Here is a 127,391-nt window from a genome sequence, read left to right as displayed (position 1 = left end):
AAGGGATGCGTATACGAGGGTATGTGATGCTTCTGAGAACAGGAATGCTCCAAAACAGCCAACAGTGAAATAGAGGATATGATTTGAGAACAGCTACTGAAACTGGTAGGGGTTTTGCCCACTCTACAGACCAAGGCTCTTTCCCAAGAAAGGATTCCGCACTCTTGGGAGCAGAATCAAAATTCAGCAGATCAGAGACAACAAAGACATTGAAAAAGAAGGTCCAGATAAGAATGAGGAGAGAAACAGAGATTCAAAATATCAGGAAGAAAACAGCCATATTTTTTAAAATGCACAAAAACAAAAGAGGAAGCTCTGTGGAGTTAGAAAAGTTATCTAAACTAAGCCTCTTTCCTGAACAAAGTTCAAGAAAACAAATTTCACATAAAAAAATAGAAAAATAAAATTATCAAAGCCAAATCCCAAACAAAGCAATCATATGGAAAAGAAAAAAGTAAAGGACAGAAAAACATCCCTACAGATAATAAAACCATGTCAGAAATACAAGTCCAGAAAACATGTCAAAACTATAACCGGCTATTTAAAAAAAATTTAAGAAAATGACAGTAGACATAAATGATAAAAAGAAACAACTAATAACAAAATAGTGACATAAAGCAGAGTTAATAAAACAGAAATATGATGATAAAACTCAAGAAGGAATTAGAATTTTAAAAAGTCAAAGTAGAAGAAATACAAGAGTGAATAAATACAACAGATAATTTCTTAAGAAGAATAGATTATGAGAAGGATAAAATTTATAAATAAAAAAAAAAGGAATGTAACTGTTTCAAGAAAAAGTAATAAGTATTGCAGATAGGCAAAGAAGATCCAACATATAGATATAGGAGTGCCTGAGAAATTAAAAAAATATATATAAATCAAGAAAACTTTATTGAAATAAAAAATGATTTGAGACCTAACTGGTTTGGCTCAGTAGATAGAGCGTCAGCCTGTGGACTGAAAGGTCCCAGGTTCGATTCTGGTCAAGGGCATGTACCTTGGTTGCAGGCACATCCCCAGTAGGGGGTGTGCAGGAGGCAGCTGATCAATGTTTCTCTCCCATCGATGTTTCTAACTCTCTATCCCTCTCCCTTCTTCTCTGTAAAAAATCAATAAAAAATATATTAAAAAAAAATGATTTGAAAACACATATTGATAAAGCATGTCATGTACCTAATAAAATCAATCAACACTAAGACATACTTTAGTAAAATTACTGAAATATAAGGAAAAAGGAAAAAACTTCAGGACATCTAGGCAAAAAGAACATGAGCCTTTTAAGTAAAAGAAAATTAACTCATCATCAGTGTTTTGACAGCAACACTTTATATCAGAAAAATTAGAATAACATATTTAAGATACTCAAGGAAAGAAAATGTGTGCCCAATTAATTTTTATCCTCCAAAAATGACATCCAATAATAAATGACACAGCCCTAGCTGGTTTGGCTCAGTGGATAGAACATTGGCCTGCGAACTGAAGGGTCCCAGGTTTGATTCCAGTCAAGGGCACATGCCTGGGTTGCAGGCTTGATTCCCAGTGGGGGCATGCAGGAGGCAGCCGATCAATGATTCTCTTTCATCACTGATGTTTCTCTCTCTCTCTCTTCCTCTCCCTTCCTCTCTGAAATTAATAAAAATATGTTAAAAAAAAGAAAAAATAAACACATTTAAAAATAAAAAGAATAAAAGACACAAATAGTAAAAAACATACAAGAACGCGGGCAGATTTTTTTCTTTGAGCTCTTTCTCAGGAACCTACTAGAAAAGAAGCCCAGACAACAAAATGTCTGAGACTTATTAACATAAGAACTGGTGGTAAACATTTAATATAGTTTATCTTTAGAACCACAACTAAATAAAGATTAAAGATGTGAAAGTATAGTAAACAGTGGCTATATGTTCTGACAGTGTAGACCACAACCATAAAAGGTGGGGGAGAGAATAGTGATAGCATATGATCCTCCCAAAATATTTAATTATTTTTCTTGGTATTGATGGTATTATTAATACTGACATTCTGAGACTGTCAAGTATGGAATGTGTGATAAACTAAATGAGCCATTATAGATCTTCTAATTCTGTCCCTAGTGTTGGTAAGTACTAGAATTCTTAGTGAGGAAGCCAGAAAATACAAATGTATGTAAAAATAGTTAAGCAAAATTCTGTAGTCCTGAATTTGAACTAAATGCCAGCATGAATTTATGATGCATTTTATCTTTAACACACACACATGCATACATATATTTTTTCCTTCATCTGCTCACTGAAAAGGCTTAGATACAATGTCAACCCAAGAGTAATAAATATCCCTAGGCCCAGATTGTACTCTTGAAATATTACTTTCCACTAAGAGAAATTAGAGCTTCTTGGAGAATGGCTGATTCCAGGTCTACCAAGAAATGTGTAAGATAAATACACTTACGCTTGAAATATCTTTTCATATTGTATAATAATGAAGTTAGCAAGGACCACTAAGATTATATCAAAAGGACTCAGGAGGCAAATTGAAGAGAACCTTATTAATGATGGGGAAATTTGAGCTTCAATAAGGATAAGAATAAAAATTGTGTGTATTAAGAGTATCAACTATCCTTAAATTCATTAGTTCATAATGATAGTTAAAGAGAAAACCTAGTTGGTCATCTGAGAATGGTAAGAAACCTATCCATTATACTCAAAATGTAATCTTTCTATGATCACTTTACTATCGTATTTTTGGTACTCTGCACATCTCACAGTGCCTCAGAACAGATTGACCCAATCTGTACCAACTCCAGTCTAAACCAGTGATGACTTTTAACAGAAATAAATTCCTTCGTTAATAGTGTTCATCTCATGATGATTTGTAGAAAAGAATTTCATATTCTTTTTTTATAATTTTTTGTAGTTTTTTAAATATTCCATGTACTATTTTATAAATCAGAAAAAAAGATAGTTGAACTATTTTATCTCCTCATTAAAAAATATCAGAGAATATGCCAAAAAAAGTTAGAGTTTTTCATTATTTCAGATTTAGATAAACAGTTCACAATACATAAATCAATAAATGGCTTAGCTATTTAAACCTATTCCTTAAGTAGCCATGTGCCTGGATACATGTGCAACACACATATAACTTCTAAAGAATTTCTGTATTCATGGATATTCAGTATATGCTTTTATCTCATTTTCCCTGCTATAAATTAAATCATGAAAGATTTTCCTATATAAGTTCATAATAACTGTTCTTTATCTCATGAATCATACTGATTACATATTGACTGTTGCTAAGACTATGAGTAAAATAAACACATAAAATATACCTTTAAAATACTAATTCAGATTCCAATTCTAAATATAGGACCCAAAGCAATACACATGGAGACTATGTCCTATGTTAGATGTTAAAAAGACAGTCAAAGATGAGTTTTAAGAAATATAGAGTATCATTGATTAATTGGAATTTACATCTCAAGAATACAAACCATATTAAGACTTGCTTGGGTCAAAAAATTCTAATACAATTTTTGTCAGGACACTTAACATACGTAATTTAGAGAAATAGAAAGAACTTTAGAAAACTGTATGACAGTATCCACTAAAGCTAAACCTAAAAAAAATGAATAAAATGCATATACAAGATTCTCAAAGTAGCTTTATACATTGAAAACAACCCAAGTGTATATCAATAGAATAAATAGAATATAGAATAGTCATGCAAAGGAATAATATACATCAATACAAAGAACAACTGACATTATGCTGAATAAAAGAAGCCCAGATTATTACCTATATTTCTGACCAACCTGCTATAAATCAGAGGTTCCCATAACCATGGCTCTTAGAGCTCTTAGAAACAGGGCAAAGACCAAATGTATATTTCTTATTATAAATCCTAATACCCCAGAGTAGAAACTCAAAGCTGGAAGTACCTATAGAAAGAAAGTATCTTACAGAGGCATTGCCTTCCCCTTTAAACATCAGATAGACTCACACCAATTCCTACTGAAATCTCAGAAGGCAGGTTGACCTTTGACCACGTTCATGTTTTATTAGCTTATCAGCAGGCACATTCATCAAAACATACTTCCAAAATGAAAGTAATAAGTAGAAGTCAAAAACTATATATTTGATGTACATTTAATTGGACTCAATAAACATCATGTAATTATAGAACACAACAAGATTTGAAGGTGTCTGGAGTCCCATGTGGAAAATAACCTCTCACTACATAAAGTTTCACTTCAGCAATGAGAGTTATCAACACATTACATTATGTTTATGCACATTACATTATGTTTATGTACATTTCAACAGGATACAGGCAGGCAAAAAGTTAGAAAAAACTACTTTTATTAAAAACAAAAACTACTCTGATTTGTGCTGCCTTTACCTAATTAAAATAAACAAAACCGAAAAACTAGAGGCACCAGTTAATGAAGCATTCTGGGGCAGGACAGAAGGAGCCAAGAGAAGAGAGGAGGAGGTGATAATTCCAATAAATTTTATTCATATGTGAATACATAAAAGTTTCAAACCAAACCCAGCCATCTGATTTTAAAATAATAATAATTACTCTGCATACATTCACTTTCATACAAGAAACCATGATTCATGAAAGTTAGTTAAGGTATCTGGGTTCTTCCCCTAAGGAGGCTGTGCTATAAACACTGTAGTGAAGACAAAGGGAATAATAATAAGGTCAGTGAATCTAATTGGATGAGGAACATCTTGTACTCATTATCTTGTATTTTCAAGTGACCTTCAGGCTATCATCATTTTTATAAAAATAATATACAAAGTACACAAAGCACCCAAATCTAACTGCTGATGTGATGGGTGTTATAAAAAGCAGTTAGAATTGAAGAAATACATATTTATCACAAACCATATGTAATTCAAGATTTAGTAGAGTAATTTGAATTGGGAAATTGTGATAAATGTTTGAATTTATACATTGTCGTTCACCGCTAAGAATTTTTCAATCCAAGTCATAGTGATTTATTCTGTTTGGGACTGAAGTCTTTAAATATTGAAACTCTTAACATTACAAAAAAGATAAACTATTATTCTTTTCATCTTTTTCCAATGTTCTTTTATATCATTCCAGAGGAATTTTTAAAAAATTAGAATAGACCTAACTCATTATTTTTCTCCCTAGACTGAATTCCTCTCTAGCTAAATTTTTTCTGATCTGTGTTCAGTATTTGTTATATCTTCTCTAGTGCACTATTATGAAATATTGAAAATGGCATTATATCTGAGGGCTTAGGAAATATTTTCTACACAACTGCTTTTTTAAAAAAATTCTACTTATTTGTTTTAAAATTTTACCCATAATTTGAGGTGAAGAATCCCAGTGCAGATTATTTCCTGTCATTCATAATTTTAAACTTGGGGTTATTAGGTCTGGAGCCTAGATGCCTTGATATAAGGATGAGAGAGAAGGAACACATGTGGGGCATGAGCCAAACACTACAGTTCCCTAGATATGGGGAGGGAGTTATGGCTCTCATAGTGTGACCTTTGAGAGATAAAGACAGGAACTCTGCCAGGGCTCTGGGAAAGTCAGTTCATTTTTCTGCCTTGGTAAACAGAAAAAAACAAAACAAAAAAAGTGGGAAGGGCAACAGGAATGGAATCCTGAATAATATTATATACACTAGATGCCCGTTGCACAAAGATTCGTGCAGTAGGCCTTCCTTCCCCTGGCTGCCGGCACCAGTTTTCCTCGGGCACCCGGGACCCAGGCTGCAGTGGAGCCAAGCCTTCAGCCTTCAGGCTTGGCTCTGGCCACAGCAGAGCCTTCAGTCTTCAGTCCTCAGTCTTCAGTCTTTGCTCTGTACCTGTGTATGCAAATTAACCCGCCATCTTTTGGGTTAATTTGCATACTCACTCCTGAGTGGCTGGTGGGTATTGCGGAGGTATGGTCAATTTGCATCTCTCTCTTTTATTAGTGTAGATTCTTGGATCACTCAAACAGGATTTGGTGGCTTTCAATCTTTTGGGTATGAAGTCTTTGTACATTTTCTGCGTACATTATGGTAGTCTTTCTTTCTGTCACACTGTTTCAAGCATGGTTGTTTAGTGACCTCTCCGACACACAGATTGCTCAGCTAACTGAAGTACATAGAGGACCCTGCAATGAGAAACACTTATCAGTCTTTCAAGCCAGAAGCCCAGCATCTCTGTCTATGGGACTTTTCTTCCAGAGGCATGTGGAGTAGTAGCTAATGGAGACATAAAGGACTTAGAAAGACAGTGTGGCATTGTAAGTGCCACAAAGGGCTTATAGGGAGCCTATTGAGAGCTGGCCTAGAGGAGTGGTGCTGGAGGTCTAATGTTCTCATTAGCCACTGAGGGAAACCAGAAGCTTTTTTGAGATTTTGGGATTGAAGGCCTTTAAAATTAAACCTTTTAGAATTTAAGGGGATCCCACAGAAATAGAAGTCAGGAGCTGCTGGCAATCACTTGGAGCAGTGTCCACCTGCAGGATGACCTGCTGGGAAGTGTTGCTGCTGGTTAGGGTCTTTGACAATGTGAGTGGCCACTGGAAGCTGCTGCTATGGAAACTCATGCTAACACTGTTGGAAGTAGTGGCCAATTGAAGCTGTCATTGCCAAGAGCAACAACCAAGAGACTACTGGGAGATGTTGACTGGAAGTACCATTGGGCGTATCTAAAAGAGAGCCAGGTCTGGGTCATGTACTTGAAGAGATTTGGGGGGAGGAAGGTTGTTTGCTTTGTTTAAACATGCTTCAGTGAACTATCCTTGGTGTTAGGGAAAAAGAGAAATATTGTTGGTTTTATTATGCTCCACACTAAAAGAACATCATAATTTCCTTCAAAACCAGCTTCTCCTAATAATCCTGAATTTCTGGTAATAATACTATTAATCTACTTGTTACCCAGATAGAATGCCACTTCCCTTTCACTCATATTTAAACGTTTTAACTTCAGTTTAGAAATTCACTCACAGAGAAAGTAGTCCCTCACCCAATCATGAGCGTGCAGGGCACGTTTTGTGAGTTTTGCCTCCAGGAGCTCTGTGAAAATTGGAGACAAATCCCCTTTTGCTTCATGCTGGGGGAAGAGGAAAGTGACCATTTTATTTATTAATTATTATTCCCTTTGCGGTTTACTTATTTATTTATTTATTTATTTTAATTTTAATTTTAAAATTACAGTTGACATTCAATATTATATTAGTTTCAGGTATGAAGCATAGTGGTTAGACATTTATATAACTTACAAAATGATCCCCCTGGTAATTCAGTACCCACCTGAATTTTAGTTGATTTTTAAAGAGAGAGAGAGGGAGAACAAAACATCAGCTGCCTCTATAGGGAATCAAGCCACAACCCAGGCATGTGCCCTGACTGGGAATCACACCAGCAACCTTTTCATGCATGGGATGATGCTCAACCAACTGAGCCACACCGGCCAGAGTCAAAAAGTAACCATTTTTAAATACACCAGAACACTCTGTTCTTAACAAGGCCAACCCTCAGAAAAAAATTATTTTACCAGAACCTAACTTATTGGTATTTTGTCAGAGCCTCTGTGGAGGAAAGAAATTCCTAACTCTAGCTCCCCCTAACTATACGTTCACACTTAAAGTGGGGAAAAACTGAGAGGGCACAGGTTCAGCCCTGAACCATCACTCATGATAGTGGGATGGAATGTGCAGACTGGTTCAACCCAGGTGATCCTTGGAGTCCATGAGTAGAGTCAGCTTTACCCAAAGCACCTGGGCTGAAAGCTAGGGGGACGATGGTTATACCAATGGATCCACAAACTTGTCCTATAAAAGGCCCAATAGTAAATATTTTAGCTATTGCGGGCCATACAGTCTCTGCATATTCACCTCTGCATTGTAGCTCAAAATCAGCCACGGACATTTTATCAGGGAATGGGCACAGTTTTACACAAATAATTCTTTGTTTACAAAATCAGGAGGCAGGCCAGATTTTGCCCACAGGCTGTAGTTTGCCAATCCCTGAACTAAGGAGAAATTGAGTACAATTTTCAGGATGGCTGTCAGGCAACCAAAATAAAAACAACAGATGTGTACATGCATAGTACAATATGGTTATGCCTGCTTCTTTAGCCCTTTTCCCTTTTTATAGTAAGAATCACAACAGATGACTTTCAGATGTATGGGTTTTGTTTGTTTGTTGTTGTTTTTCTCTAAATTCACCTGGCTTTAAATTAAAATGGTCTACTGAGTGTTCAGGTGGCTCTTGTAAACACTTAGAATCCAGAAACAACGATGACAGCCTTCAGGGTAACAGCTTGTGGGCAATAGATTTGCCTTTAGAGACAACATTTTCATATGCTAAAATATATAATCATTTCCCCCCTTGACCCTCTCCCAATAATCTGCTTCTTCCCTGGTCCTTCTCATGCCAGGTAATGCCACTGCTTTTCATTTAATCAATGAGGCTGTCATCCTTTTTTCTTTCTTTCTCACGACCCCACAGCCAACTAGTCAGCAAGTTCTACACCCAAGTTGCCACAACTCCAGTCCTTGTCACCATTGTCCCTTTCCTGGATTTCTCTAATAGCCTCGCCATGGGTCACCTGCCTTCTGCTTGCTCTTCTGTCCTTTCTCTACTCAGCAGCCATGGTGATCTTTCTAAAATATACATCCTCCCATGGCTTCCCATTATGTTTAGAATAAAATTTAAACTCCTTAGCATAGTTCACAAGACTCCCATGATCTATCTAGACATTCTCAATCTTCCTAGCCTCATCTCCTAACACTCTCCCCTTTTTAGCTTTATTCCATCAGCATTGCCTTCTGGCCACTCCTTATGTGCTCTAAACTCGGTCTGGACTTATGATTTTTGGACTTTCTATTCTCTCTATCTAGGCAGATCTTTTCCTACTAATTTTTAAGAAAGTTGAATCCAAGAGAACAGGGTGTTGTTGCTCTTCTTCTCCACCATATCTGTAGGGTATAGAATAGTACTTGACATGTAGTCAATATATATTTGCTGAATGAAGGAATGAATGAGGCCAATGTGGAAAGTCAAATGAGGGCAGGTTTCTGGACAATGGGAGAATGCAGAAATGTTCAGATTAGTAGAATAATTCCAAGATTCCAAAAGAGAGACAATTTCTGTTAAATTTTCACTGTCTAACCAGATGGCTACACCATGAAAATTTTAAAGTAGCATTTACTCAATGAATAAAGATAATCCAGAAACAATAGGAACAAAAACTCTTAGTAGTTGCTACTTTGCTATAAGTGATGAAATGTTATGTTCTTCTGAGTCAAGGAACTTCATTTTTCTAGAGCTCAGAGAAGAAAAAAAAAACACACAGATTCACATCATGGAAAAATAAGTGGTGTGCTAAATTAAGCCATTGGGAAATGAGTTGATTTAATTAATGCTGATTTTTCTATGAAGTGCAGAAAGAACCTTGCAAAGAATTACTAACACCAGCAAAATTGGCAACAAAAAATATTTCACGCTTGTAATTGAAAAATGAAAAATGCCTACATCAATAAATCCCAGAAGATGTCATTAGAGACACATAACCATTCAAATATCTCCATGACTTTACTCTCAGCATTCTGACATGGAGCCTTGTGGCCTTGTGAAATGGGTGGCAGAGGGAATTACCTTTAATATTAACTTTCTAATTCTGTTAAAGTGCTAATTACTATAAAGCATTCACAACACTATTTATGCTGGTTAATGCAAAAGTCCACTTTTTCCGAGTTAGATCCATAAAAGAACAATGAGAAAAACCCTCTTACCTGGGGGAGCTTTCCTTCTGAATACCTGTATTAGTCAGCCTTCCAGTGGTGATAAACCAGTCCCAAATCTCAGTATAACAATAAACATTTCTTTTTTGCACAATTCTTTTTTTTAAAATATATTTTATTGATTTTTTACAGAGAGGAAGGGAGAGGGATAGAGAGTTAGAAACATCGATGAGAGAGAAACATCGATCAGCTGCCTCCTGCACACTCCCTACTGGGGATGTGCCCGCAACCAAGGTACATGCCCTTGACTGGAATCAAACCTGGGACCCTTGAGTCCGCAGGCTGACGCTCTATCCACTGAGCCAAACCGGCTAGGGCTTTTTTGCACAATTCTATGTTGGCAGCTGTACATCATTGCTGTGGCTTAGCTCCATGTCCCTTCTCATATCAGGAACCAGACTAAAAAAAAGCAGCCCCATTTGGGACACAACATCATTATTGAGGCAGAGGGGAAAGAGTAAAAGGCAGAGCCAAATCACACAACGGCCCTTAAATCTGTTGCTTGAACGTGGCATTAGCACTTTCATTGGCTGAAGCAAGTTGCATGGCCAAGCTAACATGGTTGCAGGAAGTGTATTTTGCCCATAGGGTGACTCTGCAAGTCACATGGCAATGGAGGGGCAATGGAAGTTATAATTATTCTACAAGGAAAGGAATGAGTCTGTGGGAATAATAGTGTAATCTCCCACAAGCACAATCATCTTAAGTGTATCCTTTCCCCCCTCAATAGACTACACTGAATTTTATATGATTTGAGGTTCTGAAGCCTCCTGTAGTTTTTAACTCCTTAGTTAAGTCCTTGATTCTGAGTTCAATTCTGTGCCTCTGTTCAAGTCTGTTCTCCTAAGGAGTACAAGGTTTAATCCATCTTCCCTCTTATCTAGACCATACTACCAACCTACTAGGTATCACATCCTTTTGTCATCTTCTGTAATCCTCCCAGGAATCTTTGCATATTCAGAATGGAGTGTCTGAGAGGCTAATGAAGTTGCCAAATTTCTTACTTCTAGAAATTAATATGTCCAGGATATGCATTCTATTGACTTTCTGATACCTCAATACCTACTATGTGGACTTGCCTTATTTAGGGATGGGAAAGGCCAGGTATGGGCTGGGTAGAAAGGGGTTTACAGGGTTATTTTAAGACCTTGGTAGGCACTGAGTTCTTTTACTATGGAGGCTCTACTCTGAATCATATAAAACATATATAAAAAAACAACAACAAACTTCATCCCACACTAAATAAATTTTTGGCTGTAAATTTTTTGAAAGGATGTTTATAATTTTACTTTCAAAATTATTTGGTTCTCTGCAGGATTTGATTTATGGTTGGCTATCATTTATCAACTATTACCATGTGTACTTAAGACATGTTTCAAAGTACGAAATTCCAACTTTCAAAATTATATTCACATGCAATGAAATTTGTATAAATACTAAATTTGACAATGAATACAGTTGATATAGTGTTATATTTGTAGGTTTTAATTAAGCATTCACTACTTTCAATTCTCTACTTTTCTTACATTATTTGGAGCCCATACTTATTTTTTTCAGGACTCCAGCATTTTTGTGGGCCTCTGAAGAGCTCATAAGCTCCAGACTTTGTATCTATGCTGCCCAATGAATTAAATAGCCCTGAAGATGCTTTATCCCAGAACTATCTATTCTGGGTGAGGAAAAAACACATCCTCAAAACATGGAGCCCAGAGAAACGAAAATAACAAGTCAGGTATTGTCCAAAGGTCAAAGAGTAGAATCTATGTGTGAGACTCCAGGGCAAGTGGGACATTTGAGATTAAGCCTGAAAATAAAATTGAATGGGAGGAAGGGTGGGACAGTGTGCTTAAGCAGCAAGATCACTTCAGGCATTGGTGCCTCTATGGCCACTGTGGAGGTTGGAGCTGCTGAAAAACTGGCCTTTAAGTATAACACATTTTTTTATGGTTGATCTTGGCCAAAGATCACTTTCTAGCTCCAAATGACTACTTCCCTAGTCTCTAGCACTCCTTGCTGATGCCATTCTTGCCCTCTCCAGTTTTCTGAGAGATCCTTGTAGCTCCCCCGGGAGATACTTTTTTCTCTTGTGTGGCCCCAGGATCCTTCCCTTGGACATTTGGCTGTCCTGCACTTTCAATGAAGAGTCACTGACTCCAATCTCAGGAAAGCCTATATCCTTTCTGATGTGTTTCTCTCTTGATTTGACATCTCTAATGGAAATTGTTCTTCTGCGGGAGAACTATATTTCTGCTCCCAAGATTCAGTGATTTCCATGTCCAGCTCTCTCTCCATTACACTTACTCTATTCCTCTTAGAGTCATGCGCCTTGATGATTAAAGGATTTGTTTGGCTGTGATGGAGCATCTCAACCCTCTGACTTCTTCCATTTCCCATTGAATTCATGTTTCCAGGCTGAAGAGGACCACTAGGTTTCCAATTGATTTTGAAGCAGAGATGATTGACATACCATCAGTAAAATTGTTTCCATAGCTTCTCTTTAATGATAAAAATCAGCTGTCTCTTTACCTAATCTCAGCAAAAGAACTTCTAGACTCTAATTCCTGTTTATTTTTTGTTTAATAAAAATATAATAAAAATATTTTTCAAATTTAATAACGATGCCTTGATGAGGTCCAAAATTATGAGCCTGACCCCAGGCCTAATCTCATGAAATGTGAAGACATTTTGTCAAGCAATCTTTTATGGAGATGTCTGTTCATGGTAGAGCTTTTCTAGAGAGAAGTAATATCAGAGGAAACATGGCTGCCTGCCCCAATCCCAGGCAGATTTGGAGGGAGGTTAATGAGATGCAAGATAGCACATCATGAGTAAGGCTGATGGTGGGACAACCTAGAGCTGAGGATGTTCTGAATGGCCTGACCCCCCAGGCCAGACTTTAGTTAAGGTGTCTGAGTGACCTTACAGTATCACTGAAACCTCTGGTGGCTATGTGAGTGATGTCCCCTGAAGTTATGTAGTTTGTACACTGTGGGCCTGACAAAGGGAACTGAGCCTGGTAGCTGAGAAATGGTGTTAAGAGTAGGACAATCTAGCAGAGGACAGAGCCTCAGCTGACCTGGATGTCAGAACAGGAAGAGCCATCCTCCGAGGTCTAGAAGTAATCATGCAGTTTGAGACTTCATGAAAATAACTACTGCTGTATCTTCTAGAATGTAGCCACGTGCCACGTGCCATTATTGATACTTGAAATGTGTCTAGTGTAACTGAGAAACTAATTTTGAAACTTTATTTAGTTGTAATTAATTTAGTTTTAAAGTTGATAATCAATTCAGTTATTGGAAAATTTTCATGTGTGATTGGAATAATGGTATATAAATGTAATTTTCAGCTATAAATTATATGAAATTTAAACACACAAAATATTTCCTACAAAAATTAGTGTCCAAATTGAGATGGGCTATAAATGTAAAATACACACTGATTTCAAACACTAAATATGGAAAATTTAAAATATATCAATAATTTTATATTTATTTCATGATGATATAATAAATTTGTATTGGATTAAATAAAATCATCATTAATGTATTTTGTTATATAGATTAATATATTGTTAAAACATTCATAAATTGATTTATTTTATTGAGTAAAATATATCTCAATATAAATATGTTAAACATTTATATACTTTATGTAAAATATATAATTATATAAATTTAAAATAAGTAATTTTAAAATATATTAATATACCATTATAATTAATTTTACCTGTTTCTTTTTACTTTTTAAATCTGACTTCTAGAAATTTTAAAATTACATATGTGATTTAAATTTTTAGTAAACAGTGCTGCTCTCTTACATATTCATGTATATCCTCTAGATTTTTAAATAATATAATTTTAATGGTCAAATACCATACAAATAACTTAACCTTTTCCTACTTCTCAACACACCAAGAACATTATATAAATAGATATTCATCCGGGTTTATAAGGATTAAAATAAATCAGATCCTTGTTTGTTGGGATAAGCTGCTTACAGAGCAAATTATGTAACTTGAATCTCCATTTTTTAATTAAATTTTTTCCTAAAATATCGAAGGCAGAAAGCTAGCAAGTGGGGAACTCTGGACCATTCAATGTGTTTCCAGGAATCTGAGTAGAGACTTAGATGAAAGGAGTGTGTATGTATGAGGTAAACCTTTCATACTGCATTTGCCCTGGTTGCAGTAACAATAACAGACTATTGTCTGTCAATAGTATCTATGAGCTATTCTCTCATACAGGTTTATGATCAAGCAATAATACTATTTTTAGGAGGTGACTCTATATTGTTGACAAATCAGGTAGTAGCCACAGACTGCCTCTAAGCAACCAATACAAAACAGATTGATGGACTTGCTGCATTTAAAGTCTTATAAGAGAACAGGGAGTAATGAAGACTGAAAATAGATTTTTTATAAGAAAACTTAAATGTCAACTTTTGAAGTTCAAGTTAAATATAGCAAATCTGGACTTCTCATACATAAGGGATAATTATTTTGTACGTATGCCTACATATACTGGCATAGAAAGAAAGGCTAAATTACTTCACAAATTTCCAGATCCCAAAGCAATAGTTAATGGTCTCAATATTCCTTGCACAGTAAAAATTGTCCAGGGACAATATTCACTATTGATGCTACTTCTCAGAGAAGTATTACGGCACTGTATAAAAATCATGAGTTTCTAGTGCTTCGAAGATTGGTATTTAAATCCTGGATGCGCATTTACTGGTTGTGTGACCTTAGAATATACTTTAACTTTCCTAAACCTCAGTTGAAAGGAAGCAATATACTATTGAATATACTATTGAAAGGAAGCAATGGTATATGCGTTGTATGTCAATGAGAATTTCAAATTTAGTATTGCATTCAATAGATCCTTTAAGCATTTATTATGTGCTAGCCCATAATAGTAATATAAAATAAACCATCAGTAAATATTCTCTTTTTCTTCCTTTCCACCTTAGGTTACTTAAACATCTAACCTGGGTACATTAGAGAATATGGAAGTAAGAGAACAGAGATAAGAAAAAAATAGAAATAAAGCACAACAGGCTAATAAAACTATATATAGTTTTGGGGTTTTGTTTTTTTTCTCATTTCACTTGCCTGTAATAATTTATTTTTAAAAGACATTTCAGAGGGAGTTTACTGAAATATATCATTTACTCTTTCCTTTAATTACACCGACATTGGTGGTCATCTCAACATAACTGGAAATTGACTAACTGGAAATTGACGATTATTATTCCCACATTTTTAACCTTCATCTGTAGGGTTGCTATATGAAGACCTGAGTCTCTACATTCAAGAGTTAAATAACAAAACACAACTGAAGTATATATACTTATTTTGGAGGCTTTATTACACATCATGTCAAACATTAAAATGCATGCGTATTTCCAATTAAACATATTAGGTGGATATTTATAAAAACTGAGGTTAGTTGACTAACTACATTGTTCTCTATTATAGATAGTTGATGAACTATTAATTTTGATTTAGTTTGGTACTTTCTTCCTTTGACTTGGAGATAACATTTTGTTTTTCAAATTACAAACCTTTTTTTGTAGGCTCTCATAATCTTGTGTCCCTGGGAAAGCACTCTATCTAGATTACTTAGTAGATAAAAGGCTGAATGTATTGTATGGCAAGGTTTCTCAGACTTTAGGGAATCATCAGAATCCCCGCAAGGTTTGTTAAAGCAAAGATTGCTGGTCCCCACCCCTAGAATCTTTGACTCAGGAGGTCTGGGGTAGGATCTGAGAACTTGCATTTCTAACAAGTTCTCTGGTGATTCTCATACTCCTGGTCCATGGACAACACTTTGAGAGCCACAAATGTGTTTGCAACTACTAGAATCCAGAGGATCAAAAACATACCATTCGTGAGGGGAACTACACTTAAATAAGTCAGGGTGCAGGTGAATATACAGAAGATATTTGGTTTTTACCTCAAACTGCTTACTGTGCAGTAAGAGTTAGTGTCTGGAAGACATGGTGTTGGTGGGGAGAACAGTGGAGTTCCAGTTTTCCATTCATTTGCAGAATTCTCCCGGGAAAGTCACTTCCCTTCTCTCTGGGCTTCAGGGCTGCCAGCACAGAATAGGTTTTGAGTATCAATGAATTATGAGATGCTAAGCCACTATATCAATGAAAGTTATTATGTTTATTAAGTGAGAAGTCAAATAAATGGGGAGCTTAATAACCTTGGAAGAAATATATGCAGTCTAAACACTAATGCAAACTAAGAGGGGCAGGGAGGATTGGGTGAGAAAGAGCCGGTTTGGCAGACTCCTTGGCTGAGGCTAAAAGACCCTCAGTACCATCTACTGTGTCAGAGCTTTAGAAAACAGCTGCTGAAAATCTAGGAGTGAACTAAAAGAGCCACAGCCTAACTACCTAACTACCCAAGCCAGGGTTCCAGCAAATTGTAGCAATAAACAACTGGCCCCTGGACTCTTCAGGGACTCATGCTCAACCGTGACACCACATGACAATGACTGACAATAGTGCTGAGGGACAGACAGGTTCTCTCTGTCTGGGACTTGGAAGAGGTCTGATTCCCTTTGTATCCATATCCCTAGGGGTTACTGAATAATTTTCTGGAGAGGGGAGGCCTCAGAAGAGAGACTCTATACTCGTTTAATGAAGGCAGTTAGATTTAAAGTGATTACACAGAAAAATAAAGAAAAGTGACCCATATGTGTACACTGAAATTGGTGATTTGAGTCATGCCTGGAATATAGTGTTTCTGCCGTGAGAAGAACCATCCAGGTCTCAGTCTTCTGTATTTACACCTGTAGAGATACAGATAAATCAGATAAGGAGCAGCTGTCACAGGTCTCACCCTGTTGTATGTGTCTATGGATGCTAAGGACTGCTTGAATGTTGTTAGGCATTAAGAATTTGCTGGATAGATTTCTGTTTCTGGGCAGTAGATAGCATTCTCCCACTAAAAACCTAGAAATTCTGGGTAAATATAGCCAACATTCTTTAAAATGCATTATTGAACTCTCAAGAAAATATGGCAGTTCCATAGGGCCTTCAAAGCAAAAGAAATTTAAAACTACAGCTATGAATGCAAATAACATGGAGGCTACCTGGGAGGGAAGAGGATTTTCAGTCCTAGTAACCAAGCATCTGAGGTCTTAATACCCACATGAGCACAGAATATGAAGTCCTGAAGCCAGAAGGTAGAGATGAATGTAAGACCACCAACCCATGCCCCTGCCCCAGTAAAGCCAGAACACTTGCTGTCTCAAACCGCCAGTGAAAGGGTAAACTAGAAAAAATTCACTCACTAACTCAGGAGAAACAGTGTGGGTTGCCTGGATATTAAAAACATTTCCTCTAGGATATATAGCCATAAGCAGTTTGAGGTTTGAAATAGCATTACTTATGTAGTCTGGGAACCCCCAAAGCTGGGAAATTAATGTAAAAGTTAGTCCCAAGATGCTAAAGCAAATTAGAAACATTTTTAGAAGGCGAAGTCCCAAGCTAGGCTGTGGAGCATTTCCATAGATGAAGATGAGTTCACAATTCAAAATTATAAAACAAATATTAAAATAATCTTTCACAAGGAAACATTGGGGTAGACACACACACACACCACACACACACACAAGAATTTTAGACCCCCAAAAATTAACAGAAAGGAGGAACAGAATATCAGTTAGGGACAGAGGTGGGGGTAAGAAGTAGGTCTCTGCTCTTGGCACATGGTATCTGATGATGGTGGTTCCCCTGAGCTCTGTGTTGAGAGGATCTGAGGCCATATCCACGCTTATGGAAGAGCCTAATTGTCATGTACAGTGTTGTCTTCCTATTGGCAAAGTTTGTTTATTTTCTCTCTCTGGATCAGGAATGCCGAGAACTATCAGGCAGTTAATGATAAAACAGTTTGTAAAAGAAAGAAGTAGCACTGAAATGTTAAGTCCTCTATCATGTCTTCCCCAACCTACTCCCTTTATCTGTTCCCATTGCACTTTGTACAGTCATTTATTATTATAACTTATCAGGGGCTAAGATTAGAGCTTTACAAGTCTGCCTCCAGCACTAGGCAGTGAGCTCTTTGGAGGAAAGTAGAATGATGTTTTGTTCAAGTAGCCCTAGGGCCTATCAAAGCACTTGGCACATAGCATGGGTTTAATAAAAGTGTGTACAACTGAACTAAAGGATAGGAGTAAGTGAGAGAATTTAAAATCAGAAGATAGTATCGCCGAAACCGGTTTGACTCAGTGGATAGAGCGTTGGCCTGCAGACTCAAGGGTCCCGGGTTCGATTCCGGTCAAGGGCATGTACCTTGGTTGCGGGCACATCCCCAGTAGGGGGTGTGCAGGAGGCAGCTGGTCAATGCTTCTCTCTCATCGATGTTTCTAACTCTCTATCCCTCTCCTTTCCTCTCTGTAAAAAAATCAATAAAATATTAAAAAAAAGAAGATAGTATCATTTTTAATATAAGCAAGCACTTCATTCTTTATGTTGTCTTTTCAGACAAATGAAAACCATTCACTTTATCCAAAGCACTAAACAAAAAAATTGACATCTCCTCCAGCATCTGTCACTGTTCTTGGCACATGACGGGTGCTCAGCAAATTCGGATAGATCAGCATTTCTGAAACAAAGCTTCTTTAACTCTTGGCGAAGCGACCTGTCATCCTGGAATCCTAGAACCCGTGGCCTGAGTAGTGGTACCAGCTGGTTGGGAGCATCAAAGACAGCCATCAGCCCCCAGAAGACAGTCCCGGTGGGGCACAGGAAGTGAACTAATGAATGAGTTAGCAGCAGAACTGCCTCAGATGCCTTCTGAAAGCCACTATTTTTACTCTTCACAAGATATTTTCCACTTCAAAATTGTTGCCCTTTTCGCCTTGATATATCCTTTACTTCTCAATTAAGTTTCAGGCTTTCTTTCTTCCAGTTTCAAACCAAAATTCCCTCCCCAGAGATATCTCTCCAAACATGGTTTTATGGGGAAGGCTAACAGACCTGGACTGTAGAGTGTTAACGGCTCCTTTGATATGGATGGGAGCACAAACAGCCCTCTCACCTCCAGGGAGTGCTGCCAAACAGGCAACCACTTTAAATAGACAGAACTCAAGCCCTCCTCCCCCTTCATTATACCCCACATCCGAAATCTCTATCCATCATTCACACTCCTGTTTGGTCTGGACAAGGGAGTAACTTTGGCGAGGTTCTCAGAATATTCTTCATGAACTCCGGCATTCCTCTTTGCGGTCTAGTCAACCACAGTGGATTATTTCAGTTTCCCCTTTTAACGGAATTTTAGGAGTTAGTGGACAAGTTTAAAGACTCATGCTGTTGAGAGATCAGATTACTTGGAGTACAGCAGAATGGAAAGGACAAAGATAAAAAGCTCCCCAGAAGAAATAGCATTTGAGCAAGACCTGGAGGGAAATGGGGGAAGACAGTTCATGGGGACAGGGAAGAACACACACAAAGATGGAGAAGAAGATGGGAGGTGCCCATGGGGCACACCAAGAGTCATGGTCTGACCAAAATGTAATAAATATAACAAGATGAATGGAGATGAGAAATTAAAAAATGATGTTAATACATTGGTTGGGATCAGATGGTGAATGTAAAAGAACTCCAAGTCCTTCTGTGGCAGTAACCAAAACCACAGCCATTTGAGTATCTACCATGTGCCAGGTTCTATCATAGCCACTGAGGTTACCAAGTCGTCTCAGACACAGGCCTCAAAGTCCCCTCTAGGAACTCACAGTCTAGCGTCTAGCCACTAGACTCTTGAGAAACACACATAATAAAATAAGGGCATTTTACCATGTGACTTAACAAAGTGCCTTAGAAGACAGAAGCACAGGGGAAGAAACAGCAGGGGTTGGGAGAGCAAGTTCAGGGTCACTGCAGGAGAAACTGAATTTGTTTGTTTTGTTTTTACATTTTGACCTCCTTCATCCATTTCCCCCACCCTCTACTTCTGGCAACTACCAATCTATTCTCTGTCTCTATGAGTTATTTTTTAAGATTCCATATAAAAGTAAGAATATACATTATTTGCCTTTCTCTCTCTGACTTATTTCACTTAGCATAATAACCTTAAGGACCATATTATTGCAAATGGCAATTTTTCCTTTTTTTATGGATAAATAATATTTATTGTGTATATCACATTTTCTTTATCCATTTAGCAATTAATGAGTAGTTAGATTGTTTTTCATGTCTTGGCTGTTGTAAATAATGCTGCAGAGAACATGGAAGTGCAAATGACTTTTTGAGATAGTGATTTCATTTCCTTTGGATATATATCCAAAAGTAGAATTGCTGGATCATATGGTAGTTCTTTTTTTAAATTTTGGAGAAACCTCCATACTATTTTCCACAGTGGCTGCACCAATTTACATTCTCACCAACAGTGCACAAGTGTTCCCTTTACTCCACATCCTCACCAACAATTGTTATCACTTGTCTTTTTACTGATAATCATACTACTAGGTGTGAGGTGACATATCACTGTGGTTTTTGTTTGCATTTCCCTGATGATTAGTCATGTTGAGTACCTTTTTGTATACCTGTTAGCCATTTGGATATCTGTTTTGGAAAAATTTCTAACCTTTTGCCTATTTTTAAATTGGATCATTATTATTATTTTGCTATTGAGTTGTATGAGTTCCTTATATATTTTAGATATTAACCCTTCATCAGATATGTGGTTTTCAAATATTTTCTCCCAGTCTGTAGGTTGCTTTTTCATTTTGTTGATTCTTTCTTTTGTTGTGCAGAAGCTTTTTAGTTTGATATAGTTCCACTTGCTTATTTTTGCTTTTGCTGTTTTGTCTTTTAGGTGTCATATTAAAAAAAAATCATTGCCAAGACTAATGTTAAGAAGTTTTTTTCTATATATTTTCTTCTAGGAGTTTTATGATTTTGGATCTTATGTTTAAGTCTTTAATCTATATTGAGTTAATTTTTGTGGGTGGTGTAAGGTAGGCATCTAGTTTCATTTATTTGCATGTGAATATTCCATTTTCCCAGCACCATTTGTTGAAGAGACTGTCTCTTCTCTATTGCGTATTCTTTGCTCCCTTGACAAATATTGGTTAAACATGGGAGGAAGTCAATTTCAACTGGGCTTTGGAGAGTGAGATAATCTGAGGTTTATGGATGGGATGTATGAGCAAGACAAGAGGCATTGTTAAAGGCCAAAGCAAGTGTATTTGGATCAGTGGAGTACTGGTAAATATTTAACAACCAGCAGGAGTTAATGGAAGGTCTTGGTTTGTAGCAATAGAAGATTTCTATTGTAAATGCTTTTGTGATAGCCAATTTCAAACTACCAAAGCAAAGTCAAGCAGCTTGCAAAATCTCTGGCAAATTATCAATGGGCTCATATGAGCCCATAAAGGCTGCTGTATCCAGCACACCACTGCCTGGTGTGAACATGCCGAATTTGAGATGACTCTCAGACATCGAGGTGACCAGAGAGAATTACAGGTGGGTTGTTCCCATGAAAGGGTGAGCCAAAGCAGGGTCTTGGAAGGCCCAATGGTCTGATTTATTTGGGCAGAATGGCACTGACAAGTTAAGTTCCAGGCCCCCAAAGCAGCTCTGCTGTGAATCTGTTTTAGGCTTAAAAAGGCAGGTACCACTTCATCAGTTTAAAGGCACCAAGTAAGACAGTATTTCAGGTGATATGCAAATTAAAAACTAACTTCAGATGAGCATGATGACCAACATGCTCTTGGAATTATCTTTTCCAAACAGCCCGAAGTAAACTCCCAAGGATTTCCACTGATGCCTGTTACAGTATTTCCCATAATCCTTTACTGCCATCTGCTGGGTGAAGCGATGCAACACTCAAGGACAAATTGCAGCTCGAGAACCACTTGAACTCTAAGTAGCTAGGCTGTTAGTCTTCTGCTGTCACTGTTGTTATTAAAGCAGAGCCATGAAAATATACCCAACCAATTTTTGTCAAAAGTCTAAAAGTGATGCAATAAAGGAAGGATAGCCTTTTCAACATGTGGTGTGGGATATTCAACTGGATATTCATGGACAAAACTATAAACCCTGCCCTAAACCTCGCATTTTGTGCAAAAATTAATCCAAAATTTTGGGTCATAGAAAACGGAAAATGTAAAACTATAAAACTTTTAGATGAAATCGCCAAAGAAAATATTCAGGATCTAAAGCTTGGTGAAGAGTTCTTAAACATGGCACTAAAAGCATAATTCATAAAAGAAAAAGAATGGATACATTAGACTTAATCAAATTAAAACACTTGTTCTTCACAAGACCCTGCTGAGAATGTAACTACAAGGAACAGACCAGGAGAGAATATTTGCCAACCATGTATCTGATAAAGAACACCTACCTAGAATTTTTAAAGAATCCTCAAAATGCAAAACAAACAAACAAACAAACCCAAACTGTTTAATTAGTAAAAAGGCCAAAAAAAATGAAAAGGTATATCACCAAAGGGCATATAGATGGCAAATAAGCACATGCAAACAGCATTATCAAATAGGGAGATGCAGTAAGATCATCCCTCCCCATCACACACCCATCAAAACAACAAAAATTATATATAATGACAACCCAGAATGCTGGGGGAAATTAGGAAAACCTGGGTCTTTCATACATTATGGATGGTGACGTAAAATGACACAACCACTCTGAATAATAGTTTGGAAGTCTCTCAAAAAAATGAAACATACACTTACTAGACAACCCAGCATTCATCCTCCTGGGCATTTATCCAGAGAAATACAAACTTAGCTCCACACAAAAACCTGCACATGATTGTATATAGCAGTTTTATATACTGAAAAGAGCTAAAAACTGGAAATAACAAAAACACCCTACAAGAGGTGAATGTTTAAACAAACTATGTACATCTATAACAAGAATACAGCTCAGCAATTTAAAAAAGAGGAATAACAAACTGCGGTATATGCAACAACTTGGAAAGACCTCAAGGACACTGTACTGTGGGGGGAAAAAAGCTAATTATCAACAACTCGCATACCATACGATTCCATTTCTATAACACCCTTGATATGGGGATGGTGGAGGGAGGAAGTGGATGTGACCATCCAGGGGTAGCACTGGAGGTCTTTGTAGTGATGATGTACTTTCTTTTTACCCATTTTGACTTCCTGTTTTGAAGATGCAATCACTAGGAAAGCGGGGTGAAGAATACATAGGACAATCTGCACTATCTATGCAACTTCCTGTGAATCTGTAATTATTTCAAAATAGAAAAAAGGAGTGCTCTTTGACAATTAATATACTTGTGTGCCCAGATATGATCAAATTAGCTCTTCATAGTGACTTCTAAGGGTAGGAATCCAGTTTACTAGTCATACTTCTGCTGAACCCCTTTACTACCTCCTCTAAGCCTCAATTCTTGTACTCTAGTACATGGATGAATTCTGTCACACTTAGAACTTTTTATTGCATCTGATTTAATAATTTACATGTCTAAGTCTGTTTGATGTCAAACACGAGTCCATACCAATGTCATTTTTAAAATATATAGTTTTATTGATTTCAGAGAAGAAGGGAGAGGGAGAGAGACAGAAACATCTATGATGAGAGAGAATCATTGATCAGCTGCCTCCTGCACACCCCTTATTGGGGATTGAGCCCACAAACCGGGCATGTGCCCTGACAGGGAATCAAACCATGACCTCCTGGTTCATAGGTCGATGCTCAACCACTGAGCCACACTGGTTGGGCAACATCATCATTTTTGAAACGTGTGTTTAGCAAATGTGTATTAGGGGTTAAATAAAGGTTGGTGAGTGAGTGAGCTATATACAAATTAACTGTTCATTAATTTTAAGAAATAGAAGAATGAATGAGTAAATAATTTCATAAAATAGCTATGGGAGTTTAGTGTTCCTACAGGAAATATTTTAGAGACTGAAAGCACCTTATCTTACAGAAACAGGCAGTCCTCATTTCCCAAAGCTGAACAATTTCAAGATGGCCAGCAGGGGGAGAACTATTCCTTAGTTTATAGTTGAAATCTAACTATCTGTGGCTACAGGAGTTTCCTATGTTTAATTTTATCCAAGGCTTTCATTTATAGAACTAACAATGTTTCTAAAATGACGGGTTTTTCTTATTCTTACTGCAGTTATATTCAACTTGCAAATTCCCATCTACCATCGGACTTACCATCTATCCTGTCAATATGACCTCCCCCTCCTCAATTATTTTTAAATTGCGATAAAAACAAACACACACACAAAAAAATTTTTTTTAATTACCATCTTAACCATTTTTAAGTATACAAATTAGTAGTGGTGAGTATATTCTCATTGTTATGATAAGTTGTAAAAAAGAAGGATCTCTTACCCTTTGAGACAACATGGAGGGACCCAGAGAGTATTATACTAAGTGAAATAAGCCAGTCAGAGAAAGACAATTATCACATGATCTCACTCATATGTGGAATCTAATGAATAAAATAAACTGACGAACAAATAGAGCCAGAGACGTTGAAGCATGCAACAGACTGGCATATTTCAGAGGGAAAGGGGAGAGGGGAGAGATTAACCAAAAGAACTTATATGCATAAAGGCATAACCCATGGATACAGACAATAGTGTGGTGAAGGGCTGGGGAGGGGGCAGGAGTCGGGTAAAGAGGGCCAATGGGGAGGGGGCAAGGAAGGGGACCTCTGTAATACTTTCAATAATAAAGATAAATTTTTTAAAAAAGAAAATACAATATAAAACAATAGAAGGAGATTTAAAGGGGGGATAGCAGGCCCAAAGAAATAATAATATAGAAATAAATTACAAATAACAAAGAATAAAATAAACATTGATGAAAAATGGAATCAGGGGTGGTACACGGATGCTTGAGATAATCACAGTGATTGAAAATGTAGAAGAAAACGTTGAATGCAATAATCCAGAAGCAAATAAGGTAAATGGGGTGTTAACAATAGGAGGATGCATGGGATGATTATCACTTTCCTCCTTTTACTTTACAGTATATATTTTTAAATTTCCAAAATAAAAATGAAATGTGTCAATTAGAAAATCATTGTTAGTTTTTATTTTTTGAATATATTTTTATTGATCTCAGAGAGGAAGGGAAAGGGAGAATGAGATAGAAACATCAACGATGAAAGAGAATCATTGATCAGTTGCTTCCTGCATGTCCCCACTGGGGATTGAGCCCACAACCTGGCATGTGCCCTTGACCGGAATTGACCCCAGGACTCTTCAGTCCACAGGCTGATGCTCTATCCATTGAGCCCAACCAGCTAGGGCCATTGTTAGTTTTTAAAAGAGAGGTTATTAGGAAGGTTTGGGGGAGGTGGTTGTAAAGCAACTTACCGGAGTCTTAAAAAGAGGGAGAGGTTGGTGAGAAAATGGTCAGGAAATGGAAACCAGTCTCTTATCTGTCCTGTCCCACAGTGAAAGGAGAAAACTGAGAGCCGGGGGACAGAAACAACTGGGTGAATACTGTAGGAAAATGCAGGGACAAGTACATAGTCAAAGCAAAGAGATGGATGCAGTACAGAGGTCAGAATCACAGGTGTGTGTGTGTGTGTGTGTGTGTGTGTGTGTGTGTGTGTGTGTGTGTGTGTGAAAGAGAGAGAGAGAGAGAGAGAGAGAGAGAGAGAGAGAGAGAGAGAAAGAGAGAGTTAATAATTAATGAAACAAAGCCATGGAGGAAGTGAGGAGTCAGGTCTGGGGGAAAAAAAAAAAAAGAATCGCACCTCCTCTGTGAAAGACCAGAAGGAATGTGAGCAGGTGCAAAAACAGAAACACTGAAAGTGGAAAGGTAGATGATAAAAGACAAAGTCTTGTTCAGTATGGCACAGTGGTCGGCAAACCACGGCTCACGAGCCACATGCAGCTCTTTGGCCCCTTGAATGTGGCTCTTCCATAAAATACCACAGCCTGGGAGAGTCTATTTTGAAGAAGTGGTGTTAGAAGTTTAAGTTTAAAAAATGTGGCTCTCAAAAGAAATTTCAATCGTTGTACTGTTGATATTTGGCTCTGTTGACTAATGAGTTTGCCGACCACTGGTATGGCAGAATTCAGGTCAGCATGGGCTTTTTGGAATTGTGTTAACATTGCCATAGTGAACAGCACTGCAGTGAGGGAATATCTCTTATTCACTACTCTCTGTTTGGGCAAATAGAGAGGGTGTATGTGGTTATCAGTACCCAAACTGATACTTTATGAAGTTAAACATTGCTTTTGCCTAAATGAACTTTCTGAATTCACTTTTTTTCCAGATTATAAAATTAATGCATTATAGAGAAAGTGAGGATCACCCCAAATCCCACCACACAGATATAATCATGGTTAATATTTTAGCGAATTTACTGCCAAGAGAAGAGTGTGGAAAAACTAAAGAGGAGAGTTACAGAAGAAGAGGAGGGAAAGGGAATTCTATTTTTCTTTTCACCAAATGGATAAATGATCATATGCTATTTTAGAAACCATCGTTTTCAATTCCTATATTGTGCATATCTTTGTTATCACAGTAATATTACTGAAAGGTACATGAAAATTTGAGTTTTTTCACTGTCAACTGTCATCAGACATCTGATGGATGGAATGATTTCACTCACCTCTAATACTCCTTGTTCAATACATCTCCACCAATGCTAGATTCCATTGCCCTGGATTTCAAAGGGAGGAGGAAGAGGTGGGGAAATCTCTCTCCTCTTTGGTAAAGCAAAGTTGCCTGAAATGTGTTTATTTCAGATGTTTCCCCTGCTTATACCCTTCCGGCTGACGTGCCTTTCCCCACAGCAGAAGGTTATCTGGAGTTGATGAACGTGAGAACTAAGATGCTCCTGTGCGTCTCCATCCTTGTCAGCGACAGTTTACAGCAGCAGCTTGTTGCTGGGAAACACTGTGTGCTTTGTAAAGAGGTTTTCATTTGAGATGTCAAAACTCTGAATAGGTCATTCTTTCCCGTTCGGTTCAGTAGGCAGCATACTTTCCACAGGATGCAGGCAGTGCAACAACTGTGAATGGCCCTTGAACGGCATTACTTGATCTCTATGAACTATTTTTTAAAATTCTGCCTTGTGCTCTAGGAAGATATCTGTAAATGAACTTCTTTTTAAACATATCCCATTTGCATCCCCATCTGGCACTTAAAAACTAGGGATGCAAAGAAGCATTAGTTTCTGTGTGATTGCTCTAGTTGCCTTCCTGTCACCTGCGATTCCTTAGCTGTTTTAAATGGATGTTTTGGTAAGATCATGTCATTGGTTTTTACTCATCTCAACAGTGGTTTTTAGTTGACCAACTACTCTCTGCCGGGCATTGTGCTAGAAATAGGGATAGAAAGATGATTTCTCTTATCAATGACAGATGACTTTGGAGACAAGGCAATAAACACATGAAAAGGAATCTACAGATTTGAGAAACATATTCTAAATGCCAGATGAGAGTTACCACCACTGGGGGGAAATATCCCACAGTATTGGATTGTAGTCCCTGTGAAACAGCTGTCTTCACATCGCATCAAAGTTACAGTTTTGGGGAATAAGGCCAAAGGATACAGTCTTCGCAAATTTAACAGAAGAACACGGGCTGGAAAATGTTTAGATAGTGCAGCTTCTTGGAACTTCTCAATTTCCTCGTGAGGTTTGTGGTAAAGTGTTCTCTTTAGGATACAATCTTGCCAGGTCCCTGGAAGCCCCAAGTGGACGCTAACAATCCGTTTATACCTATAACCACACCATCCTGAGATTATTTTCTTTCCTTGTATGGTTTCAGACTGCCTCTAGTAAGCGCTGTATTTGGATCTAGCATCAAGGGTCTGGGTACTGTTGACGTAAGAAATATCCAAGCCTGTAGAGAATTTTATAAGATTTTATTTGAGCCAAATTAATGACATATGCTGGGGAGCAAGTTCTCAAATAATCAGGAAAATAACATGTTTGCAGCTTCTTTTATGCACTTGAAATTAAGGAAAGAAGGAGCAGAAGATTATAAGAAGGTGGGACGAAGAAATGTGGGATTGGATTACAGGTTAACAAGATTAAGTGCTCTCTGGAGGATTAATACTCCCTTTGAGGGGTATGTCAACGACGTGTTAATTCAGATGCATAAGAACAATGGAGAGGGCTAGTTTAAAATGTTTCACTAAAGAAGCTAACAAGATTATGTCCTCTTTTGAGGGTGGTTACACCTTCAAGGGGTCTGGAAAAGAGGGCTGCTTCTGGCATTTTAAGGGTGTTAACCCATAAGCACAAGGAAAATGGACAGGGCTTGCTTAAAAAACTTTTACTATAGAAGTTATATGCCTGAGGTGTGACTACCCACCATTACCTGCCCAATACAAGGTTATGATCAGATCATCTTGTAAGATTATTTTTGGTCACCAAACTTGTATATACCCCTTTCCATCCACAATGGGCAAGTTGAACTTAAATTTAATATAGCCTCTGGTGGCCCTAGCTGGTTTTGCTCAGTGGATAGAGCATCGGCCTGTGGACTGAAAGGTCCCAGGTTCAATTCCAGTCAAGGGCACATGCCTAGGTTGTGGGCTATGTTCCTGGTGGTGGGTGTGCAGAAGGCAGCCAATCAATGACTTTCATCATTGATATTTCTGTCTCTCTCCTTTTCCCTTCCTCTCTGAAAGCAATAAAAATATATTTAAAATAAAATAAAATAGCCTCTGATGGAAGGGACTTTTTTTATGTTGTTGTTTCCTTTTGGCATCCCATAGATACACAACCTATTCCAGAGATTTTTTTATTATTTTTTATTTCTAGTAGGCTAAAACGTACTTTATGCATCTATGGTTTCTGGTATGCATATGATTTCTAGTAAACATCTTTATTTTTTCTCCAATCACTATTTATGTACAATGGAGAGAATAGGTGCAAAAATTTCATGTTGAAAAAAATCTATGGAAGTTACAAGTTGGAAACTTTCCCTCTGGTTTCAGACCATTCTAAATACTGGAAGGATATTTATATATGCCTGTTGCTTGCTTTTACCTGGAAGTATGATTAAATGTAATTAAAATACCCAAAACAAGAATATAGGTCACAGATCAGAAATGGATGTTTACTCTGTGCCTGAAGTGAACTTTGGATCTTTTTTCTCCTCCCAACAATATAGCTGTGGTTTATTGTCTACAACCCTTGCCCTCATTATCAGTCCCTGGATAAACACCACCCCCCATATGTCCTGCCCCCACCTTCTAAACACACACACACACACACACACACACACACACACACACACACACACATTCTCTCTCTCTCTCTCTCTCTCTCTCTCTCTCTCTCTCTCTCTCTCTCCCACACAGGAAAGCAGCCAAGCTTCTGTATATACAACTTTTATTGGTACATCTCCATTTCTTAGCTTAGAGACTCTTATAGTCTGTAGATTATTTTTTCTACCTTACAATATAGACTGGCCAAAAATCCAGGAAGAATGTCTTTAGACTGTAGCCAAAATTTTTTACTTAATGCTCATGAAAGTGCCCACCCACCAATTCCTGTGATAGGCTTCAGCATGAAGTGTAATCATATTTAGTTTCAAAGTTCAAGTGCCATTTTCTATTATAGATAAGCATGTACTCACAGGACAGGGCAGGACAGTTATTGTAACAAATGAGAGAAAAATGTCCAAGGTGGTAAGAGCCTCTCCTGTAGGAGAAGGTGGTTCAGCTCCTTCCCTGTCTGTCTTATCTCCTTAAACAGAACCAGGCCAACTGGCCTAACAGCCCTCTACATATCTACTTACCCGCCTGGACCCCGGACATTCCACTTCTTCCCCTAAGATCTGCCCTCTTTCCTCTAATATTTGAACGTATTTTTAAGTCCCACCTGGTTGTTTGCCTGTTGTGCAATTGACTAGCTATGCAATTTTATATGGAAGTTACTTACCTCGTTTTAAGAAATACTGACCAGAGGCACAGCAGTAAAATTAGGAATAAAAATTTTGCTTAGCATTTGAGAAGCAAAGAATAGCCTTTATTGGAGAAAGTAGAAGTGTTTCCATATATGGTCATATGAATTCACCATTCAAATTGGGAAAGTGGTAACTAGTTACATGCTTTAAATTGATGAAATAGTGAAAGGAGGGATCTCTTTCAAGACACAACAAGAAAAAAAAATAATACTATGTAAGAGCAACTGGGGGGAGGTGGGGAAGCTAAGTAGAAAAAGATATGGATGCTGTTTCCTTTAATGAGTCAGCACAGAATTTATAGTCTGACATTTCCTTTAAGAACAGATTATTATAACAAAGCAAAAAATAAAATAAAATAGTTGTATATTATAAGTTGGTCACGGTGATACTTGTAAAAAATACTAGCAATAGCAGTAAATGGCAAAATGTCAAAAATATATCCATCCAGGGGAGGATACAATGTCTTTTTTTAATCCATTCACCCGAAGAGCTTCAGTTCATCCTTCAAGTCCCAGCCCCAATGTCACCACCTCTGGGAAGCCCCGCTGATACTGCCAAGCAGCACCTAGTGCTTCCTTTGTGCTCCCTGGCACCTTTCCCCTGGCTCCATTATAACATTTACCGCTTCTTAGGGATCATTTACACTTCTGCTGCCTCTTCTCTTTCTCCAAGATGCTAAGGATTTTAACTTTTCTTTGGGCTCCTGCTGTCTGGCAAAGGTGAGAGACATCTGTTCATTTCATTAAGATCTGCTAAGATGCTTCATGTAGAGGAAATCATGTGCCTGCATGTATTTTGAAGAATAGATAAAGATCAATGAGACACTTCTATGAAGAAGTAGATATCCTTCTGCTAAGTATAGATAAAAAGCTTGGTTATCTATGTATATAAAAGAGTAATATGCAAATCGACAGAATGGTGGAACAACCAGAACAACCACTCGGCCAGTCGCTATGAGGTGCACTGACCACCTCTCGGTCCCTCCCCCTGGCTGGCAGGCTCCGATCCCTCGATGGCGAATGGGGAACTGGGGGTGGGTGGCAGCGGCTGCCAGCAGCCAGGGAAGATCACAGGCCAGGCCTAGGGACTGTACCCGTGCACGAATTTCATGCACCAGGCCTCTAGTTATATATAAAACAGGAAGATTCTGAAAGGTAGAGAGCAGAGAGACAGACTAGAGTACTTGGGACCCAAGGAACAACACTGTGATGATTTTCTGAGTTTTCTTGTTAGCTCATATATTCCAGACATGGAAGTGACGAAGTCAGCAACCTGGAAAAGCTGAGTACAGACAAAAAGACACCCTAAAAGTGGCCCATGCTCTCTCTCTAGCCAAAGGAGCAGAAGAAGAGTAGCCTAGCAAGAGAAAAAAACAATAACTGCTCCCACTTCAGCCAAACACCACAGAAAAGGTCATGACCCCACTCAGGCAAAGACAGAATTGGGAGCCTAGACTTCCATCCTTGTCAGGCAGCGAATAGGTGCCCCAACTCTCCTGCCACGGTAATGATAGAGAAGGCTGAGTAGGGAACTGGTAATTTCCTTCCCACCTGGTGATAATAAACCTTCCCCTGCCACCCCAGCCCACAGTGTCAGTGGAGACCACATGGGGACAGTTCAGGGAGCCCTGCACATCCCAACCACGGAGGCATCAATGGAGGTCAAGTAGGGAGCTGAAGTCCTACCATGTCCAGTAGCAACAAGGGTACCCACTCATCCGAAGTATCAATGGAGACTGAGTAGGGGACACACCTATCAATAATGAGGCAGTGACCCCAACCCCCCTGCTAGGGCATTAGAGAAACTCAGCTAAAACAGAAGGTTTAAAGAAAGTTCATAGTCATATGACATAATACCTAAAATATCCAGATTTCAATTGAAAATCAATATCACACTGTAAAACAGGACAACCATTTTGAATGAAAAAAGACAATAGATGCCAACATAAAGGTGACAGAGATGTCAGGATTATCTGACAAGGATTTCATAGCAGCCTTTATAAAAATGCTTCAATGAGCAATTATAAACATTCTTAAAACAAATGAAAAAATACAAAGTCTCAGCAAAGAAATAAAAGATACAAAGAACTAAATAAAAATTTTAGAAATAATAATATAACTGAAATATTTTTTTAAATGAACTCAACAGCATAATGGATTAGACAGAGAAAAGAATCAGTGAACTTAAAGATAGAAATTACTCAATTTGAACAATAGAGAGAAAATAAAACATTTTTGAATTAAAAAATAATGTGCTGAGCGTCAGGGATCTGTGGAATGAAAACAAAAACTTATGAAACTTTCTAAATTATTAAATAATTTTCAGATGCAAATTGTATTATCTAAAGGCCTCTGTGACCCCAAGGCTGTTGGAGAATAAATATCATCTGAAGGACAAATACAAATCTTTGGTGCACTAATAGAACACCTAAATTAGACCCAGGGAACCTAAAAGTGAATGTAGCCTTTGAAGATTCACAGGTTGGCACTAAAGGATGTAGTCTATGCAGTGGATAAATCAAGTTCATTTATCGTGACCACCACGTAGATATGAAGTGATGATAACATGTTCTCTTCAAATCTATGGAACTTCAAATAAACAGCTCAGTGCAGTATAGCTCTGCTGTTGGTGGAGTCATTTTTATGTACAGAGGAAAACATTCCTACCATCTCGATGACAAATGCCACCTTGCATGTGTTGACAGGTTCTCTGAAGTTTCACCAAGATAAGACATTTTTAACAGTCTAAACATACCACTTTTAGAGCTGTTTTCAACCTATGTTAATAACCAGTGAGCAGGATGGGAATATTTTTCTTTTTCGGAACAAATATAGAGTAAACTTTATAAAGATTGACATATCAATTCACAGATCTTCCTCAAGGTTTAACTTGTTAAAGCCTTTAAACCTGGAGAAGCCCAATCATAATTAAAAAACCAACAACACAGGATTACATATGTTGCCTTTTGAGAACCTCAGAAAAATTTTGTTTCCATTAACTTTTTTTATTAAAACTAAAATAAATGAAATTTCAAAATCACTTTTAAAAAAATCAAGAATCGTTTTTAAATTCTTGTGAAGATACTAACGTAACATGGATTAGTCCAATCCTATTCATACGCCTGCTGTTGCCAGCTCCATCAAAGTTTATTCATGATAATAAGAGTCAAATATCTGGTATCCAGACAATGTTCACAGGCTACTTCTGCCTTTAAGAGAAGTAGAAGAGCAGTTTTAGGTTTGGTCTGTCTTTATTTCCACATTTGAATTGTTACACATTCAAACATGTGCAAGACTCGATAGGAACACTTTCCTAACTGCTATGCCGAGGCCACGCGTTTCCCTGAGATGGTCGTATCACAGAGGAGTCCCAGTTCTAACTGTGGTCGACAGTCTCCAAACAATGCAATCGTGTGAACAGAGGACTGTGTAAAATAGAAGGCTCTTTCAAAAAGATTTATGGTCTGTTTTTGGAATAAAAAATGTATGTCAGTCTTCTTGGTTAAAAGTTAGCAAATGTGTTTTCAACTTTAAAATGTCTGAAATTGGCTCTTTTCTTTCTTGATAGAAGCTCAGTCCAGTGATGTGTTCAACATCTGTGATCCGAGCTCTGTGTAATTTCAACAACTCTTCAACCCATGAGGATTCATGCTTCCCATGCTGTGAGGGTAGAAAATAAAGAAGAAAAGTCACTGGAAAACAGTTAGTGTACTTTCCCTACCAGCCTTCCATGTCCCCCATTTTAACCAGCTTTGACACTTTGGTTCCCAAATGGCAGATGCCACAAGATTTGTTAGAATAATCCCTGTTCTTGAGTAATTTACCATTTAATATATACGATGCATGTTTGTTTAATCAGATGTATCAATTTTGGGAAAAGACAAGTATACCTGGATTAGATGCTCATTTATTGCATTGGTGCAAGAAATTTCAATGGTGTAGGGTTAAAAAATGTTGGAAAACAGAAGCAACATGGGACGGTAGAAAGAATGTGGGAATTAGCTTAAAGAAACTTGGATTCAAATTCTGGTTCTGGCATCACCTTATCAGGTAAACTAAGGCGAGTTATTTAACATCTGAATACATCCTGATTCTCTTAACTTGCACCTTTCCTAGAGGGTTGTTTAGAGGATCCAATGTAATGATGGGTGCAAATGCACAATACAAACACTAGTTCTTGTCAGAATCAGTTATGTACATATTTGCAATGAAGAAAAGGTTGAGGGAAGTGGTAAAACACAATCATTTCTGGTGAGGTAGTAAAGTCTCAGCTAATATGAGATCAGTAAAGAATTAAAGACATATGCTCTGCTCTGGCACATGGAAGCAGAGCTGGTAGCTGAAGCAGGTAATAGAGGTGGCAATTGCACATCTATGTATTAGTGTAAATCCTTCTGAAAAAAAGCTCCTGGAGGACAGATGAAGAAAGTATCCAAGGGTTGGTGGGATATGACTGTGTTTTAAGGACATCTCTCAATAAGGTTCACATACCCTTAGGACATTATTATTGAAAACTAGAGGCCCAGTGCACAAATTGAAGGCATCTCTCAGCCCAGCCTGCACCCTCTCGCAATCCAGGACCCCTCAGGGGATGTCCGACTGCTGGTGGGATCAGGCCTAAACGGGCAGTCGGACATCCCTCTCACAATCCAGGACCGCTGGCTCCTAACCGCTCGCCTGCCTGCCTGCCTGATCACCCCTAACCGCTCACTTGCCGGTCTCATCACCCCTAACCACCTCTGCCTGCCTGCCTGATCGCCTCTAATCACTCTGCTTGCCTGCCTGCCTGATCACCCCTAACTGCTCGCCTGCCTGCCTCATCACCCCTAACCACTTACCTGCCTGCCTCATCACCCCTAACAACTCTGCCTGCCTGATCGCCCCTAACCATTCTGCCTGCCTGCCTCATCACCCCTAACCGCTCGCCTGCCTGCCTGATTGCCCCTAACCACCTCTGCCTTGGCTCCCACCAACGCAGCTTCATCCAAAAGGACATCCAGAATGACGTCCAGAAGGTCATTCGGCTGTCCGGTCTAGTTAGCATATTATGCTTTTATTATTATAGATGATAAATATAGACTTTTCACATAAAAGGGAAATAGACTAATAATTTCCATTTTCTCATTAGCCTCTAATCATCCACTACTCAATACTGCTCAGCCTGCTTCTCTGCAAATGTCTTCCTTCTGGCTCTCAAGGTAACAGCTCTGACTCAGTAGACTACTTGGCCAGTAGATATTTTCCATCTGTTCCAATGTTTACAGGAATATATAAAAAGTACACATAAGGCATCTGTTCTCCTAGGCCAATATCCAGCCAATCCTTAGTCACTGCTTGTTTATATTTAAGATATCGGTACAATAGCTTTTGGAAAAGTAGAGATGGAAAAGGAAGTCAACACCTAATGCATGGCATTTAATATCATTTTGGTCAATGTGATGTAAGCATAAGTCTGTTGATGACTTTTTTTTTTTTTTTTTTTTTTTTTTGGTGTAGGGTCCAGCATTCAGACACAACACCTAGAGAAGTAGAAACCATCTTTAGCCCACATAGGCCACATGCTAAGAACAGTGGCACAGAAAGACAGGAAGGTCTGGGTCCCTAATGGTGCAGCTGAGCTGTGCATTGTCCCAAGACTGTCCACCTCTGGACTGTCTATTATATCAGGAACCTCGTATTTGCTCAGTCACTGTAACTGGGTTCTCTGTTATTTGTTGCAGAACACAACACTAACTGATACCTTTAATGACTATTTAATCTCTCAAGGAAGAGAAAGCAATGAACAAGGAAATGTTTGGTATGTGTCCAACAGCAGCCACAACACTGACCAGTTAGTAGAGTTAGATGCCCAACATAAATCCAAATAGCTAGCATCCTGTTATTCTGTACTTAATTCTGAAGAATGAGGGGAAAAAATAACTTAATGAGAAATGTGTTCTAAAAGGACTGGTCAATTGGTTCTGAAAGTTTATCAGAGAAACAATTAAAACGAGACATATCCTCATTCATTTTAATGAAGGATATAGAGCAGTGGTTCTCAACCTTTCTAATGCCGCGACCCTTTAATACAGTTCCTCATGTTGTGGTGACCCCCAACCATAAAATTATTTTCGTTGCTACTTCATAACTGTAATTTTGCTACTGTTATGAATCGTTGGGCATCTAACTCTACTAACTGGGTTACTCTACTAATATCTGTGTTTTCCGATGGTCTTAGGCGACCCTGCTAGCGGTTCTCAACCTGTGGGTCGCAACCCACAGGTTGAAAACCGCTGCTGTAGAGCCTAAGACCATCGGAAAGCACAGATATTTACATTACGATTCATAACAGTAGCAAAATTACAGTTATGAAGTAGCAAGGAAAATAATTTTATGGTTGGGGGTCACCACAACATGAGGAACTGTATTAAAGGGTCGCGGCATTAGAAAGGTTGAGAACCACTGATATAGAGAAAGACCACTAGGTCAGGGATGGCAAATGGGCCACTGTACTATACTCATGGGCCCAGCACAGAGCACTGTCTGTTTTATTCACTGCTATGTCCTTAGTTCCTAGAGTACCTGGCAACAAATATTTATTAAAGGAAAGAATAACTGGACCAAAGAAGGCTTAAAAGAATAAGTGAAGGGGTAAATGAATGAGTGACACAGCACTCTCTCCAGCCAGGCTCAGACTGGGCCTTGAGATCTTTTTGACCACAGGACTCCACATGTCAAAACCAATCCATTGAGACTGGTAGAAAAGCCAAATATATTTGCCAATCTAGGTCTAGACTTACTTTGTATAAATTCAATGGCAAATGAAAAAAAAAAAAGGAAGAAAGAAAGAAAAGAAAAAACCAACTAGGATATCTTAGAAGTACTCTGAAAAAAACATTTTGACTCACCATAAGGAAAAGCTTCAAAATTGCTAAAATTTTAATGAAATCTTGATGCTCAAAGACTACAGTTTAGATTTTTTAAATTTTGAGCAAATAAAAGAACATAAAACAATTATTTCCAAACATTCAAATGACAACAGAATAAGAAAAGATAATTAGGAACAAACATGATTTTTATAATAAAGTGATATATAGAAAATTAATTTGAAATGTCTAACCAGGTCCCTCTGAAGATATGTCTGTTTAGAGGATCAAATTTAAAATCATCCTATAATTTCAAAGTATATTCAAGTTATGTTCTCTCCCACAATAATGTTAGATATAAGACACACACGGATATATTTTCAATGTTTAAAGTAAATTAATAAAGGCTACTTACCACACAGCTTTCACTGTTATCAGTCCTGTGAGGCAAAATGAAAGCTAATGTATCTAAATTTTCACACTGTGAGGGCGTCTGGGATATATTTTTACAACTTGTTAGCACAATGAAGAAGTGGGTTGGTATCAGAATTTCTTGATTACGGATGAGTCTGCTGTTTCTGTAAAACAAGACAATATTCTCTTTAAGAAAGAAATAACAATCTTCCTTGTAACGAATATTTCAGTAAAGCATTTTTCATACAATATTTCTAAAAATCAAATTCAGTCAAATAAGTAAATATATTATAAGAAGTCAGTAATCATAATACTTCAACCTATTCTGCCAGGTTGAGAGAGTAAGAACTAGAAGACAGTCAGATAAACTCAACCCAAATAATTTTTATTTTCTATAGAAATTTATTGAATTTGGAATTTTTAAAATTCTACCATAACACACTGGAATTGAGACACAAATATTTTTTAATACCTACAACTAAGATACTAAAGCAATAGTCTTTTAAACTCTGTGTAGTTGTGGACAGACAGTGGACAGAGAGAGAGAACTGGGTTGAGATTTTTTAATTCCGGCTCCTTCAGAGACGCCACATTGCTGTGAATTCTCTGTTTTAACTGGATTTTTTTTTTGCTGTACCAGTAACTTATATTTTTCATTGCAGCATATTCTCAAAGATATTCCAAGTAACACCTTTGCCTCATCTTAATTATGTTTCCTTTGGTCAGGAAGCTAGGTTTGTTTTGTTTTGTTTCGTTTTTTCAGCATCTTTCAAAATTTAAGGTAGTGGTATCATTGTTTTCAAATACAATTTTATGTAGAAGCAGCCTATCTAATAATAGACAAATATGCAAATTGGCCATACCTCCGACACACCCACAAGCCACGCCCATAAGCCACACCCAACATCCAATCAGAGCGAGCATGCAAATTAACCCAAACCAAGATGGCTACAGCCACAGAGAGCAAGGTTTCCTAGGTAACAGAGGAAGCCAAGCTTTCCACCTGCCCTTGCCAGGCCTAAGCCTCCACTCAAGCTAAAAAATTTCAATTATAGAAGGTAAACAAATTCAAACAAATGGCAGCAGAATGGAGCTTGAGAGAGCAGGCCAGTGTTGCCGGCGGCAACAGGGGAAGCACAGCTTTCTGCACACCCTGGCCAGGCCCACCCGCTTAAGGCAACAAAGTTTCAATTATAACCCCAACACAAATGGCTGCCGGCCTCGGAGGGAGACCCAGGCTTGGCTCCACTCCAGGCTACAAAGTTTCAATTATAGAAGGAAAATAAATTCCAGATACCAGGGCCTCTGCTTGGGTTGCCAGGGGGCGTGGCCAGCCTGCAAACCACCACAGGCCCCTCACTGAGGCCAACCCACGCCCCAAGGGAACCCCCACCTGATCCGGGATGCCCTTCAGGGCAAACCAGCTGGCCCCCACCCCTGTACCAGGCCTCTATCCTATCTAATAAAAGAGTAATATGCAGATTGATCATCACTGCAACACACAATATAGCTGCCCCCATGTGGTCAAAGATCCTGCTCCCATGTGGACACAAGATGGCCACCACAAGATGGCCAGCAGGAGAGGGCAGTTGGGAGGCACCTGGCCTGCAAGGGAGAGCAGTTGAGAGGGGCCAAGCCTGCAAGGGAGGGCAGTTGGAGGTGATCAACCCTGCAGGAGAGGGCAGATAGGGGTGACCAGGCTGGCAGAGAAGGGAAGTTGGGGGCAAACAGGCTGGCAGTGGAGTGGTTAGGGGGTGATCAGGCTGGCAGGCAGAAGCGGTTAGGGGCAATCAGGAAGGCAGGCAGGCAAGCAGTTGGGAGCCAGCAGTCCTGGATTGTGAGAGGGATGTCCGACTGCCCATTTAGGCCCGATCCCGGGATCGGGCCTAAACGGGCAGTCGGACATCTCTTGAGGGGTCCCAGATTGGAGAGGGTACAGGCTGGGCTGAGGGACAACCCCTCTCCGTGCACGAATTTCGTGCACCGGGCTTCTAGTAATATATAAAACACATTAAACCAGAGAACTCTGGCCCAACTGGTGTGGCTCAGTGGTTGAGCTTCGACCTATGAGCTAGGAGGTCACCATTAGATTCCCAGTCAGGGCACATGCCTAGGTTGCAGGCTCGATCCCCAGTAGGGGACATGCAGGAGGCAGCCAATCAATGCTTCTCTCTCATTATTGATGTTTCTATCTCTCTCTCCCTCTCCCTTCCTCTCTGAAATCAATACAAACATATTAAACAAACAAACAAACAAACCAGAGAGCTCTGGTTAAAGCTGTGAATGGGAAAGGTATGAAGTTGTTTTCTTTACCCATTTTATTGCTGTGACCTATGAGGCAGTTACAGGGAACCTTGATGCCTCAAAGGATATTAGTAAGAAATTGTGATTTTATAAATTAATATGTGTATAAACAGTAATCCCTAAATCAGCCTGCAAGAGACACTCTTAGAAAGGACCTCAATCTCAGCAGAGTGTTCAGTCCCTTTTTCTCATAGCCTTAATAGCAAAATTAGTCCATAAAATCTTCAAATTACTGTTTTAATAAAGATCAACCCATCTCTAAAATGTTCTCCACCTCTCCTTTATAGAAACAGCCTCGCTGATGTTTCTTCCAGATGATCACTCTATCCTTCCCCTCCAGCCAGAGTTGGGTAAAAGCTATGACATTCACCCCGGCCTACAGCTTTATTACCCTGTTGATTCCTAGACTCAGGATGCCTCTAGCTGCACCATATGGTTCTTTATCTTCTAACTGGAAGTATGTTAATTAAGATAATATCCTAGCTACTCACAGAGATTTTAAACACTGATGTTCTCTTCTTAGTATGAAATCTGAGCTCAAGAATTACTCATCCGAGCTCAGTGGTGGAGGAACACTTCTTCCAGCTAAAAAATGTTGTACTGCCCGGAGCCAGTGTAACTCAGTGGCTGAGCATCAGCACGGGAACCAGGAAATCACGGTTTGATTCCAGGTCAGGGCACATGCCCAGGTTGCGGGCTCGATTCCCAGTACAGAGAGTGCAGGAGGCAGCCAATCAATGATTCTCTCTCATCATTGATGTTTCTCTCTCTCTCTCTCTCCTTTCCTCTCTGAAATCAGCAAAAATATTTTTTTAAATGTTTTACTGACCACTGAGCAAAACATTAAAACTAATCAGATATTTCAAGGGCTTCCAGTGTAATCAGACACGTCACGAACATAAATCTGAATCGTAAAGGTTCTGCTGACTCATCCAGAAGATAATCCCCCTCGACAGCTGTTGTTAAGAGTTAATAAAATATGTTCTTACTGTTTCAGAGTCTCTGCAGCATCGTAATGCCCATCGTAGTCAGAGTCAAACACAGGACCACTGACAACATTGACGCCGTTTCTTTCTTCAGCATACCTCGGCAGCAGGGTGCCGTGAAAGTAGCGCCATATCACTGAAACAAGGACAGTGCAGTTTCAAAACAAACAAGGAGCCATGCTGTCATGTAAAACAGATCCAACACTATGATGCAAAACTAGCATTTGTAGTAATTACAGATAAAAGTCAAGTTTGGCTTCAGTCTTAGTGTGGGGCCAAAAATTTACTGTTCCACTTTGGCCTTTGGAAAGACTAATACACAAATGTTGCATCCAACTCTATGTCAGCCTTCCCTGGACCTGGGCAGCATCATGAACTTGTAGTCACATGTCATCACTAAGCATTAAAAAGAAATGACCAACAGGAACAAGACAGGTTATTCAGATTTATTCTCAATATCTGAATATTCCCTTTGAAATATTCACAAATATTCTAGATGTAAATTAGAATAAATATCTATTTGTATGCTCTGTATTTTGAATTCCCTATGTCACTTGAAGTACATTTATTCTTGTAAGAGTCAAATGCTGCAATAATCAATCATGATATAAAATCTATTCATTTTGAGATTTAAAAAAAAATTATCAGGAACTTCCAAAGAGTGACACAGACTGAAAGTTAATAGACAATGTTAGCTTGGTAACTTAGAAAAAAACATTACATACTTTTTATCACCAAAAACGTTTATAAACATTTAAGGAGAGAGCAGAATAATTATATTGGGATATACCATAATTCTAATACTGATAAAATTTTTTGTATATTAGAATTCTCAATATCAAACAAACCAATAAGAATGTATTTGATATTTAGTAATTTCATTTAGAGCAGGTGTTATCACATAAATTATAGTTATTATAATATATATGTATATATATATACACAGAAATCCATTGAAATTATGAAATGTAGAGTTAAAAATTTTTACCTTGAAAACTTGGGTACATTGGTACTATGTTAGTGGTAAGCAATGCTTCAGAATATATTTTATTTGAACCTTTGTTTAGTTCTACAAAGAGAATAAAAAGAACAACTATTTCATTCTTCACAAATAACACTGGAAATTTCTCATAGGATGTATTTAAAAAAATAAGCTGAGTATTATCCCAAACCCATAAAACTTTCCCAGGTAGTGGTTCAAGAGAGAAATTCAATGCATTTGGTTAAGTCCCTCAACAAAAATAAAAATATTCAGATATGTTCTTCTTCAAAGAAAAAAACTTTAATAAGAAGGGCCCCAAATTAAACATTTTCATATTTTACCTTATTTGTCTTATATTTTAACTAAAGCATATTGTGTTGACAATCTTCTGTCCTTAAACTCTTTCACGGTGAAAAGAAAAAACACAATATCTGGCTTCAGAACAACATCTACTACCAGAAAAAACATCACAGGATGTCTGCCTGGAAATGCTGTACAAGGCTTCTTTGTATGGATTCTCAGCTGGGACCTGGTCTATTTTTATAATGCAATGGCCAGGTTCTGACTTCAGACACTTACTCCGGGGACTGGCCAGGGTATTAAGGGTATTTGAACACCAAGAGCCTTCTGATTTTTGCCTCTTTAGGGCAGCCTCAAAATGTGTTCTCATTCGCATAGAAATCTGCCACTTTTAAAAACAGAACATTTAACTTAACAAGAAAAAAAGCCACTCCCTAAGGCCTATGTATTGGTGAGAGAGCAAGAGCATTTAGGCTCTACCTTTACCTAATTCTTTGACAAATTACATTTTTGTTTTCAAACAACAAAATGATATCTCCTTCCAAAAAATTCAGATGCATTTTTCTGACCTCACAGATTTCTCAAATTCTGGTTAAAAGAAATGCAGAAAAGTGAAGAACGCCCTACCTACAGTATCTGCACTAAATCAACTATCCTTTCAATCAAAAATAAAGTTTTCTAAATTTTACATTTGAGACCTAATTTTAAAATTTTCCCTAGTAGTTGTCTTTCTCACTCACAATTTTCATCCATCAGTAAATATGATAATGTACATTGTCCCACAAGAAAAAAAAAAAAGGAAGAGAGAAAGAGGATGGGGGAAGAGGAGGTCAGGGAAGAAGAAACTTACGTGGCGGAGAGAGAAACCCATAACTTATTTTAGCATTATTTTTATAAAATGAACATTTATGGACAGGACTAAGGGAAATTCGAAGATCCTCATAAAGGCAGTTGGAAAAGTCTTCTGTAGAGAAACTGTCCTGAAAATCAAAATGAAAAGCACCATCAGGTATCAGGTATGTAAAAGGGAAGGAGATTACTTTGTAAGTAGTTGAAAGTGAACTACAACATAAAATTACGGAGCTCTCGCTGTCCCTGTCTTTCATCAGTTTTCCATGTCCTACTATGGTATTCATCTCTTTTCTATCTGAAGTGCAAAACTCTTTACAAATTAGGACATTAATCATTTGTCATTTATGTGCAAATAGTTCCCTCTAATGGTGTGCTAATTTTGTTGATAATAGGTGTTTGTTTTTTACTCAAATTCAAACTTTTATATAGGGAATTGCTGATTTGTAGAAATTCGAGACTACCTTCCAAACTCAGTTACACAACCAAGAGTTTGGGGGTGGGCGAGTGTAAAAAAGCCGCTGCACAGCAATGTAATGTGAAAACCTCGGGAGTAGAGATGACTCAGAAGTTTTGCAGCTTTGGTTACATAAGAAAGCTGATAATTTAAACAATCAAAACACCACAGTTGAGGTATTAAACAACAATAGATGGATGGGGGCCGACAAAACTGTGTGGAATGCTACACAGAACAAAGTCAAGTTTAAAAAAATGTGAAGAGTGTTTACTGTGTTTGAATATAGTCTTCAAAATGTATGTATTTTTAATTCAAGTTTAAGGTAGAAATTTTATGTAAATATCTGAATGTGTGTGTACTATATATTTTTAAACAGAAATTATATATATAGGTATGTATATATGTATACACACACACACACACACACACACACACATACCCTTATATTTTTATTTATCAATCTTACTGATATCAACAATAGTTTTATTTTTTAAGTTCAACTTATCTAAGCTCTCTATCTTTTAAGGACATCGCACAGCTTGCCAGATACTTTCAGTTTCTGAAAAGCTGGTCAGTCTAGTTTAAAACTTCCATCCCAAGTAAGATCTAAATCTCATCTCCACCCTTGTTGTCTCTTTCAAAGCCCATCTCTTATTTTTCTTTCCACCACAGCCCCCAGGAGTGAGCAGGAATGGTGGTCTTATTCTTGGACATTTTCCCTCACTCCTCTCAAGGCCTAACTCCTCTGGTTTGTGGGGGTGAACAGGACCCCCAGTCTTTCCCTAGTTTGGTTCAGGGGTCCTCCTGTGGATGGGTGGTATATGCAGGGAGGCAACTGAGCCTTCTCCATCTGTGAGAATCTGCTAAGAGTTGAGCAGTTGAGGGAAATCTGTGTACCCACATACTATGCATTTAGAGATGAATAATTGTGACTGACTGTAAAAATGATTTCTTAAAATTATAAAGTAAAATCATAAAGTATTTAAACCAAAGCAAGAGAGAAGCCTTTACTGCACATCCCTCGTTTCACAGAAAAAGAAATATTCTCCAAGTCTCAATGTCACGAGCTAGTTACTGGCAGAGCTGGAACCTAATTTTTCTGACTCCAGTTCAGTGACCTAATTTGAGAAGTGATTATAGAGCCAAGATTAACAATGAGAAATAATGCTCTCAATGGTTTGCTTAATGATAACTTGAAATAACCACACAGAACTAAAAGCGTGGCAAATACTTGCATTTCTGTTCACGGTGTAGGATGACCAGAGGGGCATCTGGATGTCGTGGCTGTAACCACTCACGAACTGGTGCTGGTAGAGCAGACAGACAGTGCTGCTCTTCTGGAGAACTCTGGGTCTTCCGTAGGGTAAGGTGCCACGCTTAATAACCTTCTCTTGGGTCACAGGAGGAAAACAAAACCACCTTTTAAATGTACTTAGAGTGCATTACATGATAGTATATATGATACACTCATCTAATTCTTTCCCCTACTTAAATATTGAAACAATATTTTTTTAACAAAAAACTAATTAAAAGAGCAGCACCATAAACAATTATGGAAACAAAGGGGATTCACTGCACTTTTTGTCCATGAAGATTCTAAAGAGCAATGTAATATGAAGATATCACAATAAACACGAAACTGCTAGAAATTTCAGCAATTAGGACTTAAATTCCATTGCTAAAATTCTTTAACATTATTTCAATTACTTATTATTCAGGATGTACTCCAGAAAGAAAATGCATGTACTTAGAAAGCAAAAGTACAGACCTGAAATTATGAGACTAGACTGAATGAATCAATAATAGTACATACTGTTTATTGCCCTTTTCCCAAGTGTCATGTGCTTTGTAGAGTTCTTTGTAGACACCATCTAATTTAATTATTAAATAGCCCTATAAATTAAGGTTATATAACCATTTACATGTGAGAAAACAGCAGCTTATAGGAAGTAAATACTTTTTTCCATGGACATAGAATTTCTAAGCTCATGTTCAAACCCAGTTCTACCCAATTCCAACGTGTCATTCTTTACCACAACACTTTAACACCTTGGGACCACCAAAGGTTTCTCTAACCTGAACATTTATAGAATTTTATACAGATAAGTTCAAGTAAAGAATCGTGCAGAATTCACCTTTTATCCCAGCAGGAAAATAATGTGAGACAAGTAACTTAATCTATTAGAGACTCTGTCAAGTGTATCAGACACTGTATATTGAAGTGTCACTGAACATCCAGTCACAACTAACAAATTTCATCAGATGTCTGCATAGTCTTAATTTTCATTCACAGGTTATGAAGAAATAAATTTAGATAGTGATTCAATTTATACTCTCTTGTAATTAACTAAGAACCCAGTGAGATAGACATTTAACATGTATTTTAAATGGAAATTGCAAGATTTATTATCCTATATAATAAAAGGGTAATATGCGAATAGGCCAGATGGCAGAACAACCAAACAACCAATCAAAACGTAATATGCTAATGACATGCTAAGGCTGCTCAACTGCTCGCTATGACATGCACTGAACACCAGGGGGCAGACAGTCAACTGGTCAACCAGTCACTATGACGTGCACTGACTACCAGGGGGCAGATGCTCCGGCCAGTAGGTTAGCTTGCTGCTGGGGTCCGGCCGATGAGAGGTCTGAATGAGATGGGCTGGACACGCCCCAACTGTGCACCAGTGGGGTCCCTCAGCCTGGCCTGCACCCTCTCACAATCTGGGACCCCTCAGGGGGTGTCGGAGGGCCGGTTTCAGCACGATCCCACAGGCTACTCCCCTTGGGAGGGCACCAGACGCAGGGCTCATGGCTGGCGAGTGCTGCTGTGGCAGTGTGAGCCTCTCCCGATCCGGACTGATTGGGCACCAGCCTGCAGCAGGCACAGGGATGAGTGGAAGCAGCAGGTAGGAGCTGCAGGCGGTATTGGACTGTGGGTTTCAGCCCGATCCCTGCAGGCCACCAGAGGAACCCCATCTGTGCACAAATTCATGCACCGGGCCTCTAGTAAACCTATAAAAATCTTCAAAATCTCAAAACATCTTTACTATGTTCATAAAGAGTGATTCAGTTTCCACTAAATATACTGCATACTGTTTCCACTATAAATATCCCTTCTTTCCTTATGACTAACAGTCTAGACTGTCAAGCAAAGAAATCTCTATGTTTTATATCAGGTGGTCCTCCACTACTCCCTTTATTTTATAGGATATTCTAAAAATTGCCACCAAACAAGTTCTCTGTGGTTCACACTATTGAGAAAAAGCCTGCTTCCCTGTTCCAAGTTGAAGAGTAAACATGCCTTACCTTCTGCCATGGTCAGGTTCAACTGCGTCTGAAAATCCATGACTGGAAACATCTATAAAGTTAATAATACTATTTTTAAGGAATGACAGACATGTTTTAATTCTGTAACAAACAACATCTATAGATTAATTATTCCATTGTGGAACAAACATACAATTTAAAACCATCTTGTACAAGTCAAAATTATTTTTTTTATGTTGAGGATAAAGGGATAAGGATGACAGTTGCAAAAAGGCAAAATTGTTAGCACAAGCACACTATTAATTGAAAGATAAGAATATAATTGCTACTTTAAAATTCTTAGCCCTACTCCTCAGTCTTTCTAAAAGCCTAAAACAAAATCGAAAGAACAAATTCAACTACTCCCCAACTTTCAATCTTTAGGGATCTTATCAGTTTTGCTCATAACCTGTCACATATTTTCATCCTTTTACGACAACTATATATTAAAGTTGGAGAAAACTGGAACAGTGTCATATATCCATTTTGTACCCCAAAAAGAGATATTTTCCCCCTAAATTTAAAATAGGTGGGGATGTACTTTATAAAAGGAATATGGTGACTGGTTTATAATCAAGACCTCACTGCTGGGATAACAGGACTCAGCTTAACTTCCCCCAAAACTGCAAGTCAAGTCACAACACCCAGGGATAAAAATAGAGGCAAAAATAAGGTAGAGGAAAAATAAATAATAAAAAGTCTGCATGTGTCACTAGAATTAGAAATAAATATTATTTTTACTCTCACTCATAAATTTTAATTTGATTATTAAGTCTTTCCACAGCACATGCTATGCAGAAAGTGCTATGAAAACATACACACTGGGCTCAACCTCTCAGCAACACTTACCGAGGGATCACACGAGCAGCCAAGGTTATCGCTGGGGGTCCTTGTGAAGGGGCACTGCACCGGGGGGCGGACTTCTTTGGGATGCTTTGGGGTGTAAACAGGATTCTTTAAAAGGCGGTTAAGACTTCCATGAGTTCCATTATTAGGAGCAGGTGTCAAATTCAGTAAATCTGCATAATTCCAAACATGGTAAAGATTACTTAAAAGTTTCGAAATCAAATAAATAGTAGACTTATACTATTATTTATATTATTTAAAACCCTATCTATATGAATCCTTAATTCTTTACCTAAAATAGAACTCTAAAACTCTCTTGGGATTTAGAGTATTTTTAACTATGCTAGTTTTTATGGAACTACTGAGGTATATGCTGTACTTCTCTATAAACTTTTCTGAATTTTAATGTTTGTAATAACTATAGTTAGCATATGTGAATGCTTATTATATGCCAATCACCGTGCTAATATATTTTTCTTACTTAATCCTCCAAACATTTTAATAAGTTATTGTCAATATTTGACAAATGAGTAATCAGAGCCTTTTGCTCAATGTCTCAAAGCTACTAAAATAATAGACCTAGGATTCAAAACTAGCTTGGTCCAAGTTAAGATTCATGCTCTTAATAATGGTAATAGCACACACTTACATAATAAAGCACTTACTATATGCCAGGCACTGTTTTAAGTGCTTTAAGATCTAGTAATTCATTTATGTAAATCAGCTCCTATTGAAAGAATTATACTTAAGACATATTTAAGGTTTTGTAAATGTCCAGTATCATTATCAGAAAAAGGAAGTAATATTTAAGATGTAATATTCCACCCATAAAGTACTATTTTGGGTACAGAGTTCCCTGGCTGGTTTTGCTCAGTGTTTAAAGTGTCAGTCAGTCCGAAGACCAAAGGGACATGGGATCAATTCCTGGTCAAGGGAGTGTGCATAGTTGCAGGTTCGATCCCGGGCCCAGTCCCAGTTGGGGCCAACTTGGAGGGCAAAGCCCTCCCAGAACAATTATAGCCAAAGGCTATGGTTGTAAGCTTGACCTTATAGTCCAACCTTGTAGTCCTAGGTAGCTGAGGGATGTGGGCTGCGGGAGGTGCAGCCAGTGCTGCCAAAACAAAGCTTGATGGAGTTCAGAGAATGGCAACAACAAGAAAGAAGCAGATTTGAAACTCACAAGAACATTGTAAACATCTTGCCCTTGTTTTGCTTTGTGTGATCTGACTGTAAAATAAAGATCCTGCTTACAGGCAGGGTCACTGTTTCCTCATCCAGGCACAGTGATCCACCTGGCCCCAACTGTATTCTCTTGTCTGTTTTCTTTAATCCTTCACTGCCCCTCCTCAAGTTTAACACTGGCCGTACTGGATGCAGTTCACACACTGATCTGATTCAATGGTCATATAATTGAGCCCTGGCACAAAGTACCAGGCACTGAGGATGTACAGACCTCCCTACTCTGAGTGTTGTACTTCACCAATGTGCAGCTTAGTGGAAAAATCAGATAAGTAATCAGATGGTATGTTGGGCACATTTTTTTCAATGACTCGGGATCAGGAAGGAAAAAGGGAGAAATGTGAGGGTCTATCTTGCCTCATCATAATCTCCACAAAGGTGCCCATCAAGTAACTTTTTTTTTAAAATATATTTTATTGATTTTTTACAGAGAGGGAGAGGGATAGAGAGCCAGAAACATTGATGAGAGAGAAACATTGATTAGCTGCCTCCCACACATCCCCCACTGGGGATGTGCCCACAACCAAGGCACATGCCCTTGACCGGAATCGAACCCAGGACCCCCCAGTCCGCAGGCTGACGCTCTATCCACTGAGCCAAACCAGTCAGGCAAGTAACTTATTTTTGATAATCCTATTTCAGCTCTGTTTTCAGAAGGGATGAAAGCTGCCTGTTTACTTACCACACATTAAGTTATAGACTTCAATATTTTCAAAGGAATCAACTTCAAGGCCGTGCTTGAATCCAGGTCCATAGCCAATAAAGAGGGCCTAGATTGGCCAGGAAAGTAGCAGTTTATGAATTCCAGTTATGTATATAGTTGGTCAAATGTAAAGTACAGCATAGGGAGTATAGTCAATAATCCTATCTAATAAAGAGGGAATGTGCTAATTGACCTCACACCATCGCAAATATGGCAACACCCACAGCCAATAAGAAGGGAATATGCTAATTGACTGTCCCACCCTCAAATATGGCAGCACCCACAGCCAATAAGGAGGGAATATGCTAATTGACAGCCATGCCCTCAAAGATGGTGGTGCCCACAGCCACAAGATGGCAGCGCCCAGTCCCCTCAGTCCCACAGGGGTGGCAGGAGCACAGCAAGGCCAGGCCTGCCTCCAGGCAGGCCCGGCCGCTCCGCACACCTGCCTCCGGAGTCCCTCAGTTCCCTCAGCCCCCCAGCTGCCCAGGGCCGGCCCGAGGTGCAGGCAAGCCTCGGATGGCGGCTGCCAGCCACCCAGGGCCGCCTGAGGCTCAGGTAATCAGGGCCGGCCAAGGCTTGCGCTGCCGGCAGTGGCAGCAGCAGAGGTGTGATGGGGCATTGCCTTCTCCTGATAACCGGGTCCTCTCCCACCCCTGAGGCTCCCGGACTGTGAGAAGGGGCAGGCCAGGCTGTGGGACCCCCCTATCCAGTGCATGAATTTTCATGCACTGGGCCTCTAGTATTATAATAACTGTGTATGGTCCCAGTTGGGTACTAGACTTACTGAGGACTCACTTAGTAAGTTACATAAATGTCTAACAGCTATGCTGTGACACCTGAAACTAATTATAATATTGAATGTCAACTGTAAATGAAAAACAATTAAAAAAATTTAAAGTGAATTTATATTATTTACATTGTACATATATAAACTGATTCTGTTAAGAGGAAAAATACTATGCCCAATGGACTTGGTGGGAATTTTTTTAACCCCTGTTGCACAGATAATCTCAGGACACCTAGAATAGTTTTCTTAACTTTACTGTAATTCCTGACTTGACATTCAGAACAATATTACGATGAAATCTAATTTCATGTATGAAATGGAATATAAACCTCACCCTGCCCATCCCATACAGTGTTGCAGGGATCAAATTAGATAATTATTGTGAGTATATTTTTAAAAATTTTAAGTGCAAAAAAATTTAAGGTATTATTTTTATTTAGAACATAAGTATGATGTCTTCTCAAATATTAACAAATTTTCTTTCATTTACTGTGGAGCAATATTGTTAGTGGAGCATAATATATACAAAATAATTATTGGAAATTTAGTAGGAGATATATGTCACATGTTCATGAAATATGAATATAAATTTTAACAAAAATATATTACTTTAATTAATACCAAAGAAAAACAGCTATATGAAAGTATATTTCAGTATTTCTCATTCAAGACTTATGTCAGTGTTTTTAAGTCTAAAACTTTATATACCAGTTTTTCTTCAGATATAACTATTATTTTTAAAAAATATAATAGGTATACTCACTTGCATATTTGAAAATAGGTTGTCAGAGCCATGAAATCCACCTCCACAATATTTCCTTTCTGAAGGATTCCTAATTTTTACATAATATGAATTAACAATGTAAAGTCAATTCATAAAGCAAAATTGATAACCATGGCATTATTATCATTAATAAAGAATAAGTATTTTTTTAAACAAACCAAGAAAAGGTAAATAAAATCACTTGGCTTTGAAAGCATTAAAAACCACCTTTATCTTTTATTTTGTAGACAAATCAACTATAAGCTATAGGATATAGAGAAAAAAAAACCCACTATCATTGAGACAGAACTGGTTTTGAACCCTGATTGTGATAATAATTAGCTGTGACTCTGGAAATTTACTTATCTACTCTTGGTTTCAATTTTGTCATGTTAGGTTGTTTGTAACAATTAAATGGTTTAACCTAAAGAAATGCTTGAAACATAATAGATGTTCACTAAATATTAATTCTCCCTTAAGAGTAAGAACCATCTTGTCTTTCATATTTCCGAACACTGCAAGTGCAGGTCTCTAGAGACAGTGCAATTCTGTTGACTAAATTCCTCATCCCTAGCTTTCTGCCACCATCAAAAGAGTTAATGGTCAAGTTTTGAGATGTTAATCATATTAATGATCCAAATAATTTGCTGAACACACCAATAAACTGAGGTTTATTGATAGATGAGTATAACAAGAATGAAAAAATAACTGTGTATAATGATGAAGCTAATTGGTCATTATAAGGTAAAGAGCTTTTGCCAATTATCTGCTGGACTTTGAAGACATTATTAGGCATAACTGTAATGTGCAGAAGAGATACAATGGCAAGTGGCAATACAAATCTGGAGCATAAGAAATAATCACTGTGGAGTAAGTGGACAGAGCAGTGGTTCTTAGCTGTAGGTGATCCCCCCTTGCTCGGGGACATTTGGCAATGTGTGGTGACAATCTGGGTTGTTACAACTATAGAAAGAGTACTTTTTCATCTAGTGAGCAGAAGTCAGGAATGGTTTCAAACACCCCACAATACACAAGACAGCTCCCCACAATATTATCTAAAATGTCAAGAGGCCAAGGTTGAGAAACCCTAGAATAGAGTCTAGAGAATCATATTTGTGCAGTTTTCATATTGAATTACTAATAGATCAGGCTAAGTTTACCTAGGAGGCTATCAAACTTACAATGCAAGTTGCCACTGAGGGTCCAAATAGAATGTCAAGGGCTCAATCCTGTCACTTTTGGCAAAATGCAACCGCTTGGGTAAGAACTGTTTTAGGTAAGGTTTGAAGTGCTGGTTTGGCTCCCGGCACTAAAATCATAGAAGGCAAAGAAAAAACATTTATTTGCAGATTTTCTTAAGTGTAAACTTCTTTTAAAAGTGCTTTCTAACTCCATATGAATTTTTTCCTCACAAATATTTTACCAGCATGCCCAATAAGTCACATGTAGAAAAATAAATGAGTTCTTACTATTTGTATAATGTACAAGTTAAATATTCCCAGCTATTAAATATTCTTATTTTTACATGAAACCATAATCACTGCTTAGATGTCCCAGGATACTTAGACTGTGTCACAAGATTATATTTGAGTTACTACTGATGATCCTATTTTCAAACACTCGTATAGCTATAATTGTAAGAGTTTTCTCCAAAAGTGAAAATTTTTGCTCTCGCTGGTTTGGCTCAGTGGATAGAGCATCAGCCTGCAGACTGAAGGGTCCTGGGTTCAATTCTGGTCAAGAACACATGCCCAGGTTTTAGGCTGGATCTCCAGTAGGGGACATGTAAGAGGCAGCCAATCAATGATTCGCTCTCATTATTGATGTTTCTATATTTCTCTCCCTCTCCTTTCCTCTCTGAAATCAATAAAAATATTTTTTAAAGGAATTTTTTAAAAAGTGAAAATTTTCTATCAAGTAAAATAAAATAGTCTAGATAATTTAGTACCAGGACAAAAACTTACTTAAAAATAGGCATTAAAAAGACTGGTAGAAAATATATTGTGATGCTAATGGTGGTACAACTGTAGGTTTTTTTCCTTCTACTGTTTTCAATTATGCTTTTCTTATACTGTCACATAAATTTAACAATATCAATAAACAAATTCTTAAAACTTCCAAACCTAAATTATTGGGACAAGTCCTTGAAGATCTTTAAAATCTACAATGCATTTAAATGTTGGCCCAGTTACTCAAAAATTCTAATCCTATAATCACAACAAATATTGAACATTTTCTAAATATATATTATACAAAACTAACAGTAATTAGATAATAGAACAATAAAGATACTCACAGAAAGATTTCTGACAATGCCTTCATAATTAACTGAAGGGGGACAAAGATAAAAAATTAATTATTGATAGTATGCTATAATTAGAAATAAAAATAATACAAATATATAGACTTTCAGATTCAAGGCCTATATTTCTAACAGCTCATTTAAATCATTATATATTAGCCATTGACAGAAATAAGATAGGTGTTAGGAATCCCCACCCAAGCCAATGAAATTATGTTACACTGTCAAATGAAAAGGCAAGTTACAGAACATCCACCTAACCATCCATCTATCCATCCAATTGTCTCCATCTGACCATCTATCCAACTGCCTGTGCATCTGTCTACCCACCCATTAATCCATCCATCTATCCGTTCATGCAGTCAAATACTCATGCTTCCATCTACTACAGCTAGTATGATTTCACTGAATAAAAATAAAAATAAAAATGAATGTGTTTTATATACCCATAGAAAATATCTGAGGAGACACATCCCAAACTTAACAGTGTTCATCTCTAAAGACAGCAACTGAGCTGTAAATTAGGGGAGCTTAAGGTGGGAAACTGTTACTTTTAGCTTAATATACTTTGTTAGTCACTGATAATTCCAGAATTTCAAAATAAGAGGGATAGAGAGAAACGCAGAAAAAAAGAATAAATAGAATAGTTTTGGAACTGTGTTTGCATAGCAAGCCCAGTTACCTACCTAGTGCACCTTGTTTTATAAATCAATTCCAGACTAGCTTTCTAATTAGTTAGACTTTACATAATTTTGACAAAATTATCCAGATAAAAGAATATGTATATATATATATATATATATATATATATATATATATATATATATATATATATCGTTTTTGCTTTAATTTGGGAAACTTGAGGGCCTGAGCTAAGAGTGTGGCTAAAGCTTAGCCATCCCATCCTAAACATTTCTGGGACTGCCATTCCTCTAACAGTTTTATAAGAGGTTTTATAGCTATTGTATGTTACTCTTATACATTTAAAAAATACTAATTAGGGGCCCTGGCCAGGTAGCTCAGTTGGTTAGAGTGTCATCCTGATACACCAAGGTTGGGGTTTGATCCCTGGTCAGCACACATACAAGAATCAACCAATGAATGCATAAATAAGAGGAACCACAACTTGATGTTTCTCCCTCTATCTCTTTCTCTCCCTCCCCCCACTCAAGTCAATAAATAAAAAATACTAATTAAAATTTGTTATGCATATAGAGTCTATGCTTTGGGTCACTATGTTAATATATTTACATAACCATTTTCCTGCAGCAAAATCTATTTTTTCATCATAAATATTCAACAGTACCTATTAGCACATATAGCACTGCAGTGCCCAAACCTAACTCATTTTTTGTGTGTGGTTATTTGATGTTTATACCATCATTGTATATGTGGTCCCAATTTTGATAACTGTCAGATGAGCTTTCTTCTCCTTCCATTTTAGAAGTAATTCTAAAAAAAGATAAATAAAATTGCCCTAAGTATCTGAAAGTTACCAAGATGGTAATCAAAAAGAGGAGTATACATAAAAATTCTTTAGGAAAATTGTCCTCTAATCATTTCCTTAAGAATTTTGTCCTCTAATTTTAGAAAAAAATTGATAGCCTTACTATTGTGAATTTTCCTATGTATAACAATAATATTTTACAACTTGTAAAACAAACAAAGAGAAAAGAGGGGTATAACAGAGGTGCAAACAATTATGAAATAGGCTTGACTTTCAAAAGAATAAACATTTAAAAATATTTCTTGGTAGTCTGGGTGGTCAAGAGAGAAGGTACAATTTCTTCTTCTCTGTTTACAAAATACACTTTTATTGCTTTTTTAAATGGTTTTTAAAAAAGTCACTTCTGAGGACAGAAACCAGTTGCTTATAGAATTAATCACCTCTGCCAACATTCTTCCTCATAATAGAATATTATTCTATAACCTGAGTAAATTATTTTAATGGAATGTCATTAATTAAAGTTGAATAAATGTTGCTAAACTTTTCTCTTAAGTTTTTTTTGTACAAGTAATCTTGAGCCTAATACAATCAAAACACACAATACAACATGAAATTGTATTAAGCTCATTGAATAATATTCTAAGCCATGAATACTATGGTGGTCAGACCTATCCTCACATTCAGTCCCCTGAGGGGAAGATTTGCACTGGAGATTATCTAATCATGAAAAGGAAATTAACTTCAATTGATTCTCTTTTTATTTGTTGTTAATCCTCACCCTAGTATATTTTTCCATTGATTTTTAGGGAGATTGGAAGAAAGAGGGAAAGACAGAGAGAAACATTGATGTGAGAGAAACATTAATGGGTTGCCTCCTGCACAAGCCCTGACCAGGGTATAGGTTCGGAAGGAGCCTGCAACCAAGGTACATGCCCTTGACTGGAATTGAACCCGGGACCCTTTGGTCTGCAGGCTGACACTATCCACTAAGCCAAACCAACTAGGACTGATTCTCTTTAGTTTAGACATATCATGATTTAGAGGAATGTATTCTAGATATACTCATATTCAAGGTCAGCATAGAGCTATACTTACATGAATAGTATTTATCTGGGACATCAGAGGGTCTCAATCGAGCTGCAGGTCCATATACAACTTTAATATTTTTAACATCCCCCAGATATTTATTCAGATATACATATTTCTTACAACTGCCTTGTTCCATGCCTAGGTAAAAAAAAAAAAAATCCAAAACATGTTGCAACTTGAATGAAAAATTTAACATGTAGAACAAAATGTCTTTCACTTCTTGAATTTAATTCAATAAACATGTACTCAGTACTCATGTTAAATATCTAATAGGTAAGACACAGAATCCTAACTATATCTACCATTTTACTTTTTTAAAAAAATCTTTACCCTTTCCTTTATCCAAAATTAGTTTAATGTTTCTTCTTATGTATGTACTACTAGAGGCCCTGTGCACGGGTCCCTCGGCCTGGCCTGCGAGGATCAAGCTGAAACCACTCTCTGACATCCCCTGAGGAGCCCTGGATTGTGAGAGGGCAGTTCTTGGGTGACACACCCATAATCGGGCTCCCTCCTCTCTGGTTCTGGGGGTGTCACCCAAGAACCGCAGCTGCCAAGTCACCGCAGCTCAGCAGCTCCTGCATTGAAGATCTACTCGCTGGTGGTCAGTGCGCATCATAGCTACTAGTCAGAGTGTCTGCCCCCTGGTGGTCATTGCACCTCATAGCTACCAGTCTAACAGTCAGATGGTCGCTTAGGCTTTTATATATATAAACAATATCTTTATGTCTTTATGAGAGTGAGGAGGAATATCACATTTTTAGAATAAATATGAAAGCCTCATTATTTCCCCCAAATCACCTAGGATATTAACTGTAAGTATAAAATTCTTATTCTCATTCCAGGCCTAGAGTTTCCTTAGGATATGACTTTTTAGGACTGTTTCTAGAAATAATTTTCAGTAATTACTTCTGAAGCAAACAATAATAACAACAAGAAAAAAAACAATAAAAAGAACTTGTTTTCTATTTTCTTGTATCCACACCACTTCTACAGTCCCAAGGCTATTTAAAAACATGTATTATAAAGATCACAGTAAGTAAAAGTGAAATTAAAATAGTGCCAAAATTAATATATACTGCCTCCAAAGTCAAACTTTTTGCTGGGTGGAGGGGGTCAACTGGGGGGAGGGGGGGAGGGGACATCTGTAATAATTTCAACAATAAAGATAATTTTTTAAAAAGTCGAACTTATCATGCTAAAACAAATAGAAAAGGTACATAATAATCTGTTCGAATTAAATCAAAATTGTTAGAGTAGATTTACCAAAATTTAATATAAAAGAATTTTTTTAACTATCCAAATTCCTGGTGTAAGTTTTCCCCAAATCAGGACATGGGTATAAGTATTTTTATTGATAGGCTCTTAGACCTCTGTGAATTCTGTGTTTCATTTGTACTTTATATTTAATATTATGTTTTCCTAAAGGCTTTCCACATGAAACTATGTTTTTTAAAAAAGAATTAACTATAACAATAAGAGGAAATAATGAAACAATAATCAATCAAGTAAATTTTTGGGGGGGAGGCGCCATTTAACTTGAAGGGTAAATGATGCAAATTCAGATTACCATGATCTGAAATGAGGATGAGGTTCAGGCACCGATGCAAATTCAGCTCTTTGAGACCATCCATCAGCATGCCGACCATGTTGTCAACCCTCTGCAATGCTTTGATGATCTAAGAAAGAGAAGCAATCTTATGTGATATATGCCACACTAATGGCTGTTCCTATATAAAGCTATCTGTGTTTAAAGAAAAACGGGAGGGAGGGAGGGAGGGAGGGAGGGAGGGAGGGAGGGAGGGAGGGAGGGAGGAGGGAGGGAGGGAGGGAGGAAGGGAGGGAGGGAGAAAGGGAGGGAGGGTTCGGTGGATACAAATACTATGATGAACTGATTCACCTTTAGCCTAAGACAAGTCAGGTAACACAGGAAGGGCATGAAATAACTGCTGACAATTACCAGTGAAAGAGCCCAAATTCCACACATGCTTAATCCTAAATCTTGGGAATGGTGTTAGCTGAGCTGATTCGCTCTCCCTCCCTGGGTTCAAATGTTTCCTATGCTCCATGATACAAAATGATATGGCCACCCAGAAACTGAAAGCAGTATTTGAGGTTTTAAAGCACTGCACCAATTACAAACACAGCCGGGAGTGGGCTCAGTTCCTAAGGGGGTCAGGTCAAATAAGACGCTACGTTTATTAGAGAGAGAGGGAAACAGCCTTCGTCCATGAGCTGTTTCCCGATCTCTCACTTCCTAATAACTGTTCAATGAAAGCTCTCTATACTTTGGATAAAATCACCACTCCTCTGATGCCCCAGCTCTGTTGTAAACATGGTCTATGATGGTCAGAGATATAGTTCCTAAGGTGGAGAGTTCATAGGAGGCTTCTTCTGCTATTTGACATATTACCCTACATTTTCCTAGAAAAGTGGAGTCTTACCCATTTACAAAATGTTTAAAGAGCACTAACTTTTAGGCCAACAATGGGGGATATGGAGTGGATAAAGGCTTTGGAATTGAAAATATTGAATTTAATTCATCAGTTCAATTTAGCACAGTAAACATATAAAAAAAAATCCGCCCAACTCTTATTTTGATTAAAGTGCATTCTGTGGTTTAGTAAAATTGAGCTTAATACTCACTCTTTCCAGAAAGCATGGAATCTTACAGAACAGTCTAGAAACCAACTTCAAATCAAGGTTCATTCAGCTACCCATTACCAGGTTTAAGGAAGTAACCACTGATAAGAGGTACTTACTTCACTGCTGACTGGTCCATAGGCATGACCTGAAGAATCTGGTTCTTCTAAATACAGAGTGTAAAAGTGTGGTCTAAATCAAACAGTATCAAAATGTAATATTTTATGAACACATTGTACAACAGAATGAAAAGAATAATTCAACAATCGACAGTGAACAAAAAGTATACAACACTGGGGTAACGTTTCTAAACTGGCTGGGAAATAATTTGCAGGTTGCAAATTCTTCCAAATGTGACTGTAATAGCTCAACAAAGAATTCATTTGGATATCAAACCTCAGAGCCAATATCAAAGTTTTCTTGCAGTCTACTTTAAAATATTGTGTAATTTCTATAAGACAAAGGAGTATTTACGATACATACCTTTCATCTATAGGAAGCTGTAGCCATTTAAGAACACCTAAAATTCTTTCTTCATATGGTACTGAACTAAAATTAAGAATAAACAAGATGAAACAAATCTGGGACCACTGTTTAGGTTTAAAATATAAATGTTTTTCTTCACAAAATTGCATTAAGAAAGATTAAAACAATCTCATGCATCAATTGTGTCTGAAGCCATGTAAGAGTTTTATTTGGAAACTTAAAATTGTTTTCCCAAATAAAGGAACAAAAGTTAACCCACTGTACGCCGTAAGCATCTGTAGATGCAAGCGGCGGACCTTCCCCACAGGCCAAGCACGTCTATAAAAAACAAATGTTTGTCCTAAGTGGCAGCCCTGACCAACTTTAAAATCATTTTTTGTAAGAATTTTCAATTGAAAATATTCAAGAACACCTGAATTGTGAGTAATACATTTATCTTTATAATATTCATTGCAAATTGATTTTTTAAATTAAATTCAAAATATCGTGGCACGTGGGGATGGTTTTCGTTTTGGACGCGTGGCAGTTAACTGTTTAAGTTTTACACATATGAAAGTTGTCATTGGGCTTAAAAATATGCTTCCTAATCTCTACTTGAGGTATTTCTCCTATCCCTGAGAATAGCAATTGCTGCCACGTGAAAAACCCATGTGTCAGTACACTCTTCCAAGGCACCTCGTGAAGACTCACTTATTGATGACTCAGCAAAAGGAGGAAGTAGGCAGCTGATGAACAGATAGTTCCCCGGGCAACATTGCCTCAGCAGAATTCACTACACCTTCCTCCAGGCACAGGATTTTGTTTACAAAACTCCACCAAAGTGTGTGCTTGCCCAACCCCATTACAGTTGCATGAGTTGTATTTTCTATTAGATTTGGAAAAGCCAGAGAACATATATCACTAATCTTTGAATCCCCCGTGCCTGGTATAGTGAATCGTAATAAAATCTCAATTACCATCCACGGAATGAAAATAATCTTCTATTACATAAAAGCCTAATGACCCTTACAGCGGAACGACCAGAACAACCGGTCGCTGTGACATGCACTGACCACCAGGGGGCAGACGCTCAATGCAGGTGCTGCTCCCTGGTGGTCAGTGCCCTCCCACAGGAGGAGTGCCGCTCAGCCAGAAGCTGGGCTCACGGCTGGCTAGCACAGCGGCGGTAGCAGGAGCCTCTCCCGCCTCCACAGCAGCGCTAAGAAGCGGCTAGCCAAGTGGTAAGGAGCAAGCAGGCAGGCAGTTAGGAGCAAGCAGGTGGGCTATGTAAGGAGTGAGCAGGCAGGCAGTTAGGAGCGAGCAGGTGGGTGGTTAGGAGTGAGGGGTCCCAGATTGTGAGAGGGCACAGGCCAGACTGAGGGACCCTCTGCCCCTGAATGAATTTCATGCAAGAGGCCTCTAGTGGTAAATAATAAGGTGGGAAGAGGCACTGCACTATGCTCAAGTAAACCACAGAGAGCTAACAATGACATAAGATCACCAAAGAAGCCCGACTGGTGTGGCTCAGTGGTTGAGCATTGACCTATGAACCAGGAGGTCACAGTTTGATTGGTTCAATTTCGGTCAGGGCACATGCCTGGAACCCTGTAGGGGATGTGCAGGAGGCAGCCAATCAATGATTCTCTCTCATCATTGATGTTTCTATCTCTTTCTCCTTTCCCTTCCTCTGAAATCAATATTTATTTATTTATTTATTTATTTTAAAAGCTATTCTATGTTATAGTCCTAGAAAAAGTACATCTATACATACCCATTATATATTTTATAGATGTCTGGGAAAATTCCATTAATTTCCACATCTGAGCCTGGCCAAAAATATGTGGCAGTCTTCAGACCTTGATATTTCGCTGTGAGCCAAATCTGGAAAAGATTACAAAGGAAAGTTAGGAGATTATGTAAATATTGATTTCTTAGGAAAACATGTGTTCATGCAACACCAATGCATTCTTCTCAAGTGCTAGGATGTTTGCAAGGTTAATAAAATCCAGCAGTTAGATTTAAAAATAATAATGTAATATGACTCTGAACAGCAACAAAAATAAATAAAGTAGAGACTAAATTAACCTAAAAAATATGGGCATAAGTCAGTTGGCAACTACTGCAACTTTTAGAGCCATACCCCTACTTAACAGGTTCCCCTTGAAAAAAGAAAAATTCACAAATATGCATGTCCAATTTATCAACATCTTAACTTATATAACCAATATTTATTAAGCATTTATTATTGCCAATTACAGTTCTAAATAGTAGTCCAATAATTATCCTAGATTATTAATTTAAATAACCCTCAAAAAACCCTTTGTGCTACTTAACAGTATTATCTACAGTACAGATATGAGAAAACTAAGGCACAGAAAAAATAATTTGCCCAAAGTCACAGAGCTTTAATATCAGAGCTAAAATTTGAATTTTATAACCTGTAAATTACACATCATGCTCTTTTTCCAAGAGGATTACTAAGACTATCCAAATAGACCCTATAGAAATATTGTAACAATTTTTAAAAATAGATAGGATACATCTAAATTACAGTCAGAGAGAATCTTCTAAGTTTTCATATGCAAAAGAAGTCAAAGTTTACCTCCTTCAGAAATAGTTAGCTTGGTGTAGATCAAAATATTACTTCCCATTCACCTACTGCCATATGCTACTAATACAAGAAGATAGGGTCAAGCAGAAAGAAAAATGGCTCAGAATAACCCGAGCCCAATTCTGAAATAAATTCCTACTCTCATTACACAATGACACAAACTGCATTTAGGATTATCAGCATCCATCTACAAAGGGATGGCCATAGACACAGTAAATGAAGCAGGTTATTAAGCGTGCCAGGGAATCTGGTATTTTACTCTGACTGTAAGAGATGAGAACAATAAAAGAAACTGCTTTAGTCGCTAAAACAAACAACTTACCGGTTCTCCTTTGTACCACTCAGGATTAAATTTCTCTTTACTTTTAAGTGCAAAGGAAGCATTCATTTTTGGATCGTACATTTTATTGTCAATTATGCCATGGGATTCTGGATAAAGACCCTAAAAAATATAAAATGCAGGTTTTATGCGAGCAATGAGTATTTTCATCAAAGAAAAAGAGGTTACTGAAGCTATAAGAAACTTAACACAGTTTGAGGGAAAAACAAAACAGTGAGTATTATCAAAACACAACCAACCACTCAAAATGTTATGTAGTATTTGTGTTTTTCATTATGTAAAAGGAGGTAATAAGTTAGCAATGCTATGGATGAAGGGCTATATAAATAGGCAGCCTCCCAAACTGTGAAAAAAGGACTATGCTATCTTTTTGCATTGCCGAGGAAGGCATTTCTGCAGAACAAACTTTTTTTGGTTGGGATCCATACAAGCTAAAGTATTAATTTTCAGGGTTCCAGGCCAAATGAATTCTACTTTTCATTTTCCTGGATTCAAATTAAATCTGGAAACTTGGACTGAAACAAGAACAGGACTGTAATCCTATCCAGAGTAAGGCAGAGTGATTTGCTCAAATTCATCCATCAAGATGATTGATGGGCCATGGACACAGACAGCAGAGTGGTGGAGGCCAGGGGAGGGGTGGCGGGGGCTGGGTGGAGGTGGGCAAAGTGTGTGTGGGAGTGGTAGGGAACATCTGTAATAGTGTCAACAATTTAAAAAAAAAAAAAAAGATGATTGGAAAGATAAGTTGCAAACACACCAGTGTGAGATAGTTTGGGGGCTTAAATAAAGTAAGATACCAAACTAGTCAGAAAAAAACAGGACCTAAGAATCAGAGATCTTAAAACTAAAAGGAACCAAGAAAGCATTTATGGAGGTCTTTGGCCACCTATTTTCAGATGAGAAAATTGAGACTCGGAAGGTAAAGAAAGTGACCTTCCCAAGGCCAGGGCTAGTTAGTAGCAGAGCAAAGACCGACCAGAATCTAGGTTTCTTGGTTTAACTATACTTTGGAAAAGAAGTTATTTTTTTTTTCTGATCTGATATCTAATTAATCTCTCAAAAAATCCTACATTTACATCTCACGTCTGTGAACACATAAAAGTTGAAATGCAGAACTTACCGTGACAATGCTGTAGTGATTGGGGAAAGTTTTTGAAGGATATACTGGTCTCATGTTTCTAGCATACGTCCCACAATTTTCTACAAAGGAAAAAAATTAAAGATTGTTATTAAATACAACTGACAATCTGTTTACCTTATTTAGCTGTGGTACCACAGCAGTCTATAAAATCGTATAAAAACATTAACCCATGAGGAGTTTATAATCCTATACAAATTCAGGGTGAATTATAAAGCAAAATTATTAACTCAAATTCAATGTTAAAAGAGAGTTAATTTTTCTCCTAGTCAAAAATATTAAACAAAATAATTAAGCCAATGAAGTAATTATCCTATATTAATCAATAACATTAAGTTCCAGATGGACCATTTATAATAACGATGCTTGCTAGATCTTTGTGACTATTTAGTGGTCACATACCTATATTGCAAGAGGTAATACAAAAAAAAACACCAAAAAAACAAGACAATAGCAACAACAACAACAAAACTGAACTAGTAGCTAAATCTGTATAAAATTAAAACTAGGGTGAAACAGTAGCTGGGGTGACAGTGTCCCAACCCATAGATTCAGAACTAGCTCACATTGGACAAACTCAATGCTGCTGGGGGAAAAAAAAAAAAAAGGCAGATTCTGTTTTCAAGTCAGAGAAAGCGCAGAAGTCAGATTGTTCCTGAATCAGCTCCTTCTGCATCTGCTACTGAGGAAGGAACATATAACTAATGATTCTAGCATTTTAATACCTCATTGCCTCAAAATATTCCCTAGATTGGCATGTGTCTATCTCACTGCCTTCCAAACACTTCATAATGACAGACCACATTCCCCAGTTATCTCAAGCTAGACAGGCTAATTGTGTATTGGTAGCTTTTAAACTTCACATATCGGTACCTACAGCTACTTAATTCTGAGCTCAGGATGCCATGTTTGATGCCATCAAAACAAACCTTCCTCTCACTGGCAACAAAAGGCCAGATGCAAGCGTGAAGGCCCATGGTCCTGGCTGGTGAGAACAGGGCCTTCCTTGACTATGCAGGCTCTTCACTAAGGAATTTTTATGTCAAATGGTATTTCTAAAAACTATTTTCTTCCAATAAGAAATAAAAAACAAATTTTAGAAGTATTTAAAAGGCAGCTTAAAGTAATTACAATATTAAACACTAGTTCCTTATCATCAAGTTCAACCACTCCATATCAGAGAAGTTTAGTAAAACAGTCAAGTTCAAACTGCCAGTACTTTTCCAAAAAAAGACTGTGTCCTTCGACTATCTCATTGAAATCGTGATACTCCAATAGTAAACTCTGAAGTTACTCACTTAGTCTGCTAATAACAGGAAGAAGTCCACCCCAGGTGTGTAAATATTCTGCCCTGAAACCATCCAACGAAAATAAGAGGGTAGGAGGTGTTTCAAACCTGGGCAATAGGAAAAAAGAACATGTTTAAAGAAAGAAGACACACATCCAATGAGGATTTTCCACTGAGGTCGCTGTGTAATCTAGAGTTAACCAGCAAACTCGGTGAGCAACCTCATGAAGGATACTTTATAAGCATTTATATTCATATACATGCTTTTACATTTTATTACATATCTATCTATTATCAAACAGTATTTATTAAGCACTCATACCATTGAGTCACCATACAGAGAATATCACTCATGGTTTCTTTTATTCTACGAGCTAACCAAATGCTACTAAAATGCAATATTTTCCCAATATGCATCATAATAAATGTTAACACAAACTATTTTCTAAATTATGTTTTTGTTTCCATTAATTTTTTTCCCTGAAAAACCACTTTCTGATATTGTCTATACTTAAATCTAATAGATGGCACCTAATATCACATAAATTATATTCAATAGTTTTTAGCTTTAATATATTTAAAAGATATTAATATTTAACAGAGAAGTTTAAGAGGTATTTACTGCATTTAAATATATAAACAACAAAGAAATGATCTAAAGCTAGGAATGAACAATGACAGCACACACACAGTCTGTGGTGTGGAAATCTAAACAGGGAAGCAAAGAAGGAAAAACACACACACACATCCAATGATATACTCAGGAAAAGAGAACAACTATGGACAACTGTTACGTGACTACACCAAAACAGGCATGGTTCAGGAATTTTGCAGCTTCCGATGCTATCTGGGAGATGGCAGGCGAGTTATATATCATTGGATAACCGTGAAAAAAACTTTCCACTGAAAATGTACTCAGTAATTCAAACTTTGAGAGCTAATGTTTACCTCACCTTGCTTTTTTCAACTCTATCTCCTCCCCAGCTTACTCTCATATACAAACACAAATAGAAAAAGGAAGAGATGTGTATGTAATTTACATAACTTACACTAACTAGTGTTAATACCACACTCTGTTGGGTGACTCTGCAGAATCAGCTGCATACAGTCTCAATGGTCTGTATCTTTATAAAGTTATTTATACTCAATCAACAGCAAACATAAAGACAGTTTCCTGAACCACCAGGTAAATATACTGGCAAATCAATTTCCAGTATAATAAAATGTGTTTTAAATTATAATCTTCTTGTAAAGAAAGAAGGCACGTTTTTCCACTAAAAGAAAAAAAAAAGAAAAACTACCTCAACATTATAATTGAAAAATAATGATCAATGTTTAGAAGAAAAGAAAAAATTCAAAATTCACCAAGTTGAAAATTTCCTGTATATCTGGGACTTAAAAGGAAGCTTAAGGTACATGAGAAGTGTCCTTTTAAAAAAAGTCTCTTCTTTTGGAACTTTTTGGTTTGAGTTTAGCTTTTTCTATTGCTGTTACTATTGTTTTGAACAACAAAAATATATTCTCCCATTCCAAAGAAAAAAATACATATTTTATAAATCAAAAATAAGTTATATACATAAAAAATAAACTAAAATACAGGCACAACATTTTTAATAGTTTAGAAAAATCATCATTTTAAAGAGGTAAAAGTATATTTCATGAAATGAATAACTCAAGCCCAGCTGGTATGGCTCAGTGGTTGAGCATCGACCTACAAACCAGGAGGTCATGGTTTGATTCCCGTTCAGGACACATGCCCGAGTTGTGCGATTGATCCCTAGTGTGGGGCATGCAGGAGATAGCTGATGAATGATTCTCTCTCATCATTGATGTTTCTATCTCTCTCTCCCTCTCTCTTACTTTTTGAAATCAATAAAAATATATTTTAAAAAAAGAAATGAATAACTCAAATTATATGGGGTAGATCTCAAGTGGAGCAAAGCTAAATGTATCTCACATCTTTTATAAAATTTCCATTCCCTGAATTCCACAGGGAAATTTTTTTTTTGATGGCCTAGTATATATAAAATACTCTAAGTGCCAAATACCCTAAGGACAAAAAGAACAAATATGAATTGTAAAAACTATGTAACATCCTCTCACAGACATGTTGCTTATCCCCCAAATTTATAAATGAACTAAATGCAAAAATATAAAAAAAGAAGCTGTAAAGTAATTTGCTACAAGTGCAACTCTAAAAACTCCATATGAAAGTAAAGGAGCCCTTCCTTCTAAGAAGGAAGATACAAATATTTCCACCCAGCACTCACGAATACTAAATACTACATATTCATGACTTCTCTTTTTTCCACTACATTCCAGAGTGCAGGTCACAACACTTTATACCATCTCTATTCTCCCAGTGCCAAATATGAGGCCTGAAATTCATGTTTAATAAACCAATGAATAATAATTATTTTATATTTTCAATTTGGAAAGAAAAAAAATTGTATTTCTAAGAAAGAAAAAATGGGTATCTCAGAATATCATCTTACCCTGATGGACACTGTGGCTCATTAATGCTCTCACACGTTTCTTCTACCCAACTTTTCTCACCTAAAATATTTTGAAGAAATAAAACAAGATGAACACACTTAATAGCAATAACAATATGATGCTTGTGAGACACATTAAGACAGATTCTAAAAACAAAATGTGTTAACATTTACATAGGTAACATGGGGCATGGTTCTAGGAAAATATAATGAAAAGAGGGAGGTAATCTGTTTCAAAATAAAAATGTTTCCAAAGAGTTAGTTGATATCACGAAAAAAGTGAATGTATCATTGCAGGACTAAAATATAATATTACATTTGTGAGATCTTGAAGGCATCTTTTCCATTTTTAAATTGTTCATATTTTCAGCCAAAATTTACAACCCTCCTTCTATCCCACCCAACAAAATCTTCTGGTATTAAATCTATGATGTCAGTTCCTCTCAAACAGAGCTAGATAGTGCCAGAGAATTTCAAAGAATCCTGTAACAGCTAGACAAGACATCCTAATAACATCAGTTTACATACTAACCTATAATCTTTTGCAGTAATTTCACATCCACTCTCTCAATGCATGGCAGACTTTTTTTTAAATATAAAAGTGTGAGATGCTGTCTATTTGCTAAGAACTCATAATCTAACTATGGAGAGAAAGTAAACACATGAGACAACAATCACTGACAAAAGAGAATATGCAACTGAGTTTGAAATGAGTGACACAAGCAATATATGAGAGAGTAGGTCAGAAATGAAGTAGACAGGATGGAAACTCCTCTTCCTGTGTTTTAACATAAGCTTCCTTTTAATGATCTAAAATACAACCTACTGAAGTCTAAGAACCTAATGTTTAAAAAAAAAAAAAAAACACGTAATCTTAATAATATACCTTAGGAAGTTGAGTTTTCAATATTTTTCCACTGTACCTTTCACAAAATGAACAGATTATCCTAAATGCCTAAGTCATTTCCAGTAGGAATTTAGGCAATGTATAGTAATTTCCGCCCCCCCCCCCCCCCCGACATGATGTTACTTTTGGTGCAATGCTATATTCTTGCTGCATTTTCCTTTTCTTAATTTGAGGAAGAGATCACTGCCTTCCTGAGACCCTCTGACCTGGCTCTGTGCTATGGATTCTCAGACAACCTGCCACAGCTACCTGGCTATACTTTTAGGAAATTAGGAGACAGAATCATCTCATGTTCATATGAAACGAGCCTCATGATTCCTAAGAGAGGTAAAGGCCATCATAAAGGACAAATTTACTTTTATGCAGTGAGGAATATAGAGATATTGTTCATCCTTTGAGCAGAGTCCCTGAAATTCATGAGCCAACTCCCTCACCTCTATCTCAGAATGTTGTGACCAGGCTCATATTTACAGAGCTATGTCAAGCTATAGTGGGCCCAACAGTACACCTATCATTTAAGCTCCTCCTATTACTCACGTCATAAATTCAGCCTCTAAGTTGCTGCTATCGTTTTAATTGAATTTATTGGGGTGGCATGGAAGTCATTATCCTCGTGTTTTTACAAGGGAACCTGGGACACAGGAGTCAGCCGGGATGATCTTTCCACAATTCGGCATTAAATATAAAGCTAATGTCAAAACAACAGGAGGGGGTGGTAGCTGGTGAATGAATGAATATAGACAAAACACGGTTCGCCCTCTGCAGATAATCATTATTAATCTGGGTGTGGGTACCATGTTCACAATACACTTTCTTTTTACTCATGTATATGCTCGAAATTTTCTCTAATAAAATGTTTAAAAAATATTTTTTCAGCTAGTATGGTTGGCCAACAAACATGACTCCTAATGTGAAAAAATAAAACGTGTGCAAAACCCAGCGAAGACCTAGGAAGACGTCAGGCTGTAGAGACGGCTGAGTGCGTGGGAAGCTGACCTCGACACACAGGGCTGTAGTTGATGCAGCAGTCACCATGCTCCTGGCAGTCATCCGAGCAGGAGCAAAGGCTTCGGGACAGCCTTTTCTCGCCACACCTGAACTTGCTGCAAGTCCATATGTGCTCTAGGAATAAATATCAACAACAATTTCAGGGTCCGACCCGAACACAGAGCTGTTGTCTTCTGGAGCCGGACCCGTAAGAGACAACAAACCGGTCCCTAACTTTCAGTCAGTCACAGATCCTGCCATCGCAATGTCAGTCAGAACGAACAGGGAATATGCAGCAGCAGTTGTTGTTATTTCACTAAAACCCCAGAATCTCATCATTCTAAAATGTGGACAAGCAGTTCTTACGATGGAATTCATAGGAAGGTCTCGGCTTTTTCCACCAGCCATTTGCAGGGTTCTCAAACTTGAATCTAAATCTGGCTCACTCCCACTTAAATATTATTCCATGTCAGATGTAGAAAAGTCAACATCAAACTGAGAAAATTTTCCATGTCCTGAAGGTTTTATTTTAAAGTTTACGTGGACATCCAAGAACTCTTGCTTTAATAAAATAGTCATATATGTTCCTTTGAACTTAGTTTAAATGCAGATTAGGTTGTACATTAAAAATCGGCACAGTGTTGCTGGCCATATAGTGTTTAATGGCCAAAATATGTGGAATTGTTTACTCTAAAGAAATATCAAAGCCAAATTTTTAAAAATCTCAAATGAGTTAGGTAATCGCATACCTAAAACACGCAGAACCATCCTGTGGTTTTACTAATGCCTATGACTGCCTTTTCCCCAGCACATTTTTACCTGGTTCTATACAGGTCTCCTGGTAATCGAGGCAGCAGTTTCCAAGTTCAACGCAAGCAACATCACAGCGACAGTTCCCAAAGGTTCTTTCAAAACAGCGACCTTTGCAACTTTTAACTGAAAATATTGAATAACGAGTTAGATGGTTCTAATCATTAGAGAATTACAAAGCAAGCACCAACTGACACACCTAAGTGCATCTACTCTGTACAATTCAAATACTACTTTAGAAATCACAGATGGGATAATAAAGTTACCTAAGAATCTTTCAAAAATACCCACGGAAACTGATACAAATAGAAGGTAACCTGTGTACAGAGTTCATGATTTTCTCTCTTGCCATAGAAAAAAAGAGAAGTTTTTTCTTTTGCTTATTACAACCCTACTGTGTTTGATAAGACTTAAATGCTTTATGGGATGGTAAAGAAAAGTCAGAATAGGGGCTTGTTCTGAAGGTTGGCTTAAACAGCCATGAAGTTCTCTAAAATTTCAAAATGTGAGAAAAGATGTTTAAAGTGATTATCTATGAATCTTTCAGAGAGAGAATACCTGACTTACCTTACTCTCTGTCTTAGCGTAAAGAAGTAATGGGATTATGCAGAACACATTCTGCAGACTGCCCACCCCCTCAATCACCATCACCTTGAACCCCATTTCACCTTCAGATCCAGCCTAGCTCCCTCTAAGAAGCTCTCCCAAACTGCCCAGTCTCAGTCCACTTTGCTTTCTTAAATTTTATAAAATCTTATCCTTCCTCTCAGCCACTTAATTTGTAACTGTATTATTTGATTAGCATCCCAGTCTCACACTAGACTACAAACTTCTTAAGAACAAAGACCACACCTAAATTTTGCCCAGCACAATGTATCCCTTGTACCTACAAGACACATGACTATTATTGGTACTAATAAATTTTTCCTAAATAGATAAATGGAGGATATGGAAGAAAATACTTTTCACTAAAAACAATTTTACATTGAAACTCTTTACTAGATATCTAGAACAACCTAGGATTTTATTGGATTTCTGAAAAATAAGGATGATGAGAAAAATATATGCATGTAAGACAATGGAAGTCCAACAGAAGAAAGGAATAATCCTAGCTCTTGACTTGAATGGTCTCCTGACCCAGCAAGACACTGCCACAGAACTTACCTCGTATAACCCTGGGATTTTAGGCAATTTTAAGGACATAAAATGACAATAGTTTTTAGAGTCAGAAGTGCTTATTTTCCTGACACAGGGGAAAAGCTATTAGAATAATAGGTATTATTTGAAGCTCATTAATATGCACCTAAAAATTTTTTAAAATATTGTGCACACTATGTCAGGTTTAAAACTGCTATTTTTGCATGTCAAACTGAACTCAAGGTAAATTACTGCATGCCAAAAAAACTACACAGTGAACACTAAAGGCAGCAGCTTCTTAATTTTTGCTCTGAATATAGGCACACCTCCTTTTATTGTGCTTCGCTTTATTGCACTTCACTGATGCTGTATTTTTTTTACCAAGTGAAGGCAAGACCCTTAACCAGCAAAAAGATTACAACTTGCTTTATTGCCACACTGGCTCTATTGCTGTGGTCTGGAACCAAACCTGCAAGGTCTCTAAGTTATGCCTGTAAGATTGTTGACTAAATTACTACATTTCATTCATTTCAACAATAAATAATAGCTTCATAATCACTAAATTTTTTAATGACTAATATTACAATTACAGAATCGTTTGACAGGAAAAGAATTTTCAAAGTTGAATTCTCTAGAAAGACCATCAATGACTTTTACAAGGGGAAAACAAGCCTACCTCACAGGCAAAATAATGACTCCTACAATGAACTGTGATTCGGTTTTATGATTTATAGTGAACCAATGCTGGATAATTTCTACAATCGATACACACACACACACACACACACACACACACACACACACGTATTAGCTTAAAAATATCACAAATGATTGAAACCACTAAGTCCACAATTTTAAGAGCCATGAGAACAGATAAAGGTATGTTTATGGTTGCCCAGGGATGCTGGCTGGTCACCTGGTAACCTCTGGGCTGCCTTTGCAACTCGCGGCTGGAGGAGAAAGGAGTGCCTGGGCGAAGGCAGGGATCGGTTTCAGGAGCCTGATGCCAGAACCTGTGGGCCATGCCTGCTTGTTTGTTCCTTTGTTCTTAATTTACTTTTGGTTGTTTTGGGAGTTTTCTGTTTGTTTGGTTGGTTGGTTTTTCTATCATAGCCCCTCTTTATTGTTTTAGGATGAAATTTTGCAAGTAAGTAAAATATGGATAAGATAAAAGAGTTTTAAGGTGGCTCAAACCAGCACCAAATACGCAATATCATGGAGCAGCCATAGGATTAGAACATAACACTTATCACATTCTGAAGAAGGCTGAATATCAACACACATACACAGTACTAGTTACCTTCTTTGGCACAGCTTGGTTTCAACCCAAATATACAGCCAAGGATTATTGTTAAGACACAGACTGACAATACCTGTGGGGAGATAAAAAGAAAATTATATAGCTTCAAAACTCTTTATTTCTTCAAATGTTTTGTTTCTTTAAATGTTTCTAAACTTGCTGATGCTATTCTGTTTCCTGATCAAAGTACAGGTCAAACAATCGTGTTCACTTTGTGACAATTCAAACTGCACTTCTGCATTATGAACTTTTCTGTATGTATGTTACACTTCAACAAAAAGACGACTTATGTCCAGCCAGCATGGCCTAGTGGTTGAGCGTGAACCTATGAACCAGAAGGTCACGGTTCAATTCCCGATCAGGGCACATGCCTGGGTTGTGAGCTCAATCCCCAGTAGGGGGCGTGCAGGAGGAAGACAATCAATGATCCTCTCTCATCTTTGATGGTTCTATCTCTCTCTCCCTCTCCCTTCCTCTCTGAAATCAATAAAAATATATTTTTAAAAAACACCAAAAAAAAAAAAGACTACTTAAAAGCAATAAATCTATGCCATCCAAAGTTATTGTTGCTAGAAATTTTCCAGTTGATATAAATTAATCCAATTATAGAACTTACAACAAGTAACAGAGAAAAAGAGGAAAATCTAGTTAGTAACTCAATTTCCTATTTGAAAGGCAACAGGAGCATTAGCTGCCTCCTTTAACAGTTGAACTACACACACCTAAACCATACCTTCATGTGCATTCTGGCACCTTGTGGGAACAAGCACTGGACAGGGTTAGGGGACTACATCTCTGGTCCAAATGTTACCACAATTTGGTTGTACGATTTGGGGCAAGTCACTTAACGCATTCTAGACAGCAGTTTATTCACCTGTAAAATTAAAGGGTTGGACTACACGGAATCCCTAGAAATATTTCCGGTTCTAACATCTTGGTACTTCCTCATTCTCTACTCTCCTGGCCTTTGACATTTTAAAATAAGTGGATACATCATACAACATCAAAGAACAACAGAACTTTTATTCGTGAGTCAGAAGAAAAATAAAGAAGAACTCGTAAAACAATTCTTAATATTTTTAGTGGGATGGAGTTTCCTTGACAGCTCTGTGGGATGCCACTTTACAGGACAATCCAACAAAATATTCATTGAATACCAACTGTGTGTAAGAACTATGTTGCACATTGAAGGAAAGAATAAGAGATTCCTCGGGGAGCTTCTATTTTTGTGGGAGGAGGTAAATATAACAGCATAAATGGATCATACTTGGTAGCCTCTACAAAGCAGTTGCAGAGGTCTGTAGTTGTTTAAAGGAGAAAGTTTGGGGTGGTTGGGGAGAGGGAGATCAGAAAGTGTGTCACAGAGAAAGCCTTTTGCGGGGCAATGATGGTCCGGGACTGCAGGCAGAGTAGAGGGAAGCAGAGAGGACAGAGCAGAGCAAACATCTAGGAGGAAGGCCAGCTTAAGGAGACACTCAAAGAAAGGAAGGCATATGAAAGGCAGCAGATGAACAATGAGCAGTCTGCTTTGGCTGGAACAAAGAAAATGCACAGGGAAATGGATGTGGATGCAGGGAGAAGGCATGGAAAGGTGGAGTGGTATTTCCCAAAAGCCAAAATGAAGAGGTGGTAGAGAAAGGAAGGATGAATGAATGGGCCAGGGTGAATGGTGGGTAGTGGCTTTTATGAACACATTTCTTCAAATAAAACTTAAGTATTGATCTTATGTCAATATCTAGGCTAGGTACTGGCTACTCAGTAATAACACAGACATGTCCTCAAGATGCCTATTCTTAGATGATTGCAAGAACTAAGAAGAGAAGAATGGTAAGTAAACTGAAGTAGTCAGTCTAACTTATTTTTTAAAAAATGGGAGTAAAGGGAAGGAGAACAAGAGTATCATGGGTCTAAAATGCAACAGGGTTTAGGCCAGCCCCGCCCTTTTTTAGGAAATCAAAAATCTACTTACGTCCATTAAAATAGGAAACAATCAGAGGAAGAGCTTGAACAAATAGCTGAAAACAGCAGAGACAGAACAAGGTATCAGAAAGAGTACTAATGGATTCTCCTGAACCTTTGATGGTGGTATAAATTGACACAACAGTACAGAAGCATCATTTTAAAGCATCTATCAAAAATATTAAAAACTCTCTTACTGTCAATTATAAATCTACTAGAGGCCCAGTGCATGATTGAATCATGCACGTGTAGGGTCCCCTACACGCTTTCGCTTTCAATCACGGGGGAGCTGGGTGCCTGTCCGCTGGTGCACCAGGCCTTTCAGAAGCCTCCGGCGCGGTGAAGGCTTCTGAAAGGCCTGGTGCCTGAGCGGACAGGCACCCAGCTCCCACGCTTTTGCTTTTGATCGCTGGTGGACCAGGCCTTTCAGAAGCCTCCAGCGCAACGGAGGCTTCTGAAAGGCCTGGTGCCTGAGTGGACAGTCACCAAGCTCCCACACTTTTGCTTTTGATCACGGGGGAGCTGGGTGTCTGTCCGCTGGTGCACCAGGCCTTTCAGAAGCCTCCGCCCCGCCGGAGGCTTCTGAAAGGCCTGGTGCACCAGCGGACAGGCACCCAGCTCCCCTGCTTTTGATGGTCCGCGGTGGGACGTGAGCTTGCTGCCCAGAGGCCCCTTCTGTGCCGCAGCACAGCCATGGTGCAGACACTGAGCTCAAGCCGCCGCTGGCGACGTGAGCTCAGCATCCCGCCGGCCCAATCGGCCACCCCGGCCACCCCGAGTCCCGCCCCCCCCCCCCCCGCGCCTCCTGGCCAATCGCGGGCATAGCGAAGGTACGGTCAATTTGCATATTTGTCTATTATTAGGTAGGATAGGAAAATGAAGAAAATAGTAAAACTAACCTGTATTTAATACACTGTAAGTTAAAATGTGGAGAATTAAGGTTTTATTTCTTTGTAATAAACTTTTCAAGAATAGTTTGAACAGTGTTTTGTCTTCTCATCATGTAACTTATAATACAGAGTGAGAATTTTTCTAAGTTTTTGTGAATTGTCATATTCCTTTCTAAGTTCAGATCAGTTTCCAATGCTTTGACCTTTGCCCTTTTACTACCGTGAAATGTCTCCAAGAGTTCCTTAACTATGAAATTTTTGGGCCAGTGTCACTTCCTCTAAGGCATCTTCACCCTTTTCATCACAACCATGCTCCTTATTTGTCAGTAAATTCGCTACCACCAAGTTCCTCTGGCTGGGTATCTAAGGCCTATTAAACAGCAGCAGTGTTAACATTCCACAGTAGCTCTTTCTTCCATCACCCCATTTACATTCATGTGAAATTCACTTCCAGCATTATCACTTTTATTTTCTTAACCACTGGCTTAAAACATACATGATATATGCAGACTTTTACCCTCTTGCTGAGCTGCAGAAGAGGTACACTGATTTTTTTGAATCACCTCTTCTTCGCTAAATTATGTTACTTAGATTTACCTTTTATAAGATAATACATAGCATGTAATTGAAACAAAAGTACAACAACAAAAGCAATCATTTCTCGTCTATAATCCCACCCATAAAAGATGAAATTTAGATTGCCTACTACTCCATTACACAACACCCAATCAGAGTAGTTTTCAGTAGGGAATTTCTCATCAACAATTTTGAGGACTTTGAAATCTAATTCAACTTGAATTATCCTCTCAATGTAGTTTAATTCTACAACACAATAGCACAATTTCTTTACAGAGTAAAATTATGACTTCAAAACTTTATCTCCATTTCTAATTTATGATAGCTTTCAAAATATATCCTTTTTATCTCTGTCTTTCCAACCCACACTCAACCTCATCAAATTAGATTTAAGAAATATTAATGACTGCCTGTACTGTGATAACTGTCTTAAGCAGAATGTCCTTTATCCTCACAATTGTGTCAGCTTTGGCAAATATGGGAATAGTGAGATTGTTTATTATCTCATTAACAGATCTCAATTAAGAGGCAAAGAAATCATTATAGCAGTATCTATCAACTTATGGCTTAGCATAGATTGAAGACTACAGTGACAGCAGAAAAGGTGCTGAAATAAAAGTCATGTAAGAGTTATTTTATGAAGTTTTAAGTGCGCACACACACATACACACAAGACAACAAACTCCAAATATCTATGGTCTTAGTGGACAAACCACTGCTTATGAAAGTAACTAAAGGGCCAATCAGAGGCTAATGACAACATAGCAGAGGGCAGCCCTCTGGTGAGTTCCTTTGGCTCTAACACAGATCCAGACAGAGGCAGAGCTTGTCACTACATGATGAAGCCCAGTCGATAATGCTCTTGGAAGACCCTCTATTACACACAAGTTAAGACCACAAGCCATACAACTTTTCCTCAGAGAGACTCCTATTTCTGTGGATAAAAAGAATATCTTCTCTGTGGATACCAGAATAGCACTTTCCACAAACATTAAAGGGAAAAAGTGAGATAGTAATTCCACAAAAATAAGCTTCAAAGACACAGAAATTTTGTTTGGCTTTCCAAGAATCTACCATCAACATGTTTTTTTGGCCGAAACCGGTTTGGCTCAGTGGATAGAGCGTCGGTCTGTGGACTGAAAGGTCCCAGGTTCGATTCTGGTCAAGGGCATGTACAGTGGTTGCGGGCACATCCCCAGTAGGGGGTGTGCAGGAGGCAGCTGGTCGATGTTTCTCTCTCATCGATGTTTCTAGCTCTCTATCCCTCTCCCTTCCTCTCTGTAAAAAAATTAATAAAATATATTTTTTTTTAAAAAAGAACATTTTTTTTGCAGTAATGATTAATAGAATTGCTGGATGTATGCCGTAATTTCAAACAGTACTTGCTTCTAATTCATGTCAGAAACAGTGCCATGAATCTGGTGCCGTTTTTTAAATGGTAAATGCTTCTCATATTTAGTAAGTGGGGAAATCAGCAGCAGCAGGCTGAGGTCTAAAAGACTCCACCAAAGTGGATTCTAATTATGAGTAAAGAGAATTATATTCACATTTTTAAAAACCACATGCTTTTCTTTGGGATCTTTATGCTCTTTTTCTCATGTTTTTAAAAAGAAAACTGAAGAAAAATACAGTTAGAAGGAGGTAGAGCAGTTTTGTAAGGCACAAAATAGAAATCCTTAAATTATTATTATTTTAAATACTGTCTCTCCATCAGCCTGCAGACAGAAGGGTCTTGGGTCAGATTCCAGTCAAAGACACATGCCAGGGTTGTGGGCTCGACTCCCGGTAGGGGGCGTGCAAGAGGCAGCCAATCAATGATTCTCTCTCCCTCTCCCTTCCTCTCTGAAATCAATAAAAATATATATTTTAAAAATACTGGCTCTCTTAAATGCCCCCATGTGTTACTCAGAGGCTCTGGGCTTTTAACCATTTCCTAAGTGAGAAAGACAGATAATAGCTGATACATATTTTTTAAAATTTAGGTATGAGACTATGTACATGAAAGATAAGAGAGGACAATGTCTCCAATCTCATATAAATTTGCTAGGCGTCTCTGGTAATAGTGCAGTTAAAAACAATTATTTTGAATAAGCACAGTCCACATTTGGTTGAACTAGTCTCTGGGGAAGATAAAACATGAGATTCTTCTCCAAACTAAAATTCATATCCAGAAAGTTTTTCTTGGCACCTTTGATATTTAAGCAAATAGTCATTTTATCATTTCCTTCATTTTCAATGAATTATCCCGGTAAATAAACATTTAAAGAAAAATCACAAAGAAAGTTCATATCAGTAGCCTATGGGAGCTGGTAATGATCATTGAAAAATATTTTTTTAGGAGGACAGGTTAAAATAAAATATCAAATTGCCCTGGCTGGTGTGGCTCAGCTGGTTGAGTGTTGTCCCTGCTCTGAAAGGTTGCTGGTTCAATTCTGGGTCAGGGCACATGCCCAGGTTGTGGGCTCCATCCCCAGTAGGGGGCATGCAGGAGGCAGCAGATCAATGTTTTTATCTCATATACGTGTTTCTCTCCCTCTCCTTTCCTCTTTCTCTAAAATCAATAAAAACATTTTTTTAAAAAATATCAAATTAAAAGGCTGGCCTAAAAATGAATCCTAGTACTTTACCATAAACTGTAAGAAAATGGTTAAAATTCTAGCCTTTTTTAAAATTAAAAACATAAGTATGGCAAAATTGTGGTCCTGATCACAGAAAGACCAACAACTATTATACCTGTATATCCAAAATTAAGATGTGCAACATGGAGGGACCTGGAGGGTAATATGCTAAGCAAAATAAGCCAGTCAGAGAAAGGTAAGTGTCACATGATCTCACTCATATGTGGAATCTAATGAACAAAATAAACTGATAAACAAAATAGATCCAGAGATATAGAAGCAGGGAACAGACTGTGGAATCTCAGAGGAAGGTGGGGATGGGTGGGTAGGTGGGAAGAGATCAACCAAAGACCTTGTATGCATATAATCCCTATAGACAATAGGGTGGTGAAGGCCTGGGGCAAGGGCCGAGGAAGGGCGAGAAGGGGTCAGTGGGGATAAAAGGGGACATATGTAAAACTTTCAACATTAAAGATTTTTTTTAAAAAGTGTGCATTACATTTGGAGCTTAGTGGTATTGAGAGAGCCATGTCATCTATAGTCCCTTCACTGGACTAGACTGAACATTCTCTATACTCCTTAGTAAATCTGAGATATCTATGAGTCTACTTCTCCCTGGCAATTGATCCTACTTTTATTTGGTTCCCTCCTGACCCCACATCCTGAGCTATATCCTTCATATTAGACATTTTTCCTGGGACTCTGCAAGGCCTCCAGAAAATTGATTTATCTAGGACAGTGATGCCCTTTTCCCATCATGTTGATGTATCTTTGTTTCAAAAAGTACCAAGCATTTTCAAGGGAAAGACTATCCAGCACTTGTAACTTTTGCCTGAGTGAGCAAATCACTTCTCCCAGTTCTCACCTAGTACTTTCACAGACCATTTTCTCTTTGAAGTTCAAGGTCAAAGGGTAAAACATCAGTAGAGACTCAGCTTGGATGGCATCCTTCACCCCATGACTTGTGCATCCTCACTAAATCTGGAGACGCAAGCACCGAATCAACAAGGTCAGTAACAGAAACTAGAGAGCACAAAGCAAATCACTTAGGAAGGCTGGGGAAACTCCGCACACACAGCCTCGTAACACAGTGTTTCTCTTTACACCCACAAATGGGGAATGCCACAGTGATCACAGTATTCACAAATACCAGCACTCTCGTTTGGTCTCATGGCTTATGTAACCGTCTTTTGTCTCCAGGGGGACTGTTAGTACAGCAAAATACATTCTCATGGCCTTTATATAATCTTTTGATTTACTAAAACTCTTAAGAAAGACAATCTATTGAGAATAAAGATCTTGAGGGAAGTGTAGTATACTGCTTTTCTATCTCTTGCCTTACAACAAAATAAAATGACAGATGGGGTAGATATCACTAGAAGAAATTATGGGGAAATATTTTTTATAATTTTAGGGTGGTGAACACCTTTACAAGCATCGTGCAAAGTTCAGAAATTATAGTGGAAAATCTGATACATTCGAATCCCTAAAAATCCAGAGATTTCTGTAAAGCCAAAAAAAACAAAATCTATCACAAACAAAATTGGGGTGGAAGAAACTAAGATATATCGTTTTCAACATATGACAAAGGTTATGTCCATGATAGATAATAAATGTATAAAAATCAAGTAGGAAAAGATAACCCACAGTTTTATAATACCAAAAATAATAAATCAGATGTTTAAATAAATAAAACAGATAAAAATATAGGATATTTACCTTCACTAAAAATCAAAGAACTATAAATCAGAGTCCTTTTTTTTACCCAATGAAATTGGAAAATGTTTTTTAAAATTACAATTTCAATGATGACAAGAATGTGAAATAAAACAGGCATTTTCACTGTCTTTGTTGAAATATCAATTCCTTTCCAAAAGGTCATTTATATGACTACACCTAAATTTAGCATGTGCATACCTCCACTCCTGCAACTCCAATTCTATTCATATATCAGATAGAAATTTTCACAGAAGCACATAAAGATATACATAGATATTTTTAAAATATATTTTATTGATTTTTTACAGTTAGGAAGGAAGAGGGATAGAGAGTTAGAAACATCGATGACATTGATGAACTGCCTCTTGCACACCCCCTACTAGGGATGTGCCCGCAACCAAGGTACATGCTCTTAGACCGGAATCGAATCTGGGACCTTCAGTCTGTAGGCCAACGCTCTATCTGCTGAGCCAAACCGGTTAGAGCTATACATAGATATTTATTAGCATTGTTTGGATAGCAATAATGTGAAAACAACCCAAATTTCTGTTTAAAAAATTGAGTAAATGTAATGCAATAATAAACCCAAACAATATAAAATACTATCTAATTATTTTTAAATTATGTAGATCCATCACTGGAACACTTGCTCTTAAAGCCTTCAGCCCCCCATCAGCAGTCTACTCTGAAGGTATCATGCTATGAGTAAGCCCAAACTGTCCATACCTAGAGACCACTTGGGGAAGTCCTAAAACTACAGAAAGTGAGAGAGTGATACCTTGCCAGCTCCTAGATGTTCCATCCCCTGCTGCCTGCAACTCCAGCCACCATCTATCTGACTGCAATTGCAAGAGAGTCTCTGAGCCACATCTTCCCAGCCACGCCTTTCCAGAATTTCCAACCCATCAAAAATTGTGAGAGGTTTTGGAATCTACAGAGCTGATGACCAGATGCTGAACAGAGGTCAATTTATCACGTTGGTAGACCTAACCAACATGACTCCCTGCCCACATGAGGGAACACACTTGCTCTTCTCCTTGTCCCAGATTATATGCCTAAATCACTCGTAAGGTGAAACAACCCATGAAGAAATCTAAGGATTGGCTCTGATGAAAGCGCACAGGGGGCCAGCTTCACTCAGCGGTTCTTCATCACTTCATTGGAGGAAAAATGACTACAGGTTGTCTCATTGCCACAACATCCCTTGTTTGGCTTTCAGCTCTTCCAACACCTTTGTAACTTGTTTTTTCTATTGAATGCTCCTGATTCAATTACCAAGTATATTCTTTGTTTTTCTGATTGGACCCTGGCCAGTACAGTAAATAATCAGACATCACACACACACACACACACACACACACACACACACACCATACTCTAAGCTAAATTTAATATAGGCAAAGAACTTTCCATTTTGAGGATTCACTTGTTTTAGGTTTTTTTAAATTGATTTTAGAGAGCGGAAAGGAGAGGGAGAGAGAGGAGAGAGAGAGACAGACATGAGAGAGAAACATCGGTTGCCTCCCCCATATGCCCCGACCATGGATTGAATCTGCCACCTCTTGGTGTACAGGACAGCACTCCAACCAAATGAGCCACACCAGCCAGGGCAGGTTCGCTTTTTTTAATTCTCAACCTCTTAGATGCAAAAAATATTTTAACTGCATCTTGCTTCATATGAATTTCAAGGAAGAGAAAGAAAAACAGCATGACCAAAATAATCCTGAAAACAGTTTGGTTCTTCTAAAGCTATGATCAAGAAAGATATGACTCATTAAGTAAAAGTAGTATTAAATGATTTAGAAAAAAACAGTTTAGTTAAGCTCATGAAATGGAAAAGTAGTTTATTTAGGACACAGGACAGACCTTCCTACCCTCAGGCAGAGGAAAAAAACAGACTAAAAGGTAAAGCACCATGGGTTTTATCTAAAAGATGTTTTTCTTGCCTAGGCAGGGTTCCTGCCTTCACAGATAGCAGGTCAGAGATGAAACAAAAATGGGGGGAGGGGGGAGGGAAGGAGGGAAGAGGGGGGAATCATGCTCAGTTAAGTTTCTATGATTTATTTCTTTTTATTCTGAAATAAATTTTAGAACATAATGACTGGAGCTAGAAATTAAAACAAACAAACAAAAATTCAATAATTTCCAATTGCTCTTAAAACCAAAACCAAACTCTCTAAAATGGCCTGCAAGGCCCTGCCTGGACCTGTCCCCTGACCACCTTTCTGGTCTTCTCACCCATAACACACTTCTCTGTACACCAGCCCCCCTGGTCTTCTCCCTTTCTGGGATGGCCCATGCTCCCTGCTATCCCAGGGCCTTTGCACCTGCTGCTGCCTCCCCTCAGAATCATCTCCTGCTCACCTGTTACCTCCTCAGACCTCCATTACCAAGCCCTGTGTATAGCTTCTAAGAAGCATTGTCATAGCTGCAACATGAGACAATCTTTTGAGATTCTTTGATAAATATCAGGTCCTGGAAATCCTAATATATAAAAAGCCAGGGGCCATCACGATCTAGATGACCAGACAGACAACCGAACAGCAGGCTGCGTGGGGCGACCAGGCCAGCAGAGGGGGGGCAGTAAGGGGCGATCAGGCTGGCGGAGGGCGGGGGGGTAGTAAGGGGTGACCAGTCTGGTGGGGGGAACAGTTAGGGGCGATCAGGCAGGCAGGCAGGTGAGCAGTTGGGAGCCAGCAGTCCTGTACTGTGAGAGGGATGTCCAACTGCCGGTTATAATAACCAGCAGTTGGACATCGCCTGAGGGGTCCTGGATTGGAGAGGGTGCAGGCTGGGCTGAGAGGATCCCCATCCCGCCCCCCGGCCCCGTGCACAAATTTTGTGCACCAGGCCTCTAGTATATTCAATAATATGGTAATAACTTTGTACAGTGGCATATGGTTACTAGACTTATTGGAGTGATCACATCTAAGGTATATAAATGTCAAAGCACTATTTTATACACCTGAAACTAATATGCTATTGTATGTCAAATATACTTTAGTATACATAAATAAATAAATAACATCTGGCCCTGTGGGCATGGATCACAAGGACAGGGAATAAGTCTTTCCCCTCCCCTTGTCACCATTTAGCTCCCCCCTCTTCCCAAGAACTGCTCACACAGTAGGAACTATAAATATTTGTTCAATGAGTCACTAACCACAACAATAAACCCCAATCTAGTATCTACTATCTCTCAGGCACTTTTACAATTAGTTTACATATAATAATTCATTTAACCTCAACATAAACTTATGAGGTAGCTACTATAATTATCCCCATTTCACAGGTGAGGAAACTAAGGCACAGAGAATTGAAGGGACTTGCCCAAGTACAGAGAGCAGTTATTGACAGACAGGATTCACAGCCTGGCAGTCTGCCTCCAGAGTCTGGCCCTTAACCACTAAACTCTATGGCCTCGATCTGCTTGTGCGACAATGGATTAGTTCAGGGACAGGGGAGAGCTGCCCAGAGAGCAGCGAAGGAATGTTTCCTGTGGGAGGATAAATTGAGTTGGATCCCAGTGTGTTGCATAAGAAAAAGGGAAGTGAAAAGGTCATTCCTGGGGTAGAGAACAGAGTGTGTTAGGGAACAGTACAAGTCTGGGCCGAGGGTAATGGAAGGTGGTTTAGCAGAACTGGAGCATCTATAGGGCATGTGCTTCTTGAGCCCTGACTCTCTTAACTGATAAAGTGCAATGAGAGCAGGAGTTGACTGAAATATACTTGAGCCCTTTGAACTCCTAATTCCACATTATACATATAACACACATGTCCCATGTAAGATAAAGGACACAGAGTCCCACTGAGATGTGGGACCCAGACCAGACTCACTCACCAGCCAACAGGTTTGTTCCCTCCTACCTCACACACGTGTGTCAATTAAAAGAGATAAAGTGCCAAAACCGGTTTGGCTCAGTGGATAGAGCGTCGGCCTGCAGACTCAAGGGTTCCAGGTTCGATTCCGGTCAAGGGCATGTACCTTGGTTGCGGGCACATCCCCAGTAGGGGGTGTGCAAGAGGCAGCTGATCGATGTTTCTCTCTCATCAATGTTTCTAACTCTCTATCCCTCTCTCTTCCTCTCTGTAAAAAATCAATAAAAATATATATAAAAAAAAAACAAAAACAACAAAAAAAAACCCAGCTCTGTGTGTTGGGTTAAGATGCTTCATCCTTTAAAAAAAAAAAAGAGATAAAGTGCTAACATAGGGTCTGACAAAGAGTAAACTCAATGAAGGCATGTATGGATCCAACGAACATTTACATAACACTCACTGTGTGCTGGACCAACACTGCCTAATAAATGACCACACATGTATGTCACAGAGCTTCAGGAGTGCTGTGAACAGATGAAACTGCTCATGCTAAGCCCTCGAGTTACTCAAGCGATAAGAAATCGGGCTAAAGAGAATACTAAGTTGAGGAGTACACATTTCCCCACTCATGTGGCATCTCTGGGAGACTGAGTAGATTCATAATGAAGGGAAGTCATTATTTTAGGAAAACTAATAAGCCATACAAAAGAGACACAAGCAATGGCAATGGAGTTGAGACGTGAATAAATCAAAAATGTGTCCTAAAAGAATTATTGGGGACTGAGTATGCCTGAAGTACTAGTAGGGATGGTTTCAAAGTTTTTACCCCATGAACTAAGGTTAATGCAATAAAAGCCTCAAATCCTATTCCTGGAAGACACACTGGAAAGATTTCTAGCCAAAATAAACTCACAACTGCACATAAGTGAAAAAAGGAAATGGTACTGTATATGCAGTGTGATCCCATTTTTGTAAAAAAATAAATAAATAAGTGATCCATCGGGGAAAAACACACACAATATAAATAGCATATAATAAGACAGCACTTTTTATATTCTTCTTTATACTTTTTTTTTGCATTTTCTGAGCTTTCTGTGATATGTATTATTTTTATAACAAAGGCAAAATATTGTAAGCTCTCTATGCAAAGATTTTAGACCTGGAAAGAACCCACGTAAGGAAACCAAAAGTCAGAGGAGCAAAGCGACTGTTCAAAGGTCACCAGGTAAATAATTCCCGTGACTCCAAGTTTAGGACTCTTTACCCGACCGCTCTCTCTCAAAACCTTTGTCGGAATCATCCCAGAAAGATCAACACTCTTTTTTCCTTTGAAAGTTTCCACGAGATGACAAATGTAAAGCACTTTCATATGTCAACATGCTTTGCACTTACTTCCCTTGAGTTGATCAGTAAGATATTTAAAGAAATAGTGTACGATTATAGAGTTGTTTTGTACTTATTTCCCTGGTTAATCCAAAGATAGAAAAGACCAACACAGTCTATTCATAATGCTCCCAACCCACACTCTTTCCACTTGAATAAACTTCATTCACCTGTTTCCTCCTCTCCATAAGGTTCTATCTAAGTGATGCTGGGTGGTACTTATAGGAAGCCAGTGTGTTTGGCCCAAGTACAAGTATTATGGAACACACTCTGTGCCAAGGACATTTAACCTGATTCAACATCACTTGAAAAGCCCTGGGATCAGATTTCTTTGTTTTGGTTTTGCATCAAGTATATTGTTGACTGTGGAGAAGGTGCTGTCGTGGAAACTTTGAAGACCTCTATTGGTGGTGAGGTGTAAAGTGAAATCTACCTGATATCCTGATAGGGAAGTGGTTGAATTGGAAAGAATGTGGGAATGTTATCAGATCACAGCAAAGGCAGAAGATTGGCACAGCTGAGAGCAATAAAGAGCAATTAAAGGACAAGCCAGGAAGAGTAAGGAAGAGGCAATTGCAATACAAGAAAACAAATGAGAACACAGGTAGGATCCTGAGAAATAGCAACTGTACAGTGAAGGGAGTAGGAGACTATGTATCCAGAGTCCTGCGCACAGGAGAAGAGCAATGGGCTACTTTCATCAATGCACCTCTGAGCTCCAAGGAAGGAAAGGGGCAAAATGCAATCAGCAGCAGCAGCATCTGAACCCAACACCAGTATGGTTGAGATCAAGGAACATTTGGTGATGTTTTTAATTTTTTTTTATCATAGCATCATGTATGAAGTCAATGGCTGAACAAGGGTTGATTAGAAGTCCCAGCTAAAGAAATTCCAGTTGCTATGCCTCTGTACCAATCGCAGCCTATGGGTGCTGCTCCTCACACTTTCCCATGCAGACAAATCCCTGGGGATCGGTGGAAATGCAGACTCAGGTTAGGTCTGGGAGGAGGCCCAAGATTCTGAATTTCTTACAAGTTCCAAGGAGGGGTGCTGACAGACTGGCCTGCACCACACTTTGGGTAGCAAGGATGTAAAGTGGCTTCTGAGGAAGGAAAAAGAAAAAAAACAATCCCATCACACTGACGCTTAGCAATAACAAGAAAAACAACCACTTATTCAGGGTACACTATGTGCCACTTTGTATGTGATATCTATCTAATTCTCCTACAACACCTGAAATGGTTTTCTCACCTCTCTTTTGTGGTTGTGGAAGCTGATATTCAGGAAACTTATTTGCTTCCATTCAAACAGTGCCAGGATTTAAACCCAAGTCTGTCTGCCTTCAAGACCATTTGTCAATAAGCTACAGGGATGAGATTAAGAAGTTTATTAGTTCCGTGATTTTGGAAAGCCCCCCACATTTCTCTGAGCTGTGATTTTTTTATTTTTTTTTTCATCTCTGGCATGGGAATAATGGCAGAGCTGTGGTTTGGACCAAAGGAGGTACTAGATGTAGGAGAATTTTGAAATCTATAAAGAACCTTATTTAAATAAAGATACAATTGTTCTAACTAACTTTTTGAGAAAACATGCACCGAATACCCTCGTCTGAATAACCAGTTTGTCAGTTGTTCTTTCTACTAAAAATAATGGTCCATGAAAAGAAGCAGCTACATCAACTTACAACTCAGTCGCACAACTGCTTTCCCTCCAGAAAACAGCGGTACCTCGGTGTGCAGCAAATATGCTGTGTGCACACCTCCAATTTTGTCCTACAGAATACTGAACACGGGTAAATTAGGGTTGAAATTTAATAAAATCTGCTTCGTTATGGACATTTTTACTGCTTCATCTAGGACAGTGATGGGCAACCTTTTGAGCTTGGTGTGTCAAACTTCGCCAAAAAACTGAGCATAACTCGGGTAGTGTGTCACTTTGAGGAAAAAACTAACTCGAAGACTCTAGTCGCAAATGTTTCATCCTCAGGAGCAGCAAATATTTCATCCTCGGCATGCGGCCGCGTGTCATCAGAAATGGCTACGTGTGTCAGTGCTGACACGCGTGTCATAGGTTCGCCATCACTGATCTAGGACATTCTTATAAGCAAAATATACCTTTGTGTTGCAAGTGCATGACTACTTGTACAGTTGGTGCCATTGCCTCGATTTCCGCTAAGGGGCCAGCAGTTTTACAGGCACCAGTGTTTAATCCCCTCAGTGTAAATGTCAATATGGTGAAAAGGGCAAACAACATCTTACTAATGATGTTACAATCCTTTGGACTGCATGGTCCCCCTGAAAGGCCCCCAGCGATCCACAGGGAGCCTCTGAGAACTGCCACCTGAAATATTTTGGCTGAAACTCTACCTGTGTTATCTTATTTGTAAACATATTTATCCAGAACCACATAAAAGTACTCTGGAGAGCACGAGGCTCTATTTAAAAACAAAATCTCGTGGCCGTTGTATTTATTTTGCTGCACAGCAGCTTCACAGAAAAACCACTTGCGTTTCTTCTCAGTTTTCTCTCTCTCTGTGAGCGACCATACGCTCTGGATGCTCACTCACGTCAAAGAGCTTCTCAAGGGAAAGAACCCCGCTTCAGAGCAAGCTGCACTCTCAGGATTCCTCTCCTGAAAACCAAGATAAAATGATCGGCAAGGGTCCCCAGTCTCCCCTGTGAGAAAACGTCTGCCACCTAAATGTGTGTAAAGTCCTAAGATAGGATGAGAAAATGATCAACCCACAAATGAGAAACTCCCTCCCTCCAAAATGACTTTCTATCATCGCTATTATCCTAGTCTAGGACAGTTTAAATGTATTAAGAAGGAAACTCAAAATAAGAAGAAAGCCACTTTCCTGTATACCCTGGAAGCTCACAATAACCCAGGACCATTGACTTCACACAATGCACAGGGCAAATGGATGAGATGGCAGTAGCCATTAGTCCAGAATAAAAATTTGAGTTAAAAGTCCTTGCACTTATCATAGCTTACTTGGGTGCATTCTTGTCTTAGTCTGCTCAGCTACTGTAACAAAATACCAAAGACTCGGCGGCTTAAACAACAGAAATGCATTTTCTCACAGTTCTGGAGATTGGGAAGTCTAAGATCAAGACGCTGGCCAATTCGCTTCCTGGTGAGAGCTCTTCCCTGGCTTGCAGATGGCCGCCTCCTCGTGTCCTCACGTGGCCTTTCCTCATTGCATGCCCCGAAGAGGTAGCATACAGGGTAGCTCGCTCTCTCTTCTCACTCTTCTTATAAGGCCACTAATCCCACCAGGAGAGTCCCCCTCTCATGACCACATATAAACCCAATTATACCTCCCACAGGACCTACCTCCAAATACCATTGCATTGGGAGCAGGGCTTCAACATATGAATTGGGGTGAGGGGTAGACACAAACATTCAGTGCATTACAATTCCAAATATTCAAAGTCACAATGTCTGGGATTGGAGCCCAGGAATCCATGTCTTTAAGTTCCCAAGTGGTTCCTATGCACACTAATGTTTGAGAATCCTGACTGTAGCCCTGTGAGCCAGATAAGTTTCCTTATCTGTAAAGTAGGATTGTCACCATACTTGCCTATTTCAACGTTGTTGAGGTATTGAGGATCAATTAAGAATATATGGGAAGCCCTAGCCAGTTGGGCTCAGTGGAAAGAGCGTTGGCCTGGAGACTGAAGGGTCCCAGGTTCGATTCTAGTCAAGGGCGCATGCCTGGGTTGCAGCAGGCTCAACCCCCAGTGTGGGGCATGCGGGAGGCAGCCAATCAATGATCTTCTCTCATCCTTGATGTTTCTATCTTTCCTTCTCCCTTCCTCTCTGAAATAAGTAAAAATACATGGGTTTTTTTTTTTTGTTGTTTGTTTTGTTTTTTAAAAGATGTTTAAAAGGAAAAAAGAATACATGGTAAAATGCTTTCAAAAACTGCAAATTGCTATGTGAATGATTATAATCATCTATGCTTTTACTACTGACATCTCAATCAAATCTTATTCTAAAAACTACAAGTGAGTGAGGAAGCCCTAGCCCATTTGGGTCAGTGGATAGAGCATCGGTCTAAGGACTGAAAGGTCTTGGGTTTGGTTCCAGTCAAGGACACATACCTGGAATGCAGGAGGCAACCAATCGATGTGTCTCTCTAACATCATGTTTCTCTCCCTGTGTCTCTCCCATTCCCTTCCACTCTCTCTGAAAAAAAAAAAAAAAATCAATAGGAAAATATCCTCCGGTGAGGATTAACAAAAAAATAAATAAATAAGAAATAAAAGAAGAACACAATGAAAAATATATAGATGTTATTCTAACTCTTGTAATTCAATCTCAGATAACGAAAATACTCAGGAACTAGAGTGCTCTAGTTAATATTTAGCTGAATATTCTAGTCATTTCTTAAAATCCCTCTTAAATGTACTAGTACACTGTCTTTCCTTGGTAAACACATAACTTAGCTCTGATCTGATGCCAAAGGGTTTTCATGGAGGGTCTCCATTCTGATTATTGTTGCATAGGATTTAGGCTTAGAAGAATAATCTCTGTTCTGCTAAAAGCATTTTTGTTTATTTTTTGTTGTTTGGAGGATATTTCATGGTTGATAGAGGCATGTTTATTTTAAACAAAGGCAGAGCTCTAATTACAAGTTGTATTCCAAAAACTTATTTGTCCCTAAATTGTTTGGAACTTGAAATGCCCTTCCCCCTGGCCAAAAAAAATTATGAATCACAACTAAGTTCTCTGGCTTGTCCAACAAGCCAATAATATAGATAAAACACATTTGCTATGTCTTGAAAGTCCCAAATGTTTGCAATAGGATTATCAAAAACAAAATTAGGATATGATGGGGCAGGAAACAGCAAAACAGAATGTCCAGAGTTAACTGGAAAAGTAGAATAGAAGAGAAAAAGACACATGTTGAATGGGTATCTCTGAGAAAGAGACTTCATGGAGTAGAAAAAGCTAGCATATAAATGCTGAGAGAGAAAAAGACTAGAATGTGACTCAAATCAGAAGATAGGAAGTAATAGAAAGCAAGGCCGGAGGAAAGAGTTCCTTACAAGGACCCACAAAGACTGAATTTGGAGTGTGGCAGCAAAGTCACCCAAACAGAAAAGGCCTTGGTATAAGGGAAGGAAGTCATGTTTGTACCTGCAGGATGGCCTTACTGGCACATGCCCGATGGTCACATTGAGTTGTTTGTACCTGAGCAAATGCCCAATGGCTAGATCCTAATTCTGAATCCAAGTTATTGTAGGGGCCCCGCTTGTTCTCTTAAGGAGGCTGGCCTTAGTTGTAACTTTTATTTATAGCTCATTCACTGCCTTTTCCTTCTCCCTTTTATAGCAATAATTATATTACATTATTATATATTATTATATATTACAGTGATAATTATTATTATTCGCTAATAAAATGTTTGATCTTCTCCCTGAATTTACACCCAAGTGTCATCTCTATTAATGCATCTATGTTTGAGTTCCTGTCCTTCAACTGGCCATCTGAGTAAGTGGTTGCACATTTGGTCTTTCCATCTTGCCCTTTTCCAAGTCAAAGTGTCACTAGGTCTAAGTGAAAAAACACGGTGCATTCATTCATTCATTCATTCAACCAAAGGTTGACATTGAGTATAAGGCACTGTGTTAGGCCCAGTAGTAAACACAACAGTCTTGTTGAGTTCCCAGAAATCTTGGGCATATTTTTTTAGAAAATGTGAAACAAATACCACAAAGAGCAAACAGGAGACTTCTCTGGCCTCTAAGATGCTCTGGTTATCTTGAAATAAAATGCAAAACTATCGCTGGATTGATGCAATGTCAAGTCCAAGTAAGATTAAGAGCAAAGAACTATCTTGAATATTCTCCATGCAATATTCTAGAAATAAGATAATGTGTTACAAGAGGAAGGACAGAGAAGCTAACATTCACACCCAAATTTGATAAACAAGGCCAACTACTGCTACTTACAATGATGTAAGGTCATTTTGCAATAACATGCTAAACTATGGCTGGACAGATGTTAAATTTCATAAACCAAAGAGCAATGTCAATTCCAAGCCAGATTAAGAGCAGAGAATTATCTTGAACTAGAGGCCCAATGCACGAAGATTCGTGCAAGAATGGGCCTTCCTTCCCCTGGCTGCTGGCACCGCCTTCACTCTGGTGGGAGCGACCTTTCCGCCTCCCCACGCTGCCCAGAGGCCCAGAGCAGCTGGGGCGGCGGAATGCCTGTGTCGTCGCCATGGTGACGACACAAGTGTCCCGCCCCGCCCCCAGCCGCTCAGCACCTGTGTATGCAAATTAACCCGCCATCTTTGTTGGGTTAATTTGCATGCTCACTCCTGATTGGCTGGTGGGCTTTGTGAAGGTATGGTCAATTTGCATCTTACTCTTTTATTAGTGTAGATATTCTCCATGCTGTATTCTAGAGATAAGATAATGTATGGCAAGCGGAAGCAGAGAGAAACTAACAGAATTAATAACATCCACACCCAAGCCCTAGCTGGTTTGGCTCAGTGGATAGAGCGTCAGCCTGCAGACTAAAGGGTCCCGGGTTCAATTCAGTCAACATGCCCGGGTTGTGGGCTAAATCCCCAGTTAAGGGCATCATTGATGTTTCTCTCTCTCCCTCTCCCTTCCTCTCTGAAATCAATAAAAATATATTTTAAAAAAAGAAAGAATTCTTTCATTGAAAGGTGAAGTAGTCTTCACTCACCACCACTGAGACACACGGGTCTATGTATTCAAAAGTATAGCAGAAGGTCACAAACAAAAATAATGCTATAGAACAGCAAACTGGAGAATGAAGAAATGTACTTCCATGTGATTGAAAGTTATCTGACCCTTTAAAATTATCCCAGGCAACAAGGACATTTCAAATAAATATTTAAGTCCAACCTCAGTGGAAGTGGACATTTCAGTTCAAGTTAATTTGGAACCAAAGAAAGGTATTTAACATGCCTACTGAGGCATATAGAGAATACTACTTTCTATACAAGTAGAAAACTCTTGGAGTTTTCTGCAGAATGGCTTGGTGCCTAGGAATCAGCATTTCCAGGGCCTACGGCCAAAAGTCCCCAGAGCAGAGCCAGCTGGTCTCCCCCTGGGATCAAACGCAATTGGGGAGAAGCCAGGGCAGGGCAGGATCTTCCCCTCCCGCATACCTACTCCTCATTTAAGTTTATCTGAAATATCTTCAGAAAAATGCAACAGTCATGTTGTCACTGCAAGGCGATGCAGTGTTTATCCTGCTAGATAAAAACTGGCTGAGACCTCCCCAGTGGCTGGCCTCTCATAACCTCAACACCAGATGCAATGAGTCAACCCATTTCTCCAGCTTTGTGAGGAGTGTGCTCATGTTTAACCTGAAAAAGGAATCCCATAATTGCAGCTCCTTTCCAGAAGACATGTCCCAGAGCTCTTTGATGACAACTGTCACGTTCCTTTTGTAGACTTTTCCCTTTGGAACTGCATCGTTTGGAAAAGGTCTGAGGGGGAAGAAGGGGATTGAAGTAGGGAAGGGAAAGGTGAATGAGTAAATTAAGAGTTTCAAAAATACAGCAATGTGTTTTGGTGGATATTAATGCCCACAGTACTACATAGGAAGACATGGGACAAAAATTCTTTCCAATTCAATTTGTGTTAGAGCAAAAGACCCCACCTTGTGAGATTAAAATATACATATATATATTCAGGATTGTCCTACTTGTGGAAGTAAGTCCTAGCACACTTCCATGTCAAATACCAAGTTGCGTCATCAGAGCATAACGGAACGCGGTTTCACCAGGGGACTGCAGAGGCCAAAGACTGGAATGCATGTTCCAAAGGTACACCTTCACTGACACTGATTGTGGATCTCTGAGTAAATGAGCGGGAAAGATTTAGAAACTAAATTCAGCAACTGGAAATTTAGCAATCTTTCAAGAGTATGGGCATTTAGATATGATTTCACATTGGAGTTCACATACAGATTCATTGTATAATTACTCAGTACCTTGTAGAGTGCTAAATGCCGAAAGTACTGATACTAAATAATTTAGGTGATCTGGATGTAAAAGCTAAGGTCCCCCATTAACAAAAGCTAAAAAGATGACTCTAGACAACCACTGAATTCTCATCGATATCATGTGTTCTAGACTTAAACTGTGGTACATGATGCAAAAATTTATCTTGAGATAAAAATATATGTGATCTGGGACACTACTCTTTGAATCTTAGGATTTCTTTTTTTTTTAAATCCTCACCCTAGGATATATTTATTGTATTGATTTTAGAGAGAGAACGAGAGATTTCTTTCTTTTTATCTAGCAATATAAACACAAGCATCCCCTTGTGGGAGATAATCAGTGATAACATGACTGTTGCATTTTTCTGAAGATATTTCAGATAAACTTAAATGAGGAGTAGGTATGCGAGAAACATTGATGGGAGAGAGAAACATCGATTGGTTGCCTCCCCCACGTGCCCCAACCAGGGATGGAACTCTAAACCTGGGTGTGGGCCTGACTGGGAATTAAACCCGAGACCCTTCGGTGCACAGGAGGATGTTCCAACCAACTGTGCCACACTGGCCAGTATATGACATTATCTCTTTACTCTAGGAATGTTGGTTCCTCAAAATACATCTCCATGATACCCAAAGTATAGTGAAAATGTAAATTCCTATGAAAGGAAAAAAAGATTTCAAAATCAGAAAAGATATTCTCTACACAGCATTGTTCAATCATAATATGTAAGTGAGGATATAATTTAGGGTACACTATACACGGAAATCTGTTCTTTCCAAATAACACAATTTACTTCCACACATACATTGTTCCATTTGATCCTCACAATAATCCTATGCGTTGTGCAATGGGTTGATGTCCTCATTTTAACACAAAAGAAACTGAGTTTTGGGGAGAGAGAGGTTACACAAGGCCTCAGCAATTAATAACAGCCATAAAACCAGTAACATGTTTCTGACGCTCAATCCAGCCCTTCTCACCACAAATCGAGACTGAAAAACAACCCCTTCATTTCAAAAACCTGACAGTTGATCCTGCAACGACCATCATAAAATAGCAGAGGAATAATGAGGATTTCTGTCATCAACAAAAATCGTGTAATCTATGGTTAAAAAAGAGTGGACAGAGAATCATAAACATTTCTTTCCACTCACATGACATGCATATTGATGGGCTTTCTGCACAGCTGCAAGGGAATCCCTAAGCAGAGCCAAAAGAAGAAGTATTTTCTAAAGTTCCTGATAAAACTTGAGCTCTGATAAATCTTTTCCGAGTGGAATCCGTTAAAAGAATCAGAAAAGTCATGAACACTGCACCCAGGGCCGCCCAAAGCCCGCCCTAAGGGGTAAAACACCGTGGGTGGTTCCTAAGACCCACAGCTTTCTGGCTGGCCATTTCCCCCTCTAAACACCTAGTACTCTCTGAGGGTTGCAGGTGGTATTTCTAAAGATCACCTTTTTTTATTATTATTATTTTAACAGCCTGCTTTCATAAACAGACTCTTTTATAAGCATCCGTTAATACAACTGAGAGTGAACTATTCCCCCGGGGTAAAAAGGAGGCACCGAAGTAATAAGCAGGTATTCCGCCTGCAGAGCGGAGCGGGAAGGTGAAGATCTGAACGCAGGCTGCCTCTCTCCGGGCCCCGGGTGCTGACCGCGGGGGACCGCAGGAGCCGGGCGCCGCCCTCCCCGCCCGGGGCGCCGCGCGGGCCGCGGACCTACCAGCGACAGCACTTTATAGGTGTTGGGGTCCTTGACCGGCCGGGCGCGCGCCGCCTTCTCCAGCGGCTCCTCCCCCAGGTCCATCGGGGCCAGCAAAGACGCGGCCGTCTGCGGGTCCCCGGGCGCATCGGCGCCGTGGCCGTGGCTCGGGTCGCGGCCGTTCCCTGCCGGGCCCTCCCGGCGGCCGTGCCCGCCCTCGCCGCGGCTCCCACCCCCTGCAAAGCCGTCGCGATCCATAGTGGCCCCGGCGCTCCCGCCCCGCCGCCCGGCCGCGCCTTTAATAGGCTCCGCGGCGGCCCCGCCCCGCCCCGCCCGCGCGCCCGCCCCTCGCCGCCAGACCCCTGGCCACTCGCCCGCCGCCCAGCGCGAGAAGAGAGGGGAAAGCAACTCAACGCCCCGGATTATTTGGCTTCCTGTCTGATTTCGGCCACTCGGCCTGTGTGTTATTTTGGGTCCTTTACGTGGGCGTGTCTTTAACTTTCCCCAAAGCCTTCCCCGCCCCGCGCCCGGGCACCTTCCGAACACTTGCAGGAATCGCCCTGCGTGGCCTCGAGGCGCGGGCTGGACTGGAATTGCAGTGTGGTCTGCAGAGGGCATGAGATCATGGGGCCCCAAAATAGAGCAGGAGGAGAAGGATGCAGCGGCCAGGCTGCAAGGTGGGAGAGTGGAGCCGGACAGACCCGTGTTTCTGGATGCACATGCACAGAGACTACAGGGACCAGCGTGGGGCACTGCGACCTTGTTCTCCCACGTCAAAAGGAACAAGAATCCCTTCAAAGCCCTGCTGCCCACTACCTACCCTACTCAGGGAGGAGCATCCAACCTTGAAGATCTGGTTTTACAAAACACACACAAAAGGAATACTTAAGGGTGTGTGTGTGTGTGTGTGTGTGTGTGTGTGTGTGTGTGGTTCCTGGCCTTTTGTCCTTGACCTTGTTTTAAAATATTTACTTATTAGTTCTTTCACACTTTCTATATTGAAGGCTTCAAAGTATCTTGTTGCCTGCCCTGTCCTGAAGTTGACGCTGATACTTGGTAACTAATATCAAACGTTTAATTCAATCTGAAATACTTTCATAGTTTTTTGACCAGGACAGGAACAGTAGGCCATAATTCTTGGTGGGTGTTGATTCACCTTGGATTCTACAACTTTTACATTTCCTTGCTCATCAGTTAGAAAAACCACAAATGGGTAGTGAAGGGAGTCCTGCCTGTCAAGGGGAAACCAGTGACTTCCAACGGCTTTGCAATACTCGGGAATGCCTTCCCTGACTAAGGAGTTATACAATCCCAAACAATTCATGTTCAATGCATTCTAATTACACAAATGTTTCTAAAAATGAGAACCGGTGTTTAACAGACATAAAGCGTGTGTTGTCCCCTTTGAAGTAGTCAACTTGGGATGCTTTTCCTTTATATTGACTCATTCATTCATTCAATTCAAGCTATTGGCTTCCAACTATGCATACAACCACATCAAAGATGAATAAAAGTAAATCTTTCCCAAGTGGCTTTCAGTCTGGTCCAAGGGAGTGAAGGCAATAAACAAAAAATTAAAACCCAATTCATATATGCATTGTAGAAGCACAAATAGGATATTTCGAAAGCTTGGTGGAAAGAGTAAAGACAATCTGTCAAAGCATTATTGAGATTTTCTTTTTATTATTTGTTACTTTTGAGTCAGCCTACAAGCCACCCAAAAGAAACAAGTTTTCACCATGTCGTAGTCACACATATTTTTTTTACCCCAATCTTGGCTCCCAATTTTCCCTTAACTGGTTCCAGAAATCAGAGTCAAGGACAAAGATTTGCTCAAAGGTGACTGGTCAAATGAGTGTCAAAACTTCTAAAAGCAACTCAACGGAGATATTCCAAAGTGGCTTTGAACCTGACAAAACAAATGGAATACGTGTATTGTCTGCATCCCAAAACCATAAATCACTTAAAAGTCTTGTACTATTGGAAAAGTCAGCGTACAGTCTGAACTCAAACATCTAGGCATCCGCAGGAACGAAAAATAAGTGAGATAGCCTCCCTCCTTTCGGTGAACAATGTGCCCAGTTAAAGGGGGCAACATTTCCTCCTCAGTGAGTGGATTGTGTGCCCATTGTGGCAATAGATTTCTCAAGAGAAACAGGAAATTTAGATGTTTGTATGAATTCTCCAGATTGCAAAATTTTGTCTACAAAATTCAGAAAAACAATTTCTTTAAACACTTTAAAGTCCAAACAAAATGTAACACATCTGCAGGGTGGGCCTGGCACACAGGCCACCAGGATGTGGCCTCTGCCTTGCGCTCATGCCTTGCCTGTGCCAGTTGAGACTTTTATGGGCAACTATAAAAACCCAACTGCAATTCTAAAATCAGAGGAATAAAAACGAATCAAGTATGCCACTCATATTGTTTAGCTGTAGGCATCGCAATGCCTGTCATTTAGCCTTGCCTTGGTCTTATTTAGATTCTAAATGGTCTGTGGGACAGCTTTACACTCCAAAGTACAATGAGGTCATGAGACATAAAACTGCAACACAACTGGGTCCTCCGGCTAGTGCAAAGTGAAAAATGAATGTTTCACTCTTAGTCCTCAAACTCTCCGCTCTAATGATTGAGGGCTCTAATCTAGTGCAGCAGTGAAGATGGTAGTTTAAGCTTTTAGAAGACCTTAACTTTTACTATACAGATATATTTAAATATTTTTTCCCTTGGTGCTTTAGATATAGATGAGACCAAAACACCAAACAAACCCCATTTATCTATGTTTGAACTACGACTTCTCAAGGCTGAGAAACAACTCCTCAGCTTTTAGAAAATGAGAATGCTGTAGAGTAATTACTTTTGCAGCTGCTCCAGAGCTTCCCCGCTTCCCCCAATCCTCCGGTGAAACACCAAAGACATCCAGCCCAGTCTAAAACAGAAAAAACCGCAAGGCCCTTTCATCTTTATGAGACTTAGAAAAAAAAAACCACGTCTGTGACGTTCATTTATGTTTAAGATTTTTGCATGACATCTTAATTTCTCTTCCTTTTTTGTAAGCACAGAAATATGCCCTCTGGAAGAAGCTCGGATAACTATGTGACCTGGTACAGATTACAAGAACTCTCTGAGATTTGGTTTCCTCACTTATAGAATGCCATTACAGCCCCGCTAGCGTGGCTCAATGGTTGAGCGACAACCCATGAGTCAGGAGATCACGGTCTAATTCCTGTCAGGGCACTTGTCCAGGTTGTGGGCTCAAACCCCAGAAGGGGGCGAGCAGGAGGCAGCCGATCAATGATTCTCTCTCATTGATGTTCCTGTCTCTTTCCCTTCCTCTCTGAAATCATAAAAATATATTTTAATTGTAGTACAAATAATATCATAAAAGTACACTGCTATCGCTAAATGCAACAAAATGTTTAACATTTCCCAGCTTTACATAAAAGTTTAAATGTATTTTTTTTTATATTTTTGTCACCCAATTCTTGCCTTTAGGACAGAGAATATCCCTATCTTATTGTTCCATAAATTAAGCATGATTTATACATAATTTTTGGGAAGGTTTGAGCGCTGCTTTTGGATATGCATCTGCAGAGGGAGAGCCTGTGGGGGCAGGAAGGACTACTTGCCCCTCTGGGGCAAGTTGTTGTCTGAATGAGTGAAGTGAACCCAAAAGTGAAAGGTGCAGTTGAGAATACTAGAAACTGTAGAAAAATGGAAGATGCATAATACCCCCTCTAAAGGCACCTGCTACCAGTTCTTCACTTTTTGCTTGTCCACATTCTCTGCCTCTCCCCATTATCACTTGTACCTCATTTTGCACAAAATCTAGTGTTGCCAATAATCTGCATTTATGCCTCTCCTTTTGCTATTGTTTTCTATATGCTTCATGTCTTTTAATTTTTTTATGTGTCCTCTGTTTCTCCTTCACTTCTTTAAATTTGTTTTAGACCTATTTTTTATTATACCACTAGAGGCCCGGTGCATGAAATTCGTGCATGGGGTGGGGGGGGAAGGTCCCTCAGCCCGGACTGCACCCTCTCGCAATACAGGACCACTCGGTGGATGTCCAACTGCCGGTTTAGGCCTGATCCTGCTGCTGGATTGAGCCTAAACCAGCAGTCAGACATCCCTCTCGCAATCTGGGACTGCTGTCTCCTAACCACCCTGCCTGCCTGCCTGCCTGATCGCCCCTAACCCCTCTGCCTGCCTGCCTGATCGTCCCAACCACCTCTGCCTCAGCCCCCGCTGCCACGGCTTTGTCCTGAAGGACATCTGGAATGATGTCCAGAAGGTTGTTCAGCTGTCAGGTCTAATTAGCATATTATGCTTTTATTATTATAGATGTTACTAGTAATTTCTCTGTTGGATTTTAGCTTTTTTTTTTTTAAATGTGATTTTCTTACTAGTTGCTCTGGAGGTTATAATGCACATGTTTACCATCTACTTCAGATTAATACTGACTTAATTTTGGTAAAATATAACATTTTTCCTGTGATACATCTTCATTTTCTGTGGAGAAATAAAGCAGAGCCTTTGGGCTCTAGGACTCCAGGCCTGGGATACAAGAAGTTACCCTATTATAATTGACATTCAATAAATTGCACGTATGTAAAGGATAAAAGAAAAATAGACATTACCATATTAATATATTTAATTAGTTGCCATATAATTACCAAAGTAATATATTTAGCATGGAAAATAGATTTAAAATCTTTATACAGAATGCTAATACACCAGCCCTCTGAACAACCATTAAGTGATTACCTACTGTATACTGCACTAGAAACACTGGGGATAAAGAATAAAAGCAAGAATAATCCATCCTGTGGAATCACAGAGGGAAGGTGGGGAAGGGTGGGGTAGGTGGGAAGAGATCAACCAAAGAACTTGTATGCATATTAGTATATGCATAACCCCTGGACACAGCAATAGGGTGGTGAAGGCCTGGGGCAGTGGGGTGGCGGGGGGGGACAAGAAGAGGTCAGTGGGGGAAAGAGCGGGACATATGTAATACTTTCAACAATAAATATTTTTTAAAATACAATAAATAAACCTCTAATTCATAAAAAGAAAGAAATTAATGTATGATGAATAGAATAGTAATTATTCACAAGTCTCAAACTTTCCATGTGGATCTAAAATCAAGTAATTCTGAATTCTTGCTATCAATACATCTAGAATCAAAATTAAATTAACTTTATTGTAACAAAAATTAATTATCCAGTAATTCCCATATTATTGGGATTACTATACTTGTACTAAAGAAAAATGAAAGTCTTTAACTTATAAATTTCATTAAAGTGTTCAAATTAAAATGAAGAAAATCAAAGTTTCAAAAAATGTATGAATAATTAACTGTTTATGCTATATAGTTCTTGATTGTGGAAATTTTGATAACTGATAAAACTTATACTAAAAATTTAACTGTTTTTTAATAAAATTAAATAAAATCAGGGTGAATATACATTTTAATATATTCATGATTACTAAATAAAAAGATTATTTCACATTCTTTACATCTAAAACTATTGATTTATTCTTTGTTAACATACATTCACATATACACACACAGGTGTTTATCTTTACATACATACTAGAGGCCCGGTGCACGAAATTTGTGCACAGGTAGGGTCCTTAGGCCTCGCCGGCAATCAGGGCCAATTGGGGCCTTCTGGCTGCCGGCTGCAGCCTTCCTTCCCCAGCTGCCAGCTAGGCCAGGGACTTTCTTTATTGCACACCACCCCCTGGTGGTCAGCGCACATCATAGCAAGCGGTCGAACTCCTGATCAGTCGAACTCCCAAGGGAACAATTTGCATATTAGCCTTTTATTATATAGGATCTGTCTATTGCACAACAATAGAAAGCAATTAAACTATAGGAAACAACATACTTGAAGGAGCACATAACTTTCAGTTTCTAAAGCCATAGTCAGGTCTTCAATAAACTAAAATACTCAGCAAATTGATTTGATCTGGAATGGAAACTAACAATCATAACATTAACTATCATTTTCTGAGTGTATTGGTCATGGTTCTATGAACTTCAGTCGTTCATCAATTTGTTTTACCTCTTTACTCTTTCATTTACTTATTCACTTATTCATTAAATATTTATTGAATCATTAATATGGGCCAAGAATTATTCTAGGCTCAGTCTTCAAGGGTAAGAGAATATCATTCTTCTCCAGGAGTTTAACAATCTAGTGAAGGGAGCTGGATATTAATCAAATAAGTGCTGAGAATTATAATAACAAATGATAATAAATACTATGGTGAAAATGTATGGGAGGCTGGGATGAGTGTCTGAACCAATCTGTGGTAGGGGTAGGATGTGGTCAGAGAAGAATTCCCTGAAGAAATGAGGCTCAGGCCAAGATTTGAGATAAGTAGGGCTTAACTAGAGGAAGTGGAAATAAGACCACAGAGCCAGATGATTTTTAAACATGGCTTTTGTTGGTTGTGTAAGATCTGTATATAGGAAGAAATGAAATAGATTGACCATGAGTCATCAGCTGGAGACTATCAGTCCTTAATCCACCAATTTTATTCATTCTCTCTCATACATGAGAACAATTCAAGAACCTCTGCCCTTTCTCCCCAACTCAACATTGCCAGAAATAGTTTTGGTATCCAGAAAGTAGGGAACACTTGAATTAACAAGTTAAATTTTTTTCCAAAGGGATTATAATAATATACATTTGAAATGTAATTCAGGTCTAAACATTTTGAAAATAGGAAGAGAGACCATAAATTAGGTAAACTTACATTTGAACATAGGATCAAATATATATTTTGAAAATAAGGAGAGTCACATTAAATACAAAGGAGATTCAGAAAGAAGGCGAGTCACTGAACAATGTTAAGGACAGAAATCAGTAAGATGTTTTTATTTTTATTTAACTTGAGTTGTGAGACACTGTAAGAAATAAATGGCCACGCAGCCGGCCTGGTTCAGTGGTTGAGCATCGACCTATGACCCAGGAGGTCATGGTTGGATTCCTGGTCAGGGAACATGCCTGGGTTGTGGGTTCGATCCCCAATAGGGGGCGTGCAGGAGGAGGCTGATCAATGATTCTCATCATTGATGTTTCTATCTCTCTCCTCTTCTCCCTTCCTCTCTGAAATCAATAAAAAATATTTTTAAAAATAAAGAAAGAAATGGCCTATAGTATGTTATAATAGGAAATTGAATGTCTTGTGTTTTTTCTCCTCAATCATATAAAGTTAAACTTACAAAGACATTTCATGGGAATGAATGCTTGGCAAACAAAAAAATGCAACAAAAAGATTCATTTTGGTTATTTTTATACTTTCTTCAGAATAGACATGTTTGAACCTTATAAATATGGAGTTGTAAAATGTATCAAAATTTCATTTTAGTAAATTATCATGTGTCTTCCCAAGCAAGGGGATGTGGACACTGTGGGCCACAATGTTTAGGCCTTTGTCTGACTGTCCACAAGAAAGCAATTGGCTTCCCAGCCTGGAGCAGCGGCTGCCACAAGAACAGAATGAGCCACCCTGGTCTCTAGCAGCTGCTGTATTGTAAACACAAGTGAAGTCACCCCAAGTGGAGACAAAAAGGACTTTAGGGATTCACTCAGGCATGCTCTCCTGCTCTGGGGAGTAAGCCATGACTGGGCCTGGGAAACAGCTGCTGCTGACAGACCTATCAGGGGAGCAGCTGAGACATGGAGGTGCTCTTCCTGAGCAAAGGCTTAAAGCCAATGGTACCTCTCACAGGCACTGACACAAACGACTGTAGGCGCCTCATAGATTCTTGTCGTGGCGTGACTCTATTACACAGAGAAAATAAATGATGGCAAATGGTAAAATGATACTAGGTATCACCTTAGGGGCGTTTCCAGTGTGCGAGGCATTGAGCTGTGCCATTTGCAGATGCTCTGTGATCACTTCTCTTTGCTGTTCACACACCAGCAACAGCTAGAAAGCGGTGCCGCCACCACCCACAGGCAGAAGGCAGGTCTCATCAGCTCTGTTTACTGGCGAGGAGACGAAAAGTGTTCACCAGGCTCACAATATTCAGTTGTACCGAGGAACCACATTTTTAAACCAATTCCTTGTGGATGGAGTGGGGTATCAGGCTGTTTCTAATCCCATTACTTCAATGATACAATGAATACCTCTGCATGTACCATATTTCTCACATGTGTGACTACATTTGTAGGAAATGCTGGATTGTCACTTATTTTGGTTTCTACGGGTCCTGGCAAATGGCCCTCTACTTAGGATACATGAGTTGACTCTCCCACAAGCAATGCATGAGTGTTCCTGTCCCTAGTCCCATTGGTAACATGTTTTCAGGAGGTGACTCTCGGTGGGCTCCTGGATGGGGGCTGGCCACCAGAAAGACCAAGCGATGATTACAGGCTTGAAATATTCAGCCTGTGAGATAATAGTTAATATAATTTGTGGTCTCTGCCCCCGGTTGCTGGCACGGGGCTCCTCAAACCCTTGTAAATTCCTAAGTGATAAGAGCACTAGGAGCATCTCTTATTTTAATGAGGAGACTCCAGATGGGCTCCTGGATGGCTCCTGGGTGGGGGCTGGTCACAGAAAGACCAAACCATCATTTGAAGCTTGGAATGTCCAGCCCTGCCCTCCCCACTTCGCCAAAGAAAGGAGAGGGGCTGCGATGGAGTTAAAAATGGACCCTGCCTACATGTGGAAGCCTCCATACAAAATCCTACTGGGAAGGGGTTTGAAGAGCTTCCAGGTTGGTCAGCCCATCCATGTACTGGGAGGGTGACACACCCAACTCACAGAGACAGAAGCTCCTCCACTCATGACCCTCCCCCTAGGTACCTCGTCATCTGGTGCGGGGGCCTGATTCGGCGGGGATCTCCCTTTTCCGCGTCCAGCACAGAAAGAGAGATGAAACCGGTTCTTGGTAGAGGCAGCCGGGGATTGAGAAATAAAAGAAAGAAAGAGAGAAGACACAGAGATAGATTTAAAGCTGGGTCCCGGGTGGGTCGCTGCCCTCTTCTGCTGGAGAGACAGACGACCCTGAGCCACGCAGCACATTTATTTATATTCCAAAATACAAGGGGGTTTCACTGAAAAACTTAGGATCAAAGGAGTTTGGGTGGGCCCAGGTCCTATTCATTCCCTCATTCCCAGTACTAGGACTGGATTTAACGTATCAAGGCCTGGGTGGGCCCAGGTCCTATTCATTCCCTCATTCCCGGTACTAGGACTGGATTTAACGTATCAAGGCCTGGGTGGGCCCAGGTCCTATTCATTCCCTCATTCCGGCCCCTGGATAAAGGAGTCAGTACTGGTAACAGTCTCCGCCTTCTTGGGGAGGCTGTTTCCGAGAAGCGGCTCTGCCAGTATCTCGGACTCAGCTGACATCAGTTTAAAGAACATCCATGTGCATTCCCAGGGGGCCCTCCACAATCTGACTGTGAAGACATACAAGAAAGACCCTCATGGATGTTGGTATTATGTTTCTGCAAGGCAAGCGATGCCCATGATTGCTGGGAGTCACCGGCAGCTAGGAAGAGGCAGAGAAGGAGCCTCCTCTAGCCTTCAGAGAGAGCGTGGCTCCACTGACACCAACACCTTGACTTTGAACTTCCAGCTTCCCAGAACTGTGAGAGAATAAATTCCTGTTGTTTTAAGCCTCCCGGTTTATGGCACTTTGTTAAAGCAGCCTTAATAAATGAATACAGTTGTTTAGACCCTGTATCTTTGCTTCTGAGCATTAAAACTCACATAATCAGCCCTAGATGGTTTGGTTCAGTGGATAGAGCATTGGCCTGCGGACCAAAGGGTCCCAGATTCGTTTCTGGTCAAGGGCACATACCTCGGTTGCAGGCTCCTCCCCAGCTCAGGCCCTAGTCAGGGCTCATGCAGAAGGCAACCAATCGATGTGTTTCTATAACATCAATAGTTCTCTCTGTCTTTCCCTCTCTCTTTCACTCTCCCTAAAAATCAATGGAAAAATATCCTTGGGTGAGGATTAAAAACAAACAAACAAACAAAAACCTCACATAATCAGAAAATGGCTGGCACCGTTCATTCATGCTCTTCAATTTTAGCTGGATCTTTAACATCATTCAATTGTACTTGAAGACATTTCTGGTCTTCTTGTTTTTAACTATAACTGTGTTAATCTTTATCAACTTTCTTCAAACCACCCCAAAGGCCACCACTGCTCACTGCCATGTATAAACAGTAACTCTAATTGGGATTCTGACTTGTGTTTGCAGTAGTCCATTTTTATCTGCTGTGATCTATCTGGTTTATGTAGGGACCATTCATTTAATTTGTCAGTAAATTAATTGGGGACATGAAAGGGACCACCACCCAGGAGTCCTTTAGGTCCTTAGGAGCAGCACAAATTTCTGCCATTTCTGCTGGGGTGTGAAATTGTTTTAATATAAATTAGTATTTTGTCTGGAGGAAGGCAGTTCTAGAGCTTCTACTTGGCCTTTCCGTTATGGGATAGCTCTTCCCACACAGGCCACGGAGTCCAAATGAGCATCTGACAACTACCAAGTGTATCCACTTCAATTATACATTCAGGGACCTGAACACTCTGTTAATCCAGGGGTCCCCAAGAGCCAGACATGGGCCAGGACTTCATTCATTGCTTGGCCAACACAGGACCTTACTCTACTAGAGTAGCCCGGATGAGACTGCAGGTCCTTGACTCAAAATCAAGTCAGACCTTAGGTTCAGCAGTTCTCAAAATGTCTGGGTATAAATAGCTCTTTTCCCAGACTATGCTCACCTAGTAAATGGCTCTAGATTCCTTTGGGAAAGAGTCATCAATGCATCCATTTACTGTGGTGTTACAGTGGTCCATCCTCATGGGGACCCAGCCTCTCCTTCAGTCAATATCTTATGGGTCTGAAAACTGCTACAGTTCTGGAAACTAGGCTAGGGATTGTGACATCGTATTGGGCTCTGTGCCCTCACCCTCCCAATTAATCATTCTTTATTGTTTTAGTAGTTTACATTGAACAATACCCTTGTTGCCTGCCCAGCTACTTTGCCCTAGGAACAGCATGCTCCATTAACCATCTTCATACTCTTGGTGGCCCATCGCCAATCCTACCATGGTGTTCATTGTGATAATTGCACCCACCTTGCTTCAAAGAATTAAATGCCATCATCTGGCTTCATTTTTCTGTGGCTTTCAGGGAGTCCAGTTCTATAGAGCTGTTCCCATTCTTAGGAAAGAATGGCCTCCAGAAAAAAAGGTACATTGAGCTCTACACAACACTGGTGCACCCTCAGCAGTGCATTCTTTATGGGTTTAGTTAAATGCATTGTTCTGGTCTCTCCCACAGCGGGTGGGCTTTCTGGCCTCACAGAGTATGTTCACTCTAGCATGCCCACATCTATTAGCCTTTTGATTCCTTGCTCAACCTTTTATCATGGACTTCTGAAATTTCTACTTAAGTAAATGTGAGCCATCGTTTCCCCAAGTGTCCAAAGCCAGCCTAAGTCTAGCAATGTATTAGCACCATCTTCAGTGGGCCCTGCCAGTTTAAATCCCATGTCAAGAGAGGAGGTTCCTGTATCAATAAACTCTTATTTTACTACATTAATATTATATATTTCATCCCACCTGATTTGGCACACTCCAAAAAGTTCTCTTAGAAACTGCCAATATATGTTAGCATATATTGTAATGTCCCTTTTCTCCCCTACGAAGCCCAGCAGTTCCTCAGCTAGGTATCATTTCCCCTAGTTATTGGTCTGGCTGGCAGGTGTGGGGATAGGAGGGGGTGGTTACATCCTGAGGTGGGCATGCATGTATTGTTTTGTTTTCTTTTGCTAGGTCTCAGCATCATCTACAAGGTGAGAATACTAGTCTTTAAAAAGGAAGAATGAGTCCATTCTGCTTATTTGGGGCCCTGTTTTTCATCAGAGAGCAGGTAGTTTTTGAAGAATAGGAAGATAAATTCTTCTGAGAGAAGAGTCATGGACCCAAAGTAGAATACAGACACATCATATTAAAAGTTGTTGCCTAATTCTTCTGGTCATCTCTGGAAAGAATGTGAAACTATATTTTTGACCTTTTCAAGAAAATACAAGGAAGTTATTGCTGAGTCAGGATGCTTAAATTATTGCTTAGATACTTCACATAATTTTCTAGTTTTGTTTATATCATTCCTATGATGTTTTGAAAACATCCTAAGTATTTATGTGTCTATCTGTTTATATGGACTCTTAGGATGATCACAAAACCTATTAAAAAAGTTGTTTCACCCTAGCCGATTTGGCTCAGTGGATAGAGCACCTGCCTGCAGACTGAAGGGTCCCGGGTTCAATTCTAGTCAAGGGCACATGCTCAGGTTGCAGGCTCGATCCCCAGTAGGGGGCATGCAGGAGGCAGCCGATCAATGATTCTCTCTCATCATTGATGTTTCTATCTCTCCCTCCCTCTCCCTTCTTCTCTGAAATCAATAAAATATATTTAAAAAAATAAATGTTTCTCAAACTTCAGCATTTGGAAAATCTGTTTCCTAAAATATAATTACTCACTTCTTCCTTTCATAGCAGATACTTTATTGGGACATTTTTAAAATATGTTTTTATTGATTTTAGAGATAGAAAGGAAAGGAGAGGAGAGAGACACAGAAACATAGATGAGAGAGAAACATCATTGATCAGCTGCCTCCTGCATGCTCCCTACTGGAGATCAAGCCTGCAACCCAAGCATGTGCCCTGGCCAGGAATTGAACCCATTCATGGGCCAATGCTCAATGACTGAGCCATACCACCAGGATATTGGGAGAGTTTTATTTGAAGAGTGGGTGAAGAGAAGAGGTGGCAGGAAGGAAGTACATGCTTAGGTTGTACCAATATCAGTGAGTCCCAACTGGACTATACCCAATGTAATTTATTTGGGGATTGAGGCAGGAGATCTGTGGCTGTTTGTAAATAAAGGTAGTTGATGAAATATTTTGTGGTGAGAGAAGCTCTGGATTTGGTATACCTTTGCTAAAGTCCTAGTTTCTCTATTTAATAGTTGGATCACCCTAGCCAAGTCACTTAACTTCTTTCTCCTTTAGTTTCCACATTTTTAAAGCGAGGATAATAATGCTATGAGATCTTCCAATCTAAAGGGAAAAAAAAATGGCTGTTAAAGTATTAACTAATATTCTGGACATCAATGTCTTTGTAAATTTTTAAAGTCCCATTTGGGTTGTGACAATGTTCCTGTTGTAATTACTATGGAACAGTTGTAAACGGAAGGCAAACTGTTTATTCCTACAGTGTGAATTTGCCACTATGGGGTAGTACTTTGTTTCCTTTAAAATTCCTAAGATTTTTATTTTTTAGTGTTTCAAACTAAATATGTATTGGTAAAAATAACTTGTAAACATTGTATGTTTAAATTAATGTTCATTTCTCATTTCCTACCATGACTATTGAAAAACTTTTTTTTTTTTAACCTGGAAAAAAAATCTGCAGGTCTTAACCACAGAGAAGGCAAACAGGCTTTACTTAATTGCTCCAAAGGATATTCTTTGTATAAATTTGTAGATATGTCTGAGAATCAAAAGTCAATTTCTAAGTATGAAAAATTCTATACAAGAAGATGACCCTTTATTTCAAAGTAAAATTTGAGTTTAAAAAGAAAATCAGTGTCTTTTTTATATATGTTGAGGTAAACAGTTCTAACCTTTCTTTCCTTTCAGCCGTAATGATCTTCATTCCTAAAGAAATCACATAAGATTTGTTTGCTGATTAACATTATTTTGACTATATCCTGGCCTATTGCCACTTCTTTTGAGTCTGTTATTCCAAAGTGACATCAGATAATAAGCAGCATTCAAGTATCTATACTAATAAAAGGGTAATATGCAAATTGGTCAGGATGCCCTCACAGTAACAACTGAACAGCAGGCTGCGTGGGGAGATCAGGCCGGCAGGGGGGCAGTCAGGGGCGAACAGGCCAGTGGGGGGGGGGAGGGCAGTGAGGGGTGACCAGGCCAGCAGGGGGAGCAGTTGGTGGCAACCAGGCCAGTGGGGGGGGGGAGTGAGGGGCAACCAGGCCAGCAGAGAGGGGCAGTGAGGGGAGACCAGGCTGGCAGAGGGAACAGTTGGCAGCTGGGCTTAGAGGACCCCCCCCCCCCCAATGCACGAATCTCATGCACCGGGCCTCTAGTCCTTTCATAAGAAAGATTCTGGATAGTCAGTCCTTGATCCTCTTTCCCCACCCTTAGCATCTCCTGTTTCTTTCCTTCCAGAGATATGTTATTGTTATATGATATACATAACATAATTACATATAATAATAGAAAATTATATCATTACAATTTTCATGTGAAGTGAAGGTTTTGTTGATTTTAGATTACTCTTTGACTCATGGTAGAAAGAAGTCCTTGAAGGATATCATCCTGTTAAAGAAACAGCCCTTTAAAGTGATTCTCCTGCATAATAACAAGCTTACAATGGGAAATAATTAAGTTCATAAAAAATAATTATGTGGCTTGTGTAGCATCCCATGTTTTTAAATTTTTCACCAGTATTAGGACCAATCTGTCCACAAGTTTTAAATTTGGGAATCATCCAGTTTATTCCAAAAATATCAGGCAAACTGGAAGGGGAGAAAGAAAATAATGTTTATCAAGTTGAATTATTTCAGTTGGCTGTTCCCTTAATCAAAAGCACTGGGATAACTGCCAAATCCATTCCCTTGGGTGGCATGCCACACACTCCTCGTAGAACCAACATACCAGGAGCGCTTATAAAGGTGAGCCCTCTGCTCAGACAATTCAGGGAACTGGGAATTCCAGTGGTTCTATACACCTTACCCTCAAGCCCTATGGGGACTAGGACCCCTGATGAAATCACCCATCTTTTCAGATCCAAGATCTTCTGTGGGGTAGATTAGCTTTTCAGGGAGGCATGTGTGTTTCAGGGGGGAAAAACAGCCCCAAAAAATCAATATTATGAAGCAATTTTGTATTTGGAAAACCAAAGAAAAATGCTTATTTTGAAATTTTTTGTTGTTGTTCATTTGGTTTCCTAAGGGGGACATGGATTTCGAAACATTGAATGATGTTCATACTTTTTCATCCTTTCTGCTCCTGTGAGAATTTGCCTGATTTTCATGCCAGAGCCAGGACCTGTACTGAGAGTTGATGTCAGCAAGACCACCAGCTTCCCAGGGTGCAAAAGAGAGAAATCCAGCCCCCGTCAGCCCTCTGGCCCAGGGCACAGATGCCCTGTGTTTGTCCCACTCTTCTTTTCCTTGGTCAGCTTTCCTGCAGAAACTGTAAACCCAATGCCTGGGCCCCACGTGAAGCTGAAGCCATGTGCCTAGGGAGTGAGCTGATGGAGCTCTGGATGAGAGTTTGGATACCAGGAGGTGGCCATCCCAGACAGAGCAGTTTTCTTCCTTACCAGTCTCCTGAGAGAAAAGTAGGAGGGAAGAGAGAGGAGGGAAACCCAGTTCACATTTATCAGTATGGGTTTACTTAAGTGTTTTGCTAAGTAACCATAGAAAAATACATTGAAACCAGACTTCATTACTGCAACCGGAAAGAATTTCTCATGATTAATTGCTTCAGAGTCTTCAACTCCTAAAATATAGCTCTGTTACTGAGAATGCACTAAGAGTTCTCAGAAAACCCAGGGACAAAGTTAAAATCACATATGCTGGAAATATCAGGAAATATTAATGCATACATATAACCATGTAATCTTGATTATTTCTTATGGAGAAATAAAGATGGAAGTCAGTTTACCACACAGAGGAACCAACAAGAATTGACAAAAAGGCCCTAACTGGTTTGGCTCAGTGGATAGGGCGTCGGCCTGCAGACTGAAGGGTCCCAGGTTCGATTCTGGTCAAGGGCATGTACCTTGGTTGCAGGCACATCCCCAGTGGGGGGTGTGCAGGAGGCAGCTGATCAATGTTTCTCTCTCATCGATGTTTCTGACGCTCTATCCCTCTCCTTCCTCTCTGTAAAAAATCAATAAAATATATTTTTAAAAAAGAACTGACAAAAAGGATGATGAATTGGGTAGATTTCTATACCTAAGATTTACTGAATATTTCCATTTCTTCTCAATCAATGTTGATTCCAGAGGAGTAAAGTCTAAAGATTTTGTGGTCTCTATGTTCTCTAATTAAAAAAAAAAAAAAAAAAAAAAAAAAAAAAGCACCTATTGCACATAGATCAATCTTTTGAGAGTCCTGAGGATCCCCAGCCTCAGGAAGCACAGATCTGGCGTCAGATAAGAGTGGCCGAATCTCTTCTATGCACTCACCGACATAGACTCTGATGTCAGAAACCAAAGCCTCCAGATTCCAGCCAGCATCCCACCACCAACCAGCAGATGCTGAAAGGACATGATTACTACAATGGGAATGCCTTTGATTGGCTTAGTGCTTTGTTTACCTCTATACACAGTCCCTGACTTACGATAGTTCCACTTACTTTTGACTTTGCGGTGCTGCTAAAGCAATATACTTCGAATTTTGAATCTTGATCTTTTCTTGGGCTAGCAATATGAGGTATGATACTGTCTTGAGATGCTGGGCAGTAGCAGTGAGCCACAGTGCCCAGTCAGCCACGCCATCAAGAGGGTAAGCAACTGACACTCTATAGTGCATTGTGTGGCCAGCACTTTCTGGATATTGTGCTTCATGTGGTAAGTTCTATGGTGAAAAATGAGCAGAGAGGAGGAGGAAGTGTCTTAGGGAGAGGTGGTTGCAATTTTCGTCACGGTGGCCAGGAAAGGCCTCACAGAGAAGGTGACATTGAACTAGAGACCTGAAGGAGGTGAGAGATATCTGGGGGAAGAGTGTTACAGAAAGAGGGACCCAGCAAGTGCAGCTCTGAGGTTGGAGCTTGTCGGCGGGATGCCCAGGAGGCCCATCTGGCTGGAGCCCAGTTAGTGAAGGGTGATCAGAGCAGATGAGGTGAAAGAGGTAAAGAGGTGCGGCCTGGAGGTGAGAGGCAACCCCGACCACCCCCAAATCCCATTTCTATAATACTTCATCTGAATATTGTATTGTGTGTTTACCACCCCAAATGAAACATTTCTGAATCGAGCTTCTATCCCTTTAAGAACCATGCTTACCTTCAAATTCACCTTAGTTTATAGAGGCCGTCCTAAACAGCCACGTTCACGGAGAAAGGAATCCTTTCAGAAAGACCTCAGAGAAGATATGAAAAGGTTCTTTGAAAGTTATCACGTTTTGCAACTGACTTTCAATGCACTTGTTGCCAGCTGCAGTGATTGGTTTAAGTAGATTCAATGGTTTTTTTGTGGGGTTTTTTTGTATTTAATAGTTGATTTTTTCCTACTATTCTCAAATAACATGAACATTCTGAGCTTCCTGGTATTCCCTTTACAAGGAAACTGACATCATGAGAAGAAGCATTCTTTTCCCCCGGTAATGGTCCCAGCAGATGTCGGCCCATCTGAGGTTCTGTGGTTAAAGGACATAAATTTAAGAACGAGTCAAGAAAACAGACATCCAAAACATCACCTTCATGAGTAGTAGTGCTGTGTTAAATACTATGGTTTGGGGTTTTGGAGTAGAAAGAAGTACTTTTACTAAAGTTACTGCCTAGATGACTCTACTCAAGGGTGAGGGAGGGGTGGTCACATTCCCCAACTCAAAGAATTCTGGTCCTAAACTCAATCCAACCTGCCCTTCCGCTGCCTCTGAAACCAGAATCAAATCCTTAACTCCTTCTTAGCTCACGTTGACTTCTATCAAATACTTATTACATGCCAGCACTTAAGGACACAGTGAGATTTAATCCTCACAGTAACCTCTTGAAGTGCGTACTATTTTTATTCTCCTTTTACCAAGGCAGAGACGGGGGCTTAGAAATTCTGCTTAACAATTGTCTGCTATGTGGTAACTCAGGCCCAGGGCTGTGACTCTTTATTATTAGACTAAAATGCCTCTCCCAGGCACACTCCTTGCAGTGTAGGTCCATGGACTCCTGAATTTAATCTCAAGCATTCTAATGGAAAGGAGAATCCTGGGTAGGAAATGAGTTCGTGGCACCTAGAAGCTCTAACCACTAACAACAAAAAGAGCCCTCTGGCAGAACATGTTGGCAATTGCCAGATGGCAGGTGGTTTGGGGGGAATGGGTGAAAATGGTGAAGGGATTAAGAAGTATAAATTGGTAGTTACAGAATAGTCACAGGGATGTAAAGTACAGCATAAGGAACATAGTCAATAATATCATAATAACTATGTATAGGTGAGATGGGTACTAGACTTATTGAGGTGATCACTTTGTAAGTTGTATAAATGTCTAATGACTGGGTGGTACACCTGAAACCAATATGATATTGTAAACCAACTGTAGCTGAAAGATAAAAATTAAAAAGAACCTTCTGGCAGGAGAAACAGTGAGTATCAGGTGTGAGATCAGCTATTCTGGCTGGTTCCTGCACAGCCACGGCCTCGGCCTCAGCCGGGAAGAAGAGCTGGAGGGTAGCCGCACATGCACTGAGGAAAGAATCCAGTCTCTTTCTGTCCCTTTTCATTTCTATCTTTTCAGATTTCTGGGCTTGGAAATCTGCCAGCAAAGCCTGGGAACAGCCTTAGGAGACCTGTTGGCAAACTCCCCTAGGAGTTGTTAGCCAAAAGCGTGAAATCTTTGCCTTATCTTGGAGACTGGTCTGCTGGGAGTAACTCAAAGGTATTGTTTCAACCAAGATCACTAGTTGAGCAAGGGAGTCATTGTGGCTTAAGAGTTCACCTTTGATTACTAGGTCGAGATAAGAACTGTTCTCTCCCTTTTCCCCCTCTTGAGACCTTAGATAGTGAAGTACTTTTGACCTTGTGCACAGAGATCCTCTTTCCCACTGAGAATAACGTGGGGAGGAAGGCGCAGAGGCGGCAAGCAGCTAAAGGCCCATGAAACCACTTCTCAGCATTCATGTTTACAGCATCAGCCTTCACTTAACCCGCAGGCAAGTGGTTCTCACCAGCAATCAGGAGGAACCATGACATTCCTAAGGCCAGCCGTGGCCCTGAAAGGGTTCGGCCAGGCCAACCCAAAATATTGATTATTTGAAGCTAAAGGCACTGGCGTAATAGGAGTTGCAGGAAGGGCTCTCTGACCTCTCCCTTTATACCTAAAAACAGACCATAAAACTTCCCACTAGAAAGGTGCCCTCCCCGCACCAGGGACAGAACATTCTTATCACCAGAGACTTGTGTACAAACAAACCTATTAAAACAACCCCTAACTTCCACTAGTTTCCCCGGAGCATTTTCTCTTCACTGTCTCCCAGTTCACTGCCCCCAGGCCAACCCCCTTTGTCATACCTCCTCCCAACTTATCATTCTTTGTTTAAAAATAGATCTAGGCTGTAGGGCTTCTTCTGCTCATCGTTTTTTTCTTTTGAAGACTCCCACGTATGCATAAAATATCAAATAAAATGTGTATGCTTTTCTCCTGTTAATCTGTCTTTTGTCAGTTTAATTCTTAGGCTCAGCCACAGAACCTAAGAGATGAAATGAAGTTTATCTTTCCCTAGAGCCCTCTTGGAATGCATGGAAACTGTCTTTTTTTCCAAATAACTGATGACATAAACTAGCCAAAGTGATGACATGTCTCTTCAAAATATTTTTCTCCCTTTTTGTCCTTATGTATTCTATTCATGATCATTGAAGAAAATTTAGAAATATAGATAAACAAAAAGAAAAGAGATCAAATTAAAACCACTCAAAATACCACTACCCAGAGATAATTGCCATTAATAATTTCATACAGATTCTTCCAATGTTTTTCTATTCAAATATAAACATATAAAAGTTTCATATTTTTTTAAAAAGGGGGGGGGATCATATTCTACACACAGTATTATAACTTGCTTTTTACTTAACAATATGCCATGAAGATTTTTTATGTAAAAATTTCTCTTACCACCTATAGATTAAAATATATTAGCACCCCATCATTTATTAATCAGTTTAGTATTGTTGACTGTGTAGGTAGTTCCTTTTCACCATCACACTTAGCAACAACATTATGGAATCATACAAACATGTTCAAGCACTTGCCAATTTTTACCTCAAAATAAATTGTCAAAGCTGAAGCCAGCAGTTTATTAAGGTTTCTGAGACACCACCGTCTTCCAGAAAGATTATCCCACGCTGATTTCATAAGCAATGTTTGCAAGTATCATAAAGCCCCAAAATAATCCAAGGAAAATAATTACGGCTTTGTCAGGAGCCACCCCCCAGCTCTCACATATCACTAAAATAATGTGAATGATTGTCACTCTGTTGTCCACATCCCAAACGTGTAAAATGAGACAGGAGCAGAGTTAGATTATTATACCAGAACAATGCAGAGTCCCAGGGGCCTTTGCAGTGTGCAGTGAGAAAACAGAGCCAGCATTTGGTGTAAAACGCGAGTCTGCAGTAGCTGGCAAAAGCTCAGAGGTACAGAACTTACTTACTAATCTAATACTTAGATAGCACTTACTGTGCACCAGTTACTCTAAGTGCTTTATAAATCTCAAAGTATTTAATTCTCACAATAACCCTATAAAAAGGCAGATACCACTTTTATCCTTATTTCACATATGGAGAGTAAATAACTTGGAATTAGTTCTAGAGCCTGTGCGTCTAACCACAAAGCAATGTTGCCTACCAGGGAATAACTCTGATCCAACTTTGAACACCTGCAACTGCTCCCACATATGCAGGATAGTAAATACTCAATTTTCCAATCAAGCAGGCAGCACCATTCAACTGGTATTGTCACAGGAAAAAAAAAAAAGAATGAAAACTGAACTTTATGCACAAAGAGTCATGCAAGATAATTAAAAGGATTTTAGATAACAACGTGTTCCCTGTACCTGATTTAGCCCAGGTTTCATTTGCCATTTATTAATTTTAACTATTACTTTTCTTGGGCACATTCAACTTTTCCTTTAGTAAATTGGATCACTTAAGGCCTACTACTTTCTTTCTTTTTTTAATATACATATATTTTTTTCATTGATTTCAGAGAGGAAGGGAGAGGAGAGATAGATAGAAACAACAGTGATGAGAGAGAATCATTGATTGGCTGCCTCCTGCACACCCACACTGGGGATCAAGCCTGCAACCTGGGCATGTGCCCTGACCAGAAATTGAACTATGACAGCCTGGTTTGATGCTCAACCACTGAGCTACACCGGCTGGGCAAGGCCTTCTACTTTCCAAAGCCCTGTGACACACCATTTAATTTCCCAAATAACAAATTTTGGAGGTAATTAAGCTTAGAAAAACTAAATGGTTTGTTTATGGTTTATGGTCACTTGGGTGTATAGATAAGCGAGGCAGGACATGAACTTGTATCTTCTACTTCTCCACTCCTGTCATATCTCCTGGTCTCCATGAGCTGGCAACAGGCATCAAAACCAAGCAGAAATGTAAAGAAGTGCCCTGATATATTAAAACACATAGGTAGTTAGATTGATAGGTAAATATCTACACACACACATACACTATAATATTTCATAGATTTTGAATGCAACCGTCTGGTGAACTCACCTTCCAGAACTCAAGACCACCTGACCAATTGACTGATTGACTAACTCACCTCCAGTCAGCTTCCTCTTCCACACAACACAGCACTGATCCTCAAATTTCACCACATCTCAAGCTCTTTGGCTTCTTTTCTTCCCGCAGTTGACAGAGAAAGTTAAGGCCATCTTTTATTCATTTATTCATGTGTTCACTCATATGGGAGAACTTGCCCTAGCACCTTCTACACTACTTACATAAATACCCTTAGTCTCTCTCAACATGCACACATACTCACACATGCACACACACACACAAGCATGTATGCATGCATGTACACAGTTATACCCTGCAATTTTGTATTCCCTCTGGCTTCTATAGTATATAGCTGATATCTCAAATTTTTCTCTGATTTATTAAAATATTATGTTAAGATGTCTCCAGCATACACAGGGCCCCATATACTAACCACCTAGCTTTGACGAATCGTAATAGTTTACCTCAGTTTTTTCCTTTTATTAGAGGAATACATTATGAATACCATAGAAGCTCTTGGATACCTCTCTTTAACCCTTTTTCTTTCTCTCCCTCACTGAAGGTAACCATTGACATGACTATGTCATATATGGTTTACATTTTTTATTATTTATACATGTATGAACTATTTAATCCTTTGTACTTCTAAAATTTTTCCTTAATTGGAACACTGGAATATCATTCTCAGATTTTCCTTGTTATTTGAACATCGCTTTTCAGGTTTACTCATGAGGATACTGTGGCAGGCAGTCAGATAGGCATGAGCAGAGCAAGGACGATGGGCCAGGTGCAGAAGGTCACCAGGGCAAGAAAGCCCCGGATGCCTAGCCTTGGGCAAAACTGGAAAAACAAGCACCTTGCCCCCAGGATAACCTTTTCTCCTGCAGCATATTGTCGGTCATTTGGTTTAGAGCCCATGACCTTTCATATCGCTGGTCATGTGGCTCTCAGACCCTCCCCTGACCATTTCTTCTCTGGCATGTCGCTAGTCATATGAATTAGACCCCCTTAGAGGGGGAACAAACGAAGAGGCTGGCTAATAGCCCTGAAGCATTAAGCCCCCAGGACAATGAGGTTCTGACCTGCATCAAATATATCTAGGCATCAGTCATGTTTCAGCTTCAGGCACAGAAAAGCAGAAAAACCAGACAAGGGACATCTTGGCTGATGTCAGGAGTAGCTGCATTGATGAATGGCCCCGGCCCTGTGCCAACCAATCAGTAGACACCACAACCCTGAAAGGACACACCTGGAAAGCTGATGAATATTCTACTGGATTCTCCCCTGAGACCTACAGGTAACACACCGAAGACCAGGACGAGGAGGAGGACACATTGTGGCTCTCTATGGAGCACCCCTGTGCCTTTCCCCACCCCTCCCCCCAGGCATGTTTTCTTTCTCCTAAGCTCCAAGGGCTCTTCTTCTGCCTCTGGAACCTGTTTCCTGAGCCCATTTCTTCTATGGCTCACTCCTACCTCTGTGACTTCCTAAATATATTTTCTCTTAGAGTTTGAATCTCGTCTCTGAATTCTTTTTTAGCCAAAATTCAAGTACTGAGGCTGCTAAACCAAGGTCTCCGGACATCTAACACTGGTGCCATTTCACCACCAACAATACATGCAGTCATAATTGTAACTGCATTTGGTAGTATGCCATCATATGTACATGCTATAATTTGTTTATACAGTTACCTTTTTATGTAGGTTATTTCTAATTTTTTTTTTTTAAAATTACAGGATTTCATTTCCTGCTCCTTCACAGAAACTAAGCCCCTCACCCCAGAATGGTAAACTCCCCGGGACTGCAACAGCACAAGCTCACACACTCACCACTCAGGTGTTGAGCTCCCTCTCAATGTGGAGACCACGAGAATGTCTCTCACTTTTTGAAATTTAGCTACACACTTAAAGCATGTTTATTATCTTTTATCCAATATATTTAGGTGTTACTTAGCAAGGATGTTTTCAGGTTAGCTGGTCCTTCTTATCACCTGAAATGGGAAGTCACTACCTTTCTTTCTCAACTTCCCTTTTCTTTGGTGGCATCACATTCTATCACTTCTCTTCCTCTTTGCTCCTCTTCCATTCCTTGCCCTTTAAATATCAGAGTTATCATAAGGTCTGTCTTGTCTCCTTTCTTACCCTAATGTGCACTTCCTGTGTGATCATTATCAGACAACAATGTGCCAATGACTCACAAATCGGCAACCCAGAATTCTGTACCCAGAATTTTGACTTTCAGATCTGTAATTCCAATGATCTGCTGTATATTGTCATCTGAATGGGGTTCTGACCTGCATCAAATATATCCAGGCATCAGTCATGTTTCAGCTTCAGGCACAGAAAAGCAGAAAAACCAGACAAGGGACATCTTGGCTGATGTCAGGAGTAGCTGACATTTTAAATTCAGCATTTCCAAACCTAATTCCTTCCTTTCCTCAAATCTGCTTTTTCTTTTGTGCCTCTGAGAGGCAGGCAGTCAATCCACTCCACACAGAAACTTGAAGTCACTCTCGACTCCTCCTTTCCTATCAGCCTCCACATCCTGTTATTCTTCCAGAGTAATCAACTATTACATTGCTTCTCTTCTGCTCAGTCCTCCACTTTCCCACCTTTTCAGGCCTGTGTCATCTATCTTTAAGCAATAGCCCAGAGAGAGAGATGACAACAGCCTGAAAAGTTAGTTCCCCCAAATGGGTGAAAATACCAAGGATATGGATTCAGGATTCAGGTAGGAAACACCAATATGTAAAATAAGACACAGTCTATTCTTTAATTCCTGCTCTTGCTCTTGACTTCTCTTCTTTGCCACCCACCTTCCAGGACATCTGCTTAAACATCCTGGAATAGTGAATCACCATGCGTAAGGAAACCCAGGAGTATTGGTTTCTTGGAAGTCTGGCAAGTGAATCATATTTCATATACTTTGCCTTTAACAATTTCATTTGGAACAACATTTTCACTTTCTCCAAATATGTAATGTCTGTTGAGAAATTTAAACATGACAAACTAGTACATGGTTTGTTCATGGCTGGAAAGTGTTATATACTTTTGGTAGCCTATTTTCACTTCAGCATACACTCATCTACATCCATTTTTGAAACCATAATTACTATCAATAATTGTATCAATTAGGGGAATGCTAAGTATTTTTAACAAATATACCAAAAATACATAATGTCCAAACACAACAATTTTATTTGGGATGGCTCAGCATTTTTTCCAACGATCCTAATACTTTCATATTTGAAAACAGACCAAGTGTGAGAATGTGTTCTACTGTATTCCAATCAATGAACACAGAACTCTTAGTACATTAGATATTCCTTAATTCTTTCCTCAGTAGACTAAGAGGTTTGGCTTTGGTCTGGTTTTCTTTATATTCCTGAGATATCCTTATGAAATTCTTCAACTTAGGCCAGTGTCTGGACAGCTAAAGATATGGCAAGTGCTGTAACATAAGTGACAATGGAGCTTACCTATGTAATTTGTCATTAGCCATGGATAAATAAGAGGATTGCTCTCTGGAGAACTCCCAAAGGCAATATAGCCAAATATTTCCACAGGTGTAAAATATCATTTACCTCATTGTGTAAAAAGAGGTTTAATGAAATAGTTTATGTAAAGTACCTAGCAAGTACTTGGATACAGGAGATAGATAAATCAACATGCTGACTATACGCTTATACAGGCAGCACTAGAAGGCTATATATCCAGATATTAGCAGTGATTTTCTACTTGGTAGTACTTTGAGTGTTATTTCTTTGACCTATCTGCATTTTCTGTTTATAATAGACATTTATAGCTTTATAACAAGAAAAATTAAGAAGTGGTTTATAATTTTAAAGATAATATTTTAAATTCAGTGCAAGTATATATTAACTCATCTCTCTTTACACCCCAAATTTCCCTGTTAACTGAATAGTCCAAATTACCCATTTGAAAAATGGGTCCTATTTTTCCATTAGGAGTTTAACGTGTGTTTAAATTTTTGTTAGTGACATTCAGATATCATCATAAAGCATAAATGAGAGAAAATGCTTTCTCACCTAAGAAAGTAATCATCTTTTGCTTCAACATTGTAATTTGGAGGGAAAATACTCATGGCAAACAACATGATCATCGTAACGGCATTTTTATTAAGAGTTGGATCACTACCCAAAAGTCTAGGTAACCCAGATGTGCCTGAAATTCCACGGTGGCTTCTGTTCCACCCTGTGCCTACTCTGAAGCCAAACTCAGCTTTTGCCACATCTCCGAAGTCTAACACTACAATGTATTCTTGAGTAATAACCAAATATTTCTAGGGCAAATTAGGAAAAGAAATTATACCACATATAGCCTAGAAAAATGTAATAAAAGCTAACCTTCCCAGTTTGCCCCACAGTCTCTTCTCTTGCCTGCCAATCAAAAAATTTTTTTCTTATATTCCTAACTTACAAATCCAGTGTTTGGCTTGAATTCTTCAGTTACCAAAAAGATACCCAGCCAGGCCACTAACAATACTCTTCACAAACAACAGCCATCACCACCACAATAAAAAACCAGATCAATAACTAGTGTTAATTAAGTCTGGCCTGTGGGTGTTTTATGCTTCATCTCAAGCAGCTTATCAAAAGATTCACCATACAAACAGGTATATGTATGGTGGTAGTGGTGGTAAAATTCTTCAGCTAAGAGAATATTATTCTCACCAAGTGGATAAATATACAATGTAGTCCTATATCCTTAAACACGTATAGATAAATATAAAATATTGTGACATGGCCTCTTTCAATTCTGCTCTCAACTTGCCTTTGCCCTGAGCTTTGGCTTCTGATGGAAATGAGCTGGCCCCTGGTGACAGGACTGGAGCTCTTTGACTTGGTGTGCAAGAGTTTCTCTTATCTTTCTTCTCATAAAGCACATTGCCGTGGCTTCTGAGAACACATGGAGTCTTAAGTATTTTATTAAGGAAACTTTTTTGAAAACCTAAAAAGAAAATTTCTGTACTTTTGTATAACACATTTGACTGATCAAGATGAATTTTCATTGGAAATACATAGCAAGCTTCTGCATTCCTTTAATAGTATGTTTCCTCTTACATAGAAAACTGTCTATAACATGAGAGCAAGAAGACTTACCTTGAGAGCTGTCATAAATCCAAATTCAAGCCTTTTTCTAACTATTTACCCCATCACTCAGCAACCATGTAGTAATTGCCCAGTTACTCTTTCCAAGTATGTGGGCTCTGGCTTGGAGAGCCAGAGTGGGGAAAGAGGAAAAGCCAGCCTACCAAGTTTCCATCAAATACGTCTACACTCCAGACATGGCTTGAGTCACTCTGACTCTACTTGGTTATTAAAATTATATGGAAACTTTTTCTACTCATTGGCACTGCTGAAACCCCCACACAGCTGGTTTCCAGTCTAATGTGTTTTTCTCTTACTGCTTTTTGAAACGTAAGAGAGTTTAATTCTTCCACTTTCATCCCTGCTGAGTTGGGATTTCAAAATTTTATGCCTGCATATTATCTAGGTTATTCCCATTTTAAAAGAAAGACACAAGTTTAGATTTTATGTGACTTCTTCATTTGCTATGTCTTCTCAAAACCTAAGTCACCCACCGTGTCTGAGGTGGTCATATTCCACGGTTGTCCTAGACGTACCTAATGAATACATGCTTCCCGCCGCAGATCTGCTGGCCCTGGACTGCCCCGCGTTCTCCTTCTCCTGATCCTTTCCCCACTATCAGCATCCTATCCTCAAAGTTTTACCAACAGGTCTTAGGCAACTATCATCTCATGAAATCCCAGAAAAATAATTGAATGAATCAGAAGAAAGATTAAAATTAAGCAGGATTTGTTCTCACTCAGATTTAAATATATGGCAGGATAAATCATGTTATTGCATCCTTACATCTAAGCATAAGTCTCTCTAAGCATAGTTCAGTAGAACTGAAACTCTTGGTGCTTTTATAATAAAGCTTAAATGGGGACAGATAAGTTTACTTAGCATTTGCTAAGCTCCTTCTCAATGAGACACATTGATAGTTACTGGTACAAAGGTGAATAAGACAAGGTTCCTTCCCTCAAATTGCTCACAAGCATCTACATAAATGTGGTACAATATATGCACCAAAATTACTTTTAAGAGCAATGATGTCGACAGAAGTTCTGAAGTTAAGGTACAAAACAAAACAAAAAAAATCCATTATCTATTTTTTTTACTATGTCTCTTGCCAACAATGTAACTGAATCTGTAACATGTCTTATAATAGTACATCCATAGTTGTTCAAAAAATTGTATTTTAAAAATTGTAAATTGTTTTATAGTTTTAGTAAAATACATTCTTTCTCTGCAATCTAATTTTTAAGACTAGTCTAAATTCTTTTCACATTGAAGTATATAAGCTCATGGTAATTTTCAGAGCAAGTAACATTATAAAAGGAGCACTTATCACTTTTCTAAGTATGTTTTTTGTGTTATATCGTTTAATCTTACAACAGCTATTAAACTACCTAATTTTACCCATGAACATGAACCACACAAAGTTTATGCAATATGATACAAGAGCCCTGACTTTAACCACTGCGTTGTACTTCCTCTTCTTCCTTGTGTTTTTCCTAAAGCACTTGGCAGGTTCTTCTGGGTATTAGTTTGTACAGATTGGCTCCATTCCTCCACATTTACAAAAGTGTATTCTTTAGAATACTACAACTATATGCACAGGTTGCTGGTACCTTTTGTTTTTAATTAAATTCAAAGTATTTTTTTAAAAACAAAAAAGTAATGAAGCCTTTTCAAAGAACAAATAATGCTTAGAACTTTTCAAACATATAAACCTTTTGTAATTAAACATCCCAGGTCTATTAGTCAAGGTTCTCCAGAGAAACAAAACAAATATCTTGTTGTATATGTATATATTATATATACTTATTATATATGTATATGCTATACACTATATACATATACATGTATACATAAGGCTCCTTCCAGGGAGGAGCCAATACGTTGTTCAAGTCCAAAGACATAATGTTGCAGATGAAATCTGAAGGAAGACTGCTGGAAAATACCCCCTTGCTTGGGATGGTCAGCCTTCCGTTCTATTTAGATCTCCAACTGATTCGATGAGGCCCACTTGCATTCCAGAGGGCAATCTGCCTTTCTCAAAGTCCACCAATTTAAATCTAAATCTTATTCAAAACACCTTCACAGAAGCATCCAGAATAGGTCCAGCCAAGTTAACACATAAAATTAATGATCACACCTGGAGAGTAGGATTCCACAAACTCACTTTAGGAAATACTGCTTTAGCTGGGTTATAGGCAATTGAAACTCTTGTCTCCCTAAATATCTTGATTAACTGATAGTAATAGACTGTAATTGTGGGACGATAGAATGAGCACTGGATGTGGGGTAAAAGAAAATGTATATTATCCTGGCTCAGCACTCAAGTAACTTTGTGTTTAATAAATAATCCAAACTCCATTCTTGTCAGGTTTGTTATATATGAGCTGAGAATAATCAAACCTGTATCAAAAGATTGTAGAGTTAAATAAGGAGACATGTGAAAGTGTTTGATACATAAATTGAAAAAAGTGTTTCACAAAGCAATCATAACTCCAAAATACAACAATGCCAAATTATATCTCTGACAATCAACACACTTTGCATTATTTAAATATTACCAAAATGAGGTATAAGTTAAACCATATAAAACGGACAATGGTTAACAGTTTTTGAGTTATAAGAATGTCAATTTCATATGGCTTATCCTAATATTATAATTTGACTAGAAGGTAACATGCAGAGTTATATTTGGATTATTGCTAACAAACTTGTTATTGCCAGCTAGAACTTAATATACCCCATTTATCATTTGTCTCTAACTACAAAGAAATTTTATTTTGGTACAGGATGACCCAGAGTAACTGTGAAACACAACAATAACAGAAAAATATTGATCACTTCTTTGAGTTGGTTGCAATTTTTAAAAATATCTCTTTTATCTAGTTTTTTATTCTTAAGGTGGATTCCAGGAAATGGTTATGAGAGCTATGAGAAGAAAACATTTTTTTTTTCTAACAGCTATGCTGGTTTTCTACTGGTCTTTGAACACACCAGGCATGCGCCTTGATAGCTTCCATGTACCTGCCTGGTTAACATCTCATCTCTCCAAGTCTTTGCTCAGATCTCACCTTCTTAAGGAAGAAGATCTTGAATAGTCAAACATGTTGCTGATTGACTAGGAAAAGGCAGTTGGTTTCAGATTCAAAGGGACAGCAAGAAAGAAAGACATTTAGTATCAAAGTAATGAATTAAAGATTTCGTTTTAAATTGCTGTTCTTAATTTGTGGAAAACTCGGCTTAAATGCTATAAGATGCTAAAGTCAGAATCTGAAGTGATAGTTGATGAAATCTCTGCAGAACGAACCCATTTTCTGAAATGAGATCCCGAGAGAAATGAATCTGTTGCCAAAGCCAGTTAATCTGAGCCACTGTGGCCAATCTATTTCTCTGTGTGGTTTTTTTTTTTTTTTCCAATATTCCAGAGTAACGGGATTAGACATGCCATGGTTCCTTTTTTTTCCCCTTAAATTGCTAATGTGGTCATAACTTATAAAAATATTCTTGGACCTAACCAATGAATAGAGATTGTAATATCACAGGCCAAATTTAAAGATCGGGGCAACCACAAACCATGATAGAGGATGCTACTAATGTGACTAACTCCTCTGGCAGGAAATATAGGACTCAATCCTCCAAATCACAGGGCAAAGATCAACCAGACACAATTCACAAATTTAAGTCACGGAAATTGTGCCTACGCCGAAGTGCAGCAGAAACAATTGCCTGGGTAATTCAAAGAGGATGCTTTCGATATGATGAAGAGAGGGAAGTGCTTCCATGTTACAGCCTCTGTTGTACATATTTGGTATCTGGTAACTTACTGAATCTCCACAACAGCTCCCGTGAGGTGGGTACTAAATGAGCCCCCTCACACAGATGAGAAAACTGAGTTGTAGAATTTAAGAAACTTGCTCCAGTTTTCACAACTTAAAAGCCAGGATTTTAAACCCTGGTGTCTATAACTTAGGAACTCGTGTTCTTATCAATTTACTGTCACCGAATCACATTCAAATTGAGAAAAAAATGATTCATTAGGATACTATTATACACAAACTTTACAGATATCACATTAAATAGACAAGACACTGCTAATCATTAGGCAAAACGTCTTAATCTCAAGAAATATGAAAAAAAAATGTTTAAGGTCTTTGTTCATCCTTTCTGTCAAGGGCCATTTGGATATTTATAACATCATTTGAGGGCCATACAAAATTACCAACTTAAAAATTAGCCTGCTATATTTGGTCAAACACTTAATTAACTCACCTCTAATGCCTTGGCAGGGCCAGACCAAACTATTTTTGCAGGTCTTATGGGCCCATGGGCTAGACATTCTCCACCCTTGCCTCAGAGATAGAGAACCTTATCTATAATAATAAAAGTGTAATATGCTAATTAGACCAGACATCCTTCCGAATGTCCTTCCAGACGACCTTCTGAACAAAGACAGGGCTGCGAGGGAAGCCCGGGTCCTGGGTGCCTGCCAGTGGCCAGAGGGAAGCCAGTGCCGGCAGCCAGGGGAAGGAAGGCCTACTCTTGCATGAATTTTGTGCATTGGGCCTCTAGTTCTTTAATAAAGTGAACCTTAACGATGGATTAGCTGGCCTCTCCAGATTTCTTCTAGACCTGTGAATCTTTAATTTACACATTTAGAAACATAACGTCTTGGCATAACTGAACCAGCCTAGCTCTAAGTCCAGTGTCGCCCTTTACTAGTTGTCATCAGCTACGTTTACACTGCAGATTTGGAACAAGTCAGAACACGAATTCTCTGTCACTGGAAGGCTGAGGTTTGTTCCTGTCTGGAAGTTTGTCCAAGCGTGAATCCACTGATTGAGGGAGTGATTGTGGTCTGCCAAGGTTGCTGTGTAAAAAGGAAGTCGTGTCTTCCAATAGCCTTGTTTGTGTTTTTGAAAACTGTTTCAGTTTATGTCCTGTTTCCATTCCCATGCCCAGCCCTCCCAAAGTAAACAGATGACAAGTAGTGGTGGTGGGGTAGCGGTGATGCAGGGGCGGGGATGGAGGTGGAGGAAGGAAAGAGATTTCCCCAGGGCAAGAGGATTTTCAAAGAACTCAAATGCAATTTGGAAATAAACTCTAGTGCCAAAACCAGATGAGACTTATAGCATCAAGATCAGCCCAATCTAAAAGGAGAAATACAGACTCCTAGAAATTTCATTTACTTATTCCAAAATGATCAAACACTGATGGACATTCTTATACTAAAGTCCAGCTAACTTAGTGGCTAAAGAGGAATCATTGGCACATCAATAGGTACACCTCCTTATTCCACTCATCCCCATCTATCTACTTCTACTCGCCCAGAACACTCATTTGTTTCTGATATTTTCTAAAGCAGACACTGAGCTGTCTTAATTCCAGCTGTGGTACTAAATAACCTGAACATTTACTTTTTTAAAAAAAGAAACAAGTAAATTGAGAAAATAAATTTCCAGAATTTTAACTAAGTCTGCAAAATAAGCCAACATTTAGAATTTCCCTTCTTTCTAAGTCTGCTCCCAAGACCTTAGTTGACCTCACTTAGATTGGAAAGTTCTCTTTCTACAAACAAGAATTAATTGTAATCCTTGATTCAGTAACATTGGAACTCACAAAAATGTCCCTCTTATATGCCCGTGTACCAAAATACATATAACTAAAAATAGCAATAATATGTGGTCTCTCTACTTAAAAGCAAGAAACGCTGTTATAGTAAATTATCATGTATATAAAAAACACTTGTCAAAAATTTAATTGATCAATATTTCAATGTCAGCAGAATAAAAAGTAAAGATATTACATCACCTGAGATGGCATAGTTCTATTGTCCAAAAGTAAAAAAATAATAATAATAATTCAAGAAAACTGGGGTGATGATTGTTCACCACCCACATGACTCTCCATTAATTCTCAGCTACACGTTTCTTGGGTACAAATTTGTAAAAAAAAAATCAAGATGTTTATTGAAATGTCAAGTAGTCATTTTCTTACTTGCTCCAATAAGTTACACTTTCTTATAAAAACAATTTTCTAAATCTCCAAAATACAAGTATTTTCCTGAGTAATTTGAAGTTCCCCTGAGGCAAAAACAAAACAAAACATTTGAATCTGAACCAAAGGAACATGGATTAGCATTTCCTCAAATATCATGTTCAAATATTACATTTAAAGGAAAGCTATGCCCAGGGGCCATGGGTCAGTAGTCTTTAATATTTACAATCATTGGTTGATAAAATTATGTGTGATAGTTTATTATATATATATATAAACATCTATAATAATAAAAGCATAATATGCTAATTAGACCGGACAGCCAAATGACCTTCCGGACAAAGCCTGGGTTGCGAATTTCATGTATTGGGCCTCTAGTATCCTACCTAATAATAGACAAATATGCAAATTGACTGTACCTTCGCTATGCCCGCAATTGGCCAGGAGATGCGGGGGGGCGGGACTCAGGGTAGCCGGGGTGGCCGATTGGGCTGGCAGGATGCTGAGCTCGCGTCGCCAGCGGCGGCGCGAGCTCAGCGTCTGCGCCATGGCTGTGCTGCGGCACAGAAGGGGCCTCTGGGGCAGCGAGCTCACGTCCCTCCGCGGACCATCAAAAGCGGGGGAGCTGGGTGCCTGTCCGCTCAGGCACCAGCGGACAGGCACCCAGCTCCCCTGC

General features: G+C 39.0%; 1 protein-coding gene across 2 annotated transcripts; it reads right to left on the bottom strand.

The window, feature by feature from the left end:
* Positions 1 to 29,785: 29,785 nt before the first annotated feature.
* Positions 29,786 to 94,346, bottom strand: ENPP1 (ectonucleotide pyrophosphatase/phosphodiesterase 1). Of its 2 annotated transcripts, XM_079781091.1 has the most exons (25): positions 94,107 to 94,346; positions 71,421 to 71,493; positions 68,993 to 69,109; positions 68,183 to 68,308; positions 66,280 to 66,340; positions 63,795 to 63,892; positions 62,479 to 62,558; positions 61,338 to 61,457; positions 60,176 to 60,285; positions 58,423 to 58,488; positions 58,059 to 58,131; positions 56,867 to 56,975; positions 55,303 to 55,434; positions 52,755 to 52,786; positions 51,640 to 51,767; positions 50,459 to 50,528; positions 48,885 to 48,972; positions 46,967 to 47,136; positions 46,118 to 46,169; positions 44,041 to 44,195; positions 42,350 to 42,479; positions 41,206 to 41,286; positions 40,221 to 40,353; positions 36,929 to 37,091; positions 29,789 to 33,328 (listed from the first exon to the last, which is right to left on the bottom strand). In XM_079781091.1, exons 1-25 carry the CDS (start codon positions 94,341 to 94,343, stop codon positions 33,158 to 33,160), a joined length of 2,775 nt encoding a protein of 924 aa, XP_079637217.1. In that variant the 5' UTR covers positions 94,344 to 94,346; the 3' UTR covers positions 29,789 to 33,157. The 2 variants fall into 2 exon arrangements, with proteins under 2 accessions (XP_079637218.1, XP_079637217.1); XM_079781092.1 differs by lacking the exons at positions 60,176 to 60,285; positions 61,338 to 61,457; positions 62,479 to 62,558; ... (4 more) ...; positions 71,421 to 71,493; positions 94,107 to 94,346 and having other exon boundaries at positions 29,786 to 33,328; positions 58,059 to 58,105; positions 58,423 to 58,485.
* Positions 94,347 to 127,391: the final 33,045 nt, after the last annotated feature.

The sequence above is a fragment of the Cnephaeus nilssonii genome, assembly GCF_951640355.1.
Source record: "Cnephaeus nilssonii genome assembly, chromosome: 9".
Taxonomy (NCBI): Eukaryota; Metazoa; Chordata; class Mammalia; order Chiroptera; family Vespertilionidae; genus Cnephaeus; species Cnephaeus nilssonii.
The sequence above is the reverse complement of the archived record's forward strand: the minus strand, read 5'-3'. Positions and strand labels throughout refer to the sequence as shown.

Coding starts and splice junctions, on each gene's coding strand:
- ENPP1 (XM_079781091.1), bottom strand. CDS start 94,343: ATGGATCGCGACGGCTTTGCAGGGGGTGGGAGCCGCGGCGAGGGCGGG. Junction 58,132..58,422: donor CAGCTTCCTATAGATGAAAG/GTATGTATCGTA, acceptor TGTTTGATTTAG/ACCACACTTTTACACTCTGT. Junction 47,137..48,884: donor AGTCTATAACTTAATGTGTG/GTAAGTAAACAG, acceptor GGAATTATGCAG/ATTTACTGAATTTGACACCT.